The sequence below is a fragment of the Caretta caretta genome, chromosome 10 (assembly GCF_965140235.1).
Source record: "Caretta caretta isolate rCarCar2 chromosome 10, rCarCar1.hap1, whole genome shotgun sequence".
Classification (NCBI taxonomy): Eukaryota; Metazoa; Chordata; order Testudines; family Cheloniidae; genus Caretta; species Caretta caretta.
The window spans coordinates 40,039,867-40,183,311 of record NC_134215.1 but is presented as its reverse complement, the minus strand read 5'-3'; the positions used below and the strand labels follow the sequence as shown (position 1 = coordinate 40,183,311).

The 143,445-nt window shown below is 48.3% G+C and overlaps 3 protein-coding genes across 6 annotated transcripts; 1 reads left to right on the top strand and 2 right to left on the bottom strand.

Annotated features, from left to right (window-relative positions):
- Positions 1-17,375: 17,375 nt before the first annotated feature.
- Positions 17,376-41,978, bottom strand: LOC125644128 (protein PML). Its single transcript, XM_048867589.2, has 9 exons — positions 41,792-41,978; positions 40,147-40,625; positions 38,590-39,170; positions 34,485-34,709; positions 31,299-31,336; positions 27,854-28,091; positions 22,296-22,354; positions 21,280-21,418; positions 17,376-20,566 (listed from the first exon to the last, which is right to left on the bottom strand). Exons 1-9 carry the CDS (start codon positions 41,834-41,836, stop codon positions 19,797-19,799), a joined length of 2,574 nt encoding a protein of 857 aa, XP_048723546.2. The 5' UTR covers positions 41,837-41,978; the 3' UTR covers positions 17,376-19,796.
- Positions 41,865-57,851, bottom strand: STOML1 (stomatin like 1). The gene is made up of 8 exons (XM_048867607.2): positions 57,704-57,851; positions 56,889-56,995; positions 55,308-55,457; positions 51,815-52,018; positions 50,984-51,218; positions 49,929-50,147; positions 45,576-48,172; positions 41,865-41,938 (listed from the first exon to the last, which is right to left on the bottom strand). Exons 1-7 carry the CDS (start codon positions 57,849-57,851, stop codon positions 47,970-47,972), a joined length of 1,266 nt encoding a protein of 421 aa, XP_048723564.2. The 3' UTR covers positions 41,865-41,938; positions 45,576-47,969.
- A 6,697-nt stretch (positions 57,852-64,548) lies between these two features.
- On the top strand, positions 64,549-120,981 carry LOC125644129 (protein PML). Of its 4 annotated transcripts, none has more exons than XM_075132919.1 (9): positions 64,549-64,709; positions 66,548-67,032; positions 76,591-77,174; positions 78,350-78,411; positions 82,896-82,982; positions 84,214-84,469; positions 88,707-88,759; positions 120,026-120,305; positions 120,540-120,981. In XM_075132919.1, the coding sequence occupies exons 1-9, from the start codon at positions 64,704-64,706 to the stop codon at positions 120,692-120,694; spliced, it is 1,968 nt and encodes a 655-aa protein (XP_074989020.1). In that variant the 5' UTR covers positions 64,549-64,703; the 3' UTR covers positions 120,695-120,981. The 4 variants fall into 4 exon arrangements, with proteins under 4 accessions (XP_074989020.1, XP_048723551.2, XP_048723552.2 ...); XM_048867594.2 differs by lacking the exons at positions 120,026-120,305; positions 120,540-120,981 and adding exons at positions 103,841-103,988; positions 104,855-105,773 and having other exon boundaries at positions 76,594-77,174; XM_048867595.2 differs by lacking the exons at positions 120,026-120,305; positions 120,540-120,981 and adding exons at positions 103,841-103,988; positions 104,855-105,773 and having other exon boundaries at positions 78,350-78,390.
- The last annotated feature ends 22,464 nt before the right edge of the window (positions 120,982-143,445 follow it).

The window sequence follows — 143,445 nt, the reverse complement described above, 5'->3', positions numbered from 1 at the left end:
GACAAAGCCCTGGCTGGGATGATTTAGTAGGGATTGGTCCTGCTCTGGGTAGGGGGTTGGACTAGATGACCTCCAGAGCTCCCTTCCAACTCTGATATTCTATGATTCTATAATTTCTTGTAGAAAAATATCCAATCTTGATTTAAAAATTGTCAGTGACAGAGAATCCACCACACCCTTCAGTAAATTGTTCCAAAAGTTAATTACTCACACCATGAAAAATTTATACTTTATATCCAGTCAGAATTTATCTACCTTCAATTTCTACCCTTTGGATTGTGTTATATCTTTCTCTGCTACACTGAATTTCCTCTCATCCTGAAACACATTGCATAAAGTGAACTTTCTGCTGGAAATGTGGATGTTACAGTTAGAAATTAGTTCTTTCAGCTATCACTAGCCTTATTCTAATCTGATTTTATATATATATATATATATATATATATATAGACATGCTACATTAACAGCAGCAGAAGAAATAGACCACAAATGTCTCATCAGAATTCCCTCCCTGAATATTTTAGAACCATGCATTCATTTTAGCTCCTTTAGTGTCTCTGAAGCAAGGGGACATGGCCTTCTTCCGAGACTGGTGGGAAGGAAACCACCGGTGGGCTGGGCCAGGCAAGCCACGCCTGCCCTGCCAGAAGCAGAGGGGCAGGACAGTAAGTATAAAAGGTGGGCCCTGCAACTCAGTTGCATAGGTGCCGATTCCACAGGTGCTTTGGGGCTGGGCTAATTTTCCATGGGGAAAAATTAGCGGTGGAGATGAAGCGCTCAGAAGATTCAGACAGATATTTCTAGCAGTCTAATGAGTTTACAGATATTTCTAGCAGTCTAATGAGTTTCCTGCGATTTCATAGGGATTAAACCACCCAAGAAGGAATCCAAACCTCTTCCAAACAGGAAACAGAACCATATAATGAATTAATAACACTTCACTTCATATTCTACTGATAGTTTATCATTTGTATTTTTCTATAGACTGAGTTACTCTAAGTTTCCCCTCTATCCTAGAACTCATTTGAATAGGAGCATTATATATTGAGATTGTGACGTTGCACTCTATATGTTTTATGGAAATATGTAACTGGAATATGCTTTATGCAAAAGGTCTCTTGTAAGGTATCATAACAAAGGTTATAACCTACTGAATCTATTCCTCCTATTTGTTTGCACGTATCATTCTTGTATCTGAAGCTAGAAATATGAAGTATAACTCTGAGGTCCTATTGTAATTATGCAAAATATGGGCCATTAATGGTGGTTTAATATCTTGATGGCTCCCATTGACTAGGACAATTTGTTGTAAATGTTTTATTTACCTGCAAACCTTCCTGTGTACGTGTGGGCCAACCCAGAAAGAATGTAGACTAGGGGTTTTACAGTGACATGTAGATACTGGAATCCATCTTAATCCTTGTACTTTTCCATTGATGGGGTGGGGGTGGGGACAAACACACACAAAAGATTCCCACCTTGTGCCAAAGTCATAAAAGGGGGAGTAGCAGGACAAAGGGGGCTGCTAGTCATGAGAAAACACCTGCTTACCACCGGAACTAACAAGGACTGTACCAGGAGAAAGGATTAGGCCCAGACTCGGAAGGAGTCTAGTCTATGAAAGAAGCTTATTGGAACATCTTTGAGGATGAGATAGTAGCTGTAATCAGTTTCTTAATGTATTAGGTTTAGACTTGTGTGTTTTGTTTTATTTTGCTTGGTGACTTACTTTGTTCTGTTCTGTTATTACTTGAAACCACTTAAATTCTACTTTTTATACTTAATAAAATTACTTTTGTTGATTAATAAACCCAGAGTAAGTGATTAATACCCGCGGGAGCAAACAGCTGTGCATATCTCTCTATCATTTATATAGAGGGCGAACAATTTATGAATTTACCCTGTATAAGCTTTATACACAGTAAAACAGATTTATTTGGGGTTTGGATCCCATTGGGAGCTGGGTGTCTGGGTGCTGGGGACATGTAGCCTGCTGAACTGTTTTTAGTTAAAGACTGCAGCTTTGGGGGTTGGCCCAGAACCTGGACCTTTGTTGCAGCAGGCTAGTGTGTCAAGGAGTCCCAAGGAGTTCTGGCGTCCCAAGCTGGCAGGGAAAATGGGCTCAGAGGTAATTTAAGCACATCAGGTGACAGTCCCAAGGGGATCTCTGTGACCGAACCAATCACAGACATCTTTGGCTTCATTGTTTTAATGGTGAAGAACAAAACACAGTAAAAAAAAAATGAGTGTCAGTATATTCTGCATGCTTGGGGATGTTGGCATGAATGAGAGAAGAAGCTTTGTTTGACTGCTACAGGACATGGTATTTGCCAACCCTGATCAGGCCGCTGGTCTACCCAGTCCAGTAGCCCATCACCAACAGTGACCTATGGGGTAATGTGGCCCCCCCAGGGAAAGTGTCCTCCTAGCTGCCAATGGCTAGAGGCTGATATAGAAGCACAAAGAGGTGAAGTTACTTGGCTGCATTTGATCTCAGGTGGTGCTTCGAGGTGCTACTGTAATACAAATAGCCCATAATAATAATAACATGGGCAGAGTTATTGCTGAGCAGGGCGTTCCTTGAAATCCAGCACGAGTACAGTTTAATGCCATAATAATCCATGTGTAAGGAACCGTTTTGTTGGCTCTGTGCAGTTTAGCTGGGCTCTGTGTAGGTGGGGGTGTGTGTGAGAAAACCTGGATTTGTGCTGGAAATGGCCCACCTTGATTATCATACACATTGTAAAGAGAGTGGTCACTTTGGATGGGCTATTACCAGCAGGAGAGTGAGTCTGGGGGGGGGGGGGGGGGCGGAGGGTGAGAAAACCTGGATTTGTGCTGGAAATGGTCCATCTTGATTATCATACACATTGTAAGGAGAGTGATCACTTTAGATAAGCTATTACCAGCAGGAGAGTGGGGTGGGAGGAGGTATTGTTTCATGGTCTCTGTGCATATAATGTCTTCTGCAGTTTCCACAGTATGCATCCGATGAAGTGAACTGTAGCTCACAAAAGTTTATGCTCAAATAAATTGATTAGTCTCTAAGGTGCCACAAGTACTCCTTTTCTTTTTGTTAACAGCAAGATTTACCCTGAAAGAGTGTAGTTACTGTTTTATAAAATTTGTCTTTTTAAATACTGCTGTCCCTTTTTTTTTCTCCACCAGCTGCATGTGTTTCAATGATCACAGGAGCTTCTCCTTCCCAGAGTGACGATTAGAAAGGAAAAAAAATGCACTCGAGATGAAATGTTCTCCGAGCTCATACTATCCTCCCGCACTGACAGAGCACAGGCGAATGCGTGGAGGCAAATAATGTCAGAGTGCAGGAAAGCACAAAATGACCAGGAGGCTGAAGCGAATAAGTGGTGGGCTGAAGCTCAAATGTGGTGGCAGCGTGATGAGAGGAGGCAGGATTCAATGCTGAGGCTGCTGGAGGACCAAACCAGTATGCTCCACTGTATGGTTGAGCTGCAGCAAAGGCAGCTGGAGCACAGACTGCCACTACAGCCCCTGTGTAACCAACCGCCCTCCTCCCCAAGTTCCATAGCCTCCACACCCAGACGCCCAAGAACGCGGTGGGGGGGCCTCCGGCCAACCAGCCACTCCCCCTCAGAGGATTGCCCCCCAAAAAGAAGGCTGGCATTCAATAAATTTTAAAGTTGTAAACTTTTAAAGTGCTGTGTGGCATTTTCCTTCCCTCCTCCACCACCCCTCCTGGGCTACCTTGGTAGTCATCCCCTTATTTGTGTGATGAATGAATAAAGAATGCATGAATGTGAAGCAACAATGACTTTATTGCCTCTGCAAGCGGTGATCTAAGGGAGGAGGGGAGGGTGGTTAGCTTACAGGGAAGTAGAGTGAACCAAGGGGCGGGGGGTTTCATCAAGGAGAAACAAACAGAACTTTCACACCGTAGCCTGGCCAGTCATGAAACTGGTTTTCAAAGCTTCTCTGATGCGTACCGCGCCCTCCTGTGCTCTTCTAACCACCCTGGTGTCTGGCTGCGCGTAACCAGCAGCCAGGCGATTTGCCTCAACCTCCCACCCCGCCATAAACGTCTCCTCCTTACTCTCACAGATATTGTGGAGCACACAGCAAGCTGTAATAACAGTGGGAATATTGGTTTCGCTGAGGTCTAAGCGAGTCAGTAAAGTGCGCCAGCGCGCCTTTAAACGTCCAAATGCGCATTCTACCACCATTCTGCACTTGCTCAGCCTGTAGTTGAACAGCTCCTGACTACTGCCCAGGGTGCCTGTGTACGGCTTCATGAGCCATGGCGTTAAGGGGTAGGCTGGGTCCCCAAGGATACATATAGGCATTTCAACATCCCCAACAGTTATTTTCCAGCCTGGGAATGAAGTCCCTTCCTGCAGCTTTTGAAACAGACCAGAGTTCCTGAAGATGCGAGCGTCATGTACCTTTCCCGGCCATCGCACGTTGATGCTGGTGAAACGTCCCTTGTGATCCACCAGAGCTTGCAGCACTATTGAAAAGTACCCCTTGCGGTTTATGTACTCGGCGGCTTGGTGCTCCGGTGCCAAGCTAGGGATATGGGTTCCGTCTATGGCCCCACCACAGTTAGGGAATCCCATTGCAGCAAAGCCATCCACTATGACCTGCACATTTCCCAGGGTCACTACCCTTGATATCAGCAGATCTTTGATTGTGTGGGATACTTGCATCACAGCAGCCCCAACAGTAGATTTGCCCACTCCAAATTGATTCCCAACTGACCGGTACCTGTCTGGCGTTGCAAGCTTCCACAGGGCTCTCGCCACTCACTTCTCAACTGTGAGGGCTGCTCTCATCCTGGTATTCATGCGCTTCAGGGCAGGGGAAAGCAAGTCACAAAGTTCCATGAAAGTGCCCTTACGCATGCGAAAGTTTCGCAGCCACTGGGAATCGTCCCAGACCTGCAACACTATGCGGTCCCACCAGTCTGTGCTTGTTTCCCGAGCCCAGAATCGGCGTTCCACAGCATGAGCCTGCCCCATTAGCACCATGATGCATGCATTGGCAGGGCCCATGCTTTCAGAGAAAAATGTGTCCATGTCCTGATCACTCACGTGACCACGCTGACGTCGCCTCCTCGCTCGGTATCGCTTTGCCAGGTTCTGGTGCTGCATATACTGCTGGATAATGCGTGTGGTGTTGAATGTGCTCCTAATTGCCAAAGTGAGCTGAGCGGCCTCCATGCTTGCCTTGGTATGGCGTCCGCACAGAAAAAAGGCGCGGAACGATTGTCTGCCGTTGCTCTGAAGGAGGGAGGGGCGATTGACGACACGGCTTACAGGGTTGGCTTCAGGGAGCTAAAATCAACAAAGGGGGTGGCTTTACATCAAGGAGTATTTCAGGCAGGACTTCACGGAGGGTTCCAATAAGAAATGGTGCACCTAAGTTATTGTTCTTATTGGAACAAGGAGGTTAGTCTGGCCTCTGATTGATACACGGCTAGATTTACCTCGCTGCACCTTCCCTGTGAGTGACTGCAGTGTGACCTAGAGGAATGAGTCCCCTAGATGGGGGAGGAGGCAAATGAGTACAAAACAAATCTGGTCTATTTCTTGTATTGATCCACTCCATCTATCTTTTACATCTTTGGCTAGCAGCAGACAGTGCAGAAGGACTGCATGCCATCCACTTCTCATGGCTGCTCAGCAGAAGACGGTGCAATAGGACTGCTCGCAATCCGTATCACCTGCCTGCTCACCATAAGACGGTTCAATAGGACTGACTGCAGGGCTAAAGAGAATGACCTGGTCAAGTCACTCCAAATTTAGTCCCTGCGCCCATGTCTGCCCAGACGCTCCCAGCCGATGTGGCCAGGAGCACCTCGGACACGACGATGACGGCTACCAGTCATATTACACCATCTGCTGCCACAAGGCAAGGGGTTGCTGCTACTGTGTAGCAATGCCGTACCATGTCTGCCAGCACCCAGGAGACATACGGTGACGGTTACCTGAGCGGGCTCCATGCTTGCCATGGTATAGCGTCTGCACAGGTAACGCAGGAAAAAAGGCGCCCCCCCCCCATGGATTGGACCAGTCCACCTGCCTGGGGCCTGGGCCCCATGGTGACTCTCTCATACATGTTCAGAGACAATTCAGCATAGTTTGGAGGGACTTGGAGGGGGGGCAAGGCAGGGAGACACAGGGTTACCATTATTCAGCCTAAGCTAAGTCCAAACAATATAGACCAAATCCTCTGGCTCCTTCATCCTGCCAGCCTAATCACAAAGCTGCCAATGGCTGGGAATGCCGTGGGCCTGGTGAAATCCCTAGCTGGCACAGAGCTGGCTTGGCTAGTCCTTTGCTACCCTCAAGCTAAGGAAGCAAGCAAAGAAGCAAGGATAATGCAGCCCAAGACGTGCTCTCTTGATCTGACAAGCATGGTTTTGAGTCGGTTATTTATGATCTTAAGGAAAATGCTTTGCAGGAAATTTTGTAAAAATACCAGTCTTTCTTTGCAACAAGTGTCCTTGCTGTAATGTTAGCCTTTGGAGTGCTCTCCACTCTTTGCCAGTCTCCCTTCCCCTCGTGAGTGCAGCACAGTGGCTTCTGTTCTCCTTCCCACCTGCCTTTGACAACAAAGCCCTTTTTAGTGCACTCTTGGATCACTGCTGCTGAAATGAAAAGACAGGAACGGCTGGTGCTGTGGATGTCTCGGGAGCCTCCTCAGCTTTTGGTCTCCTTATCCCACTGCTAGACACAGCAGTGGCATGGCTGGTTACTGGTTCCCTGGTTTATTCCGGTAGCAAGGCCCTCTTCAGTGCACACCTTCAGGCTTTTCGGGTGGAGGGCGCTTCTGAATCTGACTGATTGCTCACAGCTGAAATGAGAAGAAGCTGTGTTCATAAAGCACCTGGCACAGCAATTCTTGGGTCCATGCAACGGGTGCCGAGGTGCTACTGAACTATAAATACTGTAAAAAGTAAGTACTATCACAGAGAAGATTGCAGAATCCCATCAATTCTCTGTGTAACTGATTAAACTGGGCGTGAGAAGCGTCACCTATCTGTTACACATAAAGCACTGTCTGTCCAATGTCACGTATTCTACCAGAATTCAGAGACATTTCAGGCTAGTGCTTGCTATACAATAGTCTGCCACCTGCTGGATAAGCAGGTGACTGTGGCTCTCTAGCTTTCCAGACTGCTCAAGAGGGGAGGGACACTGAAGATTTGGAGAGAGCTTGGCAACTGCTTTTCTATGTTGATGATCCATGAAGGAGAGTCAGCTGTTTCAGAGCAAGCCCCATCTTTGTGTCTACATTCTGTGAAACAGGAGAGTGCCCCTATGGGGGTGGTGTAACCAGGAGACCCAGTTCAGAGAAAAGCACATCAATTGCAAGACCAAATAAAATAAAATAAAATAAAGGAAAGGAAATCAGTGCTCTAATTATGATATAGAAGGGCTTTAGGCCCTAATCAGACCAAGCACTTATCCACAAGCTTAATTTTAAGCACATAAGTAGTCCCTATGAATTGGGACTACACATATGTTTAAAGTTAAGAACATGCTTAAGTACGTTGCTAGATCAGGGCCTAAAAGCAAGTAAAAATCTACAGAAGGGAAAGAAATGTAAAGACGGAACTTTTTCAGACTCCGGATAGAGGCATACCATTAAGACAGAAGCTGGAATTAAGAAATGACACAAGTAGATTAGATATCAGAAAGAATATTTCCTCCTCGAGCCATTAGAGAAAGGAATATTCATATGAAAGAATCAGAGAAGACCCATACCAAATTTAAGGCAAAAAGAGACCATCTTTTAGAATTCAATATTCTACCTTGTTTCCGTGTTCTTTAATCTCACAAAGCCCTTCTTCAAATTCATCAATATTTTCAAAAAAAGTACTAGATGTCCTTAAAAATGTGAACGCATGATGCTCTCTCTCCCCTTTCTTTTTGCTGTAACAAAAGGAGCTAACGAAAAAGAAATCAACCTTAATGCTGAGCCTGGCACCAATAGCTTGGGAGAAGCTATCACCTCTCCAAAATGCTCACCAAAACCCTCAGTCTGTCTGCAGTGTTTCCAAGCATCCCCGGCAAAGACAGTCTCAGTCGGTCTGTAGTGACAGTCCTCAGTCTGTCAGTCCTCAGTCTGTCTGCAGTGTTTCCAAGCATCCCCGGCAAAGCCAGGGGGATTCATGGGTTCAATGATGAACAGAGACAATGGGTCCCTTTAACTCTACATTCCTCACACAGGACTGAAGCCCTCACAGAGGATGTCACCAAAACGCTCACATCTTCTGATCACAGGACTAAAATCCTCTGCTTGGGTGAAATTCACTCCTTTGCACAAGGTCAGCACAACACCAGTGCATCAGCTAATTTCCAGGTAAAATAGGCCTTACATGAGACTTAAGAGGTCCTCACATTAGTGAATTTCAGTTTAAGTGCAGCACTTATGGATTCTGATGAGGTTCAACAAGGACAAATGCAGAGTCCTGCATTTAGGATGGAAGAATCCCTTGCACCGCTACAGACTAGGGACCGAATGGCTAGGCAGCAGTTCTGGAGAAAAAGCCCTACGGGTTACAGTGGACGAGAAGCTGCATATGAGTCAACAGTGAGCCCTTGTTGCCAAGAAGGTTAACGGCATTTTGGACTGTATAAGTAGGGGCATTGCCAGCAGAACGAGGGATGTGATCTTCCCCTCTATTCGACAGCAGAACGAGGGATGTGATCTTCCCCTCTATTCGACATTGGTGAGGCCTCATCTGGAGTACCGTGTCCAGTTTTGGGCCCCACACTACAAGAAGGATGTGAAAAAATTGGAAAGCATCCAGCGGAGGGCAATAAAAATGATTAGGGGACTGGAACACATAACTTACGAGGAGAGGCTGAGGGAACTGGGATTGTTTAGTCTGCGGAAGAGAAGAATGAGGGGGGATTTGATAGCTGCTTTCAACTACCTGAAAGGGGGTTCCAAAGAGGATGGATCTAGACTGTTCTCAGTGGTAGCAGATGACAGAACAAGGAGTAATGGTCTCAAGTCGCGGGGGGGAAGGGTTTAGGTTGGATATTAGGAAAAACTTTTTTACTAGGAGGGTGGTGAAACACTGGAATGCGTTACCTAGGGAAGTGGTGGAATCCCCTTCCTTAGAAGCTTTTAAGGTCAGGCTTGACAAAGCCCTGGCTGGGATGATTTAGTAGGGATTGGTCCTGCTCTGGGTAGGGGGTTGGACTAGATGACCTCCAGAGCTCCCTTCCAACTCTGATATTCTATGATTCTATAATTTCTTGTAGAAAAATATCCAATCTTGATTTAAAAATTGTCAGTGACAGAGAATCCACCACACCCTTCAGTAAATTGTTCCAAAAGTTAATTACTCACACCATGAAAAATTTATACTTTATATCCAGTCAGAATTTATCTACCTTCAATTTCTACCCTTTGGATTGTGTTATATCTTTCTCTGCTACACTGAATTTCCTCTCATCCTGAAACACATTGCATAAAGTGAACTTTCTGCTGGAAATGTGGATGTTACAGTTAGAAATTAGTTCTTTCAGCTATCACTAGCCTTATTCTAATCTGATTTTATATATATATATATATATATATATATAGACATGCTACATTAACAGCAGCAGAAGAAATAGACCACAAATGTCTCATCAGAATTCCCTCCCTGAATATTTTAGAACCATGCATTCATTTTAGCTCCTTTAGTGTCTCTGAAGCAAGGGGACATGGCCTTCTTCTGAGACTGGTGGGAAGGAAACCACCGGTGGGCTGGGCCAGGCAAGCCACGCCTGCCCTGCCAGAAGCAGAGGGGCAGGACAGTAAGTATAAAAGGTGGGCCCTGCAACTCAGTTGCATAGGTGCCGATTCCACAGGTGCTTTGGGGCTGGGCTAATTTTCCATGGGGAAAAATTAGCGGTGGAGATGAAGAGCTCAGAAGATTCAGACAGATATTTCTAGCAGTCTAATGAGTTTCCTGCGATTTCATAGGGATTAAACCACCCAAGAAGGAATCCAAACCTCTTCCAAACAGGAAACAGAACCATATAATGAATTAATAACACTTCACTTCATATTCTACTGATAGTTTATCATTTGTATTTTTCTATAGACTGAGTTACTCTAAGTTTCCCCTCTATCCTAGAACTCATTTGAATAGGAGCATTATATATTGAGATTGTGACGTTGCACTCTATATGTTTTATGGAAATATGTAACTGGAATATGCTTTATGCAAAAGGTCTCTTGTAAGGTATCATAACAAAGGTTATAACCTACTGAATCTATTCCTCCTATTTGTTTGCACGTATCATTCTTGTATCTGAAGCTAGAAATATGAAGTATAACTCTGAGGTCCTATTGTAATTATGCAAAATATGGGCCATTAATGGTGGTTTAATATCTTGATGGCTCCCATTGACTAGGACAATTTGTTGTAAATGTTTTATTTACCTGCAAACCTTCCTGTGTACGTGTGGGCCAACCCAGAAAGAATGTAGACTAGGGGTTTTACAGTGACATGTAGATACTGGAATCCATCTTAATCCTTGTACTTTTCCATTGATGGGGTGGGGGTGGGGACAAACACACACAAAAGATTCCCACCTTGTGCCAAAGTCATAAAAGGGGGAGTAGCAGGACAAAGGGGGCTGCTAGTCATGAGAAAACACCTGCTTACCACCGGAACTAACAAGGACTGTACCAGGAGAAAGGATTAGGCCCAGACTCGGAAGGAGTCTAGTCTATGAAAGAAGCTTATTGGAACATCTTTGAGGATGAGATAGTAGCTGTAATCAGTTTCTTAATGTATTAGGTTTAGACTTGTGTGTTTTGTTTTATTTTGCTTGGTGACTTACTTTGTTCTGTTCTGTTATTACTTGAAACCACTTAAATTCTACTTTTTATACTTAATAAAATTACTTTTGTTTATTAATAAACCCAGAGTAAGTGATTAATACCCGCGGGAGCAAACAGCTGTGCATATCTCTCTATCATTTATATAGAGGGCGAACAATTTATGAATTTACCCTGTATAAGCTTTATACACAGTAAAACAGATTTATTTGGGGTTTGGATCCCATTGGGAGCTGGGTGTCTGGGTGCTGGGGACATGTAGCCTGCTGAACTGTTTTTAGTTAAAGTCTGCAGCTTTGGGGGTTGGCCCAGAACCTGGACCTTTGTTGCAGCAGGCTAGTGTGTCAAGGAGTCCCAAGGAGTTCTGGCGTCCCAAGCTGGCAGGGAAAATGGGCTCAGAGGTAATTTAAGCACATCAGGTGACAGTCCCAAGGGGATCTCTGTGACCGAACCAATCACAGACATCTTTGGCTTCATTGTTTTAATGGTGAAGAACAAAACACAGTAAAAAAAAAATGAGTGTCAGTATATTCTGCATGCTTGGGGATGTTGGCATGAATGAGAGAAGAAGCTTTGTTTGACTGCTACAGGACATGGTATTTGCCAACCCTGATCAGGCCGCTGGTCTACCCAGTCCAGTAGCCCATCACCAACAGTGACCTATGGGGTAATGTGGCCCCCCAGGGAAAGTGTCCTCCTAGCTGCCAATGGCTAGAGGCTGATATAGAAGCACAAAGAGGTGAAGTTACTTGGCTGCATTTGATCTCAGGTGGTGCTTCGAGGTGCTACTGTAATACAAATAGCCCATAATAATAATAACATGGGCAGAGTTATTGCTGAGCAGGGCGTTCCTTGAAATCCAGCACGAGTACAGTTTAATGCCATAATAATCCATGTGTAAGGAACCGTTTTGTTGGCTCTGTGCAGTTTAGCTGGGCTCTGTGTAGGTGGGGGTGTGTGTGAGAAAACCTGGATTTGTGCTGGAAATGGCCCACCTTGATTATCATACACATTGTAAAGAGAGTGGTCACTTTGGATGGGCTATTACCAGCAGGAGAGTGAGTCGGGGGGGGGGGGCGGAGGGTGAGAAAACCTGGATTTGTGCTGGAAATGGCCCAACTTGATTATCATACACATTGTAAGGAGAGTGATCACTTTAGATAAGCTATTACCAGCAGGAGAGTGGGGTGGGAGGAGGTATTGTTTCATGGTCTCTGTGTATATAATGTCTTCTGCAGTTTCCACAGTATGCATCCGATGAAGTGAGGTGTAGCTCACGAAAGTTTATGCTCAAATAAATTGATTAGTCTCTAAGGTGCCACAAGTACTCCTTTTCTTTTTGTTAACAGCAAGATTTACCCTGAAAGAGTGTAGTTACTGTTTTATAAAATTTGTCTTTTTAAATACTGCTGTCCCTTTTTTTTTCTCCACCAGCTGCATGTGTTTCAATGATCACAGGAGCTTCTCCTTCCCAGAGTGACGATTAGAAAGGAAAAAAAATGCACTCGAGATGAAATGTTCTCCGAGCTCATGCTATCCTCCCGCACTGACAGAGCACAGGCGAATGCGTGGAGGCAAATAATGTCAGAGTGCAGGAAAGCACAAAATGACCAGGAGGCTGAAGCGAATAAGTGGTGGGCTGAAGCTCAAATGTGGTGGCAGCGTGATGAGAGGAGGCAGGATTCAATGCTGAGGCTGCTGGAGGACCAAACCAGTATGCTCCACTGTATGGTTGAGCTGCAGCAAAGGCAGCTGGAGCACAGACTGCCACTACAGCCCCTGTGTAACCAACCGCCCTCCTCCCCAAATTCCATAGCCTCCACACCCAGACGCCCAAGAACGCGGTGGGGGGGCCTCCGGCCAACCAGCCACTCCCCCTCAGAGGATTGCCCCCCAAAAAGAAGGCTGGCATTCAATAAATTTTAAAGTTGTAAACTTTTAAAGTGCTGTGTGGCATTTTCCTTCCATCCTCCACCACCCCTCCTGGGCTACCTTGGTAGTCATCCCCTTATTTGTGTGATGAATGAATAAAGAATGCATGAATGTGAAGCAACAATGACTTTATTGCCTCTGCAAGCGGTGATCTAAGGGAGGAGGGGAGGGTGGTTAGCTTACACGGAAGTAGAGTGAACAAAGGGGCGGGGGGGGGTTCATCAAGGAGAAACAAACAGAACTTTCACACCGTAGCCTGGCCAGTCATGAAACTGGTTTTCAAAGGTTCTCTGATGTGTACCGCGCCCTCCTGTGCTCATCTAACCGCCCTGGTGTCTGGCTGCGCGTAACCAGCAGCCAGGCGATTTGCCTCAACCTCCCACCCCGCCATAAACGTCTCCTCCTTACTCTCACAGATATTGTGGAGCACACAGCAAGCAGTAATAACAGTGGGAATATTGGTTTCGCTGAGGTCTAAGCGAGTCAGTAAACTGCACCAGCGCGCCTTTAAACGTCCAAATGCACATTCTACCACCATTCTGCACTTGCTCAGCCTGTAGTTGAACAGCTCCTGACTACTGTCCAGGCTGCCTGTGTACGGCTTCATGAGCCATGGCGTTAAGGGGTAGGCTGGGTCCCCAAGGATAACTATAGGCATTTCAACATCCCCAACAGTTATTTTCCAGCCTGGGAATGAAGTCCCTTCCTGCAGCTTTTGAAACAGACCAGAGTTCCTGAAGATGCGAGCGTCATGTACCTTTCCCGGCCATCGCACATTGATGCTGGTGAAACGTCCCTTGTGATCCACCAGAGCTTGCAGCACTATTGAAAAGTACCCCTTGCGGTTTATGTACTCGGCGGCTTGGTGCTCCGGTGCCAAGCTAGGGATATGGGTTCCGTCTATGGCCCCACCACAGTTAGGGAATCCCATTGCAGCAAAGCCATCCACTATGACCTGCACATTTCCCAGGGTCACTACCCTTGATATCAGCAGATCTTTGATTGTGTGGGATACTTGCATCACAGCAGCCCCAACAGTAGATTTGCCCACTCCAAATTGATTCCCAACTGACCGGTACCTGTCTGGCGTTGCAAGCTTCCACAGGGCTCTCGCCACTCACTTCTCAACTGTGAGGGCTGCTCTCATCCTGGTATTCATGCGCTTCAGGGCAGGGGAAAGCAAGTCACAAAGTTCCATGAAAGTGCCCTTACGCATGCGAAAGTTTCGCAGCCACTGGGAATCGTCCCAGACCTGCAACACTATGCGGTCCCACCAGTCTGTGCTTGTTTCCCGAGCCCAGAATCGGCGTTCCACAGCATGAGCCTGCCCCATTAGCACCATGATGCATGCGTTGGCAGGGCCCATGCTTTCAGAGAAAAATGTGTCCATGTCCTGATCACTCACGTGACCGCGCTGACGTCGCCTCCTCGCTCGGTATCGCTTTGCCAGGTTCTGGTGCTGCATATACTGCTGGATAATGCGTGTGGTGTTGAATGTGCTCCTAATTGCCAAAGTGAGCTGAGCGGCCTCCATGCTTGCCTTGGTATGGCGTCCGCACAGAAAAAAGGCGCGGAACGATTGTCTGCCGTTGCTCTGAAGGAGGGAGGGGTGATTGATGACGTGGCTTTCAGAGTTGGCTTCAGGGAGCTAAAATCAACAAAGGGGGTGGCTTTACATCAAGGAGTATTTCAGGCAGGACTTCACGGAGGGTTCCAATAAGAAATGGTGCACCTAAGTTATTGTTCTTATTGGAACAAGGAGGTTAGTCTGGCCTCTGATTGATACACGGCTAGATTTACCTCGCTGCACCTTCCCTGTGAGTGACTGCAGTGTGACCTAGAGGAATGAGTCCCCTAGATGGGGGAGGAGGCAAATGAGTACAAAACAAATCTGGTCTATTTCTTGTTTTGATCCACTCCATCTATCTTTTACATCTTTGGCTAGCAGCAGACAGTGCAGAAGGACTGCATGCCATCCACTTCTCATGGCTGCTCAGCAGAAGACGGTGCAATAGGACTGCTCGCAATCCGTATCACCTGCCTGCTCACCATAAGACGGTTCAATAGGACTGACTGCAGGACTAAAGAGAATGACCTGGTCAAGTCACTCCAAATTTAGTCCCTGTGCCCATGTCTGCCCAGACGCTCCCAGCCGATGTGGCCAGGAGCACCTCGGACACGACGATGACGGCTACCAGTCATATTACACCATCTGCTGCCACAAGGCAAGGGGTTGCTGCTATTGTGTAGCAATGCCGTACCACGTCTGCCGGCACCCAGGAGACATACGGTGACGGTTACCTGAGCGGGCTCCATGCTTGCCATGGTATAGCGTCTGCACAGGTAACGCAGGAAAAAAGGCGCGAAGCGATTGTCTGCCCTTGCTTTCACGGAGGGAGGGAGGGAACGGGGGCCTGATGATATGTACCCAGAACCACCCGCGACAATATTTTAGCCCCATCAGGCATTGGGAATCTCAACCCAGAATTCCAATGGGCAGCGGAGACTGCGGGAACTGTGGGATAGTTACCCACAGTGCAATGCTCCGGAAGTTGACGCTTGCCTTGGTACTGTGAAGCACTCCGCCAAGTTAATGCACTTAATGCACTTAGAGCATTTTCTGTGGGGACACACACACTCGAATATATAAAACCGATTTCTAAAAAACCAACTTCTATAAATTCGACCTTATTCCGTAGTGTAGACATACCCTAAGTTTATTTGGTCCTGCCTCAGCACAAGGGGCTGGACTGGATGCCCTCTCCAGGTCCCTTCCAGCCTCACATTTCTATGACTCCCAGAGCCTGTAAGCAGAGCTGGCTTTACCTGCCTGCTGATCCCATGACTGCATTCCTGCATGGACTTCCCCCCTCTCTGGGGTTTTCACTTCTCTGAGCAGTCCCCTATTTTTCTCCGTTTCAAGCCTTGCCCTCTCCCATTTCCCTGCCCTTTCCCCAAACATGCCAGGCTCTGCTATACAGCCACTGAATTGCAGTGTGGTCATGGCTCAGGCGAGATGCCTGCGTATGTGTGCAGGGGGGCAGGCGGGATTCTATGTGGGTGGGTAGCTGCTATTTTTAGCATGCTAACTCAAGCATCAGCATGTGTCTGTCTAGCCTTGCTGGGAAGTGCCTGCCCAGCTGTTGTGCAGACTTAGCCACTATCTTTGCCCATGAGGACTGGATGAGACTTCATCTGGGGAATCCACTACAGTTGTTTTGCATTTGGTTTCTGCCTTTGCCCTGAACGTTACTTAGAGTGACCGCCCAGGGTGTTCCCGGCAAAGCTGGTTTGAAGCAGCTTGGTTGGTGATTCTCAGCCATTGGTAATCACTTTGTTGTGGGCGTTGTGTGGAGGAGGGTAACTGTGAATGGGATGATCATTAGGGAGCGTGTAATGTTACTGTGCTCAGCTGAAAGTCAAGAGTTCCGCTCCACACCATGATGACGGTCTGCCTTGGTGTGTGAGACTCACTGTACTTTTTGCAAAGAATCTCAGGTTATTTGCAGATTCAAAACATCACGAGCTGGGGTTGCCATGGTGGTGCTGCCAAGCAGGGCCATCCTTATCCATATGCAAAGTACGCAGTTGTGTAGGGCACCAGGAAATTTGAGGCACCAAATTTCCTGGTGTCCTATGCAGCTGTGTGCTGCTCCAGCCTCTGCCCCGCCTCTTCCCGCCCCTGCTCCACCCCAGACCCGCCCTCACTCCACCCCTTCCCATGAGCTAGGCCCCTGAGGACTGCAGCAGGGATTGGGCGTGCCCTGCACTCACCGAGCGGCGGGACATGGAGCAACCCGGCCCCAGCCTGCTCTGTACCACTAGCTCCCACCCGTGCCGCCGATGGGTGCTGGGGGGCGGTTCCACCCTCCCCCCAAGTCCCAGGGCTGGGAGCCAGGAGAGCAGAGTGCAGTGGGTTGGGGCTGGATCACTCCACTTCCCGCTGCCACATAAGTGCGGGGTCGGGCCCGCCCTGCACTCACCAGGCAGCAGGAAGTGGAGCAACCTAGCCCCAACCCACTCTGCTCCGCCGGCTCATGCTGCGGGTGGTTTCCCTCCTGTCCCCCCACGAAGGCTTGCGGCCAGCCCTGCCCCTGCCCTTATGGAGGCCTGGGGCCCCCCGCCCCACCCGCGGGGGGCTGCATAGGGCACCAAAATGGCTAGGGACGGCCCTGCTGCAAAATAACTACTGCTGTCACTAGGAATGGGCCCAAGGGCTGCATTTAGGTCTGTATCTGGAGCCAACTTTCTCCTACATCCAGATCTGGGATTTGGCTTGTCCCCTGTTTGAAGATATTTCCAGCAACATATGGGTAGTGCCTGTTCATTGTATTCATTCATTAAGGGCAAGGTGGAGACACGAAGCTGAGATTGGCTTTCAGATCAGCTTGGTTTTCCTCTACTTTTATGACCGAATTTGATGTGCAGTTTTTGACTATATGTCCTGTTCTCATAGCCCCTGTCCATGTGCACCAGTACCCTGATGGTTTTGTGTGCATGTGGCAAGCAGAGGGTAGGTGCACATGATTTACCCCAATACCCAAGATAGGGTCCTTCACAAGAGGATATTAAGGAAGTGTGATCAGCATGGGTCAAGACAGAACAACTTCGGATTCATATCAAATTATGAATTTTATTTCTTACTTACATGATTACATACAGGTGCCTGGCCCTTTACAAACACCAGTGACAATGGATTCCCTGTCCCAAGGAATTTACAATCCACATTGAAAAGTAGCAGGAAATGCGCAGGGTAAGTAGGAAAACACATCCAGATCCTCCAGGGCATTTAAGCTCCTAACTTGCATGAAATCAATGGGAGTTAGGTGCCATATCTTTGAGGATCTAGGCCACACTTAGAGCGGAGCAAAGACATTTCATTTTATTATAATTAAAATTCCCCTTGCTCTGTGTGCTGCTGCCACAATCATAGACATGTTTCAGAGTAGCAGCCGTGTTAGTCTGTATTCACATGTAATAGACATGTAAGGCTGGAAGGGACTGTGAAAAGTCATCAAGTCCAGCCCCCTGAATCAATCACACAGGCAATTCTTGTGCATATAATTGTATAAAATTTGCTTATTCTACAGGCTGATGGTGATAATAAATACAAGGAAGTAATGGCTGGATAGACAGAGTCCTCCCTCTGGTCACGTAGGTCCAGATCCTCAAAGGTATTTAGGTGCCTGACTCTCAATAGGAGTTATGTGCCTACACACTTCTGAGTATCTGGTCCATACACCAAACAGAAACAAGTCTATGTGAGGAAATGGATACATCAGGTAACACAGGTCTTGTCTGCACTAGGAAAATTAGGTCCCATAACTGCTGGTGCAGCTCCAATCATGGCAGCACTGTTGGAAATCGCGTATGGTCAGATTGCAGTGTTATTACTACCATGAGTCCTGCTCAGAGTAGCACCTTTAACTCTGCACCTTTGGGGGGGTTTAATGCTTGAGGGACTTTAACTCTAACAATCCTGACAGGCAGTATGTCCTCAAGCCACTGATATGGTTCTGCAACCCTGATTTCGGTCTATCTTGGGTACTTATTTGTTTCCATAGGACATAACCACCGCCTCCTAACACTCCAGTGAGGCAGGGTGAGACTATTTTCCCCAATGCACAGTGTTAGGGGGCTTATTCCTTCACCCACTTACTTCCCTGGTCCTTCTCGCATGAACAGAGAGCAACAATACCCAAAGTCCAAAGGTGCAAACAATTTGATGTTTATTGGGGTGAACTTCCAGCAAGCATGATTCCAGTTTCCTTCCTTAGTGTCCCTCTTCCCAGCTCTGACTACCACAGAGCCTTACCTATCTGTGTCCCTGTTCCCATTCCTACCCTTAGCCAAACATGATTCCAGCTTCCTTACTCCATTCCCTGTTCCCATTTCCCCCCCCCCCCACTTCCTGATTGACTGCAGACTATATAGTAAAACTTGAGTTCTGCTTTGCTATACCTTAACCAATCATTTTCCTGAAATTTAACTAACCAATCCTAACATATTGTAACACGATTATGTAACCAATTATATCCCACCACCTTAATTAGTTTACACCCAGCAAAATTATTTATACAGCAGACAGGAACAATCACAGAACCAGACAGAGATTATGCAGAAAAACAATAGCAAAGTGGGAACTATAATGACAAAACAATACAGAAGTGAGGATTTCACATCCCAGCTATTGAAAAGTGAGTTCTTGCCAGACAGGATGCTATCAAACTAAGTTTCCTTTTACATTTTCTAAGCACTTCCCTTTCTCTGGAGGTGATAGGAATACAATCCTGTCCTGATAGTGCCTAACAGCCCAATAGCACCTTATTTCAATGTGACTAAGTTGGAATGTGAGGATGTGACCGGTCGCTTCCCAGCTTATGGCTGCCTCTGTTGCTTAGCCAAAGACCTTAGCCTAAGAACAGGGCCTCAGACTGTCACAGTAAGAGAAGGACCTTACACCAGCAGACAGTGATTTTGATTCTTTCTTTTATACCTCTATAACTAGCCAAGTGATAAGAATACACCTAAATTCTTAGAGTATAGGCCTCTACAGACAGGCCTGAATAGGACGTAACCACCGCCTCCTAACACTCCAGTGAGGCAGGGCGAGACTATTTTCCCCAATGCACAGATGGGAAACTAAGGCAGAGAGTGGCTACATGACTTGCCCCAAGTCACACAGGAGGTCTGTGGTGGAGCAGGGACTTGAACCCATGTCTCCCAAGTCCTAGGGTAGTGCCCTAAGCACTTCAGCTTAACAAAGTTTTGTATATGAAATAAATACAAAGGGGGGGGGGAGAGAGTCCCCTGCCCCCCAGAACACCTGATCCAAGCAACCCAGAAATTCATAGTTCAGATCTAGATGTGAGCTTTGCAACAGGCCCTGCTCTAGATAATGGGCCAAACTGAAGATGGTGAATCTGAACTTCTTGAATTCTGGTGGAGTCTGGACCTCAGAGCTGAATGTTGCTGCTCAGCCTCATGCCTGAGGTGCCATGCACAGATATATTTGTCTGAGCTATAGATGTACTTCAGCAGTCTGGCTCACTCTTTATTGCTCGTGGCAGTTCATTTGCTGCTGCTGCTTGGTGCCCAGCTGATGGCTGTGGGCTTTGGAAATGGGCTTTGATCTTACTTAGCTTTCGGATTTTCTTCTCAGAGCTCTGCAGCCGAGAATTGAAGAACCTGCAGAACTTCTGCAGCCCTTTCTCAGGGTCCCTCAGGTATAAGGTGTGGAGCTTGGAAAGGCTCATGTTGTGCATGGACAGCATCCGCACCGAAGGCTTAGTGAGAAGTTTCTCATTCAGCAATGGCTGAAGGGAAGCATAACATTCCAGATTAGAGCAGGTGAGCACAGGCTTCGGGTCCTCCACTGGATCAATCTCCAGAACTGTGCACAGATCCCTTAGGGCCTTTGCATTCTCCAGGGGGCTGTTATCACTGAGCTGCCGCCAAATGTAAGTGTTGGCCAGGTTCTTCAGTTTGTAACTCCCAGCCTTGGGGATCTTCTCTTTAATCAGGGGCAAGATGTCCAGGAAACCAAAGACAGCTGCACTAAACTCCTCTTTCTTGCTAATGAGATCCAGAGATTGAAAAAGGATAGGAAGGGCTGGTGACCAGAGGTCATACCCTGCTAAGATGGGTTTGTGGACAGAGCAGAGGTAGCGGAATAAAGTCTTCACACCAATCTCACAGACGCCGCCTTTTGAGATCAAGCCAGGCAAAGATTTCAGAGGCTGAATCAAGATGGTAAAGTTCTTTTCTCCATCCACCAGAGCCAGCTGAAGGATTTTATTCGCTGCTGGGAGTGAAAGACAGAATTAGTCGAGCGAAACTAGAACATTGAGTGAGCTCCTCACCTGGTGTAATTATGGACTTCAATGGAGCTACAACGATTAACAGCAACTGGGGATCTGGCCCATTCCAATTCTCCTCATAGTCTTCCCCAAGCAGGTCATCAGTGTCTGACATCCAAGTATAGCTTGCCACATCAGGGATGCTTCAACTAACCCTTCCCATTTACAGTATCAACTGCTATCTCTGTAGCACCATGTTCCTGGGAAAGGGGAAAGGTGTCTCTCTTACGCTGCTATGATGGGGCATCTGAGGTGCTTGAAAAGCAGGTGCTTCCTCTCTTGAATGTGTCACTTCTGAAAGGGAATGGCTGCTCCAGAAAGTCCTGTGGCCATTAATCTAGAGCCCTGAATGACCATGTGGAAGGTGCACTGGCCACTAGCAGCTGACCATCCTTACATAAAAATATTCATGTCCTCATGGACTTGGTGCTCCTCCCAACGGCAGAGCTGCCTCACCATGCTGTGGGGGAGCATACTACACCCTAATGGGGACATGGCAGAATGTACTTTCCCCAGCATGACCAGGAAGCCTCATGACATCTGGCCTGCCCCTCACTCCCCCCTGATAGGACTGTTGCTAAGCGCAGTGATCTCACCCCAATGATTTGCAGACAGGGATTCACATTTGCCTTTAAAACAGAAATTCTCAGGGTCTTACTCAAGAACTTGAGGTCAAAGAAGAGCAGTGATGCTTGTCTCGTGTTGAGCTCCCTCAGGCTGCCAGCAGGAAAGGCCAGGAGGTCTCCCTTGCTGCTCTCACAACTGACGCTGTTGATGTCGTCTGGCAGACTAGAGTCCTGGGGAAGGAAATGGTGACTTGTTCTCAAAAGCTCCTAAAGATGCCAGAGCATGAGCTCTGGAAACTCACGACCTCTAGTTCCCCCAGGATGGGCTGAGGCACTGTAAACTCACTGAGGCTCTGTCTTCGCTGCAGAGTTCATTCAGGTGATTGGCACCTGGGGCTGAGTTCCTGGGTTAGCCTAGCCTGGATGCGAGCAGAAAAGCCTTGCCCAGGTTACTGTGTCCTCATGGCTGCTGTGCTCCCCCGTGTGTGTCCTTAGAGCTGTGGCACCCCTCCGATGGTTCTTAACACAGCAGTGAGCTAAGCTGCTCTATGATTCTTCCCGGATAATTGGGGGAGACCTCCTTTATCCTTCTGGGCACAAGGGGATTGTGGGAAGGCAGTGGAGGACTATCAGCACTGTAGTGGTTTAGCTGCATCCTCACTGCAAAGCAGGTGGGTTACCCACCTCAGTGAAAGCAGGGCTCTAACACTCCCCCCACCCACCCCAAGCTGGGCAAGCTAACTTGGGTGTAAAGCACTGCTAAACTCAGTAAGGGGGTTTTGCGTATGGACAGGATGGGGGTTGGAGCAACACCAAGGGAAGAGCCCAGGTTAACTCTGCAGGGAAGACAAACCCTTAAGTGCTTTGGTAAATCCATTAGGTGCCTCTCTGCATCGTTAGGTGCTAAAATATCTCTGTCAAACTGGTCGGGGCATCAAATCTCGTTTGAAAATCAGCCTAAATGCTGAGCGCCCTACACCACATATACAGACAGTGTCTGGTATGTTCCAGCTGAGACAGGTCATACTGGAGGTTGTTCTCAATCTCCCAGCATCTACCCTGGGAGCTGTGATGCCATAGGTGCTCTTGGGCATTATGCCACACTCACTGTTGACTCTTCATCGCTGTCATCCCCTTCAGAGCTGTCCAAACAAACTGTGGGATCATCTGCAACAGACGAAAAGGCACGTCAGACCCCTGAAGGTGTCTGAGTGTGCCAGGGACCGCAGGGGTGTATGTGCGAGACTAGGGATTGGTGTATGTGATAGGTGACCTTCCTTTTTCACATGGTGCACAGTTAGCCTGTGGAACTCACTGCCATAGGAGATCATTGAAACCAAGATCTTAGCAAGATTCAAAAGAAAGACTGAATGTTTATATGGATTTTAATTTTGCTGCTTCTAACTACCCTGACTGTCCCCTTGTTCTTGTATTATGAGAATGGGTGAATAGCAGCCCCCATCTACTTTCTCCATCCCATGCATGATTATGTATGTCTGTGTCACATCCCCTCTCATTCATCTCCTCTCTAAGGTGAAGAGTCCTAGTCTTTTCAATCTCTCTTTCTATGCAAGGTTTTCCTTACAGATAGCAAGGAAAGAGGGGTGCAGAAGGCCAGGCTACCAGAATCTGAACAAACACCCAAGCTGGGGGATTGATTTTGCTCTCATTTAAACTGGGGTTTCTGATGGTTACATGGGGGTAACAGAGACTTGGTGGGATAACTCACATGACTGGAGTACTGTCATGAATGGTTATAAACTGTTCAGGAAGGACAGGCAGGGCAGAAAAGGTGGGGGAGTAGCACTGTATGTAAGGGAGCAGTATGACTGCTCAGAGCTCCGGTACGAAACTGCAGAAAAACCTGAGTGTCTCTGGATTAAGTTTAGAAGTGTGTGCAACAAGAGTGATGTAGTGGTGGGAGTCTGCTATAGACCGCCGGACCAGGGGGATGAGGTAGATGAGGCTTTCTTCCGGCAGCTCACGGAAGCTACTAGATCGCATGCCCTGATTCTCATGGGTGACTTTAATTTTCCTGATATCTGCTGGGAGAGCAATACAGCGGTGCATAGACAATCCAGGAAGTTTTTGGAAAGCGTAGGGGACAATTTCCTGGCGCAAGTGCTAGAGGAGCCAACTAGGGGGGGCGCTTTTCTTGACCTGCTGCTCACAAACCGGGTAGAATTAGTGGGGGAAGCAAAAGTGGATGGGAATCTGGGAGGCAGTGACCATGAGTTGGTTGAGTTCAGGATCCTGACGCAGGGAAGAAAGGTAAGCAGCAGGATACGAACCCTGGACTTCAGGAAAGCAGACTTCGACTCCCTCAGGGAACGGATGGCCAGGATCCCCTGGGGGACTAACTTGAAGGGGAAAGGAGTCCAGGAGAGCTGGCTGTATTTCAAGGAATCCCTGTTGAGGTTACAGGGACAAACCATCCCGATGAGTCGAAAGAATAGTAAATATGGCAGGCGACCAGCTTGGCTTAATGGTGAAATCCTAGCGGATCTTAAACATAAAAAAGAGGCTTACAAGAAGTGGAAGATTGGACATATGACCAGGGAAGAGTATAAAAATATTGTTCGGGCATGTAGGAATGATATCAGGAGGGCCAAATCGCACCTGGAGCTGCAGCTAGCCAGAGATGTCAAGAGTAACAAGAAGGGTTTCTTCAGGTATGTTGGCAACAAGAAGAAAGCCAAGGAAAGTGTGGGCCCCTTACTGAATGAGGGAGGCAACCTAGTGACAGAGGATGTGGAAAAAGCTAATGTACTCAATGCTTTTTTTGCCTCTGTTTTCACTAACAAGGTCAGCTCCCAGACTGCTGCGCTGGGCATCGCAAAATGGGGAAGAGATGGCCAGCCCTCTGTGGAGATAGAGGTGGTTAGGGACTATTTAGAAAAGCTGGACGTGCACAAATCCATGGGGCCGGACGAGTTGCATCCGAGAGTGCTGAAGGAATTGGCGGCTGTGATTGCAGAGCCATTGGCCATTATCTTTGAAAACTCGTGGCGAACGGGGGAAGTCCCGGATGACTGGAAAAAGGCTAATGTAGTGCCAATCTTTAAAAAAGGGAAGAAGGAGGATCCTGGGAACTACAGGCCAGTCAGCCTCACCTCAGTCCCTGGAAAAATCATGGAGCAGGTCCTCAAAGAATCAATCCTGAAGCACTTGCATGAGAGGAAAGTGATCAGAAACAGCCAGCATGGATTCACCAAGGGAAGGTCATGTCTGACTAATCTAATCGCCTTTTATGATGAGATTACTGGTTCTGTGGATGAAGGGAAAGCAGTGGATGTATTGTATCTTGACTTTAGCAAAGCTTTTGACACGGTCTCCCACAGTATTCTTGTCAGCAAGTTAAGGAAGTATGGGCTGGAAGAATGCACTATAAGGTGGGTAGAAAGCTGGCTAGATTGTCGGGCTCAACGGGTAGTTATCAATGGTTCCATGTCTAGTTGGCAGCCGGTATCAAGTGGAGTGCCCCAAGGGTCGGTCCTGGGGCCGGTTTTGTTCAATATCTTCATAAATGATCTGGAGGATGGTGTGGATTGCACTCTCAGCAAATTTGCGGATGATACTAAACTGGGAGGAGTGGTAGATACGCTGGAGGGGAGGGATAGGATACAGAAGGACCTAGACAAATTGGAGGATTGGGCCAAAAGAAATCTGATGAGGTTCAATAAGGATAAGTGCAGGGTCCTGCACTTAGGACGGAAGAACCCAATGCACAGCTACAGACTAGGGACCGAATGGCTAGGCAGCAGTTCTGCGGAAAAGGACCTAGGGGTGACAGTGGACGAGAAGCTGGATATGAGTCAGCAGTGTGCCCTTGTTGCCAAGAAGGCCAATGGCATTTTGGGATGTATAAGTAGGGGCATAGCGAGCAGATCGAGGGACGTGATCGTTCCCCTCTATTCGACATTGGTGAGGCCTCATCTGGAGTACTGTGTCCAGTTTTGGGCCCCACACTTCAAGAAGGATGTGGATAAATTGGAGAGAGTCCAGCGAAGGGCAACAAAAATGATTAGGGGTCTGGAACACATGACTTATGAGGAGAGGCTGAGGGAGCTGGGATTGTTTAGCCTGCAGAAGAGAAGAATGAGGGGGGATTTGATAGCTGCTTTCAACTACCTGAAAGGGGGTTCCAAAGAGGATGGCTCTAGACTGTTCTCAATGGTAGCAGATGACAGAACGAGGAGTAATGGTCTCAAGTTGCAGTGGGGGAGGTTTAGATTGGATATTAGGAAAAACTTTTTCACTAAGAGGGTGGTGAAACACTGGAATGCGTTACCTAGGGAGGTGGTAGAATCTCCTTCCTTAGAGGTTTTTAAGGTCAGGCTTGACAAAGCCCTGGCTGGGATGATTTAACTGGGATTTGGTCCTGCTTCGAGCAGGGGGTTGGACTAGATGACCTTCTGGGGTCCCTTCCAACCCTTATATTCTATGATTCTATGATTCTATGAGAAAGGAAGCTGGCACTTGGTGTGCATTGAGATGCATACATTGTCTGGAGAAAGAGAAGAAAGGGAGCAATTCTGCACCAAGCAACAGTCCCTCAATATTCACACCCGGTATATGTCAAAATTCTCTGGTGGAGAGAGTGGAAAAACACAGGGCTAATAATAATAATTAAAACAAAAAATTGTGTGAGATTTTCTTAAGGAAAATTAGGCTTCAATGTGTGTGTCCAGGGCTGCATGTGTTTGTGTAGCGATGAGGGAGTTTCTGTGGCCTACTCTGACCTATTAAAGAAAAAAAAAGTCTGCAGGTCACCATTACATTACATCCTGTCAAGCATTTATGGGCCTTTCCTGGGGCTAATACAACACAGTGTAGAAACATGAATGGAATTAAATCCAGTGCAGTTAAAAGGGAATAGGATCAGCAAATATATACAACTCATTTGGTTCTGTGAATAAGATCATAAAGTGACCAAACTGGACAGTCTCTACTTAAAAGAATAAATGGACACAAATCATATGTCAAGAATTATAACATTCATAAACCAGTCGGAGAACACTTCAATCTCTCTGGTCACGCAATTACAGACATGAAGATCGATATCTTATAACAAAAAAACTTCAAATCCAGACTCCAGCGAGAAACTGCTGAACTGGAATTCATTTGCAAATTGGATACTATTAATTTAGGCTTAAATAGAGACTGGGAGTGGCTAAGTCATTATGCAAGGTAGCCTATTTCCCCTTGTTTTTTCCTACCACCCCTCCCCCCCACAGACATTATCATACACATTGTAAGGAGAGTGGTCACTTTGGATAAGCTATTACCAGCAGGAGAGTGAGTTTGTGTGTGTGTGTGGGGGGGGGCGGAGGGTGAGAAAACCTGGATTTGTGCTGGAAATGGTCCATCTTGATTATCATACACATTGTAAGGAGAGTGATCACTTTAGATAAGCTATTACCAGCAGGAGAGTGGGGTGGGAGGAGGTATTGTTTCATGGTCTCTGTGTATATAATGTCTTCTGCAGTTTCCACAGTATGCATCCGATGAAGTGAACTGTAGCTCACGAAAGCTTATGCTCAAATAAATTGGTTAGTCTCTAAAATGCCACAAGTACTCCTTTTCGTTTTGCTAATACAGACTAACACGGCTGTTACTCTAAAATCTGATCCCTTTAGGAAATCTGTAGGAAATCAGAGGAGGTACTTTTCTAACTGTCCACCAGATGTACCTCTCATAGACTCAGACTTTAAGGTCAGAAGGGACCATCAATGGTCATCTAGTCTGACCTCTTGCGAATTGCAAGCCACAGAACCTCACCCACCCACTCCTGTAATAGACCCCTAACCTTTCGCTGAGTTACTGAAGTCCCCAAATTATGATTTAAAGACTTCAAGTTACAGAGAATCCACTATTTACACAAGTTTAAACCTGCAAGTGACTGTGCCCCGGGCTGCAGAGGAAGGCAAAAAACCCACAGGGTCTCAGACAATCTGATCTGGGGGAAAATTCCTTCCTGACTCCAAATATGGTGATCAGTTAGACCCTGACCATGTCAGCAAGACCCACCAGGCAGATTCCTGGGAAAGAATTCTCAGTAGTAACTCAGAGCCCTCCCCATTTAGTGTCCCATCACCAGCCATTGGAGATATTTTCTGCTTGCAGTCACATATCAGTTACATGCCACTGTAGGCAGTCCCAATATACAATCCCCTTCATAAACTTATCAAGCTCAGTCTTGAAGCCAGTTAGGTTTTTTGCCCCTACTGTTCCCTTGGAAAGCTGTTCCAAAACTTCATTCCTTTTATGATTAGAAACCTTCATCTAATTTCAAGCCTAAACTTATTGTTGGCCAGTTTATATCCATTTGTTCTTGTGCCCACATTGGCCCTTAACTTAAATAACTCCTCTCCCTCCCTGGTATTTATCCCTATTGATGTATTTATCTCTCCTCCACCTTCTTTTGGTTAGGTTAAACAAGACAAGCTCTTTGAGTCTCCTCTCATAAGGTGGGTTTTCCATTACTCGGTTCATCCTAGTAGCCCCTCTCTGCACTTGTTCCAGTCTGAATTCATCTTTCTTAAACCTGGGAGACCAGAATTGCTCACAATACTCCAGATAAGGTCTCACAGGACCCACATGTATTTCAGGAATCTCTTTGTGGATTCACTGATGTAAATGGTCAAAGTGATCGTCTCTGCCTACCTGGCTCACATGGCTCATAGATGTTATTTTCCAGCAAGTCAGCTACTTTGGCTGCACTGAAGCTGTCAGTCACGCATGAAGAGTTGCTTGCTGTTGAGGAACTGGTCCCCGGTTGTTCCAGCAAATTCTGTTGGTGCTTCCTTGCTGATTGCTCCCATTTGCCTGCATCAGCTTCAGTCTTGATCACCTTCGCAGGGGCCTCGGTTTGGACTCCTTTCCTCTTCAGCAACGAAGGGGCCTAAACAATGAAAACAGATCCTTGACAGCTCATTGTTTTCTGCTTGGGAATATGTTTGAAAGAGTCTTTGGAGATGGTGTGGCTCTAGGTTCCTTAATGTGGAGGCTAGACATATGCATTTTACACAATTTGGGACACATAATAGGAAAGGCCCTGACATATCATAACAATGGGTGATGGATGGATGGACAGACAGCAGTGGATGTTCTCAGTTCTTGGAGATGACCCCAGAAACATGGAAAATGGGTTGCTCCTTTTGCCTCCACCCGCCAGCGGATGGAGAAGGGAGCAGCACCCAAGTCATAGTCAGTGACAGTATCATTATTTTTTTCTCTTTGGGGAAAAAAAAAACAAGGTAATTCAGTGCAAATAACTTTGTTAATTAAAACTGAAGTTGGCAATTTAAACCCTCACATCAGGAAATGACATAAGGAGAACTTACATCTGCTTACTCACTCTGTCTCTGTTCTCAGCAAGTCACTTCATTCTCCCAGCACCCCAAATACATTTCCCATTCCCCCATCCCCTTAAATAGTTTGTGAGCCTGTTAGTGACCCTTACTTTCTTCTGTGCTTCTGAAGCCACCAAGACCCTGTAAAAACAGCGGTCTATATACATAGGGAGGCTGTGCATGTAAGAGATGTCTAGTAAACATGCTCATTTGGAGCCACTGTACCCATGTGCTTCCTTTATATTACCTATATTGAATAAAGAGACAAAGACACAACAAAATCCCCTTGCCAAGTATCAGTTAGGGAACTGTTTATATACACCTGTACATCCCGAGCATTTGCTAACATTAGAATCTGGAATATTTACATGGCCTGTGTTTTGATGCCTCAAGGTTCAATGTCTTTCCGATACCCTATCATGTAAGGTGGCAGGGTTAGGGGTGGCATGGGAAGGGCAAGAAGTACAGTGAAGGCTAGGCTCTGCAGCCCTTCCTAATGTTGGTGAGTTCTTACTCACATCAGCAGTCCCACTGGCGATAATGCTACTGATCTCCTTTGAGACCTACTGATGAAAAGTGCTAGATAAGTCTGACAGGGTGTATCAACCCCACGCTGGCGAGGCGAGGGTTAACAATCTGTTTTGGGCCCAAGAGGCCATGCCCCCTCGCCCTTGTTGGGCATGCTCCCAGTAGAGAGAATGTTCAAAAGGGAGCAGCACAACGCAGTCTTGGCTTACTGAGGAGGAGAGCAGTTGTGTGCTGCAGTCTCCTCCCAGGAAGCCACCAGGACTCCCAGCCGCCGGGTCCGAGCCTCCTAGTCAGTCGGCCATGGGAACTAAAGGGGATGACTTCCTGTTACCAGTTGAGGAGCTGCTCCAGATGGACCAGTGCAATCACGAGAGATACCCCACCTCCGACCCCAAAGATGATGCTGGAGGAAATAAGATGAGGGCAGGAAGTGACCCAGGGTATGAGTGTGGAGATATTGGGCCTGAGCTCTGTGCTAGGCTACCTGGTTTTAAAAGGGTCAGAACATGGAGGAGTAGGGTAGGCCCTGGTTCCCCTACCCTCCCAACTCTCACCACAGGGCGATAACGCCACGAGGCAAAGCGGCCCCTTGGACTCTCACCAAAGGGCAAAGTGGCCCCTATGACGGTCACCACAGGGTGATAACGCCACGAGGAAAAATGAGTTCTTGCACTCTTACCACAGGGTGATAAAGCCGTAAGATGTACTGGACCCTTGGACTCTCAGTGTGGGGCGATAATGCCACGAGGCGAAGCGGTCCCTTGGACTCCCAGCCACGGGGCAGTAATGCCACGAGGCGAAGCGGCCCCTTGGTCTCCCAGCCACAGGGCGATAATGCCATGAAGCAAAGCGGCCCCTTGGTCTCCCAGCCACAGGGCGATAATGCCATGAAGCAAAGCGGCCCCTTGGTCTCCCAGCCACAGGGCGATAATGCCTTAAGGCGTACCAGACCCTTGGACTCTCACTGTGGGGCAATAATGCCACAAGGTGAAGCGGCCCCTTGGACTCCCAGCCATGGGTTGACAACTGTGCAAGGCGAAGCGAGGCGAAGCTGTCCCTTGGACTCTCACCACAGGGCTATAACACTGTAAGGTGTACCTGACACTTGGATTCCCATCTCAAGACAATAACGCCACGAGGCGAAGCGGCCCCTTGGACTCCCAGCCTCGGGGCGATAACGCCACGAGGCGAAGCGGCCCCTTGGACTCCCAGCCTCGGGGCGATAACGCCACGAGGCGAAGCGGCCCCTTGGACTCCCAGCCTCGGGGCGATAACGCCACGAGGCGAAGCGGCCCCTTGGACTCCCAGCCTCGGGGCGATAACGCCACGAGGCGAAGCGGCCCCTTGGACTCTCACCACAGAGCTATTACGCCGTGAGGCAAAGAGTTTCCTTGGACTCTCACCACCAGGCGATAACGCCGCGAGGCAACGCTCCCCATTGCACTCCCAGCCATGGGGCAATAACGCCGTGAGCCAAAGCAGCCACTTGGAATCTCACCATGGGGCGATAATTCTGGGAGGCGAAGCGCCCCTTTGGACTCTCACCATGGGGCAAGAATGCCACGAGGAGAAGTGGACCCTTGGATTCCCACCACAGGCAATATCTCCGCAAAGTGAAGTGGCCCCTTGGTATCTCACCACGGGGCAATAACACCATGAGGCGAAGCAGTGCCTAGGACCCCTACTGTTGGGTGTTATATCCCGGAGCATCACCATTGGATGGCGCTGTCAGCCTGGTTCATCCAACCAACCCCCTGAAAAGAAGAGCTAGGGATTATTATTTTTATTGGCTCACGTGTCCACCAATTTGGATGTGTGATCGAACCTTGAGGCAGGAGAAAAGGAGGGATAGCTCAGTGGTATGAGCATTGCCCTGCTAAACCCAGGGTTGTGAATTCAATCCTGGAGGGGGCCATTTAGGGATCTGGGGCAAAAATTGGGGATTGGTCCTGCTTTGAGCAGGGGGTTGGACTTGATGACCTCCTGACGTCCCTTCCAACCCTGATATTCTATGATTCTATGAAAGGGATGGAATTGAGGGAACAATAGGACCTTAGATTAAAATTGCTGTATTAAAAACAACACGGGGCAAGAGGAAATGTATATCAATCAGCCCTCCATTCCAGCCAATGATCCTGAAAACTGAGCTTGGATTCCTGCCACAGGTACAGGGAATGCTGCATGTGCTGATCCCCAACTCTGACAGAACAAGCACAAAACCGTCTTACCTTGCTGGAATTATCTATGGATCTAGCTGGGGCAGCTTCTAGAAAGAACAAAAAAGAATGAGTTAAGTAACAGGCCAAACCACCATTGGTATGCATGGGAACAGCAGTGCTGGCTAATAACAAAACCTAGCTTTAATATAGCATTTTTCAGTAGTACATCTCAAAGAGCTTTGCAAAAGAAGTGTCATTCTCCCTGTTTTAAAGATGGAGAAACTGAGGCACGGAGTGGCAATGTGATTTGCTTAAGATCACCCAGCAGGCCAGGGGTAGGGCCAGAAATAGAGCTCAGGTCTCTTGAATCTAGTCCAGTGTTCTATCTACTAGGCAAAGCTGCCTCCCAAAATTGCTGGTAGGAGCCCCTACAGAATGCAGGCAGAGAGCAACTAATGTGCACAACCCATTCTCAGAAAGCTGCCAAGGGCAGGACACAAATTCATGGTACACTGAAGCTGCACAGGGTGAATGGCCATGGCATATCAGCTGCCATTATTCAAAAGCCATAGCAAGTGTCCTACATGCCTGAACATGTGCTGCCACTTTGACTGAGTCACCTGGCACCACTTAATCCACTTGCCTCACACAGCCACTCCCTGGACCAAGCAGCCAGTGCACACTGGCAGAGCAGCCTACTCACCGCTCACAAGGCCCAGCTAACACACTGCAGGATCAGGGCTGCACACGGGACCCGGGACAGGCAGGCAGAGAGAACACAAACCCTCATGCACTCACACACAAAGGGAGACAGCAGGCGAGCATGTACTAGGGAACTCATGAGAGAGGAATAGGTGGGGCTAGGTGTAAGGGAAGGGGGAAATTCCCCATCAGGTAGTGAGGGCCCTGAGGTGAAGGAGCCGTATCCTGAGGTGAAGGAGCCATAAGAGGCTGTTGAGGAACACAAAGAAGGAGAGGAGGAGGAGTGGAGGGTGAAGGGGAACCCAAAAGTTCAGTGGCCAGAAGCTGATGGTGCATAAACCCAGCCTAGAGATAAGGGGCAGATTTTAACAGGGAGGGTAACTGACCATTGGAAGAACTTACCAAGGGAGACGGTGGATTCTCACCCCATGAAGTCTTTACACTGAGACTGGATGGATGTCTGTCTAAAACATACACTCCAGCTCAACCATAAGCTATGGGCTGGCTGCAGGATCCCGGGTGGGTTTGATAAAGAAAAGAACCAGAAAACAACCCTATAATCATGTAAAGCTAGGCTTCTGTCTTTTTTCTATGCTTATCTGTCCTTTCCCTATGTTTATGGGTAGAAAGAATTTGAACTATGTGTAACCTGTACTCCCCGTTTGGGGAAAGAATTCCTTATACAGATGGGCCTCCATGTTCATACCTCAGGACTCAGACCAACAGGGGTTGACCGGTTTGAACTGGAAGAGATATCACAAAGTATGTTGAACCAAGCTATAAAAGCTCTACCTTGTTCTTTGTTCTGGGCTTCGCCATATTCCTCTGTGTAGGAATTGGTGAGCCCTTCAGCTAGCATTAAAGTGCCTCATTTTATCTAAGAGTCCTGACTTTGTGTTTGTTTGGCTAATACAGAAGTCCAGGGAAGGCTACCCTCCCAACCCTAGACGGGGGTGGGAAACCCTTTTTCCCTAACAGGTTCTCTGGGCTGTGTTATACAGGCAGGTCCGACTAGATGACCATAAGGGTCCCCCAGCTTTAAAACCTATTGATGGACGCAGAGACACACCTACAATTCAATCCAGCAGGACTTCACTGGCCTTCCAGACTATACAAGGGCGACAGACAGGCAGAGCCACAGGAACCTCTCAGGGGTAGTTGCTGCGTGCTGTGCAGACACATAATGAGAAACAGTCCTGGTCTGAACAGCTTCCAGCCTGACTAGAGGATCCACCAGGACGAGGCTGCCCACTGGGTTTGGGGGTTGACTTGCTGTGTCCATCTGTCACTCCTGCCCCAGGGGCTGGTGGCTGTATGTGCTAGGCCTTGGCTGCCACCTCTCTCCTAGGGTCAGGAACAGTTATTTCCCTCACGGCTTTTTGATGAGATGACGATTCTGATTCCTGCAGTAATGTAGGGAGAGGTCTTGCTCCCGCTCCCTCGTAACTTGGATACTGGCATGGAAGCTGATTCCAGAAGAACACTGAGATGATGTCATTGTTAGTACTAGTGTTATGCAGAGGCCCCATGATGCTAGGTGCTGTACAAACACATGGTGAATGACCGTCTCTGCCCCAAACGACTGACAAAGGCAGTGCTGTTATCCCCTGTGTACTGAGGGGGAATTGAGGCACAGAGAGATTGGGTACACTGCCCAGGCTTGCCCGGAGAGAACTGAGCCCAGGTCACCTTAGTCTTCCTTATACACAAGGCCATCCTTTCTCCTCAGTGACACACGCTTTTCAGGGACATAAAGGGAAAGAAAACATGCAGCTTCCAACTCTGGCAATTATCAAAGCACCAGGAAATCGAGAGGACTAGCAAGAGGAACATTAATACTTCTTCTTTTTGGAAACTGCTGCAGTCAGGCCCTGGCATCCGCGCTTGTGTCACTAGCCTCTGCCATGATCCATCGATGTGCCGGTTCCTGTCCAGGCCCCCTCTCCTGTCCCAGCCCTCTCTCCTGCCTGTTTGCAGGAGCAAACAGGCTGGGGTTGCACAGGTAGTTTGGTGGAGGAGGTAGATGCCTGGGGAGGAGGGAAGATGGAGTGGCTGCTGGAGCAATGGACAATGGGTGCTGCTGGAAGCAGGGAGACATTGCCCTCTGGGGTGTCAGGAAGGAACAGGTCCAGCAGGTCCGAGGGCAGTGATGGCACGAATAAGCCCATGGTCTCAGGGAGGGGTGGGCTCCCTGAGCCGGGAGGGGCTGAAGGAGGCTGCTGCATGGCTTGCCACCAGCTAGTGGTATCCTGCAGAAAGGGAATCAAAGCCGAGGTGAGGGTGTGGAGGGAGCGGGAGATGGATGTGATCCCACGCAACATAGACAGCAGGTGCCTGTTTGTGCTTTTCTGTCCTTTCAGGATGCTGCTGCCTGCTTGGCTCACACTGGCCCTGGGCCAGGCCACTAAATCCCCATGATCTGAGGCCAGAGGGCCCCATATCCCCCCACAGACACTCGGGATTTCCACCTCAGCACTTGTGAGCTGCCTGGAGGTGGTCTCCTCCTCCCCCTTCCTTTGCACCTGGGCTAGTGGAGTGGTCAGTAGCCATCACCTTGGTTAGCTGGACAGACATCTCCTCCTCCATCCTCACATAGGTGGGGCTCAGCCTGGGAGCTGGGGGGACACGTGGGCTCCTCATGGGAGAGCAACCCTTCATTGTCATTGGCAGGGAGGTGTCTCTGCTGGTCGGAAGCCTCTGGAGGATGCAGAGGCTCAAGGCTGAGCGTCACAGTGCTCTCGTCCTCCGACGGGGGGGCCCGTTGGGGAGCAGAGGTACCTGTGGGAGGGGGACATAGGAGGGTGAATCAGGAGCTGAAGGGCCACCTGCTCCATGGGACCAGTGACCAATTCAATAGAGCGGATTGTAGGTTTCATGGGCGCCTGCTTGCACAGGTGGTAGCACTGTGGACGGGGGAGGAGAGTAGATGGGGTGGAGATTCCTACCTGGAAACCCCAGCCATCTGGGGGAGTCTCCTTCCAGATGGTAACAGCAGAGGTCTTCTGAGGACCTCCTTGAAATGCCTGCCCCCAGCTCTGTGCCCCGGACCCCCAAGAGGAAGGATGAACAGAGTTGCAGGCTATGCCAGCAGTGCCCAATCTCCCAATGCCCATCGTGGTGTCTCAAAGCATGCCCTACAGCAAAGCCGCATCCTGGGCGTGGACATTGAGCCCCTGTGCCCCCGACCAGCTAGCCCACAATGAACCATCACACATGCCACATTTGTTGCAGTGATGCTGCATGTCTGCCTCAGAACTAGTGCCATCTGCTGCATGGCTATGCTGCTTCTTTCAGACTCCGAGGCCAGTGTCTAATTGTTGATGCTGCTGCTCATGGGGGTCGAGACAGCAGTGCATGGCTCCCATGCGGAGCGTGATACATGACAGTGCATGTAATCAAGCCCAGTTGTTCCTTTACACCAGGGTCCCCCACTGTGCTGTCTGCCTACCTATGTTTCATCCCTATCTGCCTCCCTTCCTGCCCAACAAAGCGGGTGGGTCTCTCCCCCCCAGTACACTCTGTCATCATATGGTGAGATGGCTATGTCCAGTAGCATCCCTGCTGCTGCCCATCCCCCAGGTGGCTACCACTTCCTGACCAGACTGCCCCTTTTTGAGCACTTGTGACTGCTGTTATCTTGACAAACAAACTGGGATTGAACCAGGAACCACCAGAGCTAAAAGCATAAGTTCACTAACTGCAGCTGTAACAGACATATCTCCTGTGCACTGGACATAAATAGAGGCTTTGTCACACCCACCTACCAGTGGCTTACACACACTCCCCTGGAGGGAGGCCAAGACCCAACCCTAATGGGCAGTGCTCAGTGTGTATTTTCAGAAGCCCTTATACAGCCAGACTGATGTCTTGAAAACTGGTATCACATTCAATGCAGCCAAAGGAGAGCTCTCATGCCTGGAAATTCTGGCCTTAGCCCTTATTTTTGCTTAGCAAGTCATTACAAAACCAGCAGTGTCTTTGCTATTCATCAATACTCACCAAAGAGTCTGGACAAACACATTTCAGATCACAGATTGTGCACCACTGTTTCACTTTGACTAGTCACCGTTCATGATTCTTGCCGTATGATTTGTCACCTAAGCCTTTTCACTCCCTGATTGGATAACTGAGTATACCAAGTAAGGAACTTCCCTCTTTCCAGCACTGTTTTTCAGATAGCAATTCATTAGAGTGGAAGTTCAGGGCCGTCAAACACCCAGTTATTTTTCAGATGCTCACAGATAATGTGCCCTCACCAGCCAGTGAACGCAGCTTGACGTTTGGGTTAAAGAAAATATTGGCAAATCCTTTCTTTTACCAGTCAGCCTACTCTAGTGAATGACCATGAGATAAGTTAGATAACGTTGATGGTGTGTGGAAACTGTGGGTGATCACTAGAGTTGTCAAGCGATTAAAAAAGTTAATTGTGATTAACCGCATGATTAAAAAAATTAATCGTGATTAATTGCGCAGTTAAACAATAATAGAATACCATTTATTTAAGTATTTTGGATGTTTTCTACATTTTCAAATATATTGATTTCAATTACAACACAGAATACAAAGTGTATAGTGCTCACTTTATATTTATTTTTATTACAAATATTTGCACTGTAAAAAAACAAAAGAAATAGTATTTTGCAATTCCCCCATTACAAGTACTGTAGTGCAATCTCTTTATCATGAAAGTTGAACTTACAAGTGTAGAATTATGTACACAAAAATAACTGCATTCAAAAATAAAACTTTACAGCCTACAAGTCCACTCAGACAAACAAGTTAGGTTACAATTTGCAGGAGATAATGCTGCCCGCTTCTTGTTTACAATGTCACCTGAAAGTGAGAACAGGCGTTCGCATGGCACTGTTGTAGCTGGTATTGTAACATATTTACGTGCCAGGTGTGCTAAAGATTCATATGTCTCTTCATGCTTCAACACCATTCCAGAGGCCATGCGTCCATGCTGATAATGGGTTCTGCTCAATAATGATCCAAATCAGAGTGGAACAATGCATGTTCATTTTCATCATCTAAGTCAGATGCCACCAGCAGAAGGCTGATTTTTCTTTTTTGGTATTTTGGGTTCTGTAGGTTCCACATCTGAGTGTTGTTCTTTTAAGACTTACAGAATCATAGAATCTCAGGGTTGGAAGGGACCTCAGGAGGTCATCTAGTCCAACCCCCTGCTCAAAGCAGAACCAATCCCCAATTTTTGCCCCAGATCCCTAAATGGGCCCCTCAGGGATTGAACTCACAACCCTGGGTTTAGCAGGCCAATGTTCAAACCACTGAGCTATCCCTCCCCCCAAAAGCATGCTCCACACCTCATCCCTCTCCGATTTTAGATGGCCCTTCAGATTCTTAAACCTTGGGTCGAGTGCTATAGCTATTTTTAGAAATCTCACATTGGTACCTTCTTTGCATTTTGTCAAATGTGCAGTGAAAGTATTCTTAAAACGAACATGTGCTGGGTCATCATCCGAGATTGCTATAACATGAAATATATGGCAGAATGGGGGTAAAACGGAATAGGAGACATATAATTCTCCCCCAAGGAGTTCAGTCACAAATTTAATTAACTCATTTTTTTTCACAAGCATCATCAGAATGGAAGCATGTCCTCTGGAATGGTGACCGAAGCATGAAGGGGCATATGAATGTTTAGCATATTTGGAACGTAAATACCTTGCAACACCGGCTACAAAAGTGCCATGCGAACGCCTGTTCTCATTTTCAGGTGACATTGTAAATCAGAAGCAGGCAGCAGTATCTCTCATAAATGTAAACAAACTTGTTTGTCTTAGCGATTTGCTGAACAAGAATTAGGACTGAGTGGACTTGTAGGCTCTAAAGTTTTACATTGTTTTGCTTTTGAGTGCAGTTATGTAACAAAAGAAAAATCTACATTTGTAAATTACACTTCACGATAAAGATATTGCATTACAGTACTTATATGAGGTGAGCTGAAAAAATACTATTTCTTTTATCATTTTTACAGTGAAAATATTTGTAATAAAAATAATATAAAGTGAGCACCGTACACTGTATTCTGTATTGTAAAAGAAATGAATATATTTGAAAATGTAGAAAAACATGCAAAAATATTCAATAAATTTAAATTGGTATTCTACTGTTTAACAGTGCAATTAATCAAGATTAATTTTTTTAAATCACAATTAATTTTTTCTGCATTAATCATGTGAGTTAACTGTGATTAATTGCCAGCCCTAGTGATTACTAATTCATAGGCCAGAAGAGACCATGATGACCATCTAGTCTGGTCACCTGCATAACACAGGCCAGGGCATTTCCCAGACAGGCTCTAGAATTGATGCTCATCTTCTATTTTGTCTCACCTGTACACACACCACCCCTGAGGCAATATTCTCCATCCTCACTCTTCAGACTGACCCAACTTGCAACACTAAAAGAGCAATCAAAAGCTCCATTATGCAGTCACAAGTGAAAGGTTCACCAGCCCCACTCCATTCCATGCTGGCGGCAGCCAGAGATAATGATGGTACCATGTCTACAACCACCACCTCAGAGACGTGTCATAGAATCATAGAATATCAGGGTTGGAAGGGACCTCAGGAGGTCATCTAGTCCAACCCCCTGCTCAAAGCAGGATCAAGTCAAGTTTGTGAAAGCGTCTTACCTCTGTCCCCCGTCACTCTTTCAAACAGAGCCTGGAGTCTGGCTTTACACTTGGCGAAGCCTCCAGCCTGGACACTGACTCCCACAGCCAGGGGCTGCAGCTTCCTGAGCTCCTCCAGTGACCCCTTGATGAAGGGGTGCAGGTCCATCACCTCCTGGTCTGACGCGTAGAGATGCATCTTCTCCACTAGCTGCTCACTGGCCCCCATCCTTTTGAGCACGGCTTCTGTCTGCTGCAGCTTCCCCTCCAGCTCCTTGTTCCCCAGGTGGTGCTGCCTCTCTGCCATCTCCAGCAGCTCCTGCTCCTTCTCTCCGATTAGCTGAACCATCTGCTTGACTCTCTTTCGGATCAGCTCCTGGGTTTCAGTCGTCACTTGGTCCAGGTGGTCAGCTTTGCTCTTCAGGTTACTATAGGCATCTTGGAAGATTTCCTCCTTCTTCTTCAGCTCTTCACTCATGCTCCCCAACTCCTGCTGCCTCTGCTGGATTTCCACCTTGATATCACAGTGCTTGCCCATGTGCCGGCTGTCCAGCAGAGCACAGATGCAGCAGATCGGTTTTTGGCACTCTCTGCAGTAGATGCTATTGATGAAAATACAATTCAGAACAGTCATTTAGAGGACTCTTACCCCATTCTGCTGGTGGCCTTATCACACCCTTCCCATAGCCAGTCCTCCTTTGCCTAAGGGGAGTATGGGAAAGTGGCCAACGATATCGAAGAGTAGAGCCATTACACCCGGCAGTGAGTGACTTGGGATGTCTGGCTGTGCTGGGTTTCAATTAACTGTTCAGTTATAGGCCTTCATTTCTTCCCTCCTTATACTGCTCCCTGCTGGGGAGTTCAGATCATTCCCCAGGCAGAGCAACCCTTCTCTTCCCACAATACACTCCTCCAGCAATATCCTTGACTAGGACAGAGCCTGCCTGATTCCCAGCCACCTCTCCCTCCTATGACTGAACAGCTCTGCGCTGACATTCTCATTCCTCCCTCCAGCTTCCTCTTTGCCAATCTGCATCTGCCTGCTAAAGAAAATGGGCCAGATCACAGCTGGGGTAAATCACTGCAGTTAAAGAGATGAGGCCCATTGATGCCAGCTGGCCCAATATGATTTATCACACAACAGCGCCTGCCACAGGGTGGTGGGCCCCTTTAAATGATGCAGATCCAGTGCCCCTGTGCTAGAACAGGTACTCCCAGCTTGGCCAGCTAAGAGGGCAGGGGAGCAGCTGGGGCTGTGAAGAGCCAGGCTGTCAGGAGGGAAGGGGGAGTAGTAGCAGAGCGAGTTCCCTGGAGGGGAGGCAGTGGGAACCTGCTGGGGAACGGGAGCCTCCGGGGCAAGAGCCCTGAGAGATGGTGTTCAGCTAAGAGCGGACAGAAGAATCCTGCAACAGGCCCTGAAGCAGGAAGGACTGAACGAGGCATGGGGCTGGGAGCTGGAGCCCAGGCTGGGCTGAGGAACTGTTTTGGTGGTTTGCCCACATGTGAAAAAGAAAGCTGGACCTGGAAAGAGACTCTGGGTGCAACTGCATGGAAAACAGATCAGGTTGTGAACATTACCTCAGCATCTGGTTCGCATGGGTTGGATTGGGACAGGACAAGTTACTGAGCTTCCTGGAACCACCAAGGAACTCCCTGGCAGATCCCACCTTGAGATCCCTCACTGCCTTGGCCTCATGGCTCTCTCGCTTTAGATACCTCTGATGGGTCTCAAAGCACTTGACACAAAGGAACTCCTCACAGTCAGAGCACCAGAACTCTCCCTCTTGCCCACAGTTGTCACAGACCAGGTCACTGCCTTTGACGATCTTCTGGTAGGTGCTCAGCTTGGCCTGCAGATTGGCGAAGAGCAGGTTGTCCTGGTCTGGGATCCCACTGGCTTGTGGGATGGGAGCATGGCAGACGGGGCACTGGCCAACAGGCTTGTTCTCTTCCAGGCAGTTGGAGCACAGGGTGTGAAGGCAGGACAGGAGCTTAGGATTTCTGGGTTCTTTCCGGCATCCCTGGCAGAGCAGGAACTGGAATTCTTCCTCCATTGCCTTTGGAAAGGAGAGAGATTGAGGCCCAGGGTTACTAATGCTGTACAGCTCTGTTCTGCAGCCCAGCAAGGGAGGCAACACATACTGTATGCAGGCAACTTGATGGGCCAGGTCCTGAACCCCATTAAGAGTGCTTTCCCATTGCTGCTCTGGTGACACAGAGCAAGTCGCATGCTATTAGGGGTGTGACCCCATGCCACCCCCATCCCAGCCTCAGCATAGGGGTCATGGCATGGAGGAAACAGAGGAAAAGCACCTTTCACTTTCTCAGCTGGGTATCATCACAAGAAACCCCTCTCACCCCTACATCTGTCTCTCCCCCCCTTCTCTCTCACCCCCTGCCCTCCCAAGCTGTCTCTCTTCTGGCAGGGCTAAGAGGGAGTACTGCTTAGTGACTCTGGGCTGAAGCTCCCTCCCCCATTGTAGATGCATCTACTCAGCCTTGTTCCATCTCTCTAAGGTACTTATTGCACTCCTGTTATCACAATTCCTCACAACCATTGAGGCACTCACACTTACAATGGTGAGGTGGGGATCAGTTATGCCCATTCTACAGATGGAAAACTGTGGCACAGATCCTCAAATAGGCTCTGAACTCCCCCTAGAATCAATGGGAGTTAGGCACCTTCCTACGTTTGAGGATCTGGGCCTGAGTGACTTGCCAAGGTCACATGGGGAACCTGTGAGAAACCCCAGGAATAGAGACCCGGAATAGAACTCAAGTCTCCTGATACACAGGCTAGCACTCAAACCACTGGGCCACCCTGCCTCTCCAGAAGAGCATGCTGAAGAAGCAGCCCATAAAAGTCCCAGGTGGAGCTAGGTAACTGGCAGCCATCCTCAGTGGCAAGCAGGAGATTCCACCGAGCTGTGAGACCCTCCCCACTGCCAGTTGTCTCTCACTTCCCGTTCCCCCTTTGATGCCCTATTCCCCCTTTGCCCAGCCACTTCCCCTGCTGCATGGTCACTGTCATCATGCTAATCTCCCATGTGCGCTGGACACAGCACCACCTGCCATGGGGAGGTGGGAGATCCTCAGGCATCTCCTGGGCTTCTACACATCTTGCTGCTCCTCATTTTCCTTTTGCATGTATCAGAATGCCTCAATCACTAAACACCCGAGCCAGTCCCTCAGGAAGAAGATCCGGCCATCGCAATAAGCTCACCTGTGTCTGCAGGCTGCCTGGGGTCCCCTGGGACAAGAGAGCCATAGTCCATGAGGCCCTGCCTCTATCAGAACTGTATCTGTGGGATCTGGACACTCCTCTGCTGAGTAATTGCTTCAGCAGGTTCTGGCTGGTAAGTTTCGATTTCTGAGAAGAGAAAATAACCTCTCTTCCTGTTTCTGGCCTGTAGTGAGTCCCTTTCCCTATGCAGCCGCCTCCTGCCCTGCCCTCTGGTGATCATTTGCTGCTTTGACACATTATTTATCTTGCCAGGGCAGGAGAGAAATTCTGAGAACACCTGGCCCTCTCAGGGAAATAATGTGCCTGAGGCCATGCATGCTGGGTCTGGATCAAGGCCTGAGCTTCCCAAGCTCCAGGGTGCATAGATCAGCATTTGCGGTTGAGCCTCTCAGAAAAGATTGGTTTCAGAGTAACAGTCGTGTTAGTCTGTATTCGCAAAAAGAAAAGGAGTACTTGTGGCACCTTAGAGACTAACCAATTTATTTGAGCATGAGCTTTCGTGAGCTACAGCTCACTTCCGATGAAGTGAGCTGTAGCTCACGAAAGCTTATGCTCAAATAAATTGGTTAGTCTCTAAGGTGCCACAAGTACTCCTTTTCTTTTTCAGAAAAGACTGTAACTTACAGTTAAGGGGCCTAATTCACTGCCCCACTTCTGCTCCAGGCCCCCATTGGCAGACAGGGGAGGTGCTGCTGGGCAAGCTGCCTGCAGCACTCACTCCTTGCATGGCTGTGAGTGGGCAGGGACAGCTGCTAATGCGGACTGATTCCACTACACCTGATTGCAGCACCCCCCTGCAGAAGCCCCCAAGGGGCCACTGCACCAGATGGTCAGACGGCAGCAGTGTTCCAGTCACACCCCAACATGTCTTCTCTGCAGGTGGGGCGGGGTGGGAGGGGCTTGAAGGAGGTGGGATAGAACAAGCTAAAGCCCTGTGTGCAGTTGGAATGATACAAAGGGGCTGATGTGTCTTTCAGGACACTGTTTATTTCTGTGGCATCTTTGGACCCCTTCTGTTTCTGCTTCATCTCCTGTGACTCATAAGCACCATACAAGAGATCACCTAAGATGCAAACATCCATCATCATTTCATGGCTGCTAGCAGGGACACTGAAGATGTGTGACAAGGGGCAGGCGCTGAGGCCCACCCACTGATGGGTTCAATCACAGTGTAACATGCAGGGGATTCACCACACAATAACAGCTGTGCTGGGTGCCTAATGCTGCCATGGGTGCCAATGAAATCCTCCCCTCCCCTTAGCACATGGCTCAGGAGCAAAGCTAGGTCTTTTGTCTCACTGGGCCAGATTCCTGATCTGTTACACCAATGTTATCACACCAGCTCTGTCGACATTTGTGGGTTACTCCTGATTAACACTGGCATATCTTGGCCCAAGGGGCGGGCGGGGAATAAATTCCTTACTCTATTGCAGTTTTGCTTTCAGCCACAGTGGGGGACCAGCCTGCTATTTAAAAGAAATCTAAAGCTTGTTTCAGGACAAGATGGTTATTTACAGAGAGCGGGGCCAGCAGAAGGGATTATAGGAGACCAGGCCCGAAATCACCAGTAAACAGCTCCTTGTTTATTGCAGCCGTGTAATTAATTGTTGTGGGCCAAAGTGCACCTTCCTTATATAGCAAAATTCCTAATCAAGGCACTGGGCACTTTGCTTGACTAAGGATTATAGAGTTTGCCCCTGATGGTTTTGTGCTGCTCAAAGATTGGTGCTTAAGGCAACAATCAGGTTCCTGGCTAGGGAACCTGCCAGCCCTGCCCAGGATATACTCACACCATAGACTAGAGCAAGACATGCTCTATAGGAGTGGTGAGTGTGTTTCCTTTGTCGCTTTCACCTCACCCCTGGCTGTGACACTGGTATGGAACCAGGGGGCTTATAGCTGTGTCAGCTGCCAGCTGAGAGTTCTGCTGCAGGCCTAGCTTGCTCTTGAGGATGTCTCAGAGTTGCATGGTAGGGCAAGTCCTCATCTTCCTGTATCTTTTAAAAGGATTTGGTGCCAGGAAAATGGACTCATCTATCCTTGGTGTACAGCACATTAATTATTAATAAACATTTCTACTGTATAAGTGCCCAGAGGTCAACCACGCTGGGCCCCATCATCCTAGACCCTACAATCTCAAAGCACATGCAGAGGCAGGGATCAGCACCTCACAAGATGTACCTGGCAGATCTTTGTAGTCTCCATATTTTCAAGCTGAACATTTATTTTAGATCACAGGAAACAACAAAAAACAAACAATTGTTCCCTTAGAAAGTGTGCAGAGAGAGAGTGGGGATCCCCCCCTTTCAGCATGCTGCATGAGCTCTGCAATGCATCCTGGCAGACAGCAGAGCTAGAGAAATTTAAAGCTGCAGTACACCAAAGTTACGTAGCTACAGATACCACAAAAAGTGTTCATTAGCAATCCCTAGCTCTCATGTAGCGCATTTCACCCATAGATCTCAAAGCACTTCACAAAGGAGGGCAATATCACTATCCCTATTTTACAGATGGGAAAACTGGGGCAGAGAGGCAAAGTGATTTGCCCAAGGACACCTGCAAGTCAGTGGCAGAGCCAGAAGTAAAACCCAGATCTCCTGAGTCCCAGCCCAGTGCTTTATCCTCTTAATGTATACAAATGATCAGACCACTACAGTCAGATAGCTAGTTACATGTAACATGTTTATTGTAGATCAAGAATAAATACAGAGGAACTTACAAAATAAAGATATGTACATATACACACCCACATATATAGCTAATCAAAAGTATGCAAATCACTTTGAAGCACAAATTAGACCAACCACTGAATTCTAACCACTTGTGCATGGAAGTTCAAGAACTTCTAGGGATCCTTAGTCTAGGACATTCCCGAAAACTCCTTCTCTCATCCCTCCTCTATAAATTCTGTGGCCCAAAGTTTGAGAAATGCCTTTGTTTTCACAGGCACAATTTTTCACTTGCAAATCGTGGGTGCAAAAATCAACAGAGAACAGGGCTTGTCTATGTGGAAGTTACTACATGGCAAACCAGGGTGTGAATCTACACACATTTTGGGACTTTTAATGTGCTGTAGCAGTGTCCACACAGGGATGCTGCACTGTGGCAAGCTAATGTGCTGTAGAGTCACACCTTGCCATGCCCTGCAGTAATGTTCCATGTGGACAAGACCTAAACATCCCTTTGCACCAACAAATCAAGTCATTAGATGACTAGCTGCAGTGCTGGAGCACTGCAATTCTACCTCTCCTGCTGGAAGAGAGTGGTTTATTTTTTGTTGACAGGAACACAATGCCACTCAATGAGATTCACCCGACAGGGCAAGATGCCCAGCAAGATGGATGGGATTTTAAGGGTTTAGTTGCCCAAATGTCCCCATTCAGGGGAAATGTGTCAGGATTCCCTCCCCACTCTGAACTCTAGGGTACAGATGTAGGGACACACATGAAAGACTCCCCTAAGCTTATTTCTACCAGCTTAGGTTAAAACTTCGCCAAGGCACAAATTCTTTGCCCTTGGAGGGTATGCTGCTATCACCAAGTGATTTAACAAAGAATCAGGGAAAGGACCACTTGGAGTTCCTATTCCCCCAAAATATCCCCCTGATCCCTTACACCCCCTTTCCTAGGGAGGCTAGAGAATAATATCCTAACCAATTAGTTACAAAGTGATCATAGACCCAAACCCCTGGGTCTTAGGACAATAGAGAAATCAGTCAGGTTCTTAAAAGAAGGATTTTATTTTAAAAAAAGGTAAAACTTACCTCTGTAAAATCAGGATGGAAAATAACTTTACAGGGTAACAAAAGATTCAAAAACACAGCAGAACTTCCTCTAGGCTTAGTTTCAAAGTTACAAAAAACAGGAAAAAACTTCCCTCCAGCAAAGGAAAAATTCACAAGCAAAACAAAAGATAATCGAACACGCCTTGCCTCGCTTTTACTTACAATTTTTGTAACATGAGAGACATTTAGGATGGTTTATAGGAGAAGGAATTTTCTGACCTCATGCTTCTCTGCTGCCCAAGAAAACACACAAAACAAAGCCTTCCCCCTGGCCCAAGATTTGAAAGTATCGTCTTTCCCCATTGGTCTTTTTGGTCAGGTGCCAACAAGGTTATTTGAGCTTCTTAACCCCTTACAGGTAAGGAGGAATTCTAAGCTACCCTTAGCTGTATGGTTATGACAACATGAAACTCCTGTGGACTTCAATTAGGGAGTAACACAAATTCCAATTGGCGGGGTGGGGGTGGGAGGTTCTGTGCACCCACAAAAACAAAAGCGTGGGTTGAAACCCAGCTGTGCATCAAGCCTTTCACCTGATGTTTTTCCTCTTCTTGAGATGAGTCATAGATTGTAAGCCCAGAAGAGACCATTAGACCTCCTGCATAGCACAGGCCAGAGAATTCACCTAGGTACGCCTGTGCTGATCCCAACAATTTGTGCTTGGCTAAGCCACATCTTTCAGGAAGGCTTCCAGGCTTGTTCTGATGGTACTGAGACCTGCAGAATTCACCACTTCCCTTCGGAAGTTTGCTTAGACCTGACCCATTGGTACCCAACCCCCACCATCAGAGCTTTGTGCCAAGCGGATTTTCATAGAATCATAGAATCTCAGGATTGGAAGTGACCTCAGGAGGTCATCTAGTCCAACCCCCTGCTCAAAGCAGGACCAATTCCCAATTTTTGCCCCAGATCCCTAAATGGCCCCCTCAAGGGTTGAATTCACAACCCTGGGTTTAGCATTGCTGGGTTCTCAGTGTGGCCTCTCGCACTATCATTCTGCACTCCCCCAGGGCACTCGTGTTTGGAGGGTGTGACACTCTACAGCCCAGGGGAGCGCCCTGTAACCCACATATTAATCATTTTGTATATAATTGTGATATTGCATATAAAGCATGCCATGTAAGGTAGCATGGGAAAAGTTAAGATCTGCTGAAACCCACTGTTCCATCTCAATATATATATATATAATTGGTGCATATGAAGTTATGAGAATTGTGTTGTATGGTTGTCACTAAAATATGCTGTGGGTTTGGGAAGCACCCAGATACTAGCTCTCCAGAGACAATAACTAGGGGGATAACCAATGCCCAGGTAAGTGTTGAACAACCATCAACCACCATTGTCCAGCAAAGGAGCTACAATGCAATGACTCACCTGTATAAGGCCATACCAGTGGAATTGCTTAACCTTGCCAAGTGGTGACTCAGCAATGCCCACCAGACATGCCTGGACTTGTGTTCTCCAAGCATATGGACTAAGGGCATAAAACAGAACACAGCCACATGCTTGGCCTTTTCTTTTTCCCCCACCTATGCCGCAAGCAGTAAGGAGAAGACTGAAGACGCCAACAGAGGAGACTAGCCCAGGTTTCAAGGGTGAAACCTGTGTACTATGAACTGCAATATCCAGTGGGGTGAGAAAAACTGCTTAATCTAGATGTTTCCCAGTCTAATAGGATTGAGAGTTTAGGCTGTGTGCTTATATTTTCTTTTCTTTTGGTAACTAACTCTGACTTTTTGCTTACCCCTTAAAATATATCTTTTTTAGTCAATAAACTTCTTTTACTGTTTATCTTTACCAGTGAATTTGCTTGAAGTGTTTGGTAAATCTGCTCAGGTTTGCAAAGGCTGGTGTATATCCACTTTCCATTGATGAAGTGGCAAACCAATTAATAAACTTGCACAGCTTGTCTTCAGCAGTGCAAGATGGTATATTCCTGAGGTACAGTGCTGGGAGCTGGGGGGATTTGGCTGGTGCCTTTCTCTGCAATTCATGAGTGGCTCTGGGAGCATTCATGCAATTTAGCTGGGTGTGGGGCTCCACATGTGGTTGTGCTGAGTGATCACAGCGCCTGGAGGGGTTTGCTGCTTGTCATTAGCAAAGCATTGTGAGAGACAGACCAGGCTGGAGAGTTAAGGGGGCACAGCGGTCCCACAGTCCTAGGCTGCACCCGAGGGATCCCGTCACAGAGGGGATTTGTCTTCTTTCTCCTCTGTGCAATGATCAATATCCCCAGTGCATGAAACAGAGAATAGAAAAGCTTGAGTCCTCACTCCCTTCACAATTAGATGGTTCTCCTGCCAGATTCTTCAATTCTCCTGCCTTCTCACACACGCACACATGCATGTGCGCATGCACACACACATTCTCTCTTTATCTACGTTGTTTCATTGCCTTGAAGAGCTCCTCTAGTTTCAGGGCAACGCTCAGGTCACCCTTGACACGCAACCTCCCGCTCATGTAGGCACTCAGAGGGTGAAGTTCACCTGAGAAGAAAGCCTGCAGGTCATTTTCCATCATCTCCAGAATCACATCAGGGTTGCACTCAGGGTCCCCATGGCCAATTCGCCCACTGCCTGTAGGGCATGGATATATGGGAGGGAGAGAGAAAGGGGGGATCAGTACCAGGGTTTCACATCTAACACCTTGGGGAAGTCAGAGGCCCTTTGTGGTTGTTTTGTTTAATGAAGTGAATTTAGCACTGGTGAAAGGAGACAATCCCCTCCCTCCAGCAGCAGGGCAAGCTTCTCCCTACAGTGCTCCAGCAGCATCCCAGATGGGAAGGGATATCCTCCTCCACGCCCTCTCTGCTGAGGGCACCAATAAAGGTGCCAGTTAATGTCTAGGATGATGGTGGGTTACTGAGCAACGTGGCTGCCCATCAGCTAGGAAGTGGAGATCACCCAGACAATGTGCTTTAGGCCAAGCTGCCATTGGAGGGGAGTGTCTTCCTGCCACCTTGGGCTAGAGGTGGACAACAACCAGCAATCCCACACCACAGTAATTGCTCATTATGCAGATGGGCAGGAGACATATTTCTGTTTGTAAAATTTTCCATCTAAATGGTTTTTTTGAAGGAATATTGGGTTTTTGCTCTCCACAGAGAACTGACTTTTTGTTGAACCACCAAATGCCGAAAAACTGGAACATTTTCAGCTGCAAAACCAAAATACTTCTATTTGGAAATGCTGCCGCAGTGCCTGATAGGAGTTGTAGTTCGGGCGCTTCATGAGCCTATTCTTCCTGTGCCAGCCAGCCTGGACTTCATCTCCCATGATGCACCATGGCCATGCAAGGCATGGTCATGGAACAGTGTGGTATCATGGGAAATGTAAAGCTATGTGCCATCCCTGTGCACCCTTTTGTGGCTGGATGTGACACTGCAGGTTAGCCCTACCTTATATTCCCCATTTGGTGTCAAAATGTTCCCCATAAAGGATCTGAACAAGTGCAAGCCAAAAAACAAGCTAAACAGAGTAAATTTGCTTCCTTTAATAAGCTCTCACCTCAGACCCTGGCTCACAACTCCTCAGCTAAAAGTCCTCACAGCAAGGTGTCAGAACCAGGCACCTCCTACTGGGCTTGAGTACTCTCCAGGCTGATTGATGGGTTCTGCTAGGGGTGCCTGAAGAGAGTTAGTGGGCCTGTTTTTAAGCTCAGCAGCAGGTCGCTGGCTGCTCAATGCTGGGCCCGCAGCTGTGATGGTTTGTGCTCCAGCCCATGTCCCCTTCCTGGCTCCTGACTCGGGCTCTGACCTTTTGCCCCCTCAGCCCAGTTGTAACCACTGAGCTGGACTGCCAGTGCCCAGGCCCCTGACACAGTCTCTGAGCCTGGTCAGGTTCATCTTCTGGAGCCTAGGAGAGAGAGATATCACCACCCCTTGCAACCTGGATTCCTTCTAGTCCCATGTCCTGCTCAGCGTCCTGTTTCTGTTTAGACAGCAGAGCAGGGAGCTTCCTTGATTATATCCAGGCTGTTCTGGTTGTGAGTTCTGGCTGACCCATGCGATGCTACACGCCTTAGTAGAGAACGAATCCTACCAGGAGCCTGTGTAAGAGAGGGGACTGGGGTTGGTGATATCACCTCCCTGCCAAACTACAACTCCCAAGTAGCACGATTTCAGAACCAAAATATTTCAATTATTCACTGAAAAGTTGAATTTTTCCATGGAATTCCCCCCACTCCACATTTTCCAACCAACTCTACTAATGAGTTCAGCTCTGTGTGTGGGGTATAAAGACCATGCACATGCCTGCACCCACACACAACACAGCTCAAAGTCCTCACCCACCAAAGTGCCTCCCAAACACAGGGAGAATAAATGGCAGTGACCTGCAGTGAGATCTATGAAGTAGGTTCTCCGCGCACCACTCGGAAGTATGATGTTGAGCTGGTAGGAAGCTCTGACTGAGCCAACCAAGAACTCAGACAAGAACAGCTCCAGAGCTGACAGCAACTCCTCAGGGCTAGGTTTCCTCCTGCTGCTGCTGCTACTGGTGGTGGTGATGGTAGGAGCTGGTTGTTCTCCCTCATTCACTGTCACCACGCTGTCTGCTGGGGACAAAGGTGTCAAGATGGGTTTGGGGGCGCCAGGCTGATTGAGATGAAGTTAGCTGTCAGCGCAGGAGTGGCAGGGAACCACAAGCCACTGTCCAGTAAAGCTCTGATGAGCGGTCAGAAAGGAGTCCCCTAGTCCTTCCTGTCCATCCAACCTCTATCAGCCACATGTATAGCACACGAACCCGCATCATATCTGGGTATTATATTAACCCACTACAACATAAAAACAGAGAAAAGAGGTATTGTGAGTCCTGTTCTGAGAGTTAGGATGATCCAGTGGTTAGGGTACTAGTCTGGGACTAAGAAGACCCAGCTTCAATCCCCTGCTTTGCCACTAGTTCCTGTGTGAGTTTGGGCAAGTCCCTTAACCTGTCTGTGCCTCTATATACTGGAGATAATAGCACTGCCCTACCTCTCATGGGGGCTGTGCGGCTAAATACAATAGATTGTGAGGTGCCCATATACTAGGGCAAGGGTCTGAGAAGTACCTAAATATACAGTCCTTATTTAATCTCTTCTTCCTGTCCTGGTGACCATGAAAGAGAGATTTGGCAACACTCACTGCACACCAGCATCCAAGATACCAATTATCTCCCTCCTCTCACAATGGGAGGTTGCCACGACTCTCAGCTGCTGCTCTATGGTCACTTCTGGCAAAACTTTGTCACCAGAGACATGGTCTGTCCCACTCGGGATCTGAGAGACAGATTCATCCATTGATGCCTATAGACATCCTGGCTGTTTAAAAGCCAAGCAAAGACTTCTTGTTTTGTCCCCCGGAGGATAAAAGCAGAGCACGTAGCAGGCGTGGGTGAGGAAGGCGTAGCCAGGCTGGTTACCTGTCTCAGGACTAGCTGCTGCTGCCACTGCCACGCTGTTGCTAAAGAAGTGAGTAGCCAGCTGCTGAATGGTGTTATGTAGCCCTTCAAACCCAAGGATCGGGGGTGTCATGGTCAGAGGTCCAGACAGACTCTCTTGGGAGGGTTGTAGCACTGCCTCTAAAATCAGCTCAACCCGATCCACTTCCAGGCCCCAGGACTTGGTCATGTCGTTGATTTCAAGCTAAAAGACAATTGGCAAAGCAAAAACCAAAAACATCCCAGTCAGATCTGGGTAAGTGCAAAGCAACAGACTATAATGGAGCATGGAAAGGACCCCTTCCACTCTGAGCTCTGGCTGAGCAGGCTGCATGGAAATAGAGAGGCCCCCAGAGCATGCTCCATTCCCTCCTTGTAGTCCTGAGGTTGTCTTCTGTGTATCTGCCTTATCCCCCTTACACCTGGAAGCCCCTCGCTTGGTTCCCCCTGAGGCATTCTGCCTGCCTCTCCCCTGTGCAGGTGTAAGGACCCCAGACTGCCCCATAGGGGCTGCATCTCCACCCTATCCTCCTGCACACTCCAACACACCTCTGGCTCTGAGACACAGTGAAACCTTGAGAGTCCACATAGTCTCTTGGGGGCAGATTCAGGGTGAAGCAGCTATAGTTTCCCTCCTTGGTCATTATTTCCATGTGTTACATAGCTAGAGAATTAGGGATCCAGGTCCTTGTTTCACATGAAAGGTTTCCTGCAGCTGGTGAGGCACAGACTGCAATGGGGTGCTGCATTGCCCATGTCACAGTGCAGGAGCAAGGCCCAAGGTCATAAGCAAACTCTCACCAGGAGCTGGTCCCCAATCCGCAGCTTCTCCGTCTGGATCTCCCTCAGGTTCTTCTTCAGCAGGGTCTTGTTCATGGCATTTTGGGCCATCATTCGGGTGGCTGCATTCAGATCCTTCACCATCATGACAGACAGCACAGGATCCCACACCCGGAACTGGATATCAGCCCCCATGGAAATCATGGCTCCATCCTTGGTGGTCGGCTGTGCACAGAAGCTTTAGCAAGAAGGGCCCAGATCCTCCAAGCTATTGATTCAATGGAAGTTAGGTGCCCACATACCTTGGAAGATCTGGACTGCTATCCCCCAAACTCTGATTCCTGACCAGTGAGACATCCCTGATTCATTTAAACAGGCAAAACAAAACGTAGGAAAATCCCACAAAAACCCCACAAACCTTCCTCCACAAATCTCAAATCAAACCTTATTTATAGAGTTACAAAAACCCAAACAAGTTAACTCCTTCTCCTTCATTTCATGCATCATGGCTAGGGCCCTACAAAATTCACAGCCATGAAAGACGCATCACGGACCATGAAATCTGGTCTCCCGCCGTGAAGTCTGATCTTTTGTGTGCTTTTATCCTATATTTCACAGATTTCAAGGGGAGGCCAGCGTTTCTTAAATTGCGAGTCCTGACACAAAATGGAGTTGCAGGGGGGTTACAAGGTTATTTTAGGGGGGGTCCCAGTATTACCACCCTTACTTCTGCACTGCCTTCAGAGCTGGGCGGATGGAGAGCTGCAGCTGTTGGGCAGGTGCCCAGCTCTGAAGGCAGTGCCCCGTGAGCAGAAGCACAGAAGTAAGGATGGCAATACCATACCATGCCCTCCTTACTTCTGTGCTGCTGCCTGCAGAGCTGGGCAGCTGGAGAATGGCCGCTGTTGACTGAGGGACCAGCTCTGCAGGCAGCAGCACAGAAGTAAGGGTGGCAATACCATACCAGGCCATCCTTACTTCTGCGCTGCTGCTGGCGACAGCTCTGCCTTCAGAGCTGGGCTTCCAGCCAGCAGCCACCACTCTCCAGCTGCCCAGCTCTGAAGGCAGCACCATCGCCAGCAGTAGCATAGAAGTAAGGGTAGCAGTACTGCAAGCCCCCCTACAATAATCTTCTGACCTCTCCCCCGCCCCCCACACCCAGCACCCAGAACTCCTTTTTGGGTCAGGACCCCAACAATTACAACACCGAGAAATTTCAGATTTAAATAACTGAAATCATGAAATTTATGATTTTTAAAATCCTATGACTGTGAAATTGACCAGAATGGACCGTGAATTTGGTAGGGCCCTACTGATGGCACTTCTTGGTCCTTCTGGAACCAGATGCCAGCGCAACCAAGAGACTGTGCTAAGGGCTCCTTTTGTGTAGTTTCCACCCCAAGCAGACACTGGAAGTGCTCAAGATTTCACCAGGCAACCTGTCAGTGTGAGCCTTCTGGATGAATTTTGCTGCTTTGGGTGAGTATCTGAATCAACTTTAAGGTGCTTGTCCAGACTCTACGCCGTCACAGGATCACCCAGCACCAATGAGGGGGGCAAGTTCTACCCCCTCCCTCACCCTGTGTCTGTCTTGTCTATCTACATTGTAAGATTGCAGATGCAGGGGCCATCTAGTACTCTGTGATTGTCCTGTTCTTGTACAATGGGGCCCCATTCTTGGCTGGCCCTTAGGCACTGTCATAAAGAACATGATTATTATTATTGATGTAAGCAGGGTCTAAATGAATTCTTCCCTGACAGCTAGCTGGGAGCGGGAGAGACTTTAGGTGTGTTCATGTAAATACAATTTGCTCCTACTTTGCTTAGATATCCAGCAGATAGAGTGGTGTGTTGCTCAAAGTAATCAACTTTGGCTGGTGTTGGGTTACAAATCATTTTAGTACTGAATGCAGGGGTAGTGAAATGCTGTTACCAATATTGTCATTATTGTATGAATAAAGGGGAGCAGAACTGTGCTTAACCTGTCCCAAATGAGGGGGTCACCCTCAGCTGAACAGACCTTGTTAAGCCAGGGCTCAAATGCCAGAGCCCTGTGACAGTAAGAGGAGTGGGGACAGGTGTTGTAGCCAGGAGGTGTGAACCCTCCCCAAGAGTCCTCCCCAGAGTGGTTTAACCTGTTCTTCTGTACTGTTAAAAGAAAGAGCTAAACAGGCTTCATTAGGAGCCTCTTTGTTATTTTAAAGGCTCAATCAGAGCTGAAATCAGTTATGGGGGGACTGTGTTCAGCACAGAGCTGAAAATTACTAAGAGACTGATGTGCAGAGGTCACAGCAGAGAAGCAGGTGGTAACAGAAGGTGACTGATAGTTGGCTGGTGAACAAGTGGCTGGTGAGGCAGTGAGCAGAACAAGCGACTGGTGGGACAGCCAGTGGAGAGGAACCATGGCTGGTGGGGTGGCCAGCCAAAGCAAGTGCTCAGATGGTGGAGCAAACATGGTGCTTTCTTCCCCAGGTGGGAACTGAACTCACACAGATGCACCTCTGAACTCTGGGTCTTCTCTGAACAAGGACAGCCACTGTGAGTGGGGTATGGTGAGGGAGCAGAGAGGGGCACAGAAAACGAACTTTTGGTTGTAGAACTCAAGAACATGAGGCGGAAGGCAATGCCCCACGCACACTGGGGTGGGTGTCCTGCTCACAGTTTTATGATTATGAATCCCGCTTGTGCCATTTTCCCTAATTAATGTTGGGTGACTTCCCTCCTTTCATTGACACTCAAGCTCTGTGCTTGTGAGTGGGGAAGTATTGCCTCTCAGGTGCGCCCAGGGTGGTGTGTAATTTTCCCAGGTTACGGGATGGGAGCTCAAGCCAGTTCTGTGTTGCATCGATGGAAAGGAAACCCTAGATATTGAACCCGGCCCTGGTTGCTGCTGGTTCCACGTGGCAGAAGGGTTACATTAACAACATCATCTCAATTTCAGATCTCACAGATTTGCAGCTAATATTTTTTGTCAATGAGACATCTGTCTACATTTGTCTTTTATCCATGGCTCAAACCCCCACCCCCGCCCGCCCAAGGTTGGGCTGGTCTAAACCACAGCCAAATTCTACAAGAGTAGTGATTGTGGGTGCCTACCTGGAGATACCTGAAAAGGACCTGATTTTCACAGGTGGATGCTCAGCACTTTTGGAAAAGCAGGTGTCACTTACCTTGGACACCCACAAATTCAGGCACCCAGAACCACTGGTTAATTTTGAAAATCTTGGCTCAGCATACCCCATGGCAGGCTGTGCGGAAGGAAAACCCTAGCCTGCGATCTCATGATATTTGGCCTCAGTTCATCTAAAAGGTTTGTGAATCTGTACTACAGTTTTGCAACTGGAATGAAAGCCCAAAGCATGCAAGATTCAGCATGTGGCTTTCATTAGGAAGGTTTGCAAAGGTCTCTACCCTGATCTCTTCAAGAGGGTTGCAATGGATGACCAGACTCATCAGAGAAGCTGCCACATCGCATAGCAAATCGCATAGAATCGTAGAAATGGATGTAGCTCACCTTACCCGGTGGCACGTTAAAGGCTCTTGTCCTCAAGTCTACTCGTTGCCAGTGATCTATGAACGGCAACAGCAGGACCATGCCTGGAGCCTGGGGGGCTCGGATCCGGCCCAAGCAGAATACAATCATTCGCTCGTAAGCAGGGACTATCTGGAAAGGAAACATTTAAACCAAATAGACAGGAGGAAAAATACACACTGGGCACTTTAAAAAAAAGTTCTTTTTTCTGTCTCTACAATGCCTGGGCTTAATGCACAGTGCTCCCTCTAGTGGTTGGCTTGGCAAACATAAGAGCCCCACACAGCTATGGAGCTCATCCTTTTGCACCAACAGTAAGGGTTTGTGCTTCTGGTGTGGAGCTTGTGGGATCAGTCCCCAAGGACAACCATGGGCTCTGCTGCATCTGGGCATGATTCATTATATTCATATCAACTGGGATAAAATGAAAAACTACTGAGATCTCTGTAAGTCATTTGACTCCACCTGCGAGGTATACCCTTCTCTGGCAGGTGACCCCAGATGTTTGGTTGTAAACTCAATACTCAGTAAGCTGAGCAGAATCCCATGGCCAGATGATGCACGCTACAGGCAAGCTGCGCTCCTCCAACTCCCACTGGAGTCAACAGGAGTCAAGGGTACATGGCACCTCTCATGGGGCTGTAGCACATGACTTATGAGGAGAGGCTGAGGGAACTGGGATTGTTTAGTCTGCAGAAGAGAAGAATGAGGGGGGATTTGATAGCTGCTTTCAACTATCTGAAAGGGGGTTCCAAAGAGGATGGATCTAGACTGTTCTCAGTGGTAGCAGATGACAGAACAAGGAGTAATGGTCTCAAGTTGCAGTGGGGGAGGTTTAGGTTGGACATTAGGAAAAACTTTTTCACGAGGAGGGTGGTGAAACACTGGAATGGGTTACCTAGGGAGGTGGTGGAGTCTCCTTCCTTAGAAGTTTTCAAGGTCAGGCTTGACAAAGCCCTGGCTGGGATGATTTAGTTGGGGATTGGTCCTGCTTTGAGCAGGGGGTTGGACTAGATGACCTCCTGAGGTCCCGTCCAACCCTGATATTCTATGATTCTATGATCAGGGGATCCCCAACTTTGAGATGCCACAGGCTGCACTGGCAACTTTCCAGTAACCTTCAGCTGCATTTACCCTGAATATACATTTACACAAATTTTAATAGTAGAAAATAAGACACTCCGCCCTTCCAGTCCCCCAGGAGAGCCTCTTGCACTCACACCTGGACCATTGCACCAGTGGCAGCCTTTGCGCTACAGGAACTACTGATGTTACACTCGCTATGGACTAGCAGGTGGGTTGGCTCTAGTCTGGAGAGCTGGGTCTCACTGGCAGCGCAAAGGGAATGGCCTAAGGTGAAGATAATGCTGCCTCTCCCGTCAGTTGGCTTTTATGCCATAGGTGCCCACTAGAGAGGCTGCAGCAGTACACAATGCATTGACCATGCAGCTACTTAAGGACATTCCAAGCAGCGAAAAGGGCATCGTTGCCTTTCCCCAAACTCTCCCCCTCCCACCACCATCTGTATTTAGGAGTAAGGACCAGGCATTATTTCCCACTTACTTTCAAGACAAACCATGAGGAGATGGGGAAGGTGATGACCATCATCAGGAAGGCCAAAGACGTTACAATCCCATGGCAAATCCATGACAGCCAGCCCTGGGAGGAACCTGTAGGAGAGAAAGAGAGGGGCAGGGAATGAATTTGGAGAGAGCAGCAGCTCCCCCGATCCCTCAGCATCACCCATAGCTTGGTCTCAGGCCCATGGCCTTTCCCTTGTTTCAAGGCACACCTGCAGCAAACCACAGAAAGCAATGCTGGGATCTCGTAGGCAACTCATGGATCCACCCAACGACTGTAGTCACAAATCTGTGCCCCGGTGTCCTTCAGCAGCATTGCCCTTGAGGGGAACGCCATAAGCTGCAAGCTGCCCCAGAGACAGAAGGGGCTGCCTCAACCTCATTCTGCTCTGTTACACCAGCCTCAACCCACTGAAGTCAGTGCAGCGACTCCAGATTGACACCAGCACAACACAGTACAGTATTTGTCCTGGGGTCTCTTGCTCATGATCAGTGAATGTCCATACACCTAACAGCATTCACGGAAGGCCACAGGAGATGATCCCCAGCCTGGACTCCTCCAGCCTGCCTCCATCTTGGACTCTTCCAACCCCTGAATCCCCAAATAACACATCCATAGGGCCTTATTCTGCTCTGCCCAGCACAAGCCAGGAGTAACGCCAGGGCAGCCGTGGAGCTGCACCCTGCGTAAGGCTGGTGTGAGAGAGGCCAGTGTTTGCAGGGGCTATAACCACCAAGGTGAATGGTGATGCTTGGGCCAGCAGAGAAGGAAACCTTGCTCCCCTGTCCTGTACTCACCTTTCGTATGCGGGATCTGGCCCCATGGGTCTTGCACATGCCCAAAGGAAAATAAGCTCTTCTGAGATCCATAGAATCCAATGCTGGATTGCTGGAAATGGTCAAAGTCCCCCAGTGGAAGAGCTTGATATCCCAACTGGCTGAACATGATCCAGTTTACCTCCTAAACCTTTGCAATAATCTCTCCACTCCTTCCCACTGCACACCCTGCTGGCAAAATGGCTGGTGGGAGTCCCCAGGGCAGTATTCAGTTCCTTGTGCCTCAGACTGAACAAACAATTAGCCCACTCCCCACAAACATCAACATCCAATTAGCTCAAAGCACGGCCATACAGTCCTGCTTGATTCTTTGAATCTTGCAAGTGAATGCCATTCTTACCTGCAGGTTAATGTAAAAAATCCTGCACACCTAAGCTGTTTAGCAGCAGGGGAAAAAAGATACCAAGAACACTTCAAGATGTTGCATAAAAAAGAAACAAGTATTTACAAGCAACTCTGAATCTGAGAAATCCAGCTCCTTCAGGGGGCCTTTGCAGGCTGGAGGGGTAACAGAATACAGTCTTTACTTGCTTGCTTTCTAAACTCAGACACAGGTTTTGTAGCTAGCCAGCAGGGCTTCTGGGTGATTTCAAAGCCCCATCAGCACCATAAATAAAGACAAAACACCTGACAGTCAAATGCCAAACAGCAGCACCGTAGCTTTTCAATAACAGGCCAAGGGAAATTCTTAAGCCTTAGATCAGAAATCATTGCTAATCCAAGGTGAGCCATCACAAAGCAACATTAAGGGCTCGCTCCCTACCACCCTGATCCAATCCCCTCCCCTCCCCTGGATGCTAGGAGAAAATCCTTCCCAGGCTGGAGCAAGGAGTGTCTCCATTTGGGGACAATGTATACCTTCAGATCAGCGGCACTGCTATGGGTACCCGCATGGCCCCACAGTATGCCAACATTTTTATGGCTGATTTAGAACAACGCTTCCTCAGCTCTCGTCCCCTAAAGCCCCTACTCTACTTGTGCTATATTGATGACATCTTCATCATCTGGACCCATGGAAAAGAAGCCCTTGAGGAATTCCACCATGATTTCAACAATTTCCATCCCACCACCAACCTCAGCCTGGTCCAGTCCACACAAGAGATCCACTTCCTGGACACTACAGTGCTAATAAACGATGGCCACATAAACACCACCCTATACCGGAAACCTACTGACCGCTATTCCTACCTGCATGCCTCCAGCTTTCACCCTGACCACACCACACGATCCATCGTCTACAGCCAAGCTCTGCGATACAACCGCATTTGCTCCAACCCCTCAGACAGAGACAAACACCTACAAGATCTCTGTCAAGCTTTCTTACAACTACAATACCCACCTGCAGAAGTAAAGAAACAGATTGATAGAGCCAGAAGAGTTCCCAGAAGTTACCTACTACAGGACAGGCCTAACAAAGAAAATAACAGAACGCCATTAGCGGTCACCTTCAGCCCCCAACTAAAACCCCTCCAATGCATTATTAAGGATCTACAACCTATCCTAAAGGATGACCCAACACTCTCACAAGTCTTGGGAGACAGGCCAGTCCTTGCCTACAGACAGCCCCGCAACCTGAAGCAAATACTCACCAACAACCACATACCACACAACAGAACCACTAACCCAGGAACTTATCCTTGCAACAAAGCCCGTTGCCAATTGTGCCCACATATCTATTCAGGGGACACCATCACAGGGCCTAATAACATCAGCCACACTATCAGAGGCTCGTTCACCTGCACATCCACCAATGTGATATATGCCATCATGTGCCAGCAATGCCCCTCTGCCATGTACATTGGTCAAACTGGACAGTCTCTACGTAAAAGAATAAATGGACACAAATCAGATGTCAAGAATTATAACATTCATAAACCAGTCGGAGAACACTTCAATCTCTCTGGTCACGCAATCACAGACATGAAGGTCACTATCTTAAAACAAAAAAACTTCAAATCCAGACTCCAGCGAGAAACTGCTGAATTGGAATTCATTTGCAAATTGGATACTATTAATTTAGGCTTAAATAGAGACTGGGAGTGGCTAAGTCATTATGCAAGGTAGCCTGTTTCCTCTTGTTTTTTCCTCCCCCCCCCCCAGATGTTCTGGTTTAACTTGGATTTAAACTTGGAGAGTGGTCAGTTTAGATGGGCTATTACCAGCAGGAGAGTGAGTTTGTGTGTGTATGGGGGTGGGGGGGATGTGAGAAAACCTGGATCTATGCAGGAAATAGCCCGACTTGATTATGTAAAGAGTTGTCACTTTGGATGGGCTAGCACCAGCAGGAGAGTGAATTTGTGTGGGGGGGGTGGAGGGTGAGAAAACCTGGATTTGTGCTGGAAATGGCCCACCTGTTGATCACTTTAGATAAGCTATTACCAGCAGGACAGTGGGGTGGGAGGAGGTATTGTTTCATATTCTCTGTGTGTATATAAAGTCTGCTGCAGTTTCCACGGTATACATCTGATGAAGTGAGCTGTAGCTCACGAAAGCTCATGCTCAAATAAATTGGTTAGTCTCTAAGGTGCCACAAGTACTCCTTTCCATCTGCTTTGTGTCTCCTCTGCAACCCCAGCGGATCCTTTTCTAGCCCTTGCTAGTGGATCTGGTGTGTCTCCTTCCAGGCAGGGATGCTGGCGCAGTAGCACTTCCTGGCATTCTATGTCATGTGGTCACTGAGAACAGTACTGGCTGCAGAGCAGGGGAGGAGGAAGGTTTTCTTCCTAATGAGGTTTGCTTCATCAGCTGCAGAACAGCTCCGTCTGCCATGGGGAGGATTCCCTTCGACCTCCCCAGAGGCAGCAGCAGGATGGCATCTCTCCAGGAGCTCCCCTCTCGCTGTGCTGCGGGGACCCCTTCCGAAGGCTGCCACTGATCATCCCCCGGGGTCACCCATGCCCCCCTTTATCATGGCTGACCCTCCACCCATCTCCTGTTTCCTGAAACGGCCCTATGGGGAGAGACTCCAGCCCCAGGTTCTCAGGCCAGCACTGGTTAGAGGCAGCAGCCGCTCCTCAGCTGTCACTCTCTGCTTTTCCATGGGGTGAGGAGGCTGGTGGGGAGCTGTGCCATGGGAGAGAATCAGGGAGTTTCTGTAGCATGGAGGGAGGGGAAGGGTTGCACTGACAGAGGGTCCTGATTGGACGGTCAGATGGAGGCTGGCTCTGACTCTGGGATCAATACAAACCACACAACAAAAACACTAACCCAGGAACCTATCCTTGCAACAAAGCCCGTTGCCAACTGTGTCCACATATCTACTCAGGGGACACCATCAGAGGGCCTAATCACATCAGCCACACTATCAGAGGCTCGTTCACCTGCACATCTACCAATGTGATATATGGCATCATGTGCCAGCAATGCCCCTCTGCCATGTACATTGGCCAAACCGGACAGTCTCTATGCAAAAGAATAAATGGACACAAATCAGACGTCAAGAATTATAACATTATAACATTCAAAAACCAGTCGGAGAACACTTCAATCTCTCTGGTCACTCGATTACAGACCTAAAAGTCGCAATATTACAACAAAAAAACTTCAAAAACAGACTCCAACGGGAGACTGCTGAATTGGAATTAATTTGCAAACTGGACACCATTAAATTAGGCTTGAATAAAGACTGGGAGTAGATGTGTCATTACACAAAGTAAAACAATTTCCCCATATTTATTTCCCCCCCCTACTGTTCCTCACTTGTTCTTGTCAACTGCTGGAAATGGTCCATCTTGATTATCACAACAAAAGGGGTTGTTTTTTTGTTTTTTTTCTTTCCTTCTGGTAATAGCTCACCTTAACTGATCACTCTCATTATAGTGTGTATGGTAACACCCATTGTTTCATGTTCTCTGTGTATATAAAATCGTCCTACTGTATTTTCCACTGCATGCATCTGATGAAGTGGGCTGTAGCCCACGAAAGCTTATGCTCAAATAAATTTGTTAGTCTCTAAGGTGCCACAAGTACTCCTGTTCTTTTTTTAGAAGAGCCAATGTATCACACATTTCTCCCCACCTTTGTCTAGCTACATTATAAACTCTTTGTTGCAGACTTTCTCTTTTTATGTGTATGTCCAGCACCTACCACCCGGGAACCCTGATCTTAGTTGGGGTCTCTAGGCACTAAACAACAATTGTAATATTAAATAATGTAGAAGTATATGTGTTAATGCATGCTAGATGTGTACACATGAATACATGTGTGTATCTGCATGTTGGTGTGGGTGTCAGTTTCTACAGATTTATTTATATAGGTGTCTGGACAGGTGTGTATTTCTGTGGTTGTGCTCTATGGATTTGTATTTGGGCTTCAGGAGTGGGGCTTTAATGGACCCATTGCAGCTGTGATAATGTGTGGTCCTAATTCCACAGATAAAATTACAATAACTTTAGTGAACATAAAACATGGAGCTGGTTACAAAAAATGGGAAGAGGGGAGAGAAAGAATCATGAAAACCTTTGTGAAATTTCATTTTTTTAAAAAATTACCCTTTTTGACACCATTAAATTAGGCTTGAATAAAATAATGAATAATGCTGCCAGCTCTAGCATCCTGTAACAAATAAAACCAGAACTTAGCATAATGCATCTGTCAAAACAATAAATATGCCTGTTTGGGCCTTGCAGTGAAAATGAGCATGTGAGAGAGGGTGGGTGAGAGCAAGCGACGGAGGGAGGGGAATGGAGTGAACGGCGGACGGAGTGAACGGGTGATGGGGCCTCAGGAAGGGGCAGGGTGGGACCTCAGGGAAGGGGCGAGGCAGTGGGCAGGGCAAGGGCGGTCGGTTTTCTGGAATTAGAAAGTTGGCAACCCTATGTGGGGTTTGCCTTAATACAGGCAGTGGTGCCCACAGAGATGCCAAGGGTTGGCTGTCCTTAAGAGTGAGATTTACAGCCTCAAAGAGTAAGACTTTCCAGGGATATGTCAGGTCATTGCTTAGTACAGGGACTCTCCTTTTTGCTCCTTGGTGACATCCAGTAGTCCTGGCTTTTAATCCAACCAGCACTTAATAACTTTTTAAAATGTACACTGCTTAATATTGCATCTGAAACACTTCAATTTCCTAGCTCATACTAAAGTCTAGGGCAGGTAAGAATTCTCTTTGCAATGCAAACCAGTGGGTTTTAACAATTATTTGCTGGTTAGAATGAAAATGTAGATGGTTGGAGATCCCAGAGGACATGAATTTGTCCAGTGTGGCTTAACTTTTGAACTGTATTTTGCAGAACCCGCAAACTTTCAATCAAGTCCTGCTTGTTTTTTGGGCAAACTCATTTTCTTGACTGTCAAACACCCCTCCTCCTGCATAGTCTTCTCTCAAGGTGGGCTTGTAGTCTCCATAGTTACCACAAAAAGAAAAGGAGTACTTGTGGCACTTTAGAGACTAACCAATTTATTTGAGCATGAGCTTTCGTGAGCTACACAAGCTCATGCTCAAATAAATTGGTTAGTCTCTAAGGTGCCACAAGTACTCCTTTTCTTTTTGCGAATACAGACTAACACGGCTGTTCCTCTGAAACCTGTCATAGTTACCACAGTACACAAGCTTGGAAAGCAGTTTTGCAAGCACCAGGCCCAGTGCCTGAGGGCCTGGATGTATTGTTTTTTATTGCAGTGCCTGAGTAAAAATATTATCTATTTACTCAAAATGGGTAAGATACGCTTAGGAATGTATGTGGGAAAGAGATATCATGCTAATGAGTGAGGCTCATACCCAATGTGAGTGAGACTTGGCATGTCTGTGCCCAGCATCCCCAGCACATAGGATGGAGATTCAAGTGATTGAGCACAGCAGGACACCGGACAAATGCAGACTCCTGGCATCCCCCCAGCTGAGGGAGGGACCCTGATGTGGCACAGCGATCCGTTCTCATTGCCACACATGGAGCTGCCCGGCAAGGATGGGCACAGGTAGAGTTACATATTTCGAGTTCCAAAATAGAGGCCACTGCCAGGGGAATAGGGAGGGGGAACTGGAGGGGTGTGTGTGTACTGGGAGGGAGGTATTTGGGGGGTGCATGTGCAGTGGGAGGGGATATTTGGGGGTACTGGACGGGGTTCCTGCAGTCTCACTCTCAAGATGGGGGGCAGCTGGCGCATGCCCAGGATGCAGCGCCAGCCCATCAGCGCCTCCCTGCAGGCCTCTCCTCGGGGTGAAGAGCCAGGGTCTGGCCCTGTCACCCCTCTTGGCCAGGCTCTGAGGCCCTACGTCAGGGAAGGCAGCCCAGCTGAGAGGCAGTGGCATCTCCACTTACCTGGCAGGCCAGGCTGGGGCATATTATATGCTCAGTACAACATAGGCAGCAAATTCTGACAAGGAGCAGTTTATGCTGCTGGCAGCTGCAGCTGTATGGGAGGGACCAGTCGGGGCATGGAGACAGCTCTTTCTGAGCTGCAAGGTCTGCTCTGAAAGGAAAAATCCCAGACATTTCCTCCTATTTGAAAAATCCTCCTGGACACAGATGGGCAGATCAAAAAAACAAAGAGGTCGTGTCCAGGAAAACCCAGATGTATGCTAACCGTAGGCACAGGCAAGTCAAGGCCTTGCAGACCTCACTGCACCCAGTGGTCGGTACCATCCCGGCTTCATTAGGAATGAGCCTGCTGTGCACTGAGCATGTTGGCATCCCAGGCAGGGCCAAGGCACAAGCCTGGCCCCCTACATGCTGCAGGCTCAGACAGGCAGCCTGCAAACAGAGAACTTGGCCTGTTCAGGCCCTGCAGCCAGCTGCTCCCTTCCCCCAACACTAGGCTGTGCTGCCTTCCTTGGCAGCAGTGGAAACTTCCTGCAGCTCCTCCTCCCTGCAGGTCACACAGAGAAAATGAAACTAGCTGTGGCGCTTCTGCTTTGCAGGAAGCTCCTTGTTACTCTCCCTTGGCCGGTTACTCTCCCTTGGCCACAGCAGCAGCTAGACCGTCCCCAGAGCCGTGGCCAGAGCTGGCTGTGCATCCGCTCTCAATGCAGGTATTTTATCTTTCACTTGTCTTTAGCTGATAGTGTGCCATTTGTTTCCCAGCTACACAGAAGGGGTAGGGGGATTCCTGCATGAGACAAACCCCAGCTCCCCACTTTTTGGAGACCATTTCTGGGAGAGACCCACTTTGTGGGGCACACTCTGCTCCGGATGGGATGGTGCAACAGCCATCAGCATTGTGGCACAGCCTCAGTACGTCAGTGTCCTGTGACACCGTTGTGCCATGATGCGAAAGGACGAAATGCTGTGGTTTCATGCACCCCTGCATTTCTGGAGGGTCCTGTTAACTTCCTTCACATGAGGCAGGCAGGCTGTGAATTTGGGGCTATCCCAGAAATATTGAGGAGGCTGGATCTAGTGCCCAGAATAGGACCATGGAGTTAGCTCTTGGAGCTGGCATCCTACTTGTGCATGTTCCTCTATTCCCTCTCTGCTTCCCTCCCCATGTGATATCCCAAAGGCCCAACCTGACAAAGTTGTATTGCAATTGACTTCAACGGGAACTGGCTGCCAGATTTTTCAACAACCACAAGCTGAAATGGGTCTCAAAAGCAGCACACACCTCTGAAAACAAGCCCACACAACACCCCCTAAGGATGTACTCCACCCACCTGGCGACCCACATCCCTAGGGCTAATATTCCCACCGGGGAGGGGCTGCAGTTTGCTCTGCAAACTTGCTGACAAGGAACGGAGACTAATTTTTTGTAACTACAGCTTTGCCAAGGCTGGAGCTTCACCCCATCTCCCACCCATCCACACTCCAGTGTAAAATCCTTTTTGTTGCACTTGTTGCTGGATCTGTTCTATATTAGTTCATATACTGCTCTCATGGCTATAGTATCTGAGTGCCTTTCAGCAGTTCATTGAGTGACTAACGTGTGTCATGTGGTGTTTGACGCTAACGCCACCCCTCCAACAGATCTTGGTGGAGAGACTCACACATGGCATGACAGTATGCTCGTGCTGAGACGTAGCATCACAGCCCTACCTGGACTGGGATTCCTTTCTGCCAGGAGAGGTGGCTCTCCTCCATCTCTTATTCACTAAGGGATGATTGGAGTCTTCCTCCAAACTTTGTCCAGGGCACAAAGAGTCAAGCCTCTGCTTTAAAAGCTGGTGACTAATTGGCAGACACAATGGGGAAGAGGGGTGAGATGGTTTTGTGGTTACAGCTGGGGAGTTGTGAGATCTCTGCATATTAACCCCTGGGTGGCTTGGGCGAGTCACTGAACCACGCTGTGTCTCAGTTGCCCATATGCAAAATTGGGATAATAATATTTCCCTGCCTCCCAGGACTGGATAAAATAATCTTTCCATGGTGAGGTTTTATACTAGAGCAGTGGGGACAATGTAGACACCTAGGAGAGATAGGCATGCAGCCCTGCTGCATGCAATGTCACTGTGAACTGTGTTCTATAATAAGCCAGTTCACATGATGTTGAGGGCCATGAATTTGCAATATGTAGGCACAAACATATGAGTGCCATATTCAGAGGCAGGATCCTGCAGCCTCCAGTAGGGGGCCTCTAGGCCTAGTCCACCCCATCACACAGGCCACATACCACACCTCACAACACTTCATAGTTCCCTTTGTTCCCCTTCACCCTTCCTCAAAACACAGAAACAAGGGGATGTCTGGGGAAATTGAAAGGTGGCAAATTTAAAATGGATAGAAGGGATTTTAAAAAAATACAGTACATGGTTAGCTTGTAATATTATTACTGTTACATAGAGACATCTCTTCCCCTCCCCCCCCCCATCACTCACTGGGGCTCATAGCAGAGCAGCACAGCATTGGTGACCCCCTGGGTCTCTCTCTCCCAAAGGTGATGGAAGAAGAATTTCAGTTCCTGCTCTGCCAGGGATGCCAGAAAGAACCCAGGAATCCCAAGCTCCTGTCCTGCTTTCACACTTTGTGCACCGACTGCCTGGAAGAGAACAAGCCCGTTGGCCAGTGCCCCATCTGCCAGGCTCCCATCCCTCAAGCCAGCGGGATCCCAGACCAGGACAACCTGCTCTTTGCCAATCTGCAGGCCAAGCTGAGCACCTACCAGAAGATTGTCAGCAGCAGCGACTTGGTCTGTGACCGCTGCAGAGATCTGGCCGAGTTTTGGTGCTCTGAGTGCGAGGAGTTCTTTTGCATCAGATGCTTTGAGGCCCACCAGTGGTTCTCAAAGAAGAAAAGCCACGAAACCAGGAAGGTGAGGGAGCTGAAGGCAGAATCTGCCAAACAGTTTCTGGAGGGAGCAAGGAAGTCCAGAATCCTCTTCTGTTCCAATCCCACCCACAATGACCAGAACTACATTACAAGGTAAGAACATCAACCTTCTATGATTTATTCCCATACAGTTGTGAGCACATGGGAAAAGGGTATTGGGAGGGAGGGTCTGTGGTGAAGGCCAGGCCTGGGAGTCTAGGGAACTTAGGACCCTTTCTTCCTGCACCAAGATATGAGAGTAACTCCCATTGACTTCCGCAGGAGCTACTTGAGTCATGTTGCAAGAATATGGCCCTTCGGTTCTATTCCCAGCTCTTCCACTGACCCACTATGTGACCTTGGGCAAGTCACAGCTGTGATGGGTTGGACCCCTCTTCTGGATGTACCAGGGTTTCACTGCGCCCCACCTGCTCCACCAGCCTGGATTCCCTCTCCCTGTTTTGCTGAATTAGGCTCTCCAGCCCCTTGCAGCACACACACAGAGGTAGGGCCACACCCAGATGCAAACACAAACTGAAGCCAGCTCTGTGTGAGAGGATTCACCCAGCACTCACTTGCACACCCCTTTTGGGGAATAAACCCAAAATAATATTGTCTTGTGCTGTATAGAAAGATCTGCACAGCACAAACTCATAAAAATTTGGCCTCTCCTTCAATGTGAAGAGAGATATGCACAACTTCTTCCCCCCTCAGTTAGAAATTGCACAAACTGGGTTTAATAATAAACAAAACAAATTTATTAACTGTAAAAGGCAGATTTTAAGTGATTATAAGGGATAGCAAACAGAACAAAGCAGATTACTGAGCAAATAAAACAAAATATGCATACTAAGCATAAGATCTTAAAGAGAGTGGTTTCAAGAAGTAATTTCTCACTCTCAATGTTATTTTAGGTGTGAAAGTAGAATGAATTATATTGAAATTATAATTCATTAAAGAAATGCTGCTTGAAGGGTTTGTCGAAATATAGTTGTCAGGAAGAGAAATATTAAGGAGTGTGAGACAATGGGTCCTCAAACTAATTAACTTAGAGCTCCTATTGAGCTAGAAGATTGGTAAACGTTAGTGTGGAAAGGTAAGTTGCAGAGTTTCTGTATCTTAGAGTTCCAGTTATGTCTTCTTACAGACTGGACCCCTGTCACAGTCTGGACTCGCCCCTGCCTTTCCCCTCAGGTTAGTTCCTTTGTCCCTTCAGGTACTTTCAGCAGTCCTTCTTCTTGGGTAGGCAATGGAGGAGAGTCCAGATCAACCCGCTCCCCAGCCCTTAAAACGGATTTACCTAAGGCAGGAATCCTTTGTTTGATCCCCATCCCCCTACAGTGGAAAAGTACCAGCTGTGTGGAAAGGGGTATTTTTCATCAGGTGAGATTATCACCTGACCTTGTAGTGTCAATACAGCATCCCAGGAAGCACTTCAGGAAGGTGGGAGATTTGTATCTTCAGAGTTCTATTGTCCTTCTTAAATGGGTCATTCAGGAGGATTGCCTACTGTCTGGCAGGCGTTCCTCCAAAGTACACACACAGATGTAATTGTTACATAGTCAATATTCCTAACTTTAGATACAGAAATGATACATGCATACAAACTGGATAATCACATTCAGTAAATCATAACCTTTCCAATGGTATCTTACATGAGCCATCTTGCATAAAGTAAAGGAGTACTTGTGGCACCTTAGAGACTAACCAATTTATTTGAGCATGAGCTTTCGTGAGCTACAGCTCACTTCATCAGATGTATACCGTGGAAACTGCAGCAGACTTTATATACACACAGAGAATATGAAACAATACCTCCTCCCACCCCACTGTCCTGCTGGTAATAGCTTATCTAAAGTGATCAACAGGTGGGCCATTTCCAGCACAAATCCAGGTTTTCTCACCCTCCACCCACCCACACAAATTCACTCTCCTGCTGGTGCTAGCCCATCCAAAGTGACAACTCTTTACATAATCAAGTCGGGCTATTTCCTGCATAGATCCAGGTTTTCTCACATCCCCCCCACCCCCATACACACACAAACTCACTCTCCTGCTGGTAATAGCTCATCTAAACTGACCACTCTCCAAGTTTAAATCCAAGTTAAACCAGAACATCTGGGGGGGAGGGGGTAGGAAAAAACAAGAGGAAACAGGCTACCTTGCATAATGACTTAGCCACTCCCAGTCTCTATTTAAGCCTAAATTAATAGTATCCAATTTGCAAATGAATTCCAATTCAGCAGTTTCTCGCTGGAGTCTGGATTTGAAGTTTTTTTGTTTTAAGATAGCGACCTTCATGTCTGTGATTGCGTGACCAGAGAGATTGAAGTGTTCTCCGACTGGTTTATGAATGTTATAATTCTTGACATCTGATTTGTGTCCATTTATTCTTTTACGTAGAGACTGTCCAGTTTGACCAATGTACATGGCAGAGGGGCATTGCTGGCACATGATGGCATATATCACATTGGTGGATGTGCAGGTGAACGAGCCTCTGATAGTGTGGCTGATGTTATTAGGCCCTGTGATGGTGTCCCCTGAATAGATATGTGGGCACAATTGGCAACGGGCTTTGTTGCAAGGATAAGTTCCTGGGTTAGTGGTTCTGTTGTGTGGTATGTGGTTGTTGGTGAGTATTTGCTTCAGGTTGCGGGGCTGTCTGTAGGCAAGGACTGGCCTGTCTCCCAAGACTTGTGAGAGTGTTGGGTCATCCTTTAGGATAGGTTGTAGATCCTTAATAATGCGTTGGAGGGGTTTTAGTTGGGGGTGAAGGTGACCGCTAGTGGCGTTCTGTTATTTTCTTTGTTAGGCCTGTCCTGTAGTAGGTAACTTCTGGGAACTCTTCTGGCTCTATCAATCTGTTTCTTTACTTCTGCAGGTGGGTATTGTAGTTGTAAGAAAGCTTGACAGAGATCTTGTAGGTGTTTGTCTCTGTCTGAGGGGTTGGAGCAAATGCGGTTGTATCGCAGAGCTTGGCTGTAGACGATGGATCGTGTGGTGTGGTCAGGGTGAAAGCTGGAGGCATGCAGGTAGGAATAGCGGTCAGTAGGTTTCCGGTATAGGGTGGTGTTTATGTGGCCATCGTTTATTAGCACTGTAGTGTCCAGGAAGTGGATCTCTTGTGTGGACTGGACCAGGCTGAGGTTGGTGGTGGGATGGAAATTGTTGAAATCATGGTGGAATTCCTCAAGGGCTTCTTTTGCAAATTGGATACTATTAATTTAGGCTTAAATAGAGACTGGGAGTGGCTAAGTCATTATGCAAGGTAGCCTGTTTCCTCTTGTTTTTTCCTACCCCCTCCCCCCCAGATGTTCTGGTTTAACTTGGATTTAAACTTGGAGAGTGGTCAGTTTAGATGAGCTATTACCAGCAGGAGAGTGAGTTTGTGTGTGTATGGGGGTGGGGGGGATGTGAGAAAACCTGGATCTATGCAGGAAATAGCCCGACTTGATTATGTAAAGAGTTGTCACTTTGGATGGGCTAGCACCAGCAGGAGAGTGAATTTGTGTGGGTGGGTGGAGGGTGAGAAAACCTGGATTTGTGCTGGAAATGGCCCACCTGTTGATCACTTTAGATAAGCTATTACCAGCAGGACAGTGGGGTGGGAGGAGGTATTGTTTCATATTCTCTGTGTGTATATAAAGTCTGCTGCAGTTTCCACGGTATACATCTGATGAAGTGAGCTGTAGCTCACGAAAGCTCATGCTCAAATAAATTGGTTAGTCTCTAAGGTGCCACAAGTACTCCTTTACTTTTTGCGAATACAGACTAACACGGCTGTTCCTCTGAAACTTGCATAAAGTATATCTTAGTTATGCCATATTCACATCATAACCATATTACTATGCAGAATATAGGGTGTACTGTCACAACAGCCTCTTCCTGTGCCTCAGTTTCCCCATCTGTAAAATGAGGCTAGCTCTTTTTCAAGTGGCCTCTGCACATTCCCACCCTTGCTTCATGGTGTCAGCAGATCACAACAGGAGTCAGGCTGGAATTCGCATCCCCCTGCACCTCAAACAATGCCCCAGGGTTGCTCTTCTGCAGAGACTGAACCCGGGACCTCAGCATCTAAATTCATGAGCCCTTACTGCTTGAATTAAAAGACCAGGCTCTTTAGTTTGGAGGCAAGAGGAGACTCAAACTTCTGTGTGTGGTGCAGTAATGCGGGGGACAAAGCATGGGTCACACACCCCATTGAACAATTGGCCAGGTACATTTGGGATTTCCCTCCCACACACCGTCTGACACAGTGCATGTTGACCACTGCTGAAGGCACTGGCTTGACGAACCCTCTGGGCTAGTATGGGAAAACCTCTATTCCCAAAGATCCTTCGTAGAGACTTACAAACTCCCCACGCATGTGTCATATTGAAAGGCATATAACCATGGGCAGCGGGTACAGTAGGCCAGGAGGGGCTAAGCCTCTCCGGTGCAGCCACCGCTGATCCTGCGGCCAGAAGCCTGGGCCATGGTGGCTCCACCTCTTCCCCTACATGCTGGGAGTAGGCTTCCATGGGAAGAGTTTGCTTATTTATTATGTGCCATGCAGGTTCCCAGGCAGCTGAGGAGCCGGTACCTACTACTCAGCTTCCTGGGTCCCTGGGACTCCCCAGGGAGATTACTGATGAACCCAGGAAGCTGAGTAGCAGATATCACCTCCTCAGCTGCCCAGGAACCTGCATGGCTCATATAAAAACTCAGCGTTTTCTGCCTTGGTGCTCCTCTCCAGCACTCTCCAACCCCCTCTCTGGAGGTCCCTCCTGCCGCTTGCTGGTTCCTCCTCTCCACTCGGCCCCCCACCGCTGGTCCCTCCTCCCCTCCCACTTGGCCTTCAATGGGAGGAGAGATGCGGTGGGTGACGATGGGGGTTGTGTGGGAAGAGGGGGGAAGGGATGTGGCGAGGGTCAGTGGGGGGGAGGAGAGGAGGGATGCACGCGGGGAGGGGGAGAGAGGAGGGACCAGTGAGCAGAGGTGGGGGGGCAAGCGGGGACAGGAGGAAGAGGGACCAGCGAGCAGTGGCTCTGGGGCTGAGCGGGGAGGAGGGGGGAAGGAGAAGCATACAGTGAGCAGGGAGAGGACAAATGGTGGGAGGAGAGACCAGTGAACAGCAGGAGGGTGGGCTGAAAGGGAGGAGGAGGGACTGGCGAGCAGCAGCAAGGGGACTGAGCAGAAAGGGAGGAGGGACTGGTGAGCAGCAGTGGGGGCCCAAGGGGCAAGGAGGAGGGGGGATGGAGAGGAGGGACACCTGTGGCAGGGAGGGGGCTGAGCAGAGGAGGAGGTGGGCGTAACAAGGAGTTTGCTTGTCCTTGCAACAAATCAGCCAGAGATCTCTTCTGAGTACAATTATTTTATTTTATTTTTATTTTATTCACGGTGTCAACTCCCACCACCTTCTATTTACAGACCGCTGTAAACCAGCAACCTGGGGAAAAGCTAGCTTCTCCAGCCAGCAGTGATGCACAGTCCTTGGCTCCTCCCTTGCTTGCTTGCTTGCTTGCCTGCCTGCCTGCCTGCCTGCCCTATATAGCCCCCTGGCTAATGAGGCCCGCAGGTGCTTCCCTTCTAGCAATGAAGTGTGGCATACTCAGCCAGCCCCAATTAATGCTTCTTAATTGGAGCTAGGCTAACAGAGGGCTGGCCCAGGACCTCCTGGCCAGCACCCTGTTACAGTGGGCCTGGGGCAGAGTGGGGGTGAAGTGGGGTGGGGCCACTGGCAGAAGAGGCGGGACAGGGAGCTAGCCTCCCCGAGGGGAAGCTTCACCCACCAATCATGCATATAACACACATGTATAATAATCTATTGCTGCCAGTACCAATCACTAATTCATAGATTCATAGATATTAAGGTCAGAAGGGACCATTATGATCATCTAGTCTGACCTCCTGCACAGTGCAGGCCACAGAATCTCACCCACTCACTCCTGCGAAAAATCTCTCACCTATGTCTGAGCTACTGAAGTCCTCAAATCATGGTTTAAAGACTTCAAGGAGCAGAGAATCCTCCAGCAAGTGACCCATACCCCATGCTACAGAGGAAGGCGAAAAACCTCCAGGGCCTCTTCCAATCTGCCCTGGAGGAAAATTCCTTCCCGACCCCAAATATGTCGATCAGCTGAACCCTGAGCATGTGGGCAAGATTCACCAGCCAGATACCCAGGAAAGAATTTTCTGTAGTAACTCAGATCCCACCCCATCCAACATCCAATCACAGGCCATTGGGCCTGTTTACTATGAATATTTAAAGATCAATCAATTGCCAAAATCATGTTATCCCATCATACCATCTTCTCCATAAACTTATCAAGTCTAATCTAAAAGCCAGATAGGTCTTTTGCCCCCACTGCTTCCCTTGGAAGGCTATTCCAAAACTTCAGTCCTCTGATGGTTAGAATCCTTCGTCTAATTTCAAGTTTAAACTTCCCAATGACCAGTTTATATCCATTTGTTCTTGTGTCCACATTGGTACTGAGCTTAAATAATTCCTCTCCCTCTCCGGTATTTATCCCTCTGATATATTTATAGAGAGCAATCATATCTCCCCTCAACCTTCTTTTAGTTAGGCTAAACAAGCCAAGCTCCTTGAGTCTCCTTTCATAAGACAGGTTTTCCATTCCCCGGATCATCCTAGTAGCCCTTCTCTGTACCTGTTCCAGTTTGAATTCATCCTTCTTAAACATGGGAGACCAGAACTGCACACAGTATTCCAGGTGAGGTCTCACCAGTGCCTTGTATAACGGTACTAAAACCTCCTATCTCTACTGGAAATACCTCGCCTGATGCATCCCAAGACCGCATTAGCTTTTTTCACTGCCATATCACATTGGCGGCTCATAGTCATCCTATGATCAACCAATACTCCAAGGTCCTTCTCCTCCTCCATTACTTCTAATTGATGCGTCCCCAGCTTATAACTAAAATTCTTGTTATTAATCCCTAAATGCATAACCTTACACTTCTCACTATTAAATTTCATCCTATTACTATTACTCCAGTTTACAAGGTCATTCAAATCTTCCTGTATGATATCCCGGTCTCTCTCTAAATTGGCAATACCTCCCAGTTTTGTATCATCCGCACACTTTATTAGCACACTCCCACTTTTTGTGCCGAGGTCAGTAATAAAAAGATTAAATAAGATTGGTCCCAAAACTGATCCGTGAGGAACTCCACTAGTAACCTCCCTCCAGCTTGATAGTTCACCTTTCAGTAGGACCCGCTGTAGTCTCCCTGTTAACCAATTCCTTATCCACTTTTCAATTTTCATATTGATCCCCATCTTTTTCAATTTAACTAATAATTCCCCATGTGGCACGGTATCAAACGCCTTACTGAAATCTAGGTAAATTAGATCCATTGCATTTCCTTTGTCTAAAAAATCTGTTACTTTCTCAAAGAAGGAGATCAGGTTGGTTTGGCACGATCTACCTTTTGTAAAACCATGTTGTATTTTGTCTCATTTACCATTGACCTCAATGTCCTTAACTACTTTCTCCTTCAAATTTTTTTCCAAGAGTTTACATATTAGAGATGTCAAACTAACAGGCCTGTAGTTACCCGGATCACTTTTTTTTCCTTTCTTAAAAATAGGAACTATGTTAGCAATTCTCCAATCATACGGTACAACCCCTAAGTTTACAGATTCATTAAAAATTCTTGCTAAAGGGCTAGCAATTTCATGTGCCAATTCCTTTAATATTCTTGGATGAAGATTATCTGGGCCCCCCCGATTTAGTCCCATTAAGCTGATTGAGTTTCGCTTCTACCTTAGATATGGTAATTAAATTCCTGGTTCTCTTAGAGGACAATGGTTTGATTATTCATCCCATCTACCCAGCCCTTTTCTTTAGTTGCCTGTAGATTTTAAATCATGCTTTGGGGTGGGATTAATGGGAATGCCATCAAACTGAAAAGTGACGGGCATGAAAAGAAACAATACTGGGTGGGAGGAGAGAGAATCTCGTCACATTTCTCTGCATGTCTCAGATTTGCTCAAGCTCTCGGTGTCTGTATCCCACACCCCATGGTATTATACTCAGAATGGGCCAGAGTCTGATCCAATTTCCACCATTATAAATGCAGAATCACTTCATTGTCACTGATGGGTTACACTTGGCTTTATACCACTGTAATGGAGTCTAGAATCTGGCCCGGTGAGATTACTGCAAATGAGAAGCATGTGTTGCACAGACATGCTGGATACTCTGTCTTGCTTACTCACTGGATGCAGCTGCACCAACGACTGCCAGCAACGGTGCAGCTGAATCAGTGCTAAGATATTAGGGTAGATGGGACTCAGGCATTTTCACCACCAGGTCATGGAAATCTGCTCAGCATAACCTGCATGGTGAAAGTAGTGACTGAGCCCTGGGTATGCTGCAGCTGACACCCTTAGTACCATTCTTGCAGCTGCACCAGTATGTCCTTGCAAGGAGGGCTGGTCCAGTATTTAGGGGACTAGGCTAGGACCTGTGAGATTGGGGGGGTCAAATCCCTGCTTTACCACAGACTGTGTGTGACCTTGGACAAGTCTCTTAGCCTTTCTGTGCCTTGGCTGTTAATTTAGTTGATACCTACAAGCAGTTGAGTGGGAGAAGGAATGGAATCAGAGCAGCAGGCATATCCCATTTCTCATCAAGAGCGAATTGCCAACTTCTACAAACAGTTCCTAATGAATCACTCTGTAGATTCCAGCCTCTGGGTGGCTATGCTGGGCTGCAGCTTTTCTCCATTTATCTCCTCTTTGGAGACTGTCCCTCTCCTGGACTCCCTGAAAAACAGAAGGCATCATACTCAGCTGATGTAAATCACCATGGCTCCATTTATTTCAGCACAACCATTCCCATTAACACCAGCTGAGGAGGATCTGTCCTAGAGAATCTCTAAGGAATTCCCCAGAATGGGAAGGGAATTTCCACAGGATGCAGCTATTATCCCATTACGTCGCTGCCCTTTTTCTCTATGTGCCAGTAGGGAATGCTTTTGTTAGAGATATGCCAATGGCCAAATATTTGAATCAACCCCCATAAGTCTGGCTGCCTGTGGGAAACTTTGGAGATCTTATTTCTTCTTCTCTTCCTCTACTCTACTTTTCCTCTACACCTCTCATCACAATAGTATTGGGTGGGAAATGGTTTCCCATCCCACTAAAATCTTTGAGAGTTCAAAACTTTTTCCACATCCTGAATCGGGACAAAAAGTCAAAATCTCAATGATTTTTCTAAAGCAAAAGGTTTCTGTTTGTATAAATCAAAACATTTTGTTTCGGTTTTGACCTTTTTTTTTCTTTTTATAAAGCTCTCCTTTTTTTTGACTGCGGTTAGCTTAAATTTCTTTTTTTTTAAATTGTTTTGGACCAGAAAACCAGAATTTTTCATTTTGAAAATGTTGAAACTAACCCTTTGAAACATTGCTTGACATTTTGTCGAGTCATGAAATTCATTGACACCGATCCTGTTTGTGAATGGTTTCACTTGGGACTAATTGACATTTTTCAGTGAAAAAAATGTTTATTTGAAAAAATCCCCACCAGCTCTAATCACGAGGCTCAGGATGTGGCTACAACCAAAGGCCTTGCCCCAGCCTCAACTGTAGGCCAAGCAGTGGGTTGTAGAGAAGAAGGGACTTCTTAGGATGCATTCAAATTAAGCTGTATTGTGCTTGTATCAGTAGTATCTACTGCAGAGGATGTTTCAAGCCTCTCTGTTGTTCCTGTGCGCTCCTGGATAGTGAGCACTCAAAACTCTACTGCAACATCCAGACGGAAATTGAGCGGCGGCAGGAGGAGCTGGGGAGCCTGAGCGAAGAGCTGAAGAGGAAGAAGGCCCACTTTGAAGATGTCTATAAAAGCCTGAAGGGCAAAGCTGACCAAATGGACCGGGTGAGGACTGAAAACCAGGAGCTGATCCGAAAGAGCATCGAACACATGGTGAAGTTGATCCAAGAGAAGGAGCAGGAGCTGCTGGAGATGGTGGAAAGGCAGCACCGCCTGGGGAACGAGGACCTGGAGGGGAAGCTGAAGCAGATGGAAGCTGTGCTCAAAAGGATGGGGGCCAGTGAGCAGCTAGTGGAGAAGATGCATCTCTATGCGTCAGACCAGGAAGTGATGGACATGCACCCCTTCATCAAAGGATCCTTAGAGGAGCTCATGAAACTGCAGCCTCTGGCCGTGGGAGCCACTGTCCAGGCTGGAGACTTCGCCGAGTGTAAAGCCAAACTCCAGGCTCTGTTTGAAAGAGTGACTGGGGAGAGAGGTAAGATGCTTTCACAGACCTGTGTGGCTCCTGCTGGAGTAAGATGGGGTAGTGCTTGGCGGGATGGGGGCATGGCTGCATGATGCCATGTCTGATGTCCTCAATGTACCACCTGCCCTGCCTTAGTAATTACTATACCTCGAAAATGGGGCAAACTATTTTCTCTCTTGCAAAAAGCTGCCTGTGAAATCTGAGGAAGATGTTACACTTTGGGGCAGCTACGTTAAAACCCACAAAATATCAGCATCTCTCAAGTGTCCAGGAATTCTTTCCCTCTTTGCATAATTGGCCCTCATTTAGCTAACAGTGCTCTATCTTTCAGGGTGGTGGGAGGTGATGTGAAATGGGCCAGTTCAGCCTCGGTCCCATTTCCCCTGATTCCCATCGCCCCATGCCATGGGTCCATCATTCCCACCAATGCAAAGTGTGTGGCAATAGCTCCCTTTCTGATTCCCTAGCCTTTTGCACCTATTGGTGTAAAGGATGACCTGAGGTGCAGGACAACGGAGAATCCAGCCTGTGCTCTCCAGTTTTGGGATTGCAGTCCATAGCACTCTGATGAGACTGGGCCCGCCCGTCAACTAGCTGGATGTTTTAAGTGCTAGGAGTGCCCCTTCAGAATAGGAAGCTGTTTCCCAAAAGCAGGGCCTCACTGTCTCAAAGGACTCAGCACTACCTCCTCCAGTTGAGGCCATTCCCACATCACTGCAGGCCAGGTGGCAACTCTGTGCTCTGTCTGAAAGCAGGAGGCCAGATTCACCCCTGGTGTAACTCCACTGCAGTCAGTTCCACTAGCAATGAGGTTGGTCCAACGGTAGCATCACTCAGCGGTCTCTGCCTCATCTCCCTATGCAAATATGAAGATAGTTAGGCTGGATTTTATGACGTGCTGGTTTCACTGCTGTGGTTCTGCTTGCTGGACTCCCGGCAAAGGTAGCAGGCACCTATGTTCCTGGCTCATCCAGAACCTAGCAGTCGGGCTTCTGATGAGGGACTGAGAATCAGAATGAGAAGCAAGCCAGATCTTACTATTACAGGCCTTCTGCCAAGGCCACCCCCAACTCTGCTGCTTGCAGGGCATGGGGACACTCTGCCGACACTGTAACCAGCAATCTGGGAGTATTTTCACTGCCTCTGAGAACAGCTTCACCCAGCTCAATCTTTCTCCTTTGTAGATGCTGCCTCCTGTGCTGCCCAAGTAGCTCCAGTGACTGAGGTATCTTCACCTAAGGACTTGGTGAGAGGAGCTATTTGCATTTGCCCTTATCAAAGGGGTAGGGGAGGGCTCCTGCCATGCCTAGGGCTGGTGGAGATGCTGATTCTGTAGTTTCTCCACCTGCCACACTGGCCAAATTTACATGCGTGATGGGGGGTAAGGAGTGCTGAGCAGGACAAGGAGTGTGGGGGGGACCCAATTCTGCATTGATAGGAGCGTGGCTGCCGTGACCCTCCCACCAAGCACTAGCAGGGAAAAGGCCAAAGGAGGGGAGCATGGCACCTCATTGTGTTGAAGCCCGTGGGTGAGATTCTGTCCAGACACCCAATAACAGAGATCCCCCAGGGACCTTCACCACCATGCAGTTCTACTCCATGACATTCTTCTCTCTTTGTCCCCATCTCCCACGCTAGGGGACAGGTCTGTTTCATGCCGCTCCCTTCATCTGGAAGAGCCCGCACTTTTGCCCACATTCAGAGACCTTTCCCTCTTTTCTACAACATAGAATAATAGAATATCAGGGTTGGAAGGGACCTGAGGAGGTCATCTAGTCCAACCCCCTGCTCAAAGCAGGACACATCCCTTCTTCCCACCCTGTTCTGTCACCACACCCCATTCGCTGGCCAGCTGCTGCTCTGCCTGCTCCTCCTCTCAGTGGTTGATCTCTGTAACGGGGTCACACACCCCTTACTGAGCCTGAGCAGAAGGGAGAGAAGAGCCTTTCCTGCTTACAGGCAATCATCTAGATTACACCCCTGCATAGCTGCCAGAACTGCCAACCCTGGAGACAGGCAGCCACACCTGTGACCAACAGAGAAAACGACCCGGTACAACAAGGAGAGAATAGCCGTGGTGGCACTTTTTTGGTCTTCTTACTGTTTTGTTGTTGTTGATTTGGGGTCTACATTTAGTTTGAACCTCTCTTATGGTGTTTTAAAATAGTATCCATGCAGCTTACAGGCATTTCACTCTTGTGACTGTTCCTTAAAAGGCAACAACAACAAAATAATAAGAAGACCAAAAAAGTGCCACCACGGCTAAACAACCGAGTACAAAATGCGGTAAAAGCTAAATTGGACAGGCCCAAAAAGAAATTGAAGAGTAACTAGCAAAAGACACAAAAACTAATAGCAAAAAAATTCTTAAGTACATCAGAAGCAGGAAGGCTGCCAAACAATCAGGAGGGCCACTGAATGATTGTGGGGCTACAGGAGCACTCAAGGAAGTCAAGCCCCTTGTGGAGAAGCTAAATGAATTCTTTGCACCAGACTTCACTGCAAAGGATGTGGCCTCCCACACCTGAGCCATTCTTTTTAGATTACCCAAATCTGGGACAGTTCCTCAGATTCGTGTCAGTAGAGGAGGCTTTGGAACAAATTTTTAAATTTAACAGTAATAAGTCACCAAGATCCGATGGTAATCACTCAAGAGTTCTGAAGGAACTCAGACATGAAATTGTAGAATTTCTAACTGTGGTATGTAACCTAATGCTTAAATCAGCCTCTGTACCAGATTACTGGAGGATTGCTAATGTAACACTGATTTTTCTTTAAAGGCTCCAGAGGCGATCCTTGCAAATACAGGCCTTGTCTACACTTGCAAGTTACAGCGCAGTAAAGCAGCTTTCTGCAGTGTAACTCCCGAGGTGTACACACTGCCAAACCACTTCGTGCACAGAAACTCCTCAGTTGTAGCACTGCAAAAACACCACCTCGATGAGGCTGTGTCTACACTGCCACTTTCAGCGCTAAAACTTCAGTCGTTCGGGGTGTGAAAAAACACCGCCCTGAGTGACAAAAGTTTTAGTGCTGAAAAGTGCCAGTATAGACAGCGGTTTATTGCCGGGAGCCATGTTCAGGGTGGGGTTTTTTTATCAGCGGGGAGAGCTCTCTCCCCGGCGATAAAGCGTGTCTACACTGCTCATGTCAGAGCGCTGCCGCGGCATCGTGAGCAGTGTATACCTACCCTGAGAGTCCTAAGCACAGAGGCTCCAGCGTTGTATTGGCAGTGTAAACACATTACAGTGCAGAAAGAAATCAATTGGCCTCCAGAAGTGTCCCGTAATCCCTCAAGTGGCTGCTCTGCTCATTGTTTTGAACTCTGCTGCCCTGGAGACATGCGCCCCTCCCCTTTCAAAGCTCTGTTTCTGACAACCCTTGCATTCTGAGCTGATCTGCTCTGGGACACAAAGCAAACCACTGATGTGGAATGCTCCTGCTGTTGAACACAGAGCTGAGAGAGACAGACAGATTGTTGTGCAGAGAGCTGGGGAGGAAGGCGGGGGCTGATGACAGGGGGTCCCCCTCTTCCTGCCTCAGAACTGGTTGCTTCCTGCTGCTGTCTGAACTTACAAGACAGCAAGCTGACACATTCTTTCCCCCAAAGCATAGTCTCTCCCCCTGTCCATACACACACACTCCCTGTCACACACTCTGCCACCCCACACCGCACTTCAGTTGAAAAGCAGCTGGCAATGTAGTAAGATGCCCATGGAACAATGGGATTGGGAAACCTGCATCATGCAATGCTGTGCCTGCCCCATGAAGCATTGCGAACCCTTCCCAAAGCACCCTGCAGCCAGTTGTACAGTGGGATAGCTACCATGGTGCGCTGCTCTCTTTGCTGTTGCAAGAGCTGCTAATGTGGATGCGCTCCACCGTTACAAGGAACACAGTGTGGACATGCAACAGTAGTTTAATTCCAATGCTTTAATAAAAGTGTTGTTCTTTAATAAAATTTCTTGTTGCACAGAAATTTGCCAGTGTAGACATACTCACAGGCTGGTAAGCCTAACTTCAGTACCAAGCAAACTGGCTAAAACTATAGTAAAGAAGAGAATTATACATGAACACAATATGTTGGGAAGAGTCAACCTGGCTTTTGTAAAGGGAAATCATGCCTCACCATTATTAGAATTCCTTGAGTGTGTCAACAAGCATGTGGACAAAGGTAATCTAGCTGATATAGTGTACTTGGACTTTCAGAAAGCCTTGGACAAAGTCCCAGACCTCAGTCTCTTAAGAAAAGTAAAGAGTCATGGGATAAGAGGGAAAGGCCTCTCATGGATCAGCAACTGGTTAAATGAGACAACAAAGGGTAGGACTAAATGGTCAGTTTCAGGAGAGAGGTACATAGTGGGGGTTCTCCCAAGGATCTGTACTAGGACTAATGCTGTTCAACATATTTATAAATGATCTGGAAAAAGGGGTAAGCAGTGAAGTGGCAAAGTTTTCAGACAATACAAAATTACTCAAGACAGTTAAATCCAAAGCTGACTGTGAAGTTACAAAGGGATCTCACAAAGCTGGGTGACTGGGCAACAAAATGGCAGATGAAATTCAATGTTGATTAGTGCAAAGTGTTGTACATTGGAAAACATTGTCCCAACTGTACATACAAAATATGGGGAACTAAATTAGCAGTTACCACTCAAGAAAGAGATCTTGGGGTCATTCCCCAGATCTTGGGGAAAACATTTGCTCAATGTGCAGCAGCAGTCAAAAAAGCTAACAGAGTGTTAGGAACCATTAGGAAAGGGATAGATGATAAGACAGAAAATATCATAATGCCACTACATAAATCCATCTTACTTGGAATACTGCATGAAGATCTGGTCACCCATCTCAAAACAAGATTAAGAGGTATGGAACAGCTTCCGTATGAGGGGAGATTAAAAAGATTGGGAGTGGTCGCCTTAGAAAAGAGACGATTAAGGAGGGATATGATCGAGGACTATAAAATCATAAATGGTGTGGAGAAAGTGAATAAGGAAATGTTATTTACTCTTTCACATAACATAAGAACATTAACAGGCACCAGGTTTAAAACAAACATAAGGAAGTACTTCTTCACACAATGCTCAATCAACCTGTACAACATGTTGCCAGGAGATGTTGTGAAGGCCACAAGTATAATGGGATTCAAAAAAGAATTAGATGAGTTCTTGGGGGATAACTCCATCAATGGCCGTTAGCCAAGATGATCAGGGATGCAATCCCATGCTCGAGATGACCCTGGCCTCTGACTGCCAGAAGTTGGGAGTGGATGACAGGGGTGGATCGCTTGATAATTGTCCTGTTCTATTCAGTCCCTTTGGAGCATCTAGCACCAGCCACTGTCAGAAGATAGGATACTAGGTGAGGTGGACCATTGGTCTCACCCACTCAGGCCATTCTTATGTTCTTATTCCCTAAGCTGTTTCCCAGACTCCTGTCCTGTGATCCTCTTCCTCTGGAGGTCCAACTAGCTGGGCTGCATCCCACCAGGCCCCTGCACTCAGTGGTTCCTCAGCCTCTCTGGCAGCACCTTCTCCCTTTCTCTCTCCCCAGCTGTAGCAGGCCACCAATCAGCCCAAGCTGAGGAAGCAGCTCCTCAAGGTCTTTGGATCTGGCCCTTGTGATGTCCAGATTAGAAGAACTCTGAGAAGCTGACTTCACATACGCACTGGCCCTTATCAGCCCGAATGCCAAGGGCTCCTTTTAATTGCTCCTTTGTGCTTTCTCCAGCCAGGGGAGTTCACTCAGCTTAGGACTCAAGAGCAGCACTCGGTTCCCATGCTTACTGGCAACAACCAGGAGGCGCACCTGGGCATGGTAAGTTTCCTGCTGATTATGGAACATTGCGCTCTGGCTTGCAGATGACCCTCCCTCCCCAATCGGGACCTGAGCTCAGTGGGGAGGAGCCCAGCGGCCGGCAGAACAATTGGACCAAAAGGTACAGCAGATGGCTGGGCTGTAGTGAAAAGTTGTCAGAGCTATGCTGATTCACACCAGCACGTTGTATCTATTTGATTGCCTTCATGCCTTCTTGGCCTGTAATCTCTTCGGGGCAGGGATTGTGTCTCCCTAAGTCAAAGCCCAGCATAAGGGAGCCTGTCCCTGGTATGATGGAGGTATTTTTCTCTTCCCTGGAGGGTATTGGGGTCTCTGCCCCTTATGCTACCTGCTGGAGGCATCCCCCAGGGCCCCTCCAAATATTGGACAAACCCGGCACTTCTGTTGGTCTCTGCAGGGCAGGGTGGGGTGCAAGTGGGGTGGAGGAAGCTCACTCGACTGCCTCCTGCCCAGAGTCTGTCCTGTGGGTCAGAGAGGCTGGCACTCGGGCCCCAGATTCACTACAGCGCTTCGTAAAGAGCACAGGGAAGAGGAGGGAGTGTCACTGGTTGTAGCGCGGCAGCTTCTAGGTCCCAGGCATGGCCCAGGAGCCCATTGTGCTATGCAGGCACTGTACAAACGCAGCACAGAGACATGGCCACTGCTCCAAAGAGCTCACACTTAGTACTCTGACCATGTACGGCTAGGCTGCCCTTCTCCCTCACCCTGAGCTAGTGGTCACGGGTGCAGGTTACTGCCCCAGCAGTACCCCCGGGGCGTCACGGTCCCTCCCGTAGCCCTCTCTACTGTGGGGGTTTGGTGAGGATCTCATTTACCGCAGCCCTGAGAAAGGTGCAGTTTGCCTCCCCCATTGCCCTGGGCACCCAGCCAGCGCCAACTGGAGCATGGGGGAGTGAGGGGAAGGAGGCTTATAGTTCCACCCACTCCGCCCACCCCCTGCAGACAGCATGTGGCATCCGGAGCCCAGATCCAGGCTCCAGGGAGCTGGGTGACAGAGCAGAGGCCTCACTTCCCAATCACAGTCCAGCACTTTATAGTTTACCCTGGACCTTTTGAGCAGTAATTGGATTTTAAAGAGTCCCCCACAGCTGGGCTGGGTGTTCAGAGGACCGAGCAAACCTCTGGCCTAGGACACTGTCAGCCTGCCCCACAACGCTCCCTGGACGGGTACCCATCCCCATGCTGCTTAGGGGCTCTTCTCTCTCCCCAGGCCCCCCCAGGGAAGAGGAAACCAGGCCAAGCTGAAAAGGCCATCCAGACACCAATCAAGGTGCTGAAGCTTGAATCTCAGCCCAAGGTGCTGGAGAGAACCCCCAGCAAGTGCGACCAGGGCTTGCTAGACTTGGACCTGCAGCCTGGACCCAGCACTTCAACACCCAGCAGAAACTGTGGAGGGGCTCCTGCAGCGAGGGGAGCTGTGCTCTCTCAGGAGCTGGGAAACGCCCACTCTGAGCCCAGAGATCAAGGTAGGAAGAGTGAAGTGGGAGCCTTGTTGGGAGATCACCGCGGGGCATCTTGAAAGGGAAGCTTGGGCCAAAGCAGCTAGACATCACCACGAGAAGGGTCCTGAATGGAACGTAAGGATTATGAAGCAGAGGTCATGGCCTCACCCTCCACATTTCTGGCTTTGTAATTTGCACCTTCCGTGCTTATGTAAACAGCAAGGCAAAGGCAGTACAGCCTCGTGGATAGGGCACGGGCCTGGGACCCAGGTAGGGTTGCCAACATTGTAGTTCAAAACAAACATTTGGGACTGTTTTCTTAGCACCCCCATCTCACCTCTCCTACTATTATTTATTATTATCAACGAAGAAGAAGAAGCAGGGATCCTAGAAATCTGTTTGCCAGGGAAAAACATGGAATTTGTGTTTTTATAAAAAGAACGAGGAGTACTTGTGGCACCTTAGAGACTAACAAATTTATTTGAGCATAAGCTCATCGGATGCATGCAGTGGAAAATACAGTAGGAAGCTATATATATACAGAGAACATGAAAAAATGGGTGTTGCCATACCAACTCTAACGAGACTCATCAGTTAAGGTGGGCTATTATCAGCAGGAGAAAAAAACTTTTGTAGTGATAATCAGGATGGCCCATTTCAAACAGTTGACAAGAAGGTGTGAGTAACAGTAGGGGGAAATTAGCATGGAGAAATAGTTTTTAGTTTGTGTAACGACTCATCCACTCCCAGTCTTTATTCAAGCCTAATTTAATGGTGTCCAGTTTGCAAATTAATTCCAGTTTTGAAGTTTCTCGTTGGAGTCTGTTTTTCAAGTTTTTTTGTTGAATAATTGGACAATCAATTACAGACCTAAAAGTCGCAATTATTCAACAAAAAAACTTGAAAAACAGACTCCAACGAGAAACTTCAAAACTGGAATTAATTTGCAAACTGGACACCATTTAACTAGGCTTGAATAAAGACTGGGAGTGGATGGGTCTTTACACAAACTAAAAACTATTTCCCCATGCTAATTTTTCGCCTACTGTTACTCACACCTTCTTGTCAGCTGTTTGAAATGGGCCATCCTGATTATCACTACAAAAGTTGTTATTCTCCTGCTGATAATAGCCCACCTTAACTGATGAGTCTCGTTAGAGTTGGTATGGCAACACCCATTTTTTCATGTTCTCTGTATATATATAGCTTCCTACTGTATTTTCCACTGCATGCATCTGATAAAGTGGGCTTTAGCCCACGAAAGCTTATGCTCAAGTAAAATTGTTAGTCTCTAAGGTGCCACAAGCACTCCTCGTTCTTTTTGCTGATACAGACTAACACAGCTACCGCTCTGAAACCTGTGTTTTTATAGAGAATCTTTAGTTTTTACATTTTGTGAAAAAATAAGAACATGTGCAGTGGAACCCCGATTCTCTGATCTAATTGGGACCAGCGACAGATCAGATAATTAAAAATTCAGATAATCAGGAGACCGGGCAGAGCTCCGGCTGTCAGCCCCGGGCGGCAGGGCTCAGGCTGCTAGCTGAAAAATTGTAAATAGATCAATCAAACATTGTGTTCAATGGATACCTGTCTATACTGTGGCTAGGGAAACTACAGTTCAGTGTTTCCTTTTAATAGTGTAAAAAAACAGATTTTTATGTTTTTTATCAGAGAATTCTTTTTGTGAGGCGTTATAATGGAAAACTAGGATCTCTGATACTAAGCAGCACTCACCTCCATTCGCCAAGGGTATTTCTTCTGCTTTTTGCAGCACTTAGCAACTCCTGTCCTTGTTGTACAGAGATGAAAAAATATGGGACGTTCCTTGTAATAAGGGACTATTGGTCACCCTAAACCAAGGATATCTGGGATCAGTTCCCAGCTCTGTCCCTCAGCTCTGGGTGACCTTAGCCAAGTTGTCACCCCTCTCTGTGCCTCAGTTTCCCCAGTTGTAAAATTGGGATATAGATACTGACCTCCCTTGTAAGGCACTTTGAGAGTGAAAGGGGAAAAGCGCTGTGTAGCTGACCACCTCCAGGACCTTGCAGGGTTGAGTCCCAATTGCCCAGAGTTCACATTGGGATGGTGAGAAAAGCTGACCTACATCTCCTGCTTTCTATGTCCTACCCCTGGTGCTCCTGCAGCCGTGTCTCCCACCCAGCCCTCTGTGTTAGAGCACCCTGAGCTACACCTGCCTGTAACACCCACAAGGCACCAGGACCCAGATCCGCAAAGTGACTTAGGCAGCTAACTTCCATTGAAATCAATGGGAGTTAGGCCGCCTGAAGATCGGGGCCTCAACTGCTAGGTCAGTGAAGCCAGGCTGTTCTGACCATACCCCTTTGGGTGCCCCTGCCTCTCCACTATGGCAGGCAGCATGGAGGTGGTATGAGAGAGAGGTCCTATATCAGCAAGTACCACACGGGGGGGGGGGACCTTCTTGGGGCCGCTTAGCAGGCTTGTGAGGCCACAGTGCTTGGCAAGGCAGGCTCAGGCACAGTGCAGCCAGGGGTCAAGCCCTACCAGTCTAAAATGCAGCCACAGCCTTTCCCAGATAGTACTGGGCCCTTCCCCAGCCCTCCAAGTCAGATGAGTCCCAGCTGGCAAACAGACAGGGACTGCAGCGGGGACATCTGGTGGATACTTTTAAAAATGCAGCCTCCCATGTTGTTTTCCATAGTGAAGTCCTTAGAAGCGGAGCTGAGAGATACAGCTGCTGGTCCAGCAAATCCCTTCATTTGAGTCCTGGGTGTTTAAATTTAAGATCTTTGCTAGATCAGGGCCATAGGCCAAAGGAGAGACCTGTTTTCAGAGGTGAACCAACCCCCTCTGGGTGAACAGGCTGGTGAGGCAGAAAGATACAAGAAGGCTTTTGGAGGACTTTCACAGGAGAATGCTCTTGCACCAGCCCTGGGCAGAGAGCCAATCAATGACCCACAAGCAGAGGGAATGGTGAGGGGAGGAGAAAAAATGCAATGTCCATCAGAGAGGATGGACCATATCCATGGAGGGAGGCAACTTCCCACTGGATCCTGGAATGTAGGGGAGCTGGCAGAGGAGCTGGACAAGGCAGTGATGGGGCCACACTTCCAGGGTAGGCATGAGGAGCCAGGTAACAGGCCCTGGGAGAGAAGTGGCATCCATGGAGCCAGATGAGGAAACAGGCTAGCAGCAGGAGGCGGTTTCAGTGTTGTCGTTGGCTGAGACATGCACACCCCATCACACTTTAGTACTTCCACACATACCCAGCCATCACGTAACATTGCCTGGCCGGCCTGCAGGGGCTGTAGTGACATGTGCTTAGTAGTGACTCCTTATCTCAGGGTAAAGGGTTGGGTTCCCTAATTGTCACGGCAGCCCAATGAAAATCAAATGAGTTGGAGCTTCAACATGTAAAACCAAATGTCCACTGATGGAGCCTTTATAGTCATTGCAGAACAGTTGGCTTCTCAACCTCTTTCATGGCGTGACGCCATGTTACAGCAAAAAAGTTCAGAGACCACCACCCCCCTTCCAATAATTTTGGGACCTCTCCCATGTAGCCATAAAGAGAAGTCCCACCCACCACATCCCCAAACTGTTCATGAGCCCCTTGCTAAGGATCTGGACCACAGGTAGAGAATCCATGATCTATAGCAACATCTAGGAACCTGGATTTTCCTGGGTCCACATACAGACAAACAGGGAACTGTTCCAAAATGAGCGACTGAAAATAATGAGGAGTTGAAAGGGTTGACTGGGGAGGAGATGGGAAAGGCTAAGTTCAGTGTGGCTAGACAGTGATGCAGAGAGACACAACCACACAGCCTCAACACCCAGGGAAGGAAGAGAGGAAGGGCAGCAGAAGGTCTCAGGAGTGCACTAGGAGTAAGGGAGGAAAATAAGAAAGTAAGGAATAGAAATGCCTGGCTGATTGGAGGCTATGATGCTGGAAATGATTCCCTGAAGCACTGGACTTCTTGTAGCAGATCAGGGCGGGAGGGCAGCACAGAGGTGAAAAGTATTTCAGCTGGGGTGAACAGGAAAATTGGCACATGCAGCAACGAAGGAAACTGTCTCTCTGGAAAAGCTCTCGCTGCTACACCCTAGCCAGTGGAGGGGGCTCTAATTCAACACTCATCAACCAGCCCGCTATGTGGCCCTTATATGTGTGGCTGGGGAGGGACCCACGTTGCTTTGCCAGTTTTTCCTCTGTCCTGTACCCTTTCGTGCTGTGCCTGTTCAAACTGGCACTTGACTCCCTGTCTTCTGTTTGCAGAAGACTCCAGCATCGTGATAAGCAGTTCCGAAGATACGGACGAAGACACGGTGGTGAGTGAAATAAAAGCCCAGCATCCACTGTAACTGGGATACAATATGGATTGTGCCAAAATGCTGCGAGTTGCTGCCGCTCACGCTGCCTCTTGTAAGATCAACAGCAGTGAATGCAAACACAAGCACGCAATGGTTGGAACATTCAGCCACCTGCCTTAGCATTGCAATTCTCCCACTTGGTTCAGTGCGGATTCTGAGACCATGCATTAAAGGTCTGGCATGTCCTAAGGATCCACATTAATCTGCCAGTCACATACCTTTCCAGATTCCTAGGTGTGGGCAAGAAAACCTCTCCTTAGTTGGATGAGAGTCATCAGGCAGGTATAAGTTTAACCTTCTCCTCCAGGACTCTTTCTGAACAAGTAACCACATTATCTGTTGGCTCCTCTCCCCATAACTCGGTCAGATTCCAGCAGAAGGAATCTTCTGGGACATTTCCAAACATTCTTCTACCACCCTGATGTTTGTTCAGAAAAGAGTTCTCATCATTTGCTTGCTCGCTCTCTTCTCCTTCAGCGACTCTATGCCATTTCTCAATGCACCACAATGGGTTGAGCTCTTGCTGCTGTAATAGCAAGAATAGGTTATTAGCTACTTTCTGATTGCTTAAGAGCCCTTCCAAAATGAAGCCAATTGTGGATTTTCCCCCAGCTGTTGTTCCCAGTGATCTACACACCCTTCTCTCTTTCCCAGATAGGCACATGCCTCCCCTTCACCAGTTGCATTATGTGTTTGACATATCCACTTCCTGCTCCTAGACAGTGTTGTCTAGTGGATAGGGCATGGGACTAAGACTCAGGAGACCTAGGTTCTATTCCCGGCTCTGCCACTGGCCTGTTGTGTGTTCTTGGGCAAGTCACTTCAGCTCTCTGTGCTTCAGTTCCCCCCCCCCCTGTAAAATAGGAATAACGCTACTGCCCTCCTTTGCAAAGCAGTCTACAGATGATCACGCTACCTGAGAGCTGGGTATGGTTATTCTGCAATGCGTCTCTGAGGTGACTGGTATCAGAGACTGACCTGAGTAGAAGTAGATGGCTGCTGACTGTACATCAAGTCACAGGCAACCACGGTTGCGACTGACCCAAGCACAATGCCCTAGGCTGAGGGATATAGAAATAGATCGCTAAATGCCAGCCAAAGAAAACAAAAGCGGACAAATCTGTCCCTCCTATAACCTCCCCTGAAGCCCAGAGAGCCACACAGGTAATATTTGGTCCAAGGTGTCATCCCGTCTCAAACATGCCCTCTTTACTGACTTCACCTCTGAGCATGGAACAAGCAATGTAAGTCCCCTCTCCCTTCCCAGCACGGGCAGCCCTCACCCCCGTGCTTTGGTGATCTCCAGCTGTTGGCAAACTCCCTCTGGACCCATATCCCTTAGCCCAATTGCTGCAACTCCAATGTGGTAAGCCAAGTGGCTCCACCAGGGGCCGGATTTGCCACTGTGTCTTGTGATGTCACTCACACCTGTGCAAAGTGGGCGTGAACCAATACCATTCGGATCTGCTCTGCTCACGCTGCCTAGGTGTAATTGACTATGCAGAGTGCAGGGCAGCAGGGAACCTGGACCCACATGTATCGTGAATGCTGCTGTAACTGTCTGAGGCGTTTTATCTTGCAGGGAATGTGCCAGCAAGTACTTTGAAATGGTCTCACGTCATATGTAAATACAGCTTTGCAGCTGGTGCTGCAGAAGTGGCCCTCTCAAGTCAATCTGTGTGAATGTCCCCCTCTCTCAGGGAGTTCATTTCCTCCTTTGTGGGTGTTTTCTTTTCCTGGTTTGTAAGAAAATAAGTGACCAGCGCTTAATTAGAGATGGCCCCAAAAAAGTTAAGATCTGGATTCAGGTCCAAACTTTGCATCTTTCCTGAGATTTCCAAAGAAGTCTAAGGGAACTGCTAAATCTCCTAGTGAAAATCCCAGCTCTTTTGCACATTTCTATACTTAATGTTTCCAGTTTTGTCCAGTCCAGAAATTCTGCCCAGTTGGTATTTTTTCTGGAACTCAAGCACCTTCCTACATCATTCTCGTTGAGATGTTCTGGTATTATTCTTTATTGATGACACTGTAACAAAAATTAAATAGGAGGAAGTATGCTTTATAGAATTTTGCAGTATTTTGCTGAACTAGTTTCTTCAAGCTTAACTTGGATAGCAGTACTGTGGTACACTACAGAATGAAATGTATAAAAATAATTTTTTATAATTGGTGCTGGTAGCACGTGACCTAGTTAAGGTTGATTTCCAGCTTGCTCTTCCAGAGGCTCATAATTTACACAGACAAATGTAGGCTTCAATTTTATGTTTTTGTCTCAGCCAAAAGAGGAATTGTTTGAGCCACTTCATTTGAGCTGTTTGTGAGTTATTGGAGAGTGGGGGAGTGGGTGAACAATAATTCCTATTAGTCTCCATCAGAAAGTGCTCTCAGATGACTCAATATGACTAAAATGTAGAGGGTCTAATTCTTCTCTCACTTCTGTCACTTTTATATTGGTTTCAGTGCACTCACTCTTGAGTTACACCAGAGTAGGTGAGAGGAGAATTTGGCCCAGGAACGTCAAACTTGTCTTGTTTTTAGATCTCACTAAGATTTAAAACCACAGGCTACGTTTGTAGGCAGTCAGTTCAGATGGTTTGAAGTTTGGAATGTTAGAAGTCAGCAGTTTTGTGTGTCGCCATTAGAACTTTCCTGTTTTTTTACTCGTTTTAAGGATGACTTTGTCAACGATGCCACCATTGTCCATGACACGCCGCACTGTCAGAGTCAAAAGACAAGTATCTCCGATTGAAGGAACTTACCCATTCTGCTCAAGAAATAGGCAGAGCTTTTAAGATCTTCAGACCAAATAGCTTCATATCAAGCAACTTACAAGATCAGTTAAGGATAACTGAATTAAGGATGTTATATTTAAGGATATTTTAATTAATGACTCTAGGGGCTGAAGCCTGTGGAATTTATAAGCCTCACAGAGAAGAGAATTTTTAGCTTAGGCCAAAGATAAAGCAATATGGCAGATTGTCTGTTCCAAACTGAATTGGCCCAGATCAAGGGAAAAGTTAGGGTATGACTCAAGCAATTGAAATCAGTGGGAGTCTTTGCATTGCCTTCCTTGGGCTTTGGATCCGCCCTTGGAGCTTTGATGCATGGAAACATTAGCGAATGAGGTTTTATGTAGTTTGTTTGTTACTGTTGGATCAGCATTAGCAATTATCTAGGGCCTATAAAAATGGGGACCATCTTTGATGCATGGGACAGGATAAGGTGTTCAGTGTGTAGAAATTTTAATAGTAGTTGTGTAGACAAAATGTCACGTAACTCTTTGAAAAGGTACCACCCGCCCCCTACTTTGAAAACAATATTAAAAATCCACAGGATTCATGATATATTTAACCACATGACAAATCCTAGTGGCAGATATCCTTATAAATAAAGAAGCAGTTAAATTGATGGGGTGGGAAGGGACCTGTTTTCAGTGGAAGGGGTTGGATATAAAATTGGGATGGGACCATGGTTTTGGGGAATGTAACGTGGAGGTGCTTTTGTATGGGATAGTAATACAGGAATGTAAGTCACTCTTGTTACCCTCAATAAAACTATTTCCAAACTAAAAACAACCCACTGCCATCTTCCTTACCCGTTTTCTTTGCAGTTTCTCTTTCCTTCTTCCAGTAGTGAATTGAGCCTAAATGGGAACTGGATCCAATCCAACCAAGAGACTTATGCTCATGCCATTCCTTCTTCCAATGCTGCCTCCTGCACCCCTGTCTCTCTGGTAAACCCTAACGCCTTCTGGCATTTTCTCCCACAGGCAGCATGGTCTGGAGGAACAAGCATGGAGTTTGGAGTCATAGGGGACTGGCTGCCAATCCTGGCTCTGCCACTGATTCAGTGTGTGGCCTTGGGTGGCTCACTTCACCTTTCATTCGTGTTTCCCCGCCTGTCAAATGGGGATGATGATACAGGGGTGCTGGGAGGATTAATTAGGGTAGTATCTGTTCAATGCTTTGAACACACCTCCCAGGCCAGGTGTCTGCATCCATGAATCCTCCTTTCATCTGTCCTTCATCATAGCTTCAGTAGGTCAGAGTGCTTTGACTCGACATGGAAGTCATTGAGCACTGTTGCTCAGAGCCCGCTCCCACCGCACTCCTGGCTAAGAACATCCAGGAGCACGTTATACTTTTCAAAGGATTCAGACACCTGACTCCCTCAGACTCCTTTGGAAATCCCAGCTACCAGGTGTAGAGTGAATTGGGACAATTATTAATCTAGCTGCCCCCTTTGCCTTGTAAAGAGCTGCTGTCTGGCTGTATTGATGGGGGCCCCCTAATGTGTATCTCCATGGGATGCCGATGTTAGCATGGAAAGGAAGAAGCAAGCAGCCTAAAGGACCAGGCACATGGGCAAAGGCTTAGGTGGCCACTACCCCAAGTCAGTTGATGCCACCAACAGCAGTGAAAGGGGTAGCAGATGTAAGAGAACAGCAGAGCAAACCCAAGCCACGCATAAGGATAAGCCTGCTCAAATAAATGGCACTCATCTCACCCTTTAAGCAGCTGGTGAAGGACTCCAACAGATGCCTTCTAGGGGAGTTCTACCACCAAGGATCCTCCACAGGGAAAGTCCTGTCTCCAGCCCCATCCAGACTGAACCTAGGGACAAGGAATAGTTCTGCCTCCCATGAATAGTAACTGATGGGCAGAGACTGAGGTCAAGAGTACTCAAGAGTTCAAGTTTAGAATCTTCTTTGAGTGGTGGTTCCTATATATATTCCAAATGTCGGTGTACATGCATGCCATGCGCTGGAGCTGGAAGGTTTTCCTAGCAGTGTCCATTGACCCGCACTTCATCTTGTGCTCCCAGCTGAGGCTATATTATGCTGAATGAGTCAACGCTGCGCCAGTTCCCTCTTACTGCCGCATGTATAGAGTCAGACCCCCTCCTCCTCTGGGATCTCACTTTTTGACTAAGAGAGCACTTTCGACTGTTGTATATAGTTGTTGTTTGCTTGTATAGCATGGTAAGTACACATAGTAGTTAGTGTAGTTAATTAGAGATTGTTTACCCTGCTCATGGTACGTTTTCCCTCCCCCAGGTACTATGCCCCAAGTTCCAGGGTTTAAAAACTGTGCTTTGTGCCCCCACTTGTTCTCGGTGAGCGACGAGCACCAGCGTTACCTTTACTGACGTGGGGAGGTTCATATCGCAACTTGTTGCAAGATCTTTAAGTCCTTCCTGCCACGGACTTGGGAAGTGCAGGAACTTCACCTCAGAAAGTTGGTTATGGAGGAGGCCATGAGACCGCAGGCACACTCTGATTCAGAGCTGTCACTGCAGCGCCCATCACCAGTGGTGAGTGCTCCTCCCAGCACTTCCCATGCCGCCGATCTGACAGTACTGACGGTCAAGGGCGAGCCGAGACATGAGGGTACAGAGCATTCTCATGGGCATCTGAGCAAGTCCCCATTGAGGGCCACCTCCAAGCATAGCGTTCCTTTCCCGAACCAGACCAGGTTGGGTGAGGAGTCATGTACCAGCACTGATGCACCAGTGCTAAGCTTCCCCGTACCGAGAGTGAAGTAAAGCACAAGAAGGATCTGGTGGTACTGCTGGTCGTCCCAGCATCTGCCTGCCCTGACCGGTCTTCAGCTTGCGCACTGTCCATCCGCCAACTGCCTTCACACCTATCGGTCCAACCATCTCCATGAACACCACCTTGGTTCTCCAGTGCTTCCAGAGACATCCCCTGGACTCCTAGCCGTTTGGAGCCTCTTCTCCCCACGGGGCAACTGGAGCTGCCCTACCTGCCTTCTCCACTGCTTGCCTGCAAGCTACCCATGCCAGTGAATGAACAGGGTCCTACTGACTCCTCTTCCTCTCTATGGCCCCAGATGACCAAAGGCAATATCAGGTCCTGTTACAGCAGGTAGCTGCGGATCTGGGCGTACAGTTAGAGGAGATCCAGGATCAGCACCATCAACTGCAGGACGTCCTCCAACCACAGGGACTGTCATGGCTAGCACTGCCCATTAAAGATGCTATCCTTCAGCCCACATGGGCAGTGTGGCACACCCCGCTTCCTGTACCCCCACACCAAAATGCGTGATGTGCTAGTACTTGGTACCATCTAAGGGGACGGACTTTCTCTTCTCCCACCCATCCCCCAGCTCTCTGGTTATGCATGAAGTGATGGAACAGGTGTGCCAGCACACACAAGTCCAGCCCTCCAGACTGGGTGGCCAAGCGCCTCGACCTTTTGGGGAGAAAGGACTACTTGGCAGCTTTGCAATGCCAAATTGCAAATTACCAGGTTCTGCTGGCTAAGTATGATTTCAACAACAATGCTGCACTAGCAAGAACCAACACTTTAATGCCCTGGTGGAAGAGAGGTGCCTGGTGGCCAAAGTGGGCCTCCAACTGGCAGTCAATGTCATGGGCAGGTCTTTTTGCTCTCTTGCCATGGGTGTTGTCATGTGACAAGACTCCTGGCTGCAGTCCTCTGGCTTTCCTTAGGAGGTCCAAACCTCCCTTTTGACGAGGACAGGTTGTTCTCTGACAAAACAGACTAGTTCCTTCGCTCGCTGAAGTACTCTAGCAACTTTGCGCTCCATGGGGATCTATACCCCAGCCCTCCAACGCAAACAGCAGCACCAACCATTCCACCCTCAGCCATATGCACCCTACCGGCCTGGTATCAGCGGCACCCCCCTCAAATCCATTGTGACATGGGCCTTCCTTCCAGCAGACCGCTTTGTGATGTTGACAGCCATAGTTGTGGACTTACACTGCAACCCTCGCACCACAGTCCGCCATTTCCTCTCCCTCCGTTGGCACATGGCAGTCTACACCTACGTGACACCACATGTATGTCTGCACATGCGTTGCTTCCAAATGTGACTCCTTTCCATTTACAGACCCTACAAGGGACCAGTTGGATGCCAAAATCATTTTCCCAAAGACAGTTCTGGCCTCCCTCACCTGGTGGACTGACCCTTCCAAGGTCCTGGTCTGTACCCCCTTCACCCAGCACCATGAGATGATCCAAGCCACGTACATCCCAGACACCCAACATTTCCTAGCCAACATGCTCAGTGGGACTCTCTACCTCAACCATGAGTGGGAATTACACAATCCCACTCTCTGTTCCATCTTCCGCACGTGGGGCACCCCATTCTGGGACCTCTTTGCCACTCACGACAACCGCGAGTTACCCCTCTATGGTTCCAGGTGAGCCAATCGGGGACGACTCACAGGGTGATGCTCTTCTCCTACTCTGGATGGGCAATCTCTGCTATGCCTTTTCCCCCCATTCCGCTCCTCCCACAAGTCCTCCGCAAGATTCACCGGGACCGTGCCACCGTCATTCTCATGCCACCATTCTGGCCTAATCAGTTCTGATTCACAGACCTCCTCAGCCTCTCCATGCGTACACCTACTCCACCTCCAGCTGCTCCTGGACCTCCTCACACAAGATGGGGACAGAGTCCAGTTTCCCAGTCTGGGCTCTCTTCACCTCACGGCCTAGTTTTTGGAAGGGGCTCAAGAGTAGACATAAGAACATAAGAACGGTCATACTGGGTCAGACCAAAGACAAGGCATGCTCCACTCTGCTGAGACACTTCCTTAACCAGAGCAGGAGGGTATGCCCCTGGACCTATTTAGCCGCATAGCCAGGGGGAGCGATCCAAAAAAAAGGCACTACCCGCTGTGGCACTTATACTCACCCAGCGGCGCTCCAGCGGCAGGCCCTCACTCGCTCCGGGTGTCTTCGGCACTGAAGGTCCCGCCGCTGAGGTACTACCGAAGACCCGGAGCGAGTGAAGGTCCCGTCGCCGAAGACCTGGAGTGCTGCCAGGTGAGTAAAAGCGCCGCAGCGGGTGGCGCCTTTTTTTTTGGATTGCTCCCCCTGTTCCCTCAACAGGAGAAAATTTAAAAGGCGCCAAGACATTGACAAGGCGCCACTTGTGCTCAGTGAGGGAGCAGCCGCTGCCCCGCTCCCCCCCTAGTTACGCTACTGGACCTACTACTAAGATAAGTGTAAATGCTTCACCTCATGTCCTCCCGACCATCACCATCAGCTGAGACCAATACTCATACTTATCATCCTCAATTATCTCCTCAGACTCTAAATGTAGGGCCTTTCCCTCAGCTCGGTATGGGTCCCCTGGCCACACTTGATGCCTTTCCCCCCCTGTGGATGGCAGCTTGGTGTTCACGCACCCTACCACCATTCATTTCATAAAAGGTGTCCTCAGCAGTTTCCTGACAGTACTTAAGCCCATGCCCCCGTGGACCTTGCCCTTCTTCTATCTGCCCTCACGAAGCCGCTCTTCGAGCCAATGGTGACATGTTCCCTCTCCCATGTCTCCATGAAAGCAATATTCCTAGAGGCTATTACCTTGGCTAGATGGGTCAGCGAACTAGCAGCCATGATTGCTGACCCCCCCTTACACAGTATTTCACAAGGATATGATTTCCTGACAGCTGCATGCTAAGTTCCTCCCACAGTTGGTTTTGGAGTTCCACCTCAATCAGTCTGTTCACCTCCTTGTCTTCCATCCCAAACCAACATACTGCCGCCTGACAGAGTTATGGTGTACTCTACACAAGCGCAAGCAACCACATCTGCCTACCTGATGGATGTCTCCTGGCAAGTCACATGTTGAGCAGCAACATGGTGCTCCATGCACACATTCACATCCCATTACGCCATTGCCCAAGGGGGGGCTGATGATGCGTCAGTGGGATGCGCCATACTACACACTGCACTGCCTCTTGCATCCTCACACCCCTCTCCACACTGATCACTGCTCAGTACTTACTCCGGTTTGGAATAAATATTGGGACCATCACTCAAAGAAGAGGAGACTACTTACCTGTAACTGGAGGGTCTTCAAGATGTGTGCCATCCATCCCCTCAGCTGTGGACTGCACTACTCAGCGGTAAGAGTGTCACTGGAGTGGCACAATTCACACAGCCTAATATAGCCTCAGCTGGGGAGTACAAGACGACGCACGATGCACGTGCATATCAACAGACACTGCTAGGAAAGCCTTCCGGCGTATGGCGGGCATGCACACCCATGTTTGGAATACAAATAGGGACCACATATCTCAAGGAACCTCCAGTTACAGGTAAGTAAATTCCTCTTATGACTGTGTCCTGAATCTTCTGGTTTACACCAGTGTAAATCAAGAGTAACTCTACCCCTATCAGCAGGGTTACGTCAATGTAACAGTAGTGTAAGAGGAAAAGCTAAGACCTAGAATTGTTCCCTTTAGTGTGCGGGCTTGCAACAGAGTCCAGGTGTGCTGTGAATTCTCTGTCTAGAGACAACTGGCCTCGCATACAGTGTGCAATTCACAGACTACTTGGTCTCAATCTCTGTCTTGGTCATTTGGTGATTCCCTCCCCCTTAACTCCCCTGCCCAAAATGATCAAGTGTGTTGGTTTGGAAACAAGGGAACTGGACAACCAAGTCAACGCCCCAACTCGAACACGATCCAATGGCTGGAAGTTGAAGTTGTCTAAGTTCCATTTTCAAAAGTGACTTCATCACGCAGGCCCAGATCCTCACAGATATTTTGGCACCTAACTCTCATTGATTTCAATGGCAGGCACCTAAATATTGTGGGGGACCTGGATTTAGGAGCCTATATCCCATTAACAATCAGTCGGGTTTAGGTTCTTAAGCCACTTTTGTAGATGAAATTTATGCTCCTGAGTCACCTAGGCACTTCAGGAAATTTTACCCAAGAACTTCACAGCTTGGGGCTATCTCTGTGTGTTACTGCTCAGTAACAATGTGCAGATGTGCTTGGCTGGGCTGTAGCAGCAGTTAATAGCAAGAGAGTTTCCCTGAGTGCTTTTTCGTTCCTGAGCACACTGGGGATACTCTGGCACTGACGGGAAATGTGACTGGTAGGGGAGAGGGGCCAGCCGCTGGGTTTTTATGCAAGGCCTCCTCCATATCCTGTCCGGCAGGGAGCTGAGTTCATGCTCCCTCACTGAGCAAACAGTCTGCTCCACTAGTTGAAAAATGCCACAACAGAAGCCACAATTTCTAGTGAGCCCTCAGATTTGGCAGGAGAATTCCAATCTCACAGAAGCCCCCCCGATTCCAATTCAAATTCAGTCAGCAGCAGCCACCGTGGCAGTAATGCGGAGCACATTTCAACTTCATAGCACTGCACATATGGTACCTAAGTAACCCTCCCAGCAGCCCTGAGACATAGGCACAATTATAGCCTAGGAACTAGAACCAGAGCCATAACTGGGCATTTTAGCGCCTGGGGTGAGCAAGCATATTTGTGACCCCTACCAATTTTTTCCACTCACAAGTGACAGGGGTTGTGGTACGGGGCACACAGGGTTGTTACCCCGAAAACAGAATTTGGGTTCCCTGAGATGACTAATCTGTTCTCATTAGATATTAGGTCTCCAGGATGGCTAAGGAAAAATCTTAGAGGGCATGGATACAGCCCTCCGATAAATGAGTGACACAAGTCGTGTTTTAAACAAGGTGCCCTTTATTCCTCATAACAAGCTAAAGATCACCCTTTCTTGATGTTAACACCTCTTATAGATGTTATAAACCCAATCCTTGGCACAAATCCCTTATTGATATTATAAGACACAAATCCCTTCCAACAAGTTAAAGAGCACCCCAAACCATATTGCTTTACAGTACAAAGTGATGCTAAGTGATGCACTCTGCTTTTGGTCATCAGTTGTTCACAGATCACTGACAGCAGTTTTTAAATATATTTTTAGGTCCTACATATATAAATTCCTTTTACAATTACCACACACAGATAGATCTTTATAAACCCATGCACACACATATACACTAACACTATACTATACCAGAACTAGAACTTTGTCTGACAAACTTACTCCACTGCACTGTCTTGCACGCTCTCTCTCTGCCTCTTCTCTTGAGGTCTCTGCTTCTTATCTCTCTCTCTCTGTGCACTCCAGTGGCAAGGCAGGGCTCCCTCTGCTGCTCTCCTCTCTCTGCCAGCTCTCTCAACCATCAGCTCTCAACTCCCACCAGCTGTCAATCCAACTCAACTGACACACTGACCTTTATACCATTCTGTCAGGGAACTTTCTGTACACTTCTGCTCATATCTTCCTGTCAGATCTTTCTTGGACGCATGCCAGCTGTCAACATTCTAAACTGTCAGTTCTATTTTTAGCCTGCAATCATTATTTACCTGACAGTGGTATGATCTTCTGCTGTTTTTAGCATTGTTGTTCACCACCTTTTCCCCGCCAGTTTGGTTTTCCCACCAATTCTGTTTTTCGTGCTCTGTGACCTGCAGCTTCTAACGATGAAGTGACTCTTGCTTATTCAAAATGAAATCCAGGAATATAAAATGGAGCCTGGGAACCCCCACAAATAAAGTGACCAGGTGTCCGCTTTTCGACTGGAATACAACGTCAAAAAAAGAACCCTGGCAGCTCCGGTCATAACTGCCGACAGGGCAGTTAAAAGTCCGGTTGGCAGTGCTGCAGGGCTAATGCAGGCTAGTCCACACCTGTCCTGGCTCTGCGCTCCCTACTCCCACCCCGAGCACCAGTTCCGCACTCCCATTGGCCAGGAACCATGGCCCATGGGAACTCCGGGAGCGGTGCCTGTGGGCGAGAGCAGTGCGCAAAGCCACCTGCCATACTAGGAGCTGGACCTGCTACTGGCCGCTTACGGGTGCAGCATGGTCCACGGTGCCAGGACAGGGAGGAAGCCTGCCTTAGCCCCCGAGCTGTGCCACTGACTGGGAGCAGCTGGAGGTAACCCAGTGCCCCAACCCCCTGTCCCAGCCCTGAGCTCCCCCCAAACCCAGAGCCCCCTCCTGCACACAAAAGCCCTCCTCCCTGCCCCACCCCAGAGCCTGCACCCCCAGACGGAGCCCTCACCCCCCCCCCGCACTCCAACCCTCTGCCCCAGCCCAGAGCCCTCTCCCACATCCTGAACCCCTCCACCCCACCCCCCAGCCTGGAGCCCCCTCCTGCATCCCAAACCTGTCATCTCTGGCCCTACTATCAGGCATATGCTCCCAAAATTTTTGCTACCCTGCCCCCCAGTGCAGACAGGCTGGGTGGCACACTAAGGAGAGTCAGGGGCTGGAGATGGCACTCTCTCCCTAACCCTGGTGCATGGGGCTGGCCCACCAAAGCCTTGCCACCCGGGGCTTTACATGTCACCTCTGTTTCTGCCCCATTTTTCCGCCTCCACCTGGGTGGCTGCCCCTTTCGCCCTGTCTTGGTTACGGCTCTGGCTAGAACGCTGGACTGGAACTTAGACTCGTAGATTTGAAGGCCAGAAAGGACCATCGTGATCATTTGGATATGATACCTGGATATGAGTCAACAGTGTGCCCTTGTTGCCAAGAAGGCTAATGGCATTTTGGGCTGTATAAGTAGGAGCATTGCCAGCAGATCGAGGGACGTGATCGTTCCCCTCTATTTGGCACTGGTGAGGCCATACCTGGAGTATTGTGTCCAGTTTTGGTCCCCCCATGACAAGGAGGATGTGGAAAAATTGGAAAGACTAGATGGACTAGATGACCTCCTGAGGTCCCTTCCCTGATATTCTATGGTTCTATGATTTAGTCTGACTTCCTGCACATTGCAGGTCACAGAACCTCACCCACCCACTCCTGTAATATACCCGAACCTCTGTCTGAGCTACTGAAGTCCTCAAATCATTATTTAAAGACTTCAAGCTACAGAGACTCTGCCATTTGCACTAGTTTAAACCTGCAAGTGACTGCATGCTGCAGAGGAAGGTCAAAAACTCCAGGGCCTCTGCCAATGTGACTTCGGGTGGGGGGAAGTCCTTCCTGACCCCATATGGCAGACAGTTGGACCCTAAGCATGTGCGCGTGGCCCACCAGCCAGACAGCTGGGAACGAATTTGCTGTAGTAACTCAGAGATCTCCCCATCTACTGTCCCATCAGCATCCATTGGGGATATTTATTACTAGCTGTCATTGATAGGCCACATGCCATTGTAGGCAGTCTCCTTATACCATGCCCTCCATAAACTTATCAAGCTCAGGCTTGAAACCAGTTAGGTTTTTTGCCCCCACTGCTTCCCTTGGGAGGCTGTTCCAGAACTTCACTCCTCTGATCATTAGAAACCTTGATCTAATTTCAAACCTAAACTTCCTGATGGCCAGTTAATATCCATTTGTTTTTATGCCAACATTGGCCCTCACCTTAAATAACACCTCTCCTTCCCTAGTATTTATCCATTTGATGTATTTATAGAGAGCATTCACATCTTCCCTTGTGAGAGCTGGGTTCTGTTTGTGGCTCTGCCATTGGCCAGTTGCATGACATTGGGCACATCACATCTCTCTGTGCCTCAGTTTCCCCTTCTGTAGAAGAGTGTTGCTGATGACACTATATAGAAAGCAGAAGATCTCAATGGTCAGTATCCGTGTACCCATTGTACAGATGGGAGGGAAGTGGTTTGCCCAATATCACCTTGCAGGCCCATGGCAGAACCAGGAATTGAACCCACATTTCCTGCAGCCCAATAGAGTGCTTAAAGCCATCACTCTCCGTTTGCAGGTGGGAAAACGGAGACACAGCAAGGAGCAGCGGTCGTATCCCAGCGTATACAAGGCACCAGTGTCAGAACCTAAATAGGAACTCGAGAGCTCTGGTCCTTGGACCCCTGGCCCACGCCTCTGTCTAGATATGACGCAACAAGGGCTAGTTTGCTGTGGGCAGTCCATGGCACAAACTCTGGGATCTTTCATATGCAGGTTACCTTCTGTGAAAAAGTGGAAGCAGAATAGCTGATTTCTCATTCCAGGGGAGTGGCAGCAAGACCTAGCCTCTCAACTGCTGGGAACAGAAAGGAAAAGTCAGCACAGTGCTTTTGGCCTTGGGTAACTCCATTGATTATGGACTTCCTTCTGATTTATACCAGTGTAAATGAGAGCAGAATCAAGGCCTGGCATACAATGTGTTCCTAGCATGCAAAGGAGAGAGAAGAATTGTTTCAAGGGGTATAAACTTGCATGAATGCAATGAAACTGAGCAGAAGATGATGTAAGCTGGACAGCAGGCAGTATTTCTGTAGTCTATTGGAAAAGGGTAGTGTCCCTTTAAATAGCTGGTGAGCCCTCCAGTGGCATTCACCATGTTCTAAAACCCACCATAGCCCAACCAGCCAGCCATGTGGAGTGTAGCCCTGCCTATTAGGGTATATTTAGTAACCACAATTATTTGGGACCTGACTCGGCAGGGTGGTTTTTGCAGATTGTGTTTACAAGACGCAACAATTTCCTAAGCTGCAGATCTATTAAACTCCAGACTAGTCTCCCAAGCAGAATGGCAGACGTGCAGGCACATCTGGAATAGAAAAAGGATTGGAGACTGTCACATAGGAAGCAACCCTGCATTTGTCCAAGGAGTACAGAGCCTTACAGTGCTTAGTCTGAGTGCTTCATAAATACCAAGGGGGTGAGAGAGACAGAGAGAGAGGAGAAATTATCAGAAATGTCTCAACATTCTGCCCCAAATGTTTCAAATTTTGCAGAAAGCCAAGAAAAAACAATAAAGCATGGAGAAAATTTTCACAAAATCTGTGCCCCCATTTTTCAACCAACTGCAGAGTAGGTCAACATATTTCATGTCAGGTGAGATTTCAAAATTATGAGGTGCCAGTGAAAACCTGGAGAAAAAGAATATGAAAAGGAAGTGTCATCCATTCCCATCCGCTTTTTTGTTTTTCATCTGGCTCCCACAGCATTAGATATGGGCATTGAGAGATCAGACAAGACCATGGAACAAGACTTTTCTACCTCCTCCTTCTCCTTTCCCTTTGGGGAGGGGAGCGGCCCCAAGCTCACACCACTGTCAAGGTGGTTACCTAGACAGGTGTTAGAGCGCAGACTTCAAACTCGGCCACTCCTCTACCCACCGGCTCAGCCACCTTTGCCCAGCCTCCTTTTCCACCTCTCAGCACATGCACAGGGCTCTCTCCTAGTGCAGGTGAACCCGGCTGATTCTTGGCACTATTGGGAGCATGGTGCATTCTCTTTGGTTTTCTGTTGCAGCTCTCCAGCATGCTAGAGGGCAGCAAGGACTCCTCCTCATACCTGCCATTCGAATGGGAAAGCAGTGTGCCAGGCTCTGGGGTCGTGGCCGGCACTGGCTTTGGGGGAAGCACGTTGGTGTTCTTCGACATGAAGGTCAACAAAGACAGTGAGTCTGCTTTGCTCATTGAGAATCTCTATTAGCAGATAACCTGCATGGTATAGGCAGGGGTTAGGAGCTTCCATAGCAGCTCCCGCTCCTGCTCGGCTATTAAGCAATCCAGAGCAGATCTTTCTCCTGGAGTTCCTACAAACTCCAAGGCCGGTTCAGGTTAGACATGTGCAATCATACAGGGCTTCACACAAATCAGCGCCCAGCACCAAGAAAATCCTGAGGCTTTCATTCTGTGGCTAGGCCCAGGTCCACTCCCCCTTTGTTTATCCTTCTACCCATGATATTTCTATAGTGCCAATCACTATGGGGACAAGGTGCTTTACAGAGCAACCCAATGACTACTGTAATGACCCTAGCTGAGTCTTCACTGAACCTGAGCTGTATAGCTCCAAAGCACAGGTCCCTGCCATTTGCACTAAAGGACTAACTTCATTAGCAGGAGGCAGCAGCAGGGCTGATATCCTCTTATATTTGCCAGCCACTATAGGGACACAGAAGCACACTTTGCTAGTGTGTTACATCAGGTGAATAAATAATTGGAATCTAAGCCTTCTCTGATCAGGATCTCGCTTAGCTCTATGCACAAGCATTCTCATCTGCTTGGAAAGGAGACAGCAGGATGGACTAGCTGGGAACCCTCTCCCCCAACGCTGCCTTTACACTCAGGCATCACTTATAGAATGCAAAGATCTCCAGCTAGTAGGCAGGGGGTCCCTACAATACCAGAGTTTGACAAGAACTAAGAGATCACTTGGCCCTCTGACCCCTTTTTCTCAGCTCCCCATATCCCAGTTCTCTCTGCATTACCGATGCTGTATGATGTCTCAAAAGTTCCTGATTCTGCCATTTTCCTACTCCAGCACAGATGATCACTCAGCTGGCTGCAGTGAATGGAGAAAACAGCTTTAAGGCTGTGATACAAATCCCAGAGTCTGTGCTCGGTTTGATTTCCCAAGGTGTCTCCCTTGAGACAGGGCTAGAGAATTTTCTCTGCTACCTCCGCTCTGTTCCCAAGCCCATCTTAGTTGTACATAACTTCTGGACGTCGGAGCTCACTGTTCTCTTTAAAGCCTTGGATTCTTTTGCCAAGAAATGGGACTTCTGCACAACTGTCTGTGGTTACCTGGATACCCTGCCCTTGATTAAGGAAAAGATTCCCATGTTTGGTCTTTATAAAATGAAGAACCTGGTGAGAATGTACCTGCAGAAGCCGCTGAACAACAGCAGTGCTCTGGCATCGGTGAAGGCCCTAAGGGATCTGTGTAAACTTCTGGAGATCCACACAGATTTAGATCCGAGGCCTGCACTCTCTCACTGCAACCTGGAATCTTACACTTCCCTTCAGCCTTTGCTGCAGGAGAAATTGCTCACCAGGTCTGCTGCAAAGACTCTGGCAATGCGCAGTATGGTCCTCTGTGAACTGCAGGAGTCATAGCAGGAGAGAGGGCTGCCAGTGACTTCAGGTCTCTCCGTGATCAGCCTGAAGGTTTGAATGATAAGTTATATTATTATTCCGTGCTGCTGCTGACGGTCGACCTGCTTCTGCTGGTGCCGTCAATTGCCAGTGTATCTGTGCTTTGGATAATCGAGCTCTGTATTTCCGATGGACACCTGGGAGGAAGCTGCTAAACAGCTCTCCCTTTTCCTAGCAAGAGTGCAACAAGCTGCAGCATGAGGCCGTTACTAAGCTACCTCTCTTTAGGTGCTTTTAGCTTGTCAGTCACCAGACTGTCCCAGTGCTCTATCTGTCATGTATGATTAAACTACTTTTAAAACTAACAGAGTCTCTAAGGTGTTCCTGGTTGGAATCTAACCCATGTCACAACTGTAGAGAGGCCTATTTGCTACACACGCCTTTGGAATTCTGGCTTCTTGCCCTAAACATGACTCTCTGAAATTAACAAGCATCTGATAAGAGATTTACTATCCCAAGTTAGGTTTTTCTAGTGTCTATCCTGCTCCCCAAGTCAGACTCTCCTCAGTTGCAGAGGTATAAATCCTGATCAGTTCCACTAAAGATCTATGCAGTTATTGAATTCCTCTGATACAACCAAGAGCAGAATGTGGGCCACACTCACTTGCTTAAAGAGGAAGGATGGTGTGTGTGGAGGCATTGCATGGGGACTCAGGAGACTAGGCTTCAGTTCCTGATTCAGCCACAGACTGTCTGTATGACCTTGGGAAAGTTGTTTGATCTCTCAAATCCCCAGCTGTGAAATGGGGAATAATGAGCTGTCCTCTCTCTGTCGTGACTATTTAGACTGGAAGCTCTTTGGGGCAGAGGCTGTCTGTACAGCACCCAGTATAATGGGGCCTGCGTCTCAGTTAGAGCCTCTAGGCACTACCTTAATGCAAATCATACTGCTCTCTAACAAAAAGCTACTTTCTTTTTGTGTGGGTGGTATAGTGGTGAGCATAGCTGCCTTCCAAGCCGTTGACCTGGATTCGTTTCCCAGCCAACACAATGATGACTTTGGATGATTTAGTTGGGGATTCGGGTGATTTAGTTGGGGATTGGTCCTGCTTTGAGCAGGGGGTTGGATGAGATGACCTCCTGAGGTCCCTTCCAACCCTGATAGTCTATGATTCTATGATTGAAAAGGACAGGAAGCTAGGCAGGATGGTCTGCAGGACTGCAGTCAGGAATCCTCTCCCTGGGAGAATATAGCACTGTAAGGAGATCACATCCAGCAGGAATCTTACAGCAGCGCAGGACAGTGAGGTACCCTAGAGGAGTGTTTTCGTCCTAGCCACCATTCAGCCCCACTGGCCAGTTTGATCGCTAACTAGTTGGTCGGGAGTTTAGTGCTCCAAGGGGAATTCCAGTTGACAGTGTCACAGAGATTCCAGTCACGGTAGTTACAGACAAGAGGAAGTTGCTAACCACACCAGAGTTAGCATGTGAAGAAGTCACTGTCCTGTGGCCTTAATATCAAGGAGATCACAACCTGGCCAACTTGCTCATTGCACAAGTCTTGCTGGAGTCCAGGCCTGCCCCCTTCCTATCCGTAATGCCAATGGGGGCAGCCTATCCTGGATGGAACTATGGGGCCCAACCCTGCCCCTTCTGATGCCAATGGCCCCAGTCCTACTCCAGAACCAGCAGTCTTTGCTATTCATCAGTAGTCACTGAAGAGTCTGGACAAAGACATTTCAGATCATGGATTGTTCACCAATGCTTCATGTTGACTGGTCACTGTTAATGATTCCTGCAGTATGATTTGTCGCCTAAACCACATGCTCTCATTTGCACTCCCTGAGTAGATATCTGAAACTAGTAAAATACCAAGTAAGGAACTGCCGTCTTTCCAGCACTGTTTTTCAGACACCACAATTCATTAGAGTGGAAAGTTCAGGGCCATCAGGATTCACAAACATTTTCACAGACACCCAACAGTTTTTCACATGCTCACAGTCAACAAACCCAGCTTGGCTGTCAGGAGGGACGGGGGAGCAGGAGCAGAGTGAGTTCCCTGGAGGGGAGGCAGTGGGAACCTGCTGGGGAACAGGAGCCTCTGGAGTGAGAGTGCTGGGAGGTGGTGCTCACCTAAGAGCGGACAGAAGAATCCTGCAGCAGGCCCTGAAGCAGGAAGGACTGAAGGGGGCTGGGAGCTGCAGCCCAGGCTGGGCTGAGGAACTTTTTGGTGTTTTGCCTATATGTGAAAAAGACAGCTGAGCCTAGAAAGAGACTCTGGATGCAACTGCTTAGAAAACAGATCAGGTTGTGAACATTACCTCAGCATCTGGTTTGTGTGGGTTGGATTGGCACAGGGCAAGTTACTGAGCTTCCTGGAACCATCAAGAAACATCCTGGCAGATCCCACCTTGAGATCCCTCACCACCTTGGCTTCATAGCTCTCTCACTTTAGATACCTCTGAGGGTCTCAAACCGCTTGATGCAAGGGCACTCCTCACAGTCAGAGCACCAGAACTCTCCCCCTTGCCCACAGTTGTCACAGACCAGGTCACTGCCTTTGACGGTTATCTGGTAGGTGCTCAGCTTGGCCTGCAGATTGGCGAAGAGCAGGTGGTGCTGGTCTGGGATCCCACTGATTTGTGGGATGGGAGTGTGGCAGATGGTGCACTGGCCCATGGGCTTGTTCACTTCCAGACAGTTGGTGCACAAGTTGTGAAGGCAGAACAGGAGCTTGTGATTTCTGGGTTCTTTCTGGCATCCCTGGCAGAGCAGAAAATGGAATTCTTCCTCCATTGCCTTTGGGAACGAGAGAGAGAGACCATGGAACTTCCCCTCACCTGCATTTTCCAGCCAACTCTACTAATGAGCAGCTCTATATGTAGGGTCAGCGACACCTGGGAGGGGCAAGAAGGGTCACATGCCCCTCTCCAGATTTCGGGTGGGGGCAGGGGGGACACATTCAGCACAGAACAGCAGTGGTGAAAGGAGCAGAATATGGGGCAGCCGGCAGTTCCTCTGGCATGGCTGTACTGCGCCCAGCCCTGCCCCCAGCCCTTCCATGCAGCTGCGTCTCCTGGCTGGGGTCTGTACAGCCCCACTAGAGGACAGGGCTGGGGGCGGGGCTGCGGGCAGTACTGGTACAGCTGCACCGGAGGAGCTGCTGGTTTGGGGCTGCCGCTCCCAGGAGCCAGCGCCACTCACTGGCAGCTATTCCGGTGCAGCTGTACCGGTACAGCCCCCAGCCCCATCCTCCGGTGGGGTGTAGAGACCCAGCCAGGAGACACAAACTGGTATCCGGCACAACGAGAGGACAGACTCCCCCCTCCCCCAGGTAACCTGGGATGGAGAAGGGCATGGGGAGAGTGCGGGGGGCCCAGGGCTGGGGTCAGGGTGGAATCATGAGGGGTGGTCATGTGGGGAGGTCACATGCCACCCTTTAGCTGGTGCCCGCCATTTAGTCCCTCCCATGAGTCGCCTATCCCACCAAAGTGCCCCCCAAACACGGGGAGAATAAATGGCAGTGACTTGCAGTGAGATCTATGAAGTAGGTGCTCCAGGCACCACGCAGAAGTATGATGTTGAGCTGGTTGGAAGCTCTGACTTCGCCGACCAAGGACTCAGACTGAAACAGCTCCCCAGCTGACAGCAGTTCTTCAGGGCTATGTTTCCTCCTGCTGCTGCTACTGATGGTGGCGATGGTAGGAGCTGGTGGTTCTGCCTCATTCACTGTCACCACGCTGTCTGCTGGGGACAAAGGTGTCAAGAATGGTTTGGGGACGCCAGGCTAATTGGAATGAAGTTAGCGGTCAGCCCAGGAGTGGCAGGGATCCACAAGCCACTGTCCAGTAACGCTCCGATTAGTGGTCAGAAAGGAGTCCCCTAGTCCTTCCTGTCCATCCACCCTCTATTGGCCACATGTATAGCGTGTGAACCCCCATTGTATCTGGTATTATATTAACCTGCTACAACATACAAACAGAGAAGAGAGGTATTGTGAGTTCTGTCCTGAGAGTTGGGATGATCCAGTGGTTAGGGTACTACTCTGGGACTTTGAAGACTCAGGTTCAATCTCCTACTCTGCCAGAGGTTTCCTGTGTGACCTTGGACAAGTCCCTTAACCTGTCTTTGCCTCTGTATACTGGGTATAATAGCACTGCCCTACCTCCGAGGGGGGCTGTGAGGCTAAATACAATAGAGATTGTGAGGTGCCCGTATACTAGTGGGAGAGTCTGAGAAGTACCTAAAATAGACAGTCCTCATTTAATCTCTTCTTCCTGTCCTGGTGACCATGAAAGAGAGATTTGGCAACACTCACTGCACAGCAGCATCAGAGGTAACAGTTATCTCCCTCTGCTCACAGTCTCATCTGCCACTCTGAGTTCACTGCTGGCAACAGACGAGCTGCTGCTGGGAAAGGGCAGGCATTCCCTGGGAAGAGAGATGAGTGTTGGAGGCTGCAGTCACTCCCAGGGAGGAGGGTTTGGAGCTGGTACACCCAGGGCCAGGAGGGGAACCAGGGTGGTAGGTAGCAGTACCGGGAAAGAGCAGTGAGGGCTGGGGAGAGGACAGCCCAGAGCAGAGGGCGGGCCAGGTACCCCTACCGGCCACTGAGGGAGTGGCCCCTGTGGCAGTGAATGGGAAGACTGCCTGGGGCTGCTGAAGGACAGACTTTGATATACCCCAGAAGTGGGGAACACTGAGCGACACAGCTGGAGGGCTGACTCACAAAGAGGATGCTGTAGTTCCTGGGACGGAAAGGCGCTACGGACTGAGAGACGACATGTGCCCACAGGAAGGGACGTCGGTTTTGAGCGCTAATTCCCAGAGTGACCAGGAAGAGGCACCAGACAAGTGGAGAACGGTGCGCCCTGTGACACCCTTCCATGGAATGCGGCCAGGGATCCAGCATCGGGGTGGTATGGGGGGAGAGGGGTTGCCTTAATACGGGCTGTGCACAGCACATGGGGCGGAGGTTCCAGTGATTGAGCGCAGCAAATACAGACTCCTGGCATCCCCGGGTGGATGGAGGGATTGTCTCAGCTGCTGCTTGAGCTCCTGTTGTGGAGGCAAGGCCACTTGGCCTCGTGCCCCAAGGCATGTCCCCCTGCAGGGCTGCCAGCCATCTCATGTGATGCCCCTGCCACACCTGCTCTCAACTGCGTCTCGCTGCCAGCTGAGCTGCAGGGATCGCTCCACTGTGTCTCTTGCCCATGGTCAGTCGGCAGAGCAGCACTGGGGCAGAGAGGCCCATGACCTCCACTCTTGCTGCTCCCCGTGCTGGGTTGGCCCTATGGGGAACAGCCATGGGGAGAGGGACCAAGTGTGGGGGGTGGCAGCGGCTGTAGCCAGCTGCTTCAAGGCCCCCTTACGCTAGCTTTTCAGGGAGAGAGCCTGGGGTGCAGGGGGAGAGGAGGGTGCAGAGACCGAGGTGGGGCAGAATGGGGGTCAGGGTCTGTAATGGACAGGGACAGGATGAGGAGAATAATGGGAAGCAGGGACTGCTCCAGGATTTCCTACCCCCCCAGCTGATTTCTCCTCCCCTACCCCCAGCAATCGTCCCACCCCCTCGGACTGCCCCATGCTCTTCCCAGACCCATCCTCACCCCCCACAGTTGCCCCAGTCTCTCAATCCCTGCCCCGTGCTCCCCCCACTTGGGGGCAGGGGGGGCAGACCCTGATAGGGCACAGCGATCCGTTCTCATTGCTACACGTGGGGCTGCCTGGCAAAGGCGTGGAGAGGATGGGCAGGGGGCACATCAGGGCCTTGCAGACCTCACTGCACCCAGCGGCTGGTACCATCCTGGCTCCTTTAGGGACGAGCCTCCTTCACATTGAACACGTTGGCATCCCGGGCACCAGCCGGGCCCCCTACATGCTCCAGCTAATGGTTTGGGGCATGCTGCTCTGGCTCCTCCCCAGGGCCCCGCCCCTACTCCCCTCAAGATTGCAGCCAAGTCCGACCCTGCGCTCACCCCATGGTAAGTAGAGCGACCCAGCCCCAGCCTGCTCCACTCCCTTAACTCCCAGCCGCGCCGCCGGCGAGTGCTGGGGGGCGATTTCCCCCTCCCCTGGGCGCCTCCATGGAGTGCAGAAGCTGGCCACTTCCTGCGGGAAGTGGAGTGATCCGGCCCCAGCTCCCCTGGCTCCCAGCTGCACCGTCGGCGAGTGCTGGGGGGTGGCTCCCCCCTCCCCCCAAGCCTGAGAACCCTGGGAGCGGAGCAGGCTGGGGCAGGGTCACTCCACTTCCCACAAGAAGGGGTCAGCCCTCATACCCCACGGAGGCTTGGGACCAGCCCCGCTCCCGCCCGTGGAGGCCTGGGGCCAGCCCTCCCCTGCTCCCGCCCGCGGAGGCCTGGGGCTGCGTAGGGCACTAAGATAGCTAGGGATGGCCCTGTCTGACACTCAGGCCCCATGTGTCTCCAGAGGCGCTGCCCAAAAGCTGAGCAGTGCAGGGTGCTGATCCCTGCTGGCAGTGCCAGCAAACACCAAGGTGCTGCCTCCTCTCCCCCCGACACACACACACCCCATCTCTGCCCAAGACACTATAATGGCCGCAAAAAAATCTGGTGGCCGCATGCGGCCATAGTGGCCACATTTGAGAAACACTGAACTAGACTGTCTTCAGAGCCGTGGCAGGAGCTGGCTGTGCATCTGCTCTCAATGCAGGTATTTTATCTTTCGCTTGTCTTTAGGTGATATCATGCCATTTGTTTCCCAGGAAGCCAACCTGCCAGCTATACAGATGGGGTGAGGGGATTCCTGCATGAGACAACTCCATCCCACCCCTTTTTGGAGAGTATTTCTGGGGGAGACCCGTTTTGGTTTCCCACACAGTACTCCAGACTGGATGGTGCAACAGCCATCAGCATCATGGCAGCAGAATGGTACCCTCCAAAGTCTTCCATCTCACCCATCCTTTTTGTAGGCTTTAGTTTGAATCCAGAGTCTATAGGTCTTGCTGTGTCACGCTGCCTCTGGGTTCGGTGTGATTGATCACCCATCAATTGCAGACATGACTTTCAGCCTGGGACCTGGCTTTGATGTTTCTTCAACTGTACTTTCGTTCTTTTCTTTTGAGGGTGGACTCCTCTTACTTTGTCAGAACAGTTGTCTGCATCTTCAGCTGTTGGGTGTTTACACCACTTTATTTCATCAGGACAGGCTGGGGCTGGAGGTTGATTCCATCATCCATACATACCTCATTCACACATCTTAATTAAATTAATAAGATTACAGCAGGGTTTTGCAAAAATGAAGGTTGCAGCAAGCTTTTACAAAATGGAGTGAGCATTTTAAAATGGAGTGTGGGGCAAGTTAAAATGGAGTTTGAGTTACAGTATGAACAAGTGTAAGGAATGGCAAACAGTGAACAGAAGTTACAATATAGACAAGTATAATGTATGACAGACAGTGAGCAGAAGTTACAATGTTGTAACAGTACAAGTTTCAGCGATTTAAGCAGCAATTGGATTGAAAGTGAAACTCAATTAGCCAGTTATTGGGGTGACCAGTTTTATGAATGAATGTTGTTTCATTCATAAAACTTTGCTTATAAAGTTATATTAATAAAGTGAACAATTAAAAACAATTTCATTGATCAGTTCTACACAGCCACCCATCCCACTGGGGCTAATAGTCCCAGCATTGGAGGGGCTGCAGTTTGCTTAAGGTAGCAACATCATAGACTCCCAAAGCACCTGACCAAATCCAACAGAAACAAAAATGTTGCTGCTTAAATAGCTAGGCCAAATCAATCAGTGAAATTCACGCTTTTTTTTTTTTTAAGTGAATGGGATGACCATTCATGTGCCTCTGCTCACTTTTTAAAACAAGCATTGCAGTCCATTGGCTGGCAGGCAGAAGTGAGGGAGGGGTTAGAGAATGGAGGTGTGTGTGTGTGATGCTCTGTACCTTAGGAGAACACCCAGCACCCCCATGTTCATCCTTGTAAAATGATTGTGTAGTATCTAATGCAAAGTTTGTCATGTCGGGTGTCTTCGGAAGGCTCATGATACACTGAGCGTTGTTGTTGTTACACTAATGTTATGGGTTATAATTTCATGTATATAGTTATGAGGCTGAAAATGTGTCTTCATGGCTTAAAATAAGCCGAGGCAAAAACTGTCCAAGAGCAGAGGGGCAGTTCACACCTCATCAGGGCATGTGTGGGAGAAACCCAACCCAGCCTCACAGGAACAAAGGACGTTGGCCTAGGCAGCAACAAAAGGATCTGTTGGACTCTCCAGTGAGTCACCCCCTTCCTTTGGTCAGTTTGGGACTGCGATTAGGTAATGCTCACCTGACTCTGAAGTGGGGAGGGGGACAGACACAAAGCCAAGAGGGAAGAAACAACATGATAAAAGGGAGAGACATTTGCCATGATCTTCCTTTCTCTTCCACCTCCATCTCCAGACAACACCACCAAGTGACTGAAGCGCTGATCAAAGGGGAGAGCCTGGCTGAAGGGCAACCAGCCAGCCTGTGGTGAGAAGTATCTAAGTTTGTAAGGGCACTGAAAGTGATAAGATCAGCTTAGAATTCATTTTGCTTGACCAAATGTAGTTTTGGTCAAGCAAAACTCTGTTATTCTATGATTCTATGAAATCTGATGTGTTTATGTTTTGACTTATAATCACTTAAAATCTATATAGTTAATAAATCATAGAATCATCGAATATCAAGGTTGGAAGGGACCTCAGGAGATCATCTAGTCACAGCAGGACCAAGCCCCAATTAAATCATCCCAGCTAGGACTTTGTCAAGCCTGATCTTGAAAACCTCGAAGGAAAGAGATTCCACCACCTCCCTAGGTAACACATTCCAGTGCTTCACCACCCTCCTAGTGAAAAAGTTTTTCATAACATCCAACCTAAACCTCCCACACTGCAACTTGAGACCATTACTCCTTGTTCTATCATCTGCTACCACTGAGAACAGTCTAGATCCATCCTCTTAGGAACCCCCCTTCAGGTAGTTGAAAGCAGTTATCAAATCCCCCCTCATTTTTCTCTTCTGCAGACTAAACATAGAATCATAGTCTTTAAGGTCAGAAGGGACCATTATGATCATCTAGTCTGACCTCCTGTGCAACGCAGGCCACAGAATCTCACCCATCCACTCCTGTAACAAACCCCTAACTTATGTCTGAGCTATTGAAGTCCTCAAATCATGGTTTAAAGACTTGAAGGTGCAGAGAATCCTCCAGCAAGTAACCCGTGCCCCATGCTACAGAGGAAGGCGAAAAACCCCAGGGCCTCTTCCAATCTGCCCTGGGGGAAAATTCCTTCCCGACCCCAACTATGGCAATCAGCTAAACCCTGAGCATGTGGGCAAGACTCACCAGCCAGACACCCAGGAAAGAATGCTCTGTAGTAACTCAGATCCAACCGCATCTAACATTCCATCAAAGGTCATTGGGTATATCTACCATTAGTAGTGGAAGATGACTTAATTGCCAAAATTAGACTATCCCATCATATCATATCCTCCATAAACTTATCAAGCTTTGTCTTGAAGCCAGATATGTCTTTTGCCCCCACTGCTTCCCTTGGAAAGCTGTTCCAGAACTTCACTCCTCTGATGGTTAGAAACCTTCATCTAATTTCAAGTCTAAACTTCCTGATGGCCAGTTTATATCCATTTGTTCTTGTGTCCACATTGGTACTGAACTTAAATAATTCTTCTCCCTCCATGGTATTTATCCCTCTGATATATTTATAGACAGCAATCATATCAAACATATTCTAAACAATCCCAGTTCCCTCAGCCCCTCCTCATAAGTCATGTGCTGCAGCCCCCTAATCATTTTGTTGCCCTCCGCTGGTCTCTCTCCAATTTTTCCACATCCTTCTTGTAGTGTGGGGCCCAAAACTGGACACAGTACTCCAGATGAGGCCTCATCAATGTCAAATAGAGGGGAACGATCACGTCCCTCGATCTTCTGGCAATGCCCCATCTTATACAGCCCAAAATGCCATTGGCCTTCTTGGCAAGAAGGGCACACTGTTGACTCATATCCAGCTTCTCGTCCACTGTAACCCCTAGGTCCTTTTCTGCAGAAATGCTGCCTAGCCACTCGGTCCCTAGTCGTTAGCAGTGCATGGGATTCTTCCGTCCTAAGTGCAGGACTCTGCACTTGTCCTTGTTGAACCTCATCAGATTTCTTTTGGCCCAATCCTCTAATTTGTCTAGGGCCCTCTGTATCCTATCCCTACCCTCCAGCGTATCTACCACTCCTCCCAGTTTAGTGTCATTTGCAAACTTGCTGAGAGTGCAATCCACACCATCCTCCCGATCATTAACGAAGATATTGAACAAAACCGGCCTCAGGACCGACCCTTGCGGCACTCCGCTTGATACCCCGCTTGATACCGGCTGCCAAACCGGCTGGTTTGAAACAACTCTCCTTGGTGTACATATCAATTTCTTTGTTAAATTGCCAAACTCATATAAGCTTGCAGTGTCCAGCAGGCATAACTGGACACTACAAAATGGAGGTTCCTAGGGTTGTTCCTGGGACCGGAGATATTGGCTAGTGTCATTCAGTTGCATAATCCAAGCAGCATCTTATATGCCAGAGGCTGTGCGTGAACAGCCCAGGAGTGGGGGTTCTCACAGCAGAGCAGGGTAAGGCTGGTTCCCAGAGTCAAGGATTGGAGTGACCTAGCACATCACTGGTCCAGATAACACCACAGGGGAATGTCACAGGGGGGCAAGAATATGGTTGAAGCATAAAAAGCAGAAGAGCCAGGGAAAAAACAACCTATTTAGAATGAAGCAAAAAACCCGCAGTCTGCAACTTGGTTAAAAAAACCCACAAGGCTTAAAAATTGTAAGCTCAAGTTTGTTCTTTTCCCCATGCCACCATGGCAATGTCAGCTAGCAGTGGCTTCCGTGCACTGGATCAGGGAGGGGTGTCACACACCCAGCACCCTGCATATGAAAAAGGAACCCCCCACTCCAGTTCTGCAAATCTGCTGACACAGAACAGAGACTAACTTTTTGTAACTACAGCTTTGCCAAGGCTGGAGCTCCACCCCTATCTCCCACCCATCCACACCCCAGTGTAAAATGCTTGTTGTTGCACTTGTTGTTGGATCTGTTCTGTATTAGTTCTTATGCTGAGCTCATGGCCATGATCTCTGAGCACCTTTCAGCTGTGCATTAAGTGACTAACTTATGTCATGTAGTGTTTGATGCTAACTGCCCCTCCAACAGGTCTTAGTGCAGAGGTGGAGAGACTCACACATGGCATGACAGTATGCTCGTGCTGAGAGGTAGCATCACAGCCCTACCTGGACGGGATTCCTTTCTGCAAGGAGAGGTGGCTCTCCTCCATCTCTTAACACAAAAGGATGATTGGAGTCCTCCTCCAAACTTGGTCCAGGGCACACAGAGTCCAGCCTCTGCTTTAATAGCTGGTGACTAGTTGGCAGACACAGTGGACAAGAGGGCTGAAATGGTCGCCTTGTGGTTACAATCTCTTAGAGGACAATGGTTTGATTATTCCTCCCGTCTACCCAGCCCTATTTCTTTGGTTGCCTTTTAAAGTATGCTTTGGGGTGGGATTAATTGGGATGCCATCAAACTGAAAAGTGATGGGCATGAAAAGAAACAAAACTGGGCAGGAGGAGAGAGAATCTCACATCACATTTCTGTGCCTGTCTCAGATTTGCAACCATTACTCAGGCCCTCGGTGTCTGTATCCCAGACTCCATGGTCTTAAACTCAGAATGGGCCAGAATTGGATTCAGTTTGCACCATTATAAATGCAGAATGACTTCCTTGTCACTGATGGCTTACACTTGGCTTTATACCACTGTAACGGAGATCGAATCTGGCCCGGTGAGATTACTGCAAAAGAGAAGCATGTGTTGCACACACATGCTGGATACTCTGTCTCGCTTACTCACTGGGTGCAGCTGCGCCAACGACTGCCAGCAACGGTGCAGCTGAATCAGTGCTAAGATATTAGGACAGATGGGACTCAGGCATGGAAATCTGCTCAGCATAACCTGCATGGTGAAAGTAGTGACTGAGCCCTGGGTATGCTGCAGCTGACACCATTAGTACCATTCCTGCAGCTGCACCAGTATGTCCTTGTAAGGAGGGCTGGTCCAGTGCTTACCGGACTGGGATAGGGTCTGGGAGACTGGGGAGAGGGTGTCAAATCCCTGCTTTACCAAAGACTGTGTGTGACCTTGGGCAAGTCCTGCCTTTCTGTGCCTTGGCTGTTAATTTTGTTGGTATCTTCAAGCAGTTGAGTGACGGGAAAAATGGAATCAAGAGGCAGGGACATCCCATTTCTCATAAAGAGGGAATTGCCAACTTTTATAAACAGTTCCTAATGAATCACCTTGTAGATTCCAGCCTTTGGGTGACCGTGCTCGGCTGCAGCTCTTCTCAATTTATCTACTCTTTGGAGACTCCCTCTTCTGGACTACCTGAAAAACAGGAGGCCTCATCCTCAGGTGGCGTAAATCAGCATGGCTCCACTGATTTCAGCACAACTATTCCCATTAATATCAACTGAGGAGGATCAGTCCCAGAGAATCTCTAAGGAATTCTCCAGAATGGGAAGGGAAGTTCCACAGGATGCAGCTGTTATTCCATTATGTCCCTACCCTTTTTCTTTATGTGCCAGCAGGGAATGCTTTTGTTAGGGATATGCCAATGGCTAAATATTTGAATCAGCCCCCCAAAAATCTGGCTGCCTGTGGGAAACTTTGGAGATCTTATTTCTCCTTCTCTTCCTCTCCTACACTTTCCCCCTTACCCCCACACTCCTCAACACAACAGAATTGAGTGGGAAATCATTTTCCCATCCTGCAAAAATGTTGAGAATTCAAAATGTTTTCCACATCCTGAATCAGGACAAAAAGTCAAAATCTCAATGATTTTTCCAAATCAAAAAAGGTTTCTGTTTGTGTAAATCAAAACATTTTGTTTCGGTTTTGACCTTTTTTCTTCTTTTTATAAAGCTCTTCTTTTTTGTATAATTTGCTGAAATGTATTTTAAAAATTATTTTGGACCAGAAAATCAGAATTTTTCAGTTTTAAAGTGTTGAAACTAACCCTTTTGAAACATTCCTTGACATTTTTTCGAGTCAGGAAATTCGTCGACACTGGTCCTGTGTGCAAACGGTTTCACTTGGAACTAACTGTTTTTTTTTTTTTTGGTGGAAAAAAAAATGTTTAATTGAAAAGTTCCCAACCGGCTCTAATCACGAGGCTCAGGATGTGGCTACAACCAAAGGCCGTTCCCAGCCCCAATTGTAGCCCATGCAGTGTGTTGTGGAGAAGAAGGGACTTCTTGGGATACATTCTAATTAAACTGTATTGTGTTTGCATCAGCAGTATCTACTGCAGAGGATGTTTAAAGTCTCTCTTCTGTTCCTCCGCACTCCTGGATAGTGAGCACTCAAAACTCTACAAAACTCTACTTTACTGCAACATCCAGATGGAAATTGAGCAGCGGCAGGAGGAGCTGGGGAGCCTGAACAGAGAGCTGACGAGGAAGAAGGCCCACTTTGAACATGTCTATAAAAACCTCAAGGACAAAGCTGACCACATGGACCAGGTGAGGAATGAAACCAAGGAGCTGATCCAAAAGAGAGTCGAGCACATGTGCGGCTGATCCGAGAGAAAGAGCAGGAGCTGCTGGAGATGGTGAAGAGGCAGCACCACCTGGGGAACGAGGACCAGGAGGGAAGCTGAAGCAGATGGAAGCCATGCTCAAAAGGATGGGGGCTGTTAGGGGCTTATTCCTTCACCCACTTACTTTCCTGGTCCTTCTCGCATGAACAGAGAGCAACAATACCCGAAGTCCAAAGGGTGCAAACAATTCGATGTTTATTGGGGTGAACTTCCAGCAAGCATGATTCCAGTTTCCTTCCTCAGTGTCCCCCTTCCCAGCTCTGACACCACAGAGCCTTACCTGTGTCCCTGTTCCCATTCCCCCCCAGCAAAACATGATTCCAATTTCCCCACCCCCATTCCCTGTTCCCATTCTCTCCCCGCCCCTTACCTCCTGATTGACTCCAGACTATATAGTAAAACTTGAGTTCTGCTTAGCTATATCTTAACCAATCATTTTACTGAAATGTAACTAACCAATCCTAACATATTGTAACATGATTATTTAACCAATTATATCCCACCACCTTAATTAGTTTACACCCAACAAAATTAATTATACAGCAGACAGAAACAATCACAGAACCAGACAGAGATTATACAGACAAACAATAGGGAATGGGGACTACAGTGACAGAACAACAAAGAAATGAGGATTTCACATCCCAGCTATTGATAAGTGAGTTCTTGCCAGACAGGATGCTATCAAACTAAGTTTCCTTTTACATGTTCTAGGCACTTCCCTTTCTCTGGAGGTAATAGGAATACAATCCTGTACTGATAATGCCTAACAGCCCAATAGCACCTTATTTCAATGTAACTAGTTTGGAATGTAAGAATGTGACCACACGGTTCCCAGCTTCTGCTGTTTAGCCAAGATCTTAGCCTAAGAACAGGGCCTCAGACTGTCACGGTAAGAGAAGGCCCGTAAACAGGCAGACTATGATTTTGTTTCTTTTTTTTATACCTCTATAACTAGCTAAGTGATAAGAATACACCTAAATTCTTAAAGTACAGGCCTTTGCAGACAGGCCTGAATATCTATATCCTAAGAGGGGCCAGTGAGCAGCTAGTGGAGAAGATGCATCTCTACGCATCAGACCAGGAAGTGATGGACATGCACCCTTTCATCAAGGGGTCCTTAAAGAAGCTAATGAAGCTGCAGCCTCTGGTGGTGGGAGCCAGTGTCCAGTCTGGAGCCTTTGCTGAGTATAAAGCCAAACTCCAGGCTCTGTTTGAAAGAGTGACTGGGGAGAGAGGTAAGACACTTTCACATACCTGACCTGTGTGGCTCCTCCTGGAGTAAGATGGGGTAGTGCTGGGTGGGATGGGGGCATGGCTGCACGATGCCATGTCTGACTGACATGCTAGATGGCCTTCAATGTACCACCTGCCCTGCCTTGCTAATTGCTAATTACTATACCTTGAAATCTGGGAGTATTTTCACTGCCTCTGAGAACAGCCTCGCCCAGCTCAATCTTTGTCCTTTGTAGATGCTACCTCCTGTACTGCCCCAGCAGCTCCAGTGACTGAGGTGTCTTCAGCTAAAGACTCAGTGAGAGGAACTGTCATAAATATAAAGGGAAGGGTAAACACCTTTAAATCCCTCCTGGCCAGAGGAAAAACCCTTTCACCTGTAAAGGGTTAAGAAGCTAAGACAACCTCGCTGGCACCTGACCAAAAGGACCGATGAGGAGACAAGATACTTTCAAAGCTGGAGGGGGGGGGGGCGGGAAACAAAGGGCTCTCTCTGTCTGTGTTGCTTTTGCCGGGACCAGAGCAGGAATGCAGGTCAGAACTCCTGTAAAGAGTTAATAAGCAATCTGGTTAGATATGCGTTAGATTCTGTTTTGTTTAAATGGCTGATAAAATAAGTTGTGCTGAATGGAATGTATATTCTTGTTTTTGTGTCTTTTTGTAACTTAAGGTTTTGCCTAGAGGGATTCTCTATGTTTTGAATCTGATTACCCTGTAAGGTATTTACCATCCTGATTTTACAGAGGTGATTCTTTTACTTTTTCTTTAATTAAAATTCTTCTTTTAAGAACCTAATTGCTTTTTCATTGTTCTTAAGATCCACCTATGCAAATTGGTGAGGATTTTTATCAAGCCTTCCCCAGGAAAGGGGGTGTAGGGCTTGGGGGGAAAGACGTTTCCAAGTAGGTTCTTTCTCTGTTATATTTGTTAGATGCTTGGTGGTGGCAGCAATAAAGTCCAAGGACAAAAGGTAAAATAGTTTGTACCTTGGGGAAGTTTTAACCTAAGCTGGTAAAACTAAGCTTAGGGGGTTTTTCATGCAGGTCCCCACATCTGTACCCTAGAGTTCAGAGTGGGGAAGGAACCTTGACAGGATCTATTTGCATTTGCCCTTATCAAAGGGGTAGGGGAGGGCTCCTGTCATGCCAAGGGCTGGGGGATGCGCTGATTCTGTAGTTTCTCCCGCCTGCCGCACTGGCTGAATTTACATGCGTGATGGGGGGTAAGGAGTGCTGAGCAGGACAAGGAATGTGGCGGGGGACCCGATTCTATATTGATGGGAGCGTGGATGCCACATCCCTCCCACCAAGCGCTAGCAGGGGAAAGGCCAAAGGAGGGGAGCATGGCACCTCATTGTGCTGAAGGCCGTCGGTGAGATTTTCCACTGCCCTGCCCCTCATGCATTCATTGCACCATGAGTCCAAAGCATAGTAGAGACAAGTGACACTGGTGTAAATACTGCACAAGAGACGGGGCAATGGAGAATCAACCCCCCTGTCTGCACATACATGTCCATTTCTCCTTCCTTTGGGTACCCTGGACTCTTGTGAGTAAATGAGAAAGCTAACAGGAGATTCATTCCCACTGGGTGCAGAGCTAGGGCTCAACCGCACATGCCCTCTCAAGGAGCCATCATTGCCCTGTGTTGTCCCAGTCTGGCTTGCATAGGCCTTGCACAGGCCTTGCACATGCTGCAAGTCCCTGTGGAGGGACTGGTGGGGTCAGGGCCTATGTGGTTTGGGATGAGGCTTGCTTATATGGGCCATCAGAAAAGGTGGGATCGCCAAGCCCAGCCCACATCCTGCTGACACTGATAGAGTCTAAACTCCTCCCTGAAGGCCCTGTTTGCCAGGCATTTGCCTTTGTTGTTCCTGCTGGCTCAGCCCCTCTGGAAGTAGGAACAATGGCAGCAATAGTGCAGGCACAGGGTCTGTGTTCACCAGCATTTTGGCTGCTAGCAGAGTACAGAGAACACAATGGTAATGCTATAGGATTTGGGACTGTCCCCTGCACTGGCACAGCTACCAGCACAACCACTAGTGGAATTGTTGTTTGTATCACAGGGGCGGCCAAGGGCCCCAGCCAGGATCAGGGCCCCATTGTGCTAGGTGCTGTCTAGACACCTAATAACAGAGATCCCCCAGGGACCTTCACCACCATGCAGTTCTACTCCATGACATTCTCTTTGTCCCTGTCTCCCATTCTTGGGGACAGGTCAGTTTCATGCCACTCCCTTCATCTGGAAGAGCCCCCCCTTCTGCCCACATTCAGAGACCTCTCCCTCTTTTCTACCACATCCCTTCTTTCCAGGCCATTCTGTCACCACACCCCATTCGCTGGCCAGCCGCTGCTCTGCCTGCTCCACCTCTCACTAGTTGGTCTCTGTAATGGGGTCACACAACCCTTACTGAGCCTAGGCAGAAGGGAGAGGAGAGTCTTTCCTGCTTAGAGGCAATCAGCTTGATCACACACCTGCATAGCTTCCAGAACTGCCAACCATGGAGACTGGCAGCCACACCTGTGACCAACAGAGAAAATGACCCAGTATAAGGAGGAGAGGGAGAAGGAGGCAGAAAGGTCTGAGATAGCCAAGGGGCTATGGACCCACACCAGGCAGCCTCTGAGAAAGCAGCCAGGAGCCAGAAAGAGAGTGCCAGGTCAGAACCAACCGGGAGCCTGGCTTCACCCTCTCACATGAAGAGGCAAGAAGCCCTAATGTCTCCTCTCAGAGACGCTCAAGAGGGTAAAGGATCTCCCGCAGGGTCTGTACCCTTGGTGCTGTCAGTGCTGAGAGCAGGCAACTCTGACCGCCCCTGCACTTCACAAGCAACTCACGGGGCTCAAAAGCAGGGACCCGACTTCCCGCAGCGGGAAGCTCTCCTCGGCACTGGTTCCCCCAGCACTGACAATTGACCCGGTGCCGACAACATGTTCCACCCTGGTGCCAACAAGAATGTCGGCACCAAGCCTGCCTGCCACTCCCAGAGCAGATTCAGACCCCCTGGGGGGCTCTCACAAACGGCTCTCAGCTCCTGCAAAAGTGAAACTAAAATCACTCCGGGCTGCCGCTCACACTTTACGCTCTGCAGCACACCAGCCTAGGGAGCAGCAACAATTCCCGCATCAGCAGGATATCTCTGTGGCCCCTAAGCCTGACTCTCCGCTCCTAGACACGGAGCACTCACTGTTTGAACAGCAGCTCTCACTACCTGACCTGGATACTTTCACTGATAATGAGAACAGCACATAGCAGCAGGCAGAGTTCTCCCTGCCTGAGTCTTCCCCTCCGCTGGAGCCATACATACCCCAAGACATGGGGCATCATAAGAATCAGCCTCAGTTTCCCTACTTTGTCCCCCAGTGACTGGGACTCAACTTTTTCCTACCCGATGCCCTGGCCTCAGTGGTACCCGTGGTTGGCTCCTGCCACTACTCCTCCTTGCACCCCTTCTACTGGACCGCAAGATCGTACTACGCCTATATCCCCAGCTCTATCAACATCTAGCACTCCTGAACCCCTCCTGAAGACATGGGATATGAACCCTTCCTGGTTTTACCAGCTCCTGCCTCACCATCAGCCGCAGAAGTTGCCCTCATGCCTCCACTCCACAAAACGTGGACAACTTTAAGCAATTCCAAGAACTTTTTAAGAGAATGGCACTCAGCCAGGACATCCCTTTGGAGGAAGTCTAGGAGACACAACATAGGCTTCTTAAAATCTTCCAACCCTCTGCACCTTCAAAGATAGCACTACCAATAAATGAAGCTCTCCTAGAACCAGCTGGTACTTTCTGCCAGACTGCAGTGGTGATGTGCCGCTCTTCCTGGCTCTCAGCGTGTGGTATCTCCAAAGATTTGCAGTCCAAAGTGGAAGATCTCCCCTTTGACAAAGATAAACACCATTTTGTTTTTTTAAAAAAACAATGAAGTCCTTCACACTATGAAAGACTCTAGAGCCACTTTGCGCACATTGGGCATATACCCATCCATCCGCAGGAGGATCAGAGGCCCAGTGCACAACAATATCACCGACCCCAGTCCAGACACTGGGAAAAACCGCAACAGACCTCCTAGGCACAGGCAAAACCAGGTGCAATCAACTACTTCCCACCATCGGGTGACAAACAATTTTGAAGTGCTGCTTGGGGTCTGCACCACCATCCCTTGACTCCGCTGCCTATTTGCCCATTTGGCTACCGCTTCCAGGCTTTCCACCATGTCTGGCAACAGATCACACAGGACCTGGAAATAGCTCAGTCAGGTTACTCCATCCCTTTCCTACCTTCCCTGCCCACCCTTTCCCCTTCCCTGTCCCTCTTCAGGACCCCTCTCACAAGCACCTTCTCTGCGTGGAGGTGGCTCATCTTCTTCACCTAGGTGCAGTCGAACATGTACCGACACAACATTGGGGAAAAGGATTCTACTCCCACTACTTTCTAACCCAAAAGAAAGGCGGGAGTTGGAGACCTATGCCAACTGAACAAGTTCGTACATGTACAAAAATTCAAGATGGTCACATTGGACACAATAATACCTGCACTGGAATAAGGGCACTGGTTCACAGGCCTCACCCTACAAAACGCCTATTTCCATATATCCATTCGTCCAACCCAGCAGACGTAGTTTCTGCATAACACTGACTCTGCCACCGAATGTATTGGCTTCCTTACATTGGTGGACAAAACCAGAGAACCTGTGCACAGGTGTTCCCTTCCATCCACACTCCGCAGTACTCATGCTGACCACGGATGCTTCCCAGATAGATTGCGGAGTGTACTTAGGCGACCACAAGGCACATGGCCGCCGGTCCCTATCAGAGACACGTCTGCACATCAATCTCCTAGAACTCAGAGCCGTCAGGCAGGGAGGAGCACAATCTCACTCCCTATGCACAGCATCCATGGAATTGGTGCATACATCACCACATAAAAGTCACCGCTTCCTACCTGCCCGCGTGTTACAACACTACTGCCGACACACTCAGCAGACACTTCTCTGAGGAACATGAATACTCCGACAGCTCTCCTCCCACTGGGGCACTCCATTGATAGACCTGTTTGCCACTCCTCAAAACTGCAAATGCCATCTATTTTGCTCCAGAGCGGGACTCAGAAATGCATCTCTAGGGGATGCGTTCCTCATTCCATGGAACAACTCCCTCATGTACGCTTTTCCACCGATTCCACTCTTACGTAGGGTTCTACGCAAAATCACAGAGAACAAGGCCCGAGTCATACTTATTGCCCCAGCTTAGCCCAAGTAGACATGGAATCCTTACCTGCTACACAGGTCCATCCGTCCTCCCCGGGCTCTCCACGACAGACCAGATCTCCTCTCCCAGAACTGCTGTCGGCTTCTTCATCCGCAGCTCTGGAAACTCCATCTGATGGTTTGGTTCCTTCATGGTTTCAATCCCACAAATTAGCCTGCTTGGAACAGGTCCAACACGTCCTCCTGCACAGTAGAAGGGACTCCACTCCTAAGACTTCCCTGCAAAAGTGGAAACGCTTCTCCATCTGGTGCTTCCACAGATGCCTAATACCCCAGACTGAAACCCTCCCTGACATCTTAGACTATCTTTTCGAACTAAAACAGGATGGGCTTTCTCTCAGTTCTATCAGAGTACACCTCGCGGCCCTTACCACCTTCCATGACACTCTGGATGGCTATTCACTTTCCCCCACCCCACCATGAAATGCTTCCTCACGGGCCTGCAAAATCTCTACCCTGAGATTCATTCACCAGTAGCCTCCTGGAGTCTCAACCTAGTTCTCCGCGCTCTTATGCAACCCCCTTTCGAGTCCCTGGCCACCTCATCCATGCTCCACATGTCCATGAAAGTGGCTTTCTTGGTTGCCATAATGTCAACAAGAAGGGTTGGTGAAATAAGCGCCCTGATGGCCTACCCTCCCTACACCATTTTCTCTAAACACAAGCTTACTAGACGAACCTGCTCCAAATTCCTCCCCAAGGTGGTGTCTACCTTCCACCTTAACCAGTCAATACACTTACCTGTATTCCATCCCAAGCCTCACACGACTCCACAGGAAGCTGCATTACATAACCTCGACGTCCGACAGGCTCTTGCAGTCTATCTTGACAGAATGAAACAATTTTGTGAATCCCCTAGGCTATTTGTTTCTACAACCAAGAGATCAAAGGGTGATGCTATCTCTAAGCAAAGACGCTCCAAGTGGATCTTGGTCTGCATCAGATCCTGCTATCAGACCCAGAATGTTCAACCATCAGAGGAGGATGTTAGGACTCATTTTACTAGAGCAATGTCAACATCCATTGCCTTCCTGCACAACGTACCTGTTACAGACATATGCAAGGCGGCCACATGGACATCTGACCACACATTTGCCAAACATTATGCTATCACACAGGATACCACGGCAGACATCACAGTCGGCCATATGGTACTGTCTACCGTTGTCCCTCACACAACTCCAAAATCCCACCAACCATAGTGGGTACTGCTTCACATTCACCTAAAGTGGAGCACGCACAGGGACAGCACTAGAAGAAGAAGAGAAAATTACTCACCTTGCAGTAACTGAAGTTCTTTGAGATGTGTGTCCCTGTGGGTGCTCCACTCCTGCTCTCCTCCCCTCTACTTTGGAGTACTAGTATGATTTCTCCACGGTAGAGAAGGAACTGAGGAGGGTGCAGGACGCAAGCGCTCAGGAAGATTCCAGTGAGATGGGACATACCAACTGAGTGTGTGCATCCTGACCAGGCACTGCTACTGAAGATCTCCAATCAACGGCTCTGGGACACACTGTCACCTAGAGTGGAGCATCCACAGGGTCACACATCTCGAAGAACCACAGTTACTGCAAGGTGAGTCACTTTCTCTTTCCCCTTTCTGTGCCTCAGTTTCCCCATCTGTAAAATGGGGATAATGCTCCTGACGTCCTCTGTAAAGAGCTTTGAGATCTATTGATGAAAAGCACCACATAGGAGCTAGGTATTCTAATGCCATTGACTTCAATGGGGCCAGAATATCACCCATAGGATTAAGGCCTGCAGAGACCATTAGATCATCTCATCATATCTCCTGCACAGCCTAAGACAGAGCATTCCACCCCATGATCATGACTTGTGCTTCTCTTCGTGTAACTGAGGCAAGGGCAAGTTGGGACCTGTGCCAGGCTGTTATTCCCGACCCCTCCAGGGCTGCTTGCAGCAGCATGCGCCCACCCCCTCCCAGTTGAACAGGTACAAAGGCATATCTGCCCCCTTGGTTCAGCCAATCACCATTAAGCCCTGTGCCTGGTAGTTTCTCACTATGACTGTAGCCAAGTCTATAGTGGTCGCTCCCCTCTAGGGATGGTGAAACGTCTAGTGATGCAGGACACCGGGAAGGCGAGTCAAACAATCAGCGGGGACAAGGGATGATCGAGGGGCTACAGGAACACTCAAGGAAGAAAAGCCCCTTATGGAGAAGCTAAATGAATTCTTTGCATCAGATTTCAATGCAAAGGATGTGACCTCCCACACAGGAGCATTCTTTTTAGATTACCAATCTGAGGAACTGTCCCAGATTTGGATATCAATAGAGGTGTCTTTGGAACAAATTTTTTAATTTACCAGTAATAAATCACTGGGATCAGATGGTAATCACTCAACAGTTCTGAAGGAACTCAGATATGAAATTGTGGAACTTCTAACTGTGGTATGTAACCTAATGCTTAAATCAGCCTCTGTACCAGATTACTGGAGGATTGCTAATGTAACACTGATTTTTTTTTTTTTAAAAGGGTCCAGAGGCGATCCTAGCAATTACAGGCTTGTAAGCCTAACTTCAGTACCAGGCAAACTGAAACTATAGTAAAGCAGAGAATTATCAGACACATAGAATCATAGAATATTAGGGTTGGAAGAGACCTCAGGAGGTCGTCTACTCCAATCCTCTGCTCAAAGCGGAACCAACCCCAACGAAATCATCCCAGCCAGGGCTTTGTCAAGCCTGACCTTATAGAACTCTAAGGATGGAGATTCCATCATCTCCTTAGGTAACCCATTCCAGTGCTTCACCACCCTCCTAGTGAAATACTGTTTCCTAATATCCAACCTAGGCCTCCTGCACTGCAACTTGAGACCAATGCTTCTTGTTCTGTCATCTGCCACCACTGAGAACAGCCTAGCTCCATCCTCTTTGGAAGCCCTCTTCAGGTAGTTGAAGGCTGCTATCAAATCCCCCCTCACTCTTCTCTTCTGCAGACTAAATGACCCCAGTTCCCTCAGCCTCTCCTCATAAGTCATGTGCCCCGGCCCCCTAATCATTTTCATTACCCTCCGCTGAACTCTCTCCAATTTGTCCACATCCCTTTGTGTAGTGGGAGGACCAAAATTGGACACAATACTCCAGGTATGGCCTCACCAGTGCCGAATAGAGGGGAATAATCACTTCCCTCAATTTGCTGGCAATGCTCCTACTAATACAGCCCAATATGCTGTTGGCCTTCTTGGCAACGAGGGCACACTGCTGACTCATATCCAGCTTCTCATCCACTGTAATCCGCAGGTCCTTTTCTGTAGAACTGCTGCTTAGCCAGTCGGTCCCCAGCCTGTTGCGGTGCATGGGATTCTTCCTTCCTTAGTACAGGACTCCGCACTTGTCCTTGTTGAACCTCATCAGATTTCTTTTCGCCCAATCCTCCAATTTGTCTTGGTCACTCTGGACCCTATCCCTACCCTCCAGTGTATCTACCTCTCCCCCTATCTTAGTGTCATCTGCAGACTTGCTGAGGGTACAATTAATCCCATCACCCAGATCATTTATAAAGATGTTGAACGAAACCAGCCTCAAGACCTACCCCTGGGGCACTCTGCTTGATACTGCCTGCCAACTAGACTTCGAGCCGTTGGTCACTACCTGTTGAGCCCGACAATCTAGTCAGCTTTCTATCCACCTTACAGTCCATTCATCCAATCCATACTTTAACTTGCTGGCAAGAATATTGTGGGAGACCGTATCAAAAGCTTTGCTAAAGTCAAGATATATCACATCCACTGCTTTCCCCATATCCACGGAGCCAGTTATCTCGTCATAGAAGGCAATCAGGTTGGTCAGGCATGACTTGTCCTTGGTGAATCCATGTTGACTGTTCCTGCTCACCTTCCTCTCCTCCAAGTGCTTCAAAATGGATTCCTTGAGGACCTGCTCCATGATTTTTCCAGGGGCTGAGGTGAGGCTGACTGGCCTGTAGTTCCCCGGGTTCTCTTTCTTCCCTTTTTTAAATATGGGCACTATATTTGCCTTTTTCCAATCGTCTGGAACCTCCCCGATTGTCATGAATTTTCAGAGATAATGGCCAATGGCTCTGCAATCACATCAGCCAACTCCCTCAGCACCCTTGGATGCATTGGATCTGGACCCATGGACTTGTGCACATCCAGTTTTTCTAAATAGTCCTTAACCTGTTCTTTCACCACTGAGAGCTGCTCAGCTGCTCCCCATTCTGTGTTGCCCAGTCTGGGAGCTGAGTTTGTCTGTGAAGACCAAGGCAAGTACTTCAGCTTTTTCCACATCATCTGTCACTATGTTGCCGCCCCCATTCAGTAAGGCTTTCACACTTTCCCTGAGCTTCTTCTTGTTGCTAACATACCTGTAGAAACCCTTCTTGTTACCCTTCGCATACATGAACACATATGTCAACCTGGAATGTAAAGGGAAATCATACCTCACCATTATTAGAATTCCTTGAGTGTGCCAACAAGCATGTGGACAAAGGTAATCTAGCTGATATAGTGTACTTGGACTTTCAGAAAGCCTTGGACAAAGTCCCAGACCTCAGTCTCTTAAGAAAAGTAAAGAGTCATGGGATAAGAGGGAAAGTCCTCTCATGGATCAGCAACTGGTTAAATGAGAAAACAAAGGGTAGGACTAAATGGTCAGTTTCAGGAGAGAGGTACATAGTGGGGGTTCCCCCAAGGATCTGTACTAGGACTAATGCTGTTCAACATATTTATAAATGATCTGGAAAAAGGGGTAAGCAGTGAAGTGGCAAAGTTTTCAGACAATACAAAATTACTCAAGACAGTTAAATCCAAAGCTGACTGTGAAGTTACAAAGGGATCTCACAAAGCTGGGTGACTGGGCAACAAAATGGCAGATGAAATTCAATGTTGATTAATGCAAAGTATTGTACATTGGAAAACATTGTCCCAACTGTACATACAAAATATGGGGACCTAAATTAGCAGTTTCCACTCAAGAAAGAGATCTTGGGGTCATTCCCGAGATCTTGGGGAAAACATTTCCTCAATGTGCAGCAGCAGTCAAAAAAGCTAACAGAGTGTTAGGAACCATTAGGAAAGGGATAGATGATAAGACAGAAAATATCATAATGCCACTACATAAATCCATCTTACTTGGAATACTGCATGAAGATCTGGTCACCCATCTCAAAACAAGATTAAGAGGTATGGAACAGCTTCTGTATGAGGAGAGATTAAAAAGACTGGGAGTGGTCGCCTTAGAAAAGAGACGACTAAAGAGGGATATGATCGAGGACTATAAAATCATGAATGGTGTGGAGAAAGTAAATAAGGAAATGTTACTCTTTCACATAACATAAGAACCTGGGGTCACCCAATGAGATTAACAGGCAGCAGGTTTAACTCAGCTCAGGACTCGAGAGCAACACCCGGTTCCCATGCTTGCTGGCAACATCCAGGAGGCGCACCTGGGCATGGTAAGTTTCCTGCTGATTATGGAACATTGTGTTCTGGCTCACCTATGACCCTCCCTCCCCGATCGGGACCTGAGCTCAGGGGGAGGAGCCCAGCGGCCGGCAGAACAATTGGACCAAAAGGTACAGCAGATGGCTGAGCTGTAGAGAAAAGTCAGAGCTATGCTGATTCACACCAGCACGTTGTATCTATTTGATTGCCTCCCTGTAAGACTCTGCCTTCTTGGCCTGTAATCTCTTCGGGGCAGGGATTGTGTCTCCCTAAATCAATGCCCATCATAAGGGAACCTGTCCCCGGTATGATGGAGGTATTTTTCTCCTCCCTGGAGGGTATCAGGGTCTCTGCCCCTTATGCCACCTGCTGGAGGCATCCCCCAGGACCCTGTTAAGCAAGAGTTAAAATTCAGTTAGCAGCTGAAACAAAAACCCACATAACTAACAAGCAGGAACACCGGAAGCCCAAAGACACTGACAACTGTAAACACTTGATAAATGTATATGGTCAAATGTCCACCCAGTAACTCGGCTCTTAGAACGGAACAAACCCTCCCTTCACAGCCCTCCGGATATCTGTAAACATTCACTCCCACCCCACCCATTCGCTTTAAGGTAGTCATGAATAATTGATGTAATCAAAACAGTTTGATGCGTATGTTCTGTTCCTGTCACTGTCATGACTGTTTGTCAGTCTTCCTGTCATGTTAAGTGCATTCTCTGTCTCTAAAACAATGTTTGTCTCTGTAAGAAAAAGATAAATGCAAATGAAGTGATAAAAGAAAGGTATATAATTGGTCACTGTAATCCAGAGGTGGGCAAACTCCGGCCCGCGGGCCCGTTCTGCCCAGCTCCTGGCCCGGGATTCTAGCCCCCGGCCCCTCCCCCACTGTCCCTCCTCCCCCGTAGTGACACCGCCGCACGGGCAGCGCTCTGGGCAGCGGGGCTGTGCGCTCATGCAGGGCAACTCGACAGCATGTCTGGCTCCAGCACGTCTCCCAGACATGCTGCTCTGAGTGGCATGGTAAGGGGGCCGGGGGTTTGGATGAGGGGCAGGGGGTTCTGGGGGGCAGTCAGGGAGTAGGTGGTGGGGTTCCGGGTGGGGGCGGTTAGAGGCAGGGGGTCCCAGGAGGGGGCGGTTGGATAGGGCAGAGGTTCTGGTCGGGGAGGCAGTCAGGGGATGGGGAGTGGCAGGAGGTTAGATGGGGGTGGAGTCCCAGGGGGCGGTTAGGGGTGGGAGTCCTGGGGACAAGGAGTGGGCGGGGGTTGGATGGGTGGGGGGTTCTGAGGGGGCGGGAAGTGGGAGGGGGCAGGTAGGGGGCAGGGGCCAGGCTTTTTGGGGAGGCACAGCCTTCCCTACCTGGCCCTCCATACAGTTTTGCACCCCGATGTGGCCCTCAGGCCAAAAAGTTTGCCCACCCCTGCTGTAATCCCACACCTTTGAAGCTGTTTGTCAGTCTTCCTGGTATCATAAATAAACCCCCTTCAGTATTGTCTGTGTCTGCCTGATTCTTGGGGAAAAGAATCTCTTTGCTTCACAGGTTGGCGCAACGAGCAGGGTGTGATCGGGAATCCTCGGAGAGTTTCTCACAACCAGGAATAGAGGTGAGTACCCTTTTACTTACTACCTCTAGCGCACACCTTTGTTTGGGACTCCCTGAGACACCTTTTCACACCCTTCTTAATATGAACCACATATAGGATGCACAGGCAAGTGGACTGAATGGGACGGTGTTTGTGGCCAAGGTTTTTGGGGTGCAGGGATCGCTGGAGGTGAAGGCTGCATCACCAGGTACTGAGCATCAGAGGGTGTGCTGCAGTAGACTGAGTACAAGGATGTGCTCAGTCAGTCTCCCCTGAAGCACCGCTTAAGTGGGTTTCAGGAAGCTGGCATACAATGTTGTATGAGTTGCCCCAGTATGCATCAACAATAACGTCTATGGGAAGGGGACTTGCTGGCATGCCCCAGGGTGCACCAATGATATCCTCTACAGGAGGGAGACTCATTGACTGGCCTCAGGGAACATCAATGATGCCCTCTATGGGCGGGAGACTCAGATTTTATAAAAGGAAAACATGAAAAGGTTCAAAAGTGATGGCAAAAGATGGATGGAATGAGGATATGAGTGTGAAAGATAGCATGTTGTGGTGGTCTGGTCAGACAAAAGGAAAGTTAGAGAAAGGAATCGTAATACTGTACTATGAATATGAAAGGAAGTTACGGGAATTGGTAACACTCCAAAACTCTTACATCAGAGCTGAACCAAAAAACAGATTTAAACCACATATTAAGTAAGCTTCAAGCAGAAAACAATACTCTGAAAGCAAAAATAAAAGAAAGCCGCTCCTCTGCACGCTTTATTGCTGCTAGCATACAACAGAAGGGTAATTTTGCTGATCCTGATTCAAGCAGCGATACTGATAAAGACCAAAACTAAATTAATTGGAAACACCTTGAAAAAAAATCCAAGATTGGAACCTGACACACCCAGGGGAAAATTGGGATAATTGGCCTCCTCCCCCTCCTCCTAACCCAGACTTAAGTGCCAGCACTCCCCTAACCCCTCTCCAAGTAACCACATGATGGTCAGAGCCAGCAGATAACAGAAAGACTCAAATTTGGTATTCTGGAAAAAAATAAGTCAGATGATTACCACCTATACATTACATCCCAGGGATCTTCATATCCTAACTAAGGCTAAATGCCTCAACCTTTCATGGGTCAAGATCCCCTCAGAAGAGCACCGGAAGAGAACTTAGGCCTCCATCAAATTTGAATCAGAAAGTGATTTGACTCCTGCCTGCACTGATTTTAAGGAAGCCGTGGGGAACGGAGCCGGTAATTGGGAAATGTATTCAAGTAATGCAGGCATAGCTGATCCAAAGAAAATTAATCAGGTGTTTCTAAAAATGTTAAAGGAAGGTTTTAACTCCCACCTGCAAATAGCCCTTAACTTGGGAGTGAATCCAGGCTCTGATTATGAATCCATCTGTATGTGGGCTTCTGAATGCAAATTCAGACAAGCTAAAGATATAAAGAGCCAGGCTACTTGTGTTTCTGTGGTAACAGCAAAAAGTAATGTAACCTGTTGTAATTGTCATACCCAAAATAACTGCAGGCACAAGGCCCAAAAGCCTAGTCAGGGACAGAATCATGGCCAGTTGAATCCCTGCAGTACCTCACTGCCCTTTCAATCTGGTCCTGGTCCCGTCTCCACAGGCCCCCCACTTTAAGTGTTTTGTATGTGGGGAAACTGGACATTGGGCAGCTGGATGCCCAAGCCGAGTAGCTCTGGGCAACTGGCCGCAACCGGCATCTCAACCAGCTGTCAGCCCTTACTCACACCTAATCAAATAGGAAATGGCCAGGCTTTTAAATTCCATGACCCGCTAGGATCCAGCAGCCCCCCCTTGCTCGCCAGTACTGCTGATGCAGATATAAATCCCTCGAGTATGCGTGGGGATTTATGCACTTACAAGCATGGATAAGGGGCCAGCCATGCACAATTCTCGTGGACACGGGAACGTCTGTTTCCATTACTGGCCTCCCCCTCCCCACTACTAAACAGTATATTACTATTTCAGGGGTAGGAGGTGCACAACTCACAGCTTATAAAAGCTACCCTGTTCTTTTGGAATCTAATCTATTCTTCTGGACTCAGTCTTTTTATGTAGCTCCAAATGCAGAGGGGACTATTTTGGGCATGGACGCCATCTGCGATTTTGCAGCGACTCTTAACCTTGCTCAGAGTACAGTTACCTTTACTGATAAACTTATGCATACTCATACCATTCCTCTCCATAATGATAGATTTCTCTCTTCTGTTGCAGCTGTCAAATCCGTGGCTCTCACTTGGGATACCTCTAACCCTTTTCAAAAATTATGTTCCGGTTTCCCTCTGTTTGGGCAGAGAATGAGCTGTCTTGCAGTTTGGTGCCTGCTCATCTCTGCCCAACTATCCAGGTTACCAGTCAACTCCCTCCACCTACCAAGCAATACCCTCTCAAACCTGAGGCCATGGACACAGTAGGTGACATTATTCACTCTTTACTTCAACAAGGCATACTTGTTCCTTGTGGAAGTTCACCCTCTTAAACCCACACATTATAAGTGCACACTTTAATCTTCTTAATCCTGCTACTTTGATGCCGACTACAGGGGAACCTCATCAGTGCCCTCTTTCTGAGGGTACTATTGTTAAGGAACCAACTGGGTAGCACAACTACCTGCTGCCCTTCTTTTCATGAGGGCAACCCCTAACGCTAGTACAGAAGTTTCACCCTTCAAACTCATTATTGGAATGACTATGTCATTGTGGGAAGGATGTGTAGTCCCGGCTCCCCTCCCGCGATCTCTGACTCTGCACAGGAATATATCAAACTCCTAAATGAAGTCTTGCACCCCCTAAGACTAACTGTCCAAGACTGACAAGAAGCCCAGAGACCCCCTCCTGGACGGACGTACAGGAGGGAAATCAGGTTGTTAGGATATAGATATTCAGGCCTGTCTGCAAAGGCCTAGACTCTAAGAATTTTGGTGTATTCTTATCACTTGGCTAGTTCTAGAGGTATAAAAGAAAGAAGCAAAATCAATGTCTGCCGGTGTAAGGGCCTTCTCTTACTGTAACAGTCTGAGCCCCTGTTCTTAGGCTAAGGCGTTTGGCTAAGCAGCAGAGGCAGCCATAAGCTGGGAAGCGACTGGTCACATCCTCACATTTCAACCTAGTCACATTGAAATAAGGTGCTATTGGGCTGTTAGGAATACAATCCTGCCCTGATAGTGCCTATCGCCTCCAGAGAAAGGGAAGTGCCTAGAAGATGTAAAAGGAAACTTAGTTTGATAGCATCCTGTCTGGCAAGAACTCACTTATCAATAGCTGGGATGTGAAATCCTCATTTCTGTGTTTGTTCTATCACTGTAGTCCCCATTTCCCCATTGTTTGTCTGGATAATCTCTGTCTGGTTCTGTGATTGTTCCTGTCTGCTGTATAATTAATTTTGTTGGGTGTAAATTAATTAAGGTGGTGGGATATAATTGGTTAAATAATCATGTTACAATATGTTAGGATTGGTTAGTTACATTTCAGTAAAATGATTGGTTAAGGTATAGCTAAGCAGAACTCAGGTTTTACTAAATAGTCTGCAGTCAATCAGGAAGTAAGGGGGGGGGGAATGGGAACAGGGAATGGGGGTGGGGAATTGGATTCGTGTTTTGCTAAGGCGGAGAATGGGAACAGGGAATGGGGGTGGGGAAATTGGAATCATGTTTTGCTAAGGAGGGGCAATGGGAACAGGGACACAGGTAAGGCTCTGTGGTGTCAGAGCTAGGAAGGGGAACACTAAGGAAGGAAACTGGAATCATGCTTGCTGGAAGTTCACCCCAATAAACATCGAATTGTTTGCACCTTTGGACTTCGGGTATTGTTGCTCTCTGTTCATGCGAGAAGGACCAGGGAAGTAAGTGGGTGAAGGAATGAGCCCCCTAATACAGGTTATGGTAAGAACATACAACCCTGGGGTACTTCAGCCAAAGTACTCCGGCCCATGTATGGTATTGGCCCATACAGACACCTCCGTGAAGGTGCAGGGAATCCCAACTTGGGTTCATAAAACTAGAATTAAAATGTATAAATAAATTCATTTTGTTTCCTCCTAGGTAACAAATGTGGCTCCCCACGTTAATCCTCTTGGTAAATATACCTGATGCAGCCTCCTGTGACCCACCTTTGGTCAGTGTCACATGAAACACCTGCTTCAAGCTGGCCAGTACGTGCAACTCCCTAGAGGAGGCAGCGGCAAATGCTTAAAGAAACCAGACACTTGGCTTACTCCCACACCAAATTTCCTGGGACCTATCATGGTTACAGCTCGCCTCCAAAAACATCCAGGCATCGAGGTCCCAATCCGACTACCACAGCCCGGGAGCAATCTTCGGCTCGCTCCCTGCATCTTACTGGATCTGGACAGTAACTGGGTATTTAGCTTCAGGGGATGTGGGCACACACATATAGGACTCCCAATTTTGGGATGCGAGATCACAGAATGTTGGGAAAAGGACCAAAGGACAGAGTGTCAATTTAAGGATACCCCCTTAGAACAAACGAACTATTCTATTTCCAGGGCCTCGGATGGATCAGTTGAGATTCATAACATTTATGAGGCCGCTAATGGATTGGGAGAGTATAGGTGTGAATGTGTGTGGGAGAGTTGGGCAGTTTTCATTAACCTAACAGTGTTTGTAGATGCGGGATGGACGGATGTTCCTCCTCTGCTGTGGGAACCTGGGATGGAGGGACATTATTGTCAGGAACACTGTGTATACTCAGTTAAATGTTTACATTGTACTGATATACGATGTTATAAGCTGACCACTTGTGGATACTCCCCGCCTACTATCTGTCCGGCACTGTACTGGCTGCCCACCGGACAGCATTATTCAAGTAGGCCCCAACAAAACACTTTTGCATGATGCCTTTATGGTCTCTGTTCAGGTTAAATACGATTTGTCCAATTTTTTGGCACCCTTGCAAAATGTGTGCTCAGACCACCCCAGCTCCCTGCAATGGCTGCAGGACCAGCTGCAGTTTCTAATGCACCAGTATGTTGTTCGGGCCTGCACAGCCAAAAGACAAAAATGTAGCATCTTAAGTGATATTGGAGGATTCTTTGGAAGCACCAATTCTATACTAAATATGCTTAACCTAAACTCTGAAAGGTCATACAATTCTTGGGTCAAATGCCAAACCACCCAAGCCCTTAGACATCCGAACACAGGTTTATCCTATGCTCTGACTGCAATTGATGTAGCAATAGAGGATTTTTACCAAATCATTGAAAAGACCTCAGACGCTATAGTCAACCTGGCCAAGTCACAAGCTAAGGCCATGCTTGTGATATACTAACTTGTGATCTATTTAATATTGCAAAAGAAGACATGCTAGATGTATGCCTGGGTTTCCCCCCTTCCCATACCCTTTCTTCCCCTACCCTTGCCTGCACTGCAAGGGTTTCCACTCAATTGATAGTGGCCTCTTTACTTCCTCCAGACTCATCCTTCTCCTTTAATTTCCTCCTTGCATATCCCTCTGTTATTCCTACTCATGTGTTCCCATCTTCTTTCCGTTTTAAGTCTATCGATATGTAACTAACAATACGGTGTACAGAGTAGGACTGTCTGGATATCTGGCACCATCCCCCCACAATACCACACTAATGACAACATCAGACTGCTGTACAGAGACGGATAGTTATATTGTGTGTTCCTGTTCTACTTTCCATCCTTTAACTCCGTCCACTTCTATCCTTGTGGATGTCCTTCCTCTTACAGATGCTGAAGCTGCTGTGCAAGTATCCACCACTCACTGGTGTTTTATCACCGCTGCATCCAACTACATGTACGGACCACTGCAGTGCCAGGCAAATGCTTCCATGTGCCTGTAAATTACTAACTTATTTACCCTAGTTGATGTGCACCTCCCTGGCCGTGTGTTCACTGGAATGACAATGGCTCCTTGGTGGTATAACAACCTATACCTGGACAACACACCGGTTCAACTGGCCAAGGAGCTTCTACTCAGAGTGGTCCTGGCTGCTCCTTCTGCGTCTACCACTGTTCATGACAGCACCACTAAAGGCCGCATCAAAGTTCAGCTCTCCAGTCAAACCATCACCTGACTGGAAAATCTTGTTCGTAACGCAGCCTACAACCCCCTCTCCTGGTAGACTGTTGTACAAATAGCATGTACTATTGTACTGCCGCTGCTGCTTCTATTTTTGTGTTACTAACCTCTAGTGTCATGTGTGGATATTTCAGACATATGCTTAAAAATCTCACTATGTTTCCTATCTCTGCCCCCTTCCCCCAACTCCCCTCTCCTACCTCCCTTAGGAAATCCTAAGACTAATTATGTATACCAAAGCATTTAGTATTGACTACATCTCATCTAGGAGTTCGATTTGTCAAACAGGAGGGAACTGTTAGGCAAGAGTTAAAAAATTCAGTTAGCACCTGAAACAAAAACCCACGTAACTAACAAGCAGGAACACCGGAAGCCCAATCAAATGTCCGTCCAGGAACTGGGCTCTTAGAACAGAACAAACCCTCCCTTCACAGGGATATCTATAAACACTCTGGATATCTGTAAACACTCACCCCCACCCCACCCCTTTGCCTTAAGGTAGACATGAATAATTGATGTAATCAAAACAGTTTGATGCCTATGTTCTGTTCCTGTCACTGTCATGTTAAGTGTGTTCTTTGTCTCTGAAACAATGTTTGTCTCTGTAAGTGTAAGCAGTGTCAGGATGAGCTCCACCCTGACATCTGGTGGTGAGGTGTGGCAAGTTGTGGAAAAGAACTTCAGGGGCTGATCTCATTTGCATAGGCACACCCACCCCGCCTAGAATGAGGCTATAGCTGCCCAAATGGTCACTTTGGCTGCTGTGGGATCCCCAGTGTCTCTGTTATTGGGGCAGGAAGAATAAATTGTTATTACCCTGATTATGGGAACTGTGCTTGGAACTGTACTTGGCATTTTGTTATGATGGAGGGACTCACCATCAACTAAGTAGCACTCGCTAGGCAAGGGTCATGGGTTTTAAAACTCTGTGAATTGAGAGAGGTTGGGGACAAGTATTAATACTTGGTGGCATGGGCCCCTTGGTGAGGGCCTTACATGCTAATTGCACTTTCTCCTCTCTCCACTGAGGAATATCAGAGCTAATTTTGATTCTATTAGGAGTCTAGTTACAGGCTGCTAAGCTCACTTTGGGCTAATGGTGCACCAGCACTGAGGCTCCCTGCTAGAAGCTGAATTCACCAAAGAGCTGAAATCACTGAGCATTGTGTTAAGTAGTGGGGAAGCCTGAAGATCTATTGTGGAGCAGTTTGCGGGATGGCTGGAGTGCCTTGTGGACAGGCTGGTGGAGCAGTTCGTAGGACGGTGGGAGCTGCTGGTGGGATGCGGAGCAGTTTGTGGACCGGCTGGTGGAGCAGTTCGTGGGACAGTGGGAGCTGCTTGTGGGCCGCGGAGCGGAGCTGAGTGAAGGAGTTCGTGGGGCGGCTGGCGGAGTGGAGTGGAGTGGAGCGGAGCAAAGGCCTATGGAGCTGTGGGGCGGTCAGCTTCAGATCATGTAAGGTGCCTCTTACCCCCGTCCCATCTCCACCCAGGCTGGGAGGTAAAGCTCCTCAGATAAACTTTTGAACTCTGGGGCTGCCCTGACCAGGGACAGAGACTTTTGGGTCATTGGACTTTTGGGACTTTGGGTGATTTGGGGTTGCTGGACTCAAGAACCAAAGAGAAAGGGGCATGCCCCAATTTGCTTGGGGTGGGTTTTTTTGCTCATGGGTTGTGTTATGAATCCTGTTGGTGGTGTTTCCCCAACATAATGCCACATTGTTTCTCTTTGTTATTAAAAGGCTTTTTGCTACACTCAGACTATGTGCTTGCGAGAGGGGAAGTATTGCCTCTTGGAGGCGCCCAGCGGGGGTGGTATATATTTGTCCCAGGTCACTGGGTGGGGGCTCGAGCCGGTTTGCATTGTGTTATTGGAATGGATCCCCTAGATATTGAACCCGGCCCTTGTTGCTGCCAACTCTGACGGGCAGAAGGGTTACATAAGAATAAGATAAATGCAATTGAATTGATAAAAGAAAGGTATATAATTGGTCACTGTAACCGCACACCTTTGAAACTGTTTGTCAGTCTTCCTGGTACTGTACATAACCCCCCTTCAGTATTGTCTGTGCCTGCCTGATTCTTGGGGAAAAGAATTTCTTTGCTTCACACACACCCCTGGGCCCCTCCAAAAATTGGACAAACCCAGCACTTCTGGTGGTCTCTTCAGGGCAGGGTGGGGTGCAAGTGAGGTGGAAGAAGCTCACCCAACTGCCTCTGCCCAGAGTTTCTCCTGTGGGCTCAGAGAGGCTGGCACTTAGGCCCCAGATTCACTACAGCGCTCTGTAAAGTTCACAGGACAGAGAACGGAGTGTCACTGGTTATAGCGCGGCAGTTTCTAGGTCGCAGACACAGCCCAGGAGCCCATTGTGCTACACAGTCACTGTACAAATGCAGCACAAAGACATGGCCACTGCCCCAAAGAGCTCATACTCAGTATTCTGACCATGTAGGGCTAGGCTGCCCTTCGCACTCACCTTGTGTTATGATTGTGGGAATAATTCTACTGCCCTCCTTTGCAAAGCACTCTACAGATGATCGTGCTAGCTGAGAGCTGGGTATGGTTATTCTGCAATGCCTCTCTTAGGTGACTGGTATCAGAGACTGACCTGAATAGAAGTAAATGGCTACTGACTGTACATCAAGTCACAGGCAACCATGGCTGCGACTCACCCAAGCACAATACCTTAGGCTGAGGGAGAAATGGATCGCTAAATGTCAGCCAAAGAAAACAAAAGGGGACAAATTCATCCCTGCTGTAACCCCCCCTGAAGCCCCGAGAGCCACACAGCTAATACTTGGTCCAAGGTGTCATCCCACCTCAAACATGCCCTCTTTACTGACTTCACCTCTGAGCATGGAACAAGCAATGTAAGTCCCCTCTCCCTTCCCAGTACAACCAGCACAGGCAGCCCTCACCCGTGCTTTGGTGATCTCCAACTGTTGGCAAACCCCCCTGGACCCAGATCATAGAATCATAGAATACCAGGGTTGGAAGGGACCTCAGGAGGTCATCTAGTCCAACCTCCTGCTCAAAGCAGGACCAATCCCCAACTAAATCATCCCAGCCAGGGCTTTGTCAAGCCTGACCTTAAAGACCTCAAAGGAAGGTGATTACACCACCTCCCTAGGTAATGCATTCCAGTGCTTCACCAACTTCCTCGTGAAAAAGTTTTTCCCAATGTTCAACCTAAACTTCCCCCACTGCAACTTGAAACCATTACTCCTTGTTCTGTCATCTGCTACCACGGACAACAGTCTAGATCCATCCTCTTTGGAACCCCCTTTCAGGTAGTTGAAAGCAGCTATCAAATCCCCCTCATTCTTCTCTTCCGCAGACTAAACAATCCCAGTTCCCTCAGCCTCTCCTCATAAGTCATGTGTTCTAGTCCCCTAATCATTTTTGTTGCCCTCCACTGGACACTTTCCAATTTTTCCACATCCTTTTTGAAGTGTGGGGCCCAAAACTGGACACAGTACTCCAGATGAGGCCTCACCAATGTCAAATAGAGTGGAACAATCACGTCCCTCGATCTGCTGGCAATGCCCCTACTTATATAGCCCAAAATGCTGTTAGTCTTCTTGGCAACAAGGGCACACTGTTGACTCATATCCAGCTTCTCATCCAATGTAACCCCTATGTCCTTTTCTGCAGAAATGTTGGCTAGCCTTTCGGTCCCTAGTCTGTAGCGGTGCATGGGATTCTTCCATCCTAAGTGCAGGACTCTGCACTTGTCCTTGTTGAAGCTCATCAGACTTCTTTTGGCCCAATCCTCCAATTTGTCTAGGTCCTTCTGTATCCTATCCCTCCCCTCCAGCATATCTACCACTCCTCCCAGTTTAGTGTCACCTGCAAACTTGCTGAGGGTGCAGTCCACACCATCCTCCAGATCATTTATGAAGATATTGAACAAAGCCAGCCCCAGGACTGACCCTTGGGGCACTCCACTTGATACTGGCTGCCAACTAGACATGGAGCCATTGATCACTACCCATTGAGCCAGCCGATCTAGCCAGCTTTCTATCCACCTTATCGTCCATTCATCCAGCCCATACTTCTTTAACTTGCTGGCAAGAATACTGTGGGAGACCGTATCAAAAGCTTTGCTAAAGTCAAGGAATAACACACCCACTGATTTCCCCTCATCCACAGAGCCAGTTATCTCATCATAGAAGATGATTAGATTAGTCAGGCATGACTTGCCCTTGGTGAATCCATGCTGACTGTTCCCTACCCCTTAGCCCAGTCACTGCAACTCCAATGTGGTGAGCCAAGTGGCTCCACCAGGGGCCAGATTTGCCACCGTGTCTTGTGATGTCACTCACACCTGTGCAAAGTGGGTGTGAACCAATACCATTCGGATCTGCTCTGCTCACTCTGCCTCAGTGTAATTGACTATCAGGTGCAGGGCAGCAGGGAACCCGGACCCACATGTTTCGTGAATGCTGCTGTAACTGTCTCAGACATTTTATCTTGCAGGGGATGTGCCAGCAAGTACTTTGAAATGGTCTCACATCGCATGGAAATACAGCTTTGCAGCTGGTGCTGCAGAAGTGGCCCTCTCAAGTCAATCTGTGTGAATGTCCCCCTCTCTCAGGGAGTTCATTTCCTCCTTTGTGGCTGTTTTCTTTTCCTGGTTTGTAAGAAACGTAAGTGATCAGTGCTTAATTAGAGATAGCCCCAAAAAAGTTAAGATCTGGATTCAGGTCCAAACTTTGCATCTTTCCTGGGATTTCCAAAGGAGTCTAAGGGAACTGACCCAATATGG

Bases quoted from the DNA above. Each gene is read 5' to 3' on its own strand.
- LOC125644128 (XM_048867589.2), bottom strand. From the start codon at position 41,836: ATGGCTCTCTTGTCCCAGGGGACCCCAGGCAGCCTGCAGACACAG. The intron at 39,171-40,146 runs GTAATGTTCACA...TTTCATCAATAG, and splicing joins CATGCGAACCAGATGCTGAG to CATCTACTGCAGAGAGTGCC. The intron at 28,092-31,298 runs GTAAGACGGTTT...TTCATTGTTTAG, and splicing joins CCATAGATAATTCCAGCAAG to GCCCCTTCGTTGCTGAAGAG.
- LOC125644129 (XM_048867593.2), top strand. The intron at 77,175-78,349 runs GTAAGATGCTTT...TCTCCTTTGTAG, and splicing joins AAGAGTGACTGGGGAGAGAG to ATGCTGCCTCCTGTGCTGCC. The intron at 82,983-84,213 runs GTAAGTTTCCTG...CTCTCTCCCCAG, and splicing joins AGGAGGCGCACCTGGGCATG to GCCCCCCCAGGGAAGAGGAA.
- STOML1 (XM_048867607.2), bottom strand. From the start codon at position 57,851: ATGTTCAGCCAGTTGGGATATCAAGCTCTTCCACTGGGGGACTTTGAC. The intron at 52,019-55,307 runs GTGAGCTACATC...TTCTGTGCACAG, and splicing joins TTAACGTGCCACCGGGTAAG to CCGACCACCAAGGATGGAGC. The intron at 50,148-50,983 runs GCTACGCCTTCC...TGTCCCCAGCAG, and splicing joins TGAGACAGGTAACCAGCCTG to ACAGCGTGGTGACAGTGAAT.